This window comes from Fusarium mangiferae, assembly GCF_900044065.1.
Source record: "Fusarium mangiferae strain MRC7560 genome assembly, contig: FMAN_scaffold009, whole genome shotgun sequence".
Taxonomy (NCBI): Eukaryota; Fungi; Ascomycota; class Sordariomycetes; order Hypocreales; family Nectriaceae; genus Fusarium; species Fusarium mangiferae.
Genome location: NW_024573929.1, coordinates 1,132,837 through 1,269,056, shown reverse-complemented (window position 1 = coordinate 1,269,056; position 136,220 = coordinate 1,132,837). Strand labels below are relative to the sequence as shown.

General features: G+C 49.6%; 38 protein-coding genes and 1 non-coding gene across 39 annotated transcripts in view; 20 read left to right on the top strand and 19 right to left on the bottom strand.

The window, feature by feature from the left end:
• Positions 1-2,416, top strand: part of FMAN_12501 (putative Leucine carboxyl methyltransferase 2) — a gene marked incomplete at both ends in the record, with an annotated part of 3,453 nt that extends 1,037 nt beyond the window's left edge. Inside the window, 4 exons of the mRNA XM_041835047.1 lie at positions 1-841; positions 924-1,556; positions 1,612-1,908; positions 1,967-2,416. The exon at positions 1-841 is cut by the window's left edge and continues 190 nt beyond it. Of these exons, the coding sequence (XP_041685250.1) occupies positions 1-841; positions 924-1,556; positions 1,612-1,908; positions 1,967-2,416 (2,221 nt within the window). The remainder of the gene's footprint in view (positions 842-923; positions 1,557-1,611; positions 1,909-1,966) is intronic.
• Positions 2,417-5,831: 3,415 nt separating this feature from the next.
• FMAN_12500 (uncharacterized protein) lies at positions 5,832-8,718 on the top strand (the record flags this gene model as incomplete). Its single annotated transcript, XM_041835046.1, has 5 exons — positions 5,832-5,992; positions 6,057-6,111; positions 6,176-6,682; positions 6,746-6,931; positions 6,982-8,718. The coding sequence occupies 5 exons, from the start codon at positions 5,832-5,834 to the stop codon at positions 8,716-8,718; spliced, it is 2,646 nt and encodes an 881-aa protein (XP_041685249.1).
• Positions 8,719-9,635: 917 nt separating this feature from the next.
• On the top strand, positions 9,636-11,756 carry FMAN_12499 (uncharacterized protein; the record flags this gene model as incomplete). The annotated part of the gene is made up of 1 exon (XM_041835045.1): positions 9,636-11,756. One exon carries the CDS (start codon positions 9,636-9,638, stop codon positions 11,754-11,756), a length of 2,121 nt encoding a protein of 706 aa, XP_041685248.1.
• Positions 11,757-13,592: 1,836 nt separating this feature from the next.
• FMAN_12498 (uncharacterized protein) lies at positions 13,593-14,420 on the bottom strand (the record flags this gene model as incomplete). Its single annotated transcript, XM_041835044.1, has 1 exon — positions 13,593-14,420. One exon carries the CDS (start codon positions 14,418-14,420, stop codon positions 13,593-13,595), a length of 828 nt encoding a protein of 275 aa, XP_041685247.1.
• A 10,060-nt stretch (positions 14,421-24,480) lies between these two features.
• FMAN_12497 (uncharacterized protein) lies at positions 24,481-27,694 on the bottom strand (the record flags this gene model as incomplete). Its single annotated transcript, XM_041835043.1, has 3 exons — positions 24,481-26,861; positions 26,926-27,034; positions 27,089-27,694. The coding sequence occupies 3 exons, from the start codon at positions 27,692-27,694 to the stop codon at positions 24,481-24,483; spliced, it is 3,096 nt and encodes a 1,031-aa protein (XP_041685246.1).
• A 1,618-nt stretch (positions 27,695-29,312) lies between these two features.
• On the bottom strand, positions 29,313-31,386 carry FMAN_12496 (uncharacterized protein; the record flags this gene model as incomplete). Its single annotated transcript, XM_041835042.1, has 4 exons — positions 29,313-30,272; positions 30,322-30,615; positions 30,666-31,288; positions 31,344-31,386. 4 exons carry the CDS (start codon positions 31,384-31,386, stop codon positions 29,313-29,315), a joined length of 1,920 nt encoding a protein of 639 aa, XP_041685245.1.
• A 1,961-nt stretch (positions 31,387-33,347) lies between these two features.
• On the top strand, positions 33,348-33,959 carry FMAN_12495 (uncharacterized protein; the record flags this gene model as incomplete). Its single annotated transcript, XM_041835040.1, has 1 exon — positions 33,348-33,959. The coding sequence occupies one exon, from the start codon at positions 33,348-33,350 to the stop codon at positions 33,957-33,959; it is 612 nt and encodes a 203-aa protein (XP_041685244.1).
• Positions 33,960-34,688: 729 nt separating this feature from the next.
• Positions 34,689-36,207, top strand: FMAN_12494 (uncharacterized protein; the record flags this gene model as incomplete). Its single annotated transcript, XM_041835039.1, has 2 exons — positions 34,689-35,537; positions 35,587-36,207. 2 exons carry the CDS (start codon positions 34,689-34,691, stop codon positions 36,205-36,207), a joined length of 1,470 nt encoding a protein of 489 aa, XP_041685243.1.
• Positions 36,208-36,709: 502 nt separating this feature from the next.
• FMAN_12493 (uncharacterized protein) lies at positions 36,710-37,588 on the bottom strand (the record flags this gene model as incomplete). Its single annotated transcript, XM_041835038.1, has 1 exon — positions 36,710-37,588. The coding sequence occupies one exon, from the start codon at positions 37,586-37,588 to the stop codon at positions 36,710-36,712; it is 879 nt and encodes a 292-aa protein (XP_041685242.1).
• Positions 37,589-38,824: 1,236 nt separating this feature from the next.
• FMAN_12492 (related to tetracycline resistance proteins) lies at positions 38,825-40,359 on the top strand (the record flags this gene model as incomplete). Its single annotated transcript, XM_041835037.1, has 3 exons — positions 38,825-39,031; positions 39,126-39,140; positions 39,190-40,359. 3 exons carry the CDS (start codon positions 38,825-38,827, stop codon positions 40,357-40,359), a joined length of 1,392 nt encoding a protein of 463 aa, XP_041685241.1.
• Positions 40,360-40,856: 497 nt separating this feature from the next.
• FMAN_12491 (related to human TAFII100 and other WD-40 repeat containing proteins) lies at positions 40,857-42,182 on the top strand (the record flags this gene model as incomplete). The annotated part of the gene is made up of 1 exon (XM_041835036.1): positions 40,857-42,182. The coding sequence occupies one exon, from the start codon at positions 40,857-40,859 to the stop codon at positions 42,180-42,182; it is 1,326 nt and encodes a 441-aa protein (XP_041685240.1).
• Positions 42,183-42,574: 392 nt separating this feature from the next.
• FMAN_12490 (putative oxoglutarate dehydrogenase precursor) lies at positions 42,575-45,783 on the bottom strand (the record flags this gene model as incomplete). The annotated part of the gene is made up of 2 exons (XM_041835035.1): positions 42,575-43,119; positions 43,173-45,783. The coding sequence occupies 2 exons, from the start codon at positions 45,781-45,783 to the stop codon at positions 42,575-42,577; spliced, it is 3,156 nt and encodes a 1,051-aa protein (XP_041685239.1).
• A 1,983-nt stretch (positions 45,784-47,766) lies between these two features.
• FMAN_12489 (uncharacterized protein) lies at positions 47,767-49,761 on the top strand (the record flags this gene model as incomplete). The annotated part of the gene is made up of 2 exons (XM_041835034.1): positions 47,767-47,905; positions 47,969-49,761. 2 exons carry the CDS (start codon positions 47,767-47,769, stop codon positions 49,759-49,761), a joined length of 1,932 nt encoding a protein of 643 aa, XP_041685238.1.
• Positions 49,762-50,457: 696 nt separating this feature from the next.
• Positions 50,458-53,505, bottom strand: FMAN_12488 (uncharacterized protein; the record flags this gene model as incomplete). Its single annotated transcript, XM_041835033.1, has 1 exon — positions 50,458-53,505. The coding sequence occupies one exon, from the start codon at positions 53,503-53,505 to the stop codon at positions 50,458-50,460; it is 3,048 nt and encodes a 1,015-aa protein (XP_041685237.1).
• Positions 53,506-55,008: 1,503 nt separating this feature from the next.
• Positions 55,009-56,535, top strand: FMAN_12487 (uncharacterized protein; the record flags this gene model as incomplete). Its single annotated transcript, XM_041835032.1, has 1 exon — positions 55,009-56,535. One exon carries the CDS (start codon positions 55,009-55,011, stop codon positions 56,533-56,535), a length of 1,527 nt encoding a protein of 508 aa, XP_041685236.1.
• A 987-nt stretch (positions 56,536-57,522) lies between these two features.
• FMAN_12486 (putative cytochrome-c oxidase chain V precursor) lies at positions 57,523-58,426 on the top strand (the record flags this gene model as incomplete). Its single annotated transcript, XM_041835031.1, has 3 exons — positions 57,523-57,751; positions 58,090-58,283; positions 58,340-58,426. 3 exons carry the CDS (start codon positions 57,523-57,525, stop codon positions 58,424-58,426), a joined length of 510 nt encoding a protein of 169 aa, XP_041685235.1.
• A 508-nt stretch (positions 58,427-58,934) lies between these two features.
• FMAN_12485 (uncharacterized protein) lies at positions 58,935-60,799 on the bottom strand (the record flags this gene model as incomplete). The annotated part of the gene is made up of 2 exons (XM_041835029.1): positions 58,935-60,024; positions 60,075-60,799. 2 exons carry the CDS (start codon positions 60,797-60,799, stop codon positions 58,935-58,937), a joined length of 1,815 nt encoding a protein of 604 aa, XP_041685234.1.
• A 1,211-nt stretch (positions 60,800-62,010) lies between these two features.
• FMAN_12484 (putative branching enzyme (be1)) lies at positions 62,011-64,526 on the top strand (the record flags this gene model as incomplete). The annotated part of the gene is made up of 8 exons (XM_041835028.1): positions 62,011-62,098; positions 62,169-62,293; positions 62,350-62,449; positions 62,503-62,615; positions 62,671-63,362; positions 63,414-63,749; positions 63,802-64,432; positions 64,488-64,526. 8 exons carry the CDS (start codon positions 62,011-62,013, stop codon positions 64,524-64,526), a joined length of 2,124 nt encoding a protein of 707 aa, XP_041685233.1.
• A 674-nt stretch (positions 64,527-65,200) lies between these two features.
• On the bottom strand, positions 65,201-65,635 carry FMAN_12483 (uncharacterized protein; the record flags this gene model as incomplete). Its single annotated transcript, XM_041835027.1, has 3 exons — positions 65,201-65,350; positions 65,410-65,518; positions 65,574-65,635. The coding sequence occupies 3 exons, from the start codon at positions 65,633-65,635 to the stop codon at positions 65,201-65,203; spliced, it is 321 nt and encodes a 106-aa protein (XP_041685232.1).
• Positions 65,636-68,002: 2,367 nt separating this feature from the next.
• FMAN_12482 (putative H+-transporting ATP synthase beta chain) lies at positions 68,003-70,054 on the top strand (the record flags this gene model as incomplete). Its single annotated transcript, XM_041835026.1, has 7 exons — positions 68,003-68,013; positions 68,114-68,249; positions 68,337-68,358; positions 68,432-68,517; positions 68,571-68,613; positions 68,672-69,182; positions 69,319-70,054. 7 exons carry the CDS (start codon positions 68,003-68,005, stop codon positions 70,052-70,054), a joined length of 1,545 nt encoding a protein of 514 aa, XP_041685231.1.
• Positions 70,055-70,681: 627 nt separating this feature from the next.
• Positions 70,682-72,954, bottom strand: FMAN_12481 (uncharacterized protein; the record flags this gene model as incomplete). The annotated part of the gene is made up of 3 exons (XM_041835025.1): positions 70,682-71,672; positions 71,724-72,352; positions 72,472-72,954. 3 exons carry the CDS (start codon positions 72,952-72,954, stop codon positions 70,682-70,684), a joined length of 2,103 nt encoding a protein of 700 aa, XP_041685230.1.
• Positions 72,955-73,583: 629 nt separating this feature from the next.
• FMAN_12480 (uncharacterized protein) lies at positions 73,584-75,342 on the top strand (the record flags this gene model as incomplete). Its single annotated transcript, XM_041835024.1, has 5 exons — positions 73,584-73,834; positions 73,887-74,281; positions 74,329-74,390; positions 74,454-75,029; positions 75,088-75,342. 5 exons carry the CDS (start codon positions 73,584-73,586, stop codon positions 75,340-75,342), a joined length of 1,539 nt encoding a protein of 512 aa, XP_041685229.1.
• A 4,212-nt stretch (positions 75,343-79,554) lies between these two features.
• FMAN_12479 (uncharacterized protein) lies at positions 79,555-79,791 on the bottom strand (the record flags this gene model as incomplete). Its single annotated transcript, XM_041835023.1, has 2 exons — positions 79,555-79,679; positions 79,731-79,791. The coding sequence occupies 2 exons, from the start codon at positions 79,789-79,791 to the stop codon at positions 79,555-79,557; spliced, it is 186 nt and encodes a 61-aa protein (XP_041685228.1).
• A 425-nt stretch (positions 79,792-80,216) lies between these two features.
• Positions 80,217-86,858, top strand: FMAN_12478 (uncharacterized protein; the record flags this gene model as incomplete). The annotated part of the gene is made up of 1 exon (XM_041835022.1): positions 80,217-86,858. The coding sequence occupies one exon, from the start codon at positions 80,217-80,219 to the stop codon at positions 86,856-86,858; it is 6,642 nt and encodes a 2,213-aa protein (XP_041685227.1).
• A 456-nt stretch (positions 86,859-87,314) lies between these two features.
• FMAN_12477 (uncharacterized protein) lies at positions 87,315-88,873 on the top strand (the record flags this gene model as incomplete). Its single annotated transcript, XM_041835021.1, has 3 exons — positions 87,315-87,419; positions 87,489-87,884; positions 87,956-88,873. The coding sequence occupies 3 exons, from the start codon at positions 87,315-87,317 to the stop codon at positions 88,871-88,873; spliced, it is 1,419 nt and encodes a 472-aa protein (XP_041685226.1).
• A 425-nt stretch (positions 88,874-89,298) lies between these two features.
• Positions 89,299-90,949, bottom strand: FMAN_12476 (uncharacterized protein; the record flags this gene model as incomplete). The annotated part of the gene is made up of 2 exons (XM_041835020.1): positions 89,299-90,585; positions 90,665-90,949. 2 exons carry the CDS (start codon positions 90,947-90,949, stop codon positions 89,299-89,301), a joined length of 1,572 nt encoding a protein of 523 aa, XP_041685225.1.
• A 1,024-nt stretch (positions 90,950-91,973) lies between these two features.
• FMAN_12475 (related to spliceosome associated protein 145) lies at positions 91,974-93,839 on the top strand (the record flags this gene model as incomplete). The annotated part of the gene is made up of 2 exons (XM_041835018.1): positions 91,974-92,048; positions 92,103-93,839. 2 exons carry the CDS (start codon positions 91,974-91,976, stop codon positions 93,837-93,839), a joined length of 1,812 nt encoding a protein of 603 aa, XP_041685224.1.
• A 1,341-nt stretch (positions 93,840-95,180) lies between these two features.
• rrna30 lies at positions 95,181-95,296 on the bottom strand. The gene has a single exon (XR_005994021.1). It is a non-coding gene; the product is annotated as a ribosomal RNA (ribosomal RNA).
• A 3,329-nt stretch (positions 95,297-98,625) lies between these two features.
• FMAN_12474 (uncharacterized protein) lies at positions 98,626-101,049 on the bottom strand (the record flags this gene model as incomplete). Its single annotated transcript, XM_041835017.1, has 2 exons — positions 98,626-98,739; positions 98,788-101,049. 2 exons carry the CDS (start codon positions 101,047-101,049, stop codon positions 98,626-98,628), a joined length of 2,376 nt encoding a protein of 791 aa, XP_041685223.1.
• A 2,929-nt stretch (positions 101,050-103,978) lies between these two features.
• On the top strand, positions 103,979-106,141 carry FMAN_12473 (uncharacterized protein; the record flags this gene model as incomplete). The annotated part of the gene is made up of 1 exon (XM_041835016.1): positions 103,979-106,141. The coding sequence occupies one exon, from the start codon at positions 103,979-103,981 to the stop codon at positions 106,139-106,141; it is 2,163 nt and encodes a 720-aa protein (XP_041685222.1).
• A 1,259-nt stretch (positions 106,142-107,400) lies between these two features.
• FMAN_12472 (uncharacterized protein) lies at positions 107,401-110,063 on the bottom strand (the record flags this gene model as incomplete). The annotated part of the gene is made up of 3 exons (XM_041835015.1): positions 107,401-108,472; positions 108,533-109,006; positions 110,041-110,063. 3 exons carry the CDS (start codon positions 110,061-110,063, stop codon positions 107,401-107,403), a joined length of 1,569 nt encoding a protein of 522 aa, XP_041685221.1.
• Positions 110,064-110,621: 558 nt separating this feature from the next.
• Positions 110,622-113,047, bottom strand: FMAN_12471 (uncharacterized protein; the record flags this gene model as incomplete). Its single annotated transcript, XM_041835014.1, has 5 exons — positions 110,622-110,938; positions 110,992-111,163; positions 111,214-111,306; positions 111,356-111,419; positions 111,483-113,047. 5 exons carry the CDS (start codon positions 113,045-113,047, stop codon positions 110,622-110,624), a joined length of 2,211 nt encoding a protein of 736 aa, XP_041685220.1.
• Positions 113,048-114,228: 1,181 nt separating this feature from the next.
• On the bottom strand, positions 114,229-115,572 carry FMAN_12470 (uncharacterized protein; the record flags this gene model as incomplete). Its single annotated transcript, XM_041835013.1, has 2 exons — positions 114,229-114,735; positions 114,784-115,572. The coding sequence occupies 2 exons, from the start codon at positions 115,570-115,572 to the stop codon at positions 114,229-114,231; spliced, it is 1,296 nt and encodes a 431-aa protein (XP_041685219.1).
• A 993-nt stretch (positions 115,573-116,565) lies between these two features.
• Positions 116,566-117,599, bottom strand: FMAN_12469 (putative BRX1 Nucleolar protein involved in the assembly of the large ribosomal subunit; the record flags this gene model as incomplete). The annotated part of the gene is made up of 3 exons (XM_041835012.1): positions 116,566-117,149; positions 117,199-117,416; positions 117,478-117,599. 3 exons carry the CDS (start codon positions 117,597-117,599, stop codon positions 116,566-116,568), a joined length of 924 nt encoding a protein of 307 aa, XP_041685218.1.
• A 1,105-nt stretch (positions 117,600-118,704) lies between these two features.
• Positions 118,705-119,617, bottom strand: FMAN_12468 (putative GTP-binding protein Drab11; the record flags this gene model as incomplete). Its single annotated transcript, XM_041835011.1, has 5 exons — positions 118,705-118,838; positions 118,898-118,978; positions 119,037-119,426; positions 119,465-119,519; positions 119,597-119,617. 5 exons carry the CDS (start codon positions 119,615-119,617, stop codon positions 118,705-118,707), a joined length of 681 nt encoding a protein of 226 aa, XP_041685217.1.
• Positions 119,618-121,533: 1,916 nt separating this feature from the next.
• Positions 121,534-125,430, top strand: FMAN_12467 (uncharacterized protein; the record flags this gene model as incomplete). The annotated part of the gene is made up of 1 exon (XM_041835010.1): positions 121,534-125,430. One exon carries the CDS (start codon positions 121,534-121,536, stop codon positions 125,428-125,430), a length of 3,897 nt encoding a protein of 1,298 aa, XP_041685216.1.
• Positions 125,431-125,616: 186 nt separating this feature from the next.
• On the bottom strand, positions 125,617-126,792 carry FMAN_12466 (uncharacterized protein; the record flags this gene model as incomplete). Its single annotated transcript, XM_041835009.1, has 1 exon — positions 125,617-126,792. The coding sequence occupies one exon, from the start codon at positions 126,790-126,792 to the stop codon at positions 125,617-125,619; it is 1,176 nt and encodes a 391-aa protein (XP_041685215.1).
• Positions 126,793-128,802: 2,010 nt separating this feature from the next.
• Positions 128,803-130,116, top strand: FMAN_12465 (uncharacterized protein; the record flags this gene model as incomplete). The annotated part of the gene is made up of 3 exons (XM_041835007.1): positions 128,803-129,658; positions 129,709-129,815; positions 129,874-130,116. The coding sequence occupies 3 exons, from the start codon at positions 128,803-128,805 to the stop codon at positions 130,114-130,116; spliced, it is 1,206 nt and encodes a 401-aa protein (XP_041685214.1).
• A 1,653-nt stretch (positions 130,117-131,769) lies between these two features.
• Positions 131,770-135,431, top strand: FMAN_12464 (uncharacterized protein; the record flags this gene model as incomplete). The annotated part of the gene is made up of 7 exons (XM_041835006.1): positions 131,770-131,838; positions 131,915-131,998; positions 132,059-132,841; positions 132,896-133,475; positions 133,534-134,685; positions 134,737-135,131; positions 135,192-135,431. The coding sequence occupies 7 exons, from the start codon at positions 131,770-131,772 to the stop codon at positions 135,429-135,431; spliced, it is 3,303 nt and encodes a 1,100-aa protein (XP_041685213.1).
• Positions 135,432-136,220: the final 789 nt, after the last annotated feature.

The window sequence follows — 136,220 nt, the reverse complement described above, 5'->3', positions numbered from 1 at the left end:
GGCCTGGAATAGCGATTTGTTTCTTGACTCAACCGAAAGAGCTGCCCTTGACGACGTTGAACCTTTCGATGAATGGGAGGAGTTTGTCCTATTTTCAAGACACTATGTCGTGCTCCATGCCACGGCTTATCATAGAGATGAAAGAGGTGCGGGCCAATGTGGCCACGTTGGTGTTTCCAGCAAGTATGTCAAAGCAAATGTGACCTCATTAGGCTGGTTGGGGGCTCCCAAACGTCGATTTGGTGCACCTCTGATAGCTTACAATCCAGAGGGAGACAAATATCTTATTAACTCTTTGGGGATGGGTGTCAAAGCAAGACTCGACTCCTGCGATATCTATTCTCTTCAGCAGGATAGTATAGCTCTGGAGATGTCACCTGCCGGACCAACTGCAAGACTCTGTCACGCAACTGTCGACATTGGACATCTTGGCACTTTACTTATTGGAGGCCGTGCTTCTCCATCAAAAGCTCTCAATGACTGTTGGATCTTCAAGAAGGACTCCAACCGTTGGGAAAAGACCTTCGATCTCCCTGCACCACTGTTCCGGCACTGCGCTGTTCATTTACCAGGCTCATCTCTTGCACTTGTTCTTGGTGGCAAGACAGGACCTTCCGAGATTTCACATGATTATTATGTGTTCCACCCTGTCAAAGGGTGGCTCAAGTGTTCAGTGACCGGCGCCAAACCCAGCTCTACTTTTGGAGCACTTGCCGTTGCTTCACCAAATCCCGGAAGCAAGCATGGCACCTTCCAGGGACTGATGGCAGGCGGAATAAGTAAATATGGTAAAATCAACGAGCAGGCTTATTTCTGGACTATCAATGTCTCGACCAATGTGGTATGTTGACTGTACACAAAAGACGGGCTGGCTGTTTGCCGGCCTGAGGAGCACCAGGTTCAATTTACTGACGGAAACATAGCCACACATTCACTTTGAAATAGTCACTGACTCGCATGGCTATTCAAGGTCACTTTCAGTCTTTGGTGCCCAAACAGCAGGCGTGGAGTCCTTGCACTTCGTATGCGGTGGCGTGGGACAGGATCCATCGTCACAAGGCCGATCTATGACTTGCATTTCGGTCAAAGATGGGCACGTGGAAGTATTCAATGTCGACTTGAGAAATGATGCCGGGCAATTGCCTTTCATGATTGGCTCTGCGACTGTTTCTTCTGGCTCTGAGCTTGTTGTTTTGGGTGGAGGAGCGACCTGTTTCTCCATGGGAACATTCTGGGATGCCGGCGTCTACAAGATCGACCTCAAGGATCCTCTCATGGAAATGCCACATATCCAGCCGGCGAACTGTAGCCCGGCCTCAGTCAACTATCAGGATTCGCCTAAACTTGCACATCAAACAGCCACCATTGATTGGCATCAGCCGACTCTCAAACCCTCGATCAAGTCGATTGCAAGAGTCAAGCTACAATCGAAATTGGACTTTGAACAACTGATCGAGAATAGAAGGCCAGTCATCATTGAGAGCTTAGACCTGGGTGGCTGCGTGGATAAATGGAGCCCCGAATACATGGTCCAGCGCGTGGGCCAGACGAAAGAGGTTTGCCCCTGAGTTTGCCCCAAGCCTAGCCGCCTCTACTGATGTGAGATACCAGATTGTTGTACATGAATGTCAAAGTTCAACAGGCAAGATGGATTTCAATTCCAAGAACTTTCGTTATGTTACCGAACCATTCTCGGCGTTCATGGCCAAAGCTGCTAGAGGTGAAGCGGTGTATTTAAGAGCTCTCTCGGAAGCAAAGCCTACGGAGTTCCCAGCCAATCTTCAAGACGACTTCCCAACACTTGCCGACGACTTTCAGTTGCCAGAAGAACTTAGTTTGATCAAGGATCGGATGTTCAGTTCCGTGCTGAGGATATCCGGTCGAGCAAAGATGTGGCTACATTACGATGTGAGTAAACGTGGAAATTATGAGCTGCCATGTTTGGCTAACCAGCCGAGGGCGTCAGGTCATGGCAAACGTCTATACTCAGATCCAAGGATCAAAGCGAATGATCCTCCTACCGCCAACGGACGTTAACAATTTGGCATTTGCGCCAGGTGCCTCAAGCTCAAGTCTTGATGTTTTGTCAGCCCTAGACAAGCAGGAGTTGGTGTCGACGACCAATCCGTACGAAGCTATTCTTAACCCGGGTGATCTCCTGTATATTCCAGCGATGTGGCTCCATACCGCTAGCCCAACCACCGATCTCAGCGTTGCGGTCAATGTCTTCTTTCGTGACCTGGACAGCGGTTATTCAACAGGCCGAGATGTGTATGGTAACCGGGATCTGGCAGCGTATGAGAAGGCACGGCAAGACATCAGCCGGATTGTAAAGAGCTTTGACCGTCTGCCATCTGAAATCCGCGATTTCTATCTAAAAAGACTCGCCGATGAGCTGCTTCACAAACAGCACTGATGAAGGAACCCGATGGACGGGCCTGAACGATCGGAGGCGGAAGGTGAGAAGACTCTGTAATTAAAGATCACGCACGCCCTGGGCCCCATGCGCTGCGTTTCACCCCAACAGCGAATCTACGAGGAACCTTACGGATACTCGGGCTTTCTTTAAGCTTGAGAGACCGCTGCGGGTGAACTCAACGTTTAATGTTAAAATGGATCTTAATCCAATGAGACGGATTGTCTTTGGCTAAATTCAATCGGCCAGTGGGATTGACTTTTGATGGTTGAATGTACCGCACGCACACGCGCACACACACACACACATATGCACACCACCCACCAATTATTCTCTCCTATTACGAGGTTCGAGCACACTTAAAAACCTCATAATTGCATGTGTTTGCATATCACATTGCGTCTCTCGAATGGGAGTGTTTCTCCATGCCAGAGTGCTGTTTGCCCCTTGCAGAAGCGTCGGCTATTAGCCCCGAGGCCCGCCCAACACCTAGCTCGCCAGATGGATGAGCTGAAGCAGATAGCTACCTACCTACCTAGTTAATTCCCATATCCACATTCAATGTCCCCTTCGATCGTGCGCTTATCCGATGGATCTGGGATAGCTATAAGCGACGCTACGATCATTAACAAGCCTGAAGCCTCCCAGAGCCTGTAAAGAGACACAGGGGCTTTCCGTCTTGATCATCGCATATATATTTGAAGTGAGACGCATCGATCTGGTGATGCCAGTATGTTTATGGGACGAGGAGACATGTGGAACGACAAAAGACCTTGGTTGAAGCATGCTAAAAATGCTTTGACTTTGTGGATCACACAACCTAGCGCTGCAGCTAAAGTGAGATATTCCCGGGCCCTCATTGTCGCCAGCTAGCTGACATCAGGACAAAGCAAAACGCTGGTCACAGCGGGCCGGTCACATTATTACGTTGCGTTTAGACAATACACCAAACAGTTACTGTGCGGCCCAGGATATGGCGTCCCCCACAGTACATACTCATATGCGATAGCATGATGGTCAGCTTGCTACACTCGCGCCATGACAAGTCATTGAAACCCTTGAGGGTCTGAAGGGCTATCTCGCGATTAGAGTTTACAAAAAGGGAGAGCAAGACAAGAGGTGGAGGGTTTCCCTTCCGGATAGCTTAACATGATCCAATAGACTGAATGAATGAGCGTTGGTGGCATTGCATGCCAGTCTGAGATCTGGGCTCTCAGACACTATCTCAAGTACGTACCGAGTACCGAGGACTCTCACGGCTACCCCATGGCAACAACACATGCCCACTCCCGTCCGTGCTTAGAGTGAGACCGAGGCTTATAGTTGAAGCGGGCTGTGACGACGCGGCGGGAGAACCAAAACCAAAAAGCTTAACGTACGCAGAATAGATGGGGGGAGAGTCGAGCATCGTATTAGCACCACTGAGTTTTGAAGCGTGTCGGCCATCGAGAGCATGAAGAAAACCTGGTCACCAAAGAAACCCAACTGCATCATTGAGTTGGCTCCATACCTTGCTGTGAACACTGTCGGCAAAGCCAAAAACACATGCGATGGTCAAGGCCGGCCGACTCTTCCGCTCCCTCTCCGAAAGGTGTTCCAAGAAGGACCTTACGCAAGACAGACGCCATCAAATTAATTACCGTGTTGTGCTGTGTTGTGCTGTAACTGCTATCAGCTGAGCTTGTCCTCAATTTCGACAACATTGCAACAGACAGTGACACAAACATAACATGTTGGCTTATCAATTCCGCAAGCCACTGGTTTGCGGATCAAGACTCGAATGGATTCTGCAACACGATGCACCCGGGATCCGTAGCGAACGAGACTAATGATGAGAGGGAAAGCAAAAACAGACTGCGGGTGAGATCTGACCACCTAGTCTAGGAATCCCAGCTTGCGATATCCGTACCCAAGTATCAGGATCTTGGATCGACGTTGTGTCGCTAATAAAGTTTATTAACAGCAAACGAGCTCAGACCACGCACACAGACACATACTATGTACATACAGTAATCCAGGGCAAGGTGGCCATTTATCCCACATTACCATTTGCAATTTCCCGGCAACATGGTAGAGCCGGATTCTCTTGGCTGCTTGTCTTCAGCGCAGGTTCCCGTGAGTCTGGCTTAGAGGGAAACACTTGTGCCTTGGCCAGCATTTCACTGTTTGTTGGGTGGACGACGCTAAAGGAATGGAAGCAGAGATGTAAGATAAGCGACAGATCTGCTTGCTCAATCGCCCTTGGGCTTGGTCTGGATGACCTGGATCTTTTCTTCTTTTACCCATGCCTGTGCCGTTGCCGTTGCCGTTGCCCTTGATACTCATCAATGCAGCCGATGCTAGCTGGAAGTGAACAAATAGCGGCATGAGCTCTTTTTTTACTTACTTTGCCAAGCCTGCAACTTCAAGTCCCGAATGCTCCGGCCTCGACGAATCGCAAGGCGTGAAAGTCTAGGGTTGAGGTATTGTGAGACACCTGGTTACGGTATGTCGTGCTGTGTTCCCCGCTCTCCCTGCAGGTCTGTTCCAAATCATCTTGGGGCCTTAGCACACCCCCTGCACTCAGCTCTCCATCCCCTTGCTTGCTTTTCCCTAGCAGGAAGGCAGACAGGGGAGAAAGAGCATGATCGGCTATCTAGCACTGGTCCCAAGAACCTGGTAGAATGATCTGAATATCTGTTGGTAGCAAGTATCGATGTCTTTTCCAGATCGAGAATCGTCATGAACGTTGGCTACAGTATAGTGCAGAACCTACTTGTTACATTGCTCCGTCTTGTAGAACCGAGAAGACGGCATTCAGACCAACTTCATGCTATCGCCTCTTGTCCAACCCTTCGTCATCCCTGAGAAAGCAACTCGATCACGCTAGCAGGTTGGTGAGATATGTTGACAGCCTCCGGCACTAATCTCCAGAATTTAATGCCCGTTGTACGAAATTCGGGAACCATGGCTTGTCTTAGCGCCGTCAACTTAATGAAGCAGGGAAGCCATCAAGCCACAGCTGGGCGGCCACCATGCTCCATTGGTCCAAGACTCGGGGCCCTCAAAAGAGATTGCACTTACTAGCTAGCACCTTTGGCTCTTGTTGAGCGCCAAGCATCTCATTGTCCACGTCTTTTTTCTTTGTGGCAACCAGAATGCAGGCTTCTCCCTTGTGTTGGATCCAGAAACCCCAGCTGCTGAGTGGGCGACCAGCTCGCGTCAAGTCCTTAATGCCTATCCGTAGTGGCTAGGCCAATATGGCAAACTCCACCAGAAACAGCCATCGGGTCCTCCTCGTCCTCGCTACCTGACATGCGGGTGTCAGTTAAGAACATCTGTTGTCCCAGATGACTTTGCTGTCTTGTCTGAAACTTTTGCTATCCTCAAATACGGCGGCAGCAACTTGTCGTTGCTCTTCCACGTACCTGCGACCATGTCTACGGAAGAGTTGCTGCAGCGGTATCAAGGTCATATCGTGCCTCAGAGCTACAATGCTGGGTTTGTTGCCCTGAGTTATGTCGTCAGCCTGGTCGGCGCTGGTTCAACCCTCGAGCTCATCAATCGAAGAACCGGTTTAAGGGGTCTGTTCAATCAGTATGTCTCTACCTTGATGACAAAATTCCCAGATTACTCCACACAAGGGTCCTGACCAAAACAGCCTCCTGCTCATGAGCTCAGCAGTTACGATGGGTGGAGTATCTATTTGGTGTATGGTAAGTCAGGTTGCGTCTTATTTCAAAGTACCTGGTTAGACTTATTGTATCTTTGTTTCTGTAGCATTTCATCGGAAACAGAGCCATTGATCTTGCCGATGGTCAACCGGAATTGCAGGTTGCCTATTCAAGCGGCTTCACTGCTATATCTTTCTTCGTCCCCATAATAGTTCTTCTCGCTGCCTTCATGGCTGTTGGCACCAACAACGTCGTTTCATGGTGGAGGCTTGTCGCGGGTGGTGTACTCTGCGGGACTGCAGTCTGCGGGATGCACTACCTTGGTAATGCTTCTATCAACAACTATACATGCGTGTACCAGCCGTCATACGTCATCGGATCGGCTATCATCGCCATTGTTGCAAGTAATGTGGCATTGGCCATGTTTTTCGTATTTCGGGCGATGTGGGCGAATGCATGGTGGAAGCGAGTCATCTCAGCCGTTGTCCTCGCCGGGGCTGTGTCTGGGATGCATTGGTGCGCTTCTGTGGGCACTCGTTATCGACTGAAGAGGATCAAGCCTAACGGCAATGAGCCATCGAGGACAGGGACCGTTGTTGTTGTCATTTGTTTGGTAAGCACATGGGCGCCCAGGTCTCTTGTAATACTAAGAACAAGGAGTGCTAACACAGAAAAGTCATTAGGAGCCTGCTTCATCATTGCCACTTCGGCTATTCTTCGAGCTAGGAACATGAGAAGGTCCGCCCTCCGTGCCCAGCAGATCACTCTTGCAGCAGCGGTCTTCGATAAAGGAGGAAGAATTCTCGTTGACCCCGATGGATACATCCCAAGCACCGTGGTGACTGATTCTTTCCTGGAAAAGGTGAGGCTATACTCCGGCCAGGTTGTCGCGAATGATGCTGAACATAGCAGAATGCCAAGGAGGGTTTTAATACCGGCCACCCGCTGTTCCATTGGATGTACCAAGCATCAAGAAACTGGAATATGATATGGAGCCTTGTTGGGGGGATGAGACAACATGTGTCACAACTTCCACATTCCCGCACTCATAAAGATGGACGACGAGGCATCCAGCTTGTGAGTGAACATGGCGAGACTATCGACAGCTATGACATGATATTCCGAGAGCTTTTTTGTCTCGCCGCAGCTGCTCTTGCTGATAGACTTCGTGAGGACTTGGCATCCATTGGAGTTTTGTGGGATCAAATCCTGCCGACGGGTGCCAACGGTAGACGGCCTCGGCCCCAACTGCGCAAGCAGTCAAATGCCGGGACAGGATTGGAAGGCAGTGACGCTTACGAGGAGGTCCAGAACAGCCTGGATATTACGGAGAAGGGCCTACATATGGAAAACCACGACTATGGGCGTGGATCTCTGATGTTCCTTGTCCGCCGTTCCGAGTCGGTTCGCGATACTGAGCGACTGATATCCACTGGATATCGGTTTGCCGAGTTGCACCAAGTCGGCGATCTCATCAAATCGAGTATGCAGATCAAAACCCACGACTTTGAGACAAAACTGAGGGAGATGGCTACATATACAAGTGAACACAATCACATCCGCCAGGGAACTCACCTGGGCTTCTTTGCTGTCCGAGCTCGTGTCAGTTCTAGCTTCGAAGTCTTAGTGAGGAAAGGCGCACGCCATTTACTCCCATCGATGCCCTTCCCTTTTGAGAATCTTGAAGACTGGCAAATGCACTACCTCAGGAGGTTCGAGAACGTGCCCGTATCCAAGATCGTTGAGAAGTGCAAGGAAGACTCTCAACGGAGTGATCGAGAGGCCGAGTTCGCTGGGCAGATTGCAGATACCATCAAAGCGCTGCGAGAATCGACACAGGAGCCCTTGCTCGAGGATGCGATTCTCACATCAACAGCATTCCGCATACCTTGTCGTGGGGATGAGAAGCGATTGGAGGCAACCATGATAGCTGTGAGACTGGTGATTCCCATTCATTCGGTATTATCAAGTCCCAACTGCGAGTTTGTGCCCCTCAGCTTTTTCAGAATGCGTCAAGTATCGACCCAGTCCTATCAGGAGTTTACTCGAGGGCTACACCAGGAGTTTGGCCACATCGCGAAGACCGCGCGGCGCCATGAGGGCTCCCGGGATACGATCAGCCCCCCCCTGTCTAGTCGGTGGCCGTTCGGGCGGTCAGAGACGACTCGAAGTTCGCGAACTAGAGCAAAGTCGCTCTCAAGAATATCTGGGCACGTTGTATCGTCAAATGACTCGGGGAGTTCCAGCTCGACCATCAACCTTTGCTCGCCAGTGACTAACGCACGAACGCAGTCAATCGACTCAGGTGAAGGATCGAGCACATACGTCCCGCGACAGGAGCCACTGCAAGCCACTCCATCATATGGCGGCATCATGGTGTTTCAAGAGATTACTGTAGATGTACAAGAAGGAGGTGAGACGGCTGCCAGGAAGCCAAGTCACGTTTCTGAGGCCGACACAATAACAATTGAGAGAACAATACCCAAACTGTCAGCTGCAGCAGGTATCGAGCTGCAGTCGATGGGGCATTTCGGCGCCAACGATATTGGCACACAGTTATCCAACGATATCGAGGCTGGTAAAGGGGGGCACAGCTATGTTACGTGTTTTGTTGATATCCTGTTTGCAAAGACGGTTGAGAGTCGCTAGGGAAGGGAGAGGCTGGACTGGGTCGACGGATGGATGCTGTTTACAATGTACGCGTGTATATCCACCGCATTGCGTGTTTCCTTTGTTTGTTTCTAATGAAGTGCTGGACAGCGAGGTTTGGTGTTTGCTTCTTGAGGAGTGGGTGGCGTTTGGTTTTTCGATCGATGGATGGTCAGACAGACAGACAGACAGACAGACAGACAGACAGACAGACAGACAGACAGACAGACAGACAGACAGACAGACAGACAGACATAGAAGATATTGCTACAAAATGGGGCAAGATAAATATGGTTGATATTCTCACTCTACAATTGAGGCTTCAAGATTGAGATCAGAAGTCAATTACCTACTACAGTTGTTGATTGTTGGTGAAGAAGCTCACCTACCTAAGTAGGTAGGTACCTAGGTGAGCTTGATCAGCTTTGATACGTACTGAAAGGTAGGTAAACCTTACCTACAGGTACGGTTCATCGCGCTTACCTACCCCAAACCCAACTCCAAACCCCAGGGCAGGCTCAAGGAGAAGGGAGAAACCCCGAACCTAACAGGAGACGTCTTGTCTTCCAATGGTTGTCTTGACTTGGCATGTGCCAACACGTTCCGTCATATGGAGGTTTACCTCCACTGACTCTCTCCTTGTCCCCCTCCCGCCCTCCCCTTCCCTCCTCTCTGCCCTCTCTTGTAGTTGCGGGTGTACCGTATTCAGTCTTCCGACATCGTCATTGCAGTGCGACCGAGACATTGTCCCCGTCAATGTCGCATACCTAACCAATCCAGCACCTAGTTACCTGTTCATTCTTACAGACTCACAACTTCGCATATAGTTCCAGTCCAAATACCACACCGCTTCTTTATCGCCGTATCGCACCAAGTCTCTGAATAGACTGTCGCTGACGCTTGAACCATTGCTACAAATGCCGGCCTTCGCAGGTGTGCCAAGAGGACTCATTCGTCGGTTCTGGCTGCCAGGCGTCGCCACTACATCTGCAGCTGTTCTCATCTATAGCTACCGTCCCCGTGATTTCACTGGCCATACATCACCCGCAGTTCCGCCTCCAACCTTTGGTGCTGATGGCACTTTCAAGCTTCCTCGATTTCCTCGCGTCAGAACGCGCGAAGAGCAACTAGACCAACTCCGAGGGAGCTCACGGCCTCAAGTCCAGCAATATGACATACTTGTCATTGGTGGTGGTGCCACTGGTGCTGGTGTCGCCCTCGACGCTGCTACTCGTGGCCTCAAAGTCGCGGTCGTCGAACGTGACGATTTTAGCAGCGGCACGAGCAGTAAGAGTACCAAGCTGGTTCATGGAGGTGTCCGCTATCTCGAGAAAGCCGTCTGGAACTTGGATTATAACCAGTACTTGCTCGTCAAGGAGGCTCTGAAGGAGCGCAAGTACTTCCTACAGACGGCTCCCCATCTGAGTTCTTGGCTCCCCATCATGCTCCCCCTCGATAAGTGGTGGAAAGCTCCCTATTACTGGGCCGGCACTAAGTTCTATGACTTTCTTGCCGGCAGTGAAGGCATTGAGGGGTCTTACTTTCTGACTCGAAGTAAGGCACTTGAGGCCTTCCCTATGCTTAAACCTACAGATCTGGTCGGTGCTCTCGTATACTACGACGGTGCACATAACGATTCGCGCATGAATGTTTCTATCGCAATGACCGCCGCCCTCTATGGCGCAACTGTTGTCAACCATGCTGAGGTCACAGGACTCGTAAAGAATGGCGACGGAAACCTTTGCGGCGCCATAGTCAAGGATCTCGTTTCCTTAAAGGATGGTCGACCAGCCGAGCCCATAACCGTCCGCGCAAAGGGTGTCATCAACTGTACGGGGCCTTTTACTGACTTTGTTCGAAAAATGGACGATCCAGGCTGCAAGGAAATTGTCGCCCCAGCATCTGGGGTTCATGTCATTCTCCCTGGTTATTTCAGTCCGGGAAAAATGGGATTGATCGATCCGTCGACGTCTGACGGCCGGGTCATCTTCTTCCTCCCATGGCAAGGCAACACTATCGCAGGCACCACCGATTCCCCTTCGACCATCACATCAAATCCTCTACCCGACGAGAAGTCTATCGAGTGGATCCTGAGCGAAGTCAGCCACTACCTTTCCCCAGAGATAAATGTTCGCAGAGGTGATGTCCTCGCTGCCTGGTCCGGCATTCGCCCGCTCGTCAAGGACCCCAAAGCCAAGAACACCGAGTCCCTTGTTCGAAATCATCTGATTGATATCTCCACTTCTGGATTGTTGACTTGTGCAGGCGGGAAATGGACAACCTATAGGCAAATGGCAGAGGAGTGCGTAGACTTTGCCATTCAAGAATTTCGTCTTGAGCCCAGGCCTGTCACAGATGCGCCTCGTGTCAGCGGTACCGATCTAATTGACGATGGGGCAATATTGGACGGCAAATGTCAGACGCACAAGGTTCGTTTGGTTGGTGCCCACGGCTTTAGCCCAACACTATTCATCCCTATTATCCAGCACTTTGGGGTTGAGACTGAGGTCGCCAAACACTTGACCGAGTCCTATGGTGATCGTGCCTGGACTGTTGCCTCGCTTTGCAAGCTGACTGACAAGCGCTTCCCCGCCCGCGGTGAACGCATCTCCCAGCTCTATCCATTTGTTGATGGCGAGATTCGATATGCTATTCGACACGAGTACGCCCAGACGGCCGTTGATGTTCTCGCTCGACGCACGCGACTGGCCTTTCTGAATGCGCAGGCCGCCCTCGAAGCCCTACCCAGGGTGATAGACATCATGGCTGAAGAGCTGAAGTGGAGCCGCCAACGAAAGGATCTCGAATGGAAAGAATGTGCGTACTATGACCAATTTCCCACCCCATCTGCCTCTGTCTCCGCCATGACTAGGTTACCGCACTCACACGAACCTTTAGCTGTTGCCTACTTAGAATCTATGGGTTTGCCGAAGCCCATGCTTACTGTGACACGTAAGCAAGTTGAGCAAGGAAAGCTTGACTTTGCCAACTTGCTGGAATGGCAGATGTATTCACGCCACGATAAGCCGACCGACTAATGCTGGATCACCATCCAAAGAATTGTGTGGCATGGTCCTGGGGGGCAGCTCAGTGGATAGCAAAATTTTGCAATGTCGACTGGGGGGATACCCCCAAGAACAAGAACAACTTGAAGGCCATCTATCGAGTTGTCCGTACGGAGTACAAGGCTGTCGATCGTGGAAGCTAGTTTCTGCCAGCTTCAGCTGACAATAGCTTCCACAGCGGAGTATCATAAAAGGTATGTCCTAGGATAAAGTGAAAACCCTGGCCATTAGTGAGTTCCCTTTTTGTTAGTCAAGCTTTCAATATATTCGAGGACTATTGATCCAGCCCGATCTGTGTACTTGACCTGTACAAGTCAAGTTGAACACCTCATCCTCCAGTCAAAGATTGCATTTTGCTTTTGGCATGATGACTAGCCTCACATTCCAGACCTTCACAATCCGAAACTTTACTACCGTCCCGGGCTTACCGGACTGGACTTGCTCGCTACTGATGGCATTGGGTCATTCCTGGGGTCAAACTGAAATCTGTTTCTTCTCATGTTTGTTAGCCACGCAACAGTCAAGACAACGAGGGTTTGTTAATGTAATATGTTTTTAAGACATTAAGTCTAGGTTCCCTCCTGTTGAGGAAGGATGGGGGTATCATGGCTAACTAGACACAAGAGTCCTTCTCTTTATTTGCTTTGTACCCAGTCGTATTAATCCAAAATCGCAACCAAAACTGAAAGGCCGTAATCGTCATCGTCAGACCGGGCCACTCATGACTTTTTTTTCCTTTGCCGCCCGTCCAGTCGTTCGTGTATCGCCTTGTGAAAATGCAGTCTCATCACCCAAACCCTTTGGATGAGTGGCCCAGTGCGTACACTCAAAGCCAAATAATCTTCAAATGAACAAAAATGAACAAAAATGAGCTTCCAAACCCCAACCCGCGATGCAATTGAAACCAGATAACAAACGATGAACCCACCAACGCCTTGCCTGCCGTACACAACCACCGTTGTCATGATGGCCGGTGGCAATCCCATGTATGCAAAATGCCAAACTGGACCTCGTAACAATGTATATCAAACAATAAAACTGGCCTATACGCCTGGCGTGAGCCCCAGCACCTCAGACAGCTGTCTCTATCTTGCCCACAGATGACGAAGAGCCAACGCGGAAGACTCGCTGCAGCAAGCTATGCTTGCTACCGTTAGCTCGCCTATAGCTAAGAGCGAAGGCATCAAGACCTTCGGTGGAGCTTATCGAATCCCGGCTTGGTGAAGCTTCACGCCTCTCGAGTTCCGCGTCCCATCCATACAAGTCTTCTATTGGAGAAGCGTATCTGAACGCTTCCGTTTCTGAACTTGTCGATGGGCACCTCATGTCCTCATTGCTGGTAGTAGGCGTCGGCAGATAATTTGACACATCAGTCATTGGCATCGAGGTGTTATCGATGCTGTTGTTTCCTGCATAGTTGGAGGATACTAATAGAGCAGGCAGATCAAGACAATATGAAGGTGTGGCGGAAGCCTGCTGGCACTGACCAGTGTACTTATTCCTCGCCGACTGCGTATTAGTTATAAGCTCCGGGGGCTTGTTCTGTCGTCTTCTCATGCGTATGTTCCTTTGTACGAGAGACGCCTTCGCACCGCTTTGAGCGGTGTCAAATTTCGCGGCCGTGCCATCACCGAAACCACCATATTGTTGGAGGTCAGGGTTGTGGTACCAACCATCATCCGCTGCATTCGAGTTGCTGTGCAGTGGGTGGCCATGATACGAACCCTCAGCCTCAAGAGCATCTTGAGAAATCTCACGAGTCCAATAGGCTTCATCGGATGATTCAGGCAATGACACGACCTGTGACCCTCATAAGGAGTCGTGATGCATATGATATCCCTCCGGTGGAGGAGGATGAGATGAAGTGGGGGCGGAGCGTGTTCGTGAGCTCTTGCGATTGAAACCCAATTTGGCGCCCATCTTCTTCCAACCCTTATTGTGAGCAGCCACAGCACGTTGAAGACCCCCTGGGGAAGTTGTAAAAGCCCATTCAGAAGTAGGCGGTGTGGTTGGGGGAGTCATGGGCTCCATACCAGGAGTCGAGTTACAGTCGCTGTCGTCAGTCAGGGACTCCGGGTCAGTATGATGCATGGAGTTCACTGAGCGGACGGGCGCACCCATTCGCGTGTTACTGTTTGAGGAACGGCGAGACCCGCGTCCATGCTCGTCGACGGATCCATCGAGCTGCATGGGAGCGACAGATTGGAGAAAAGGTAGAAGTAATGAATCGTTCATGAGTTCATAGAGGATCCGGCCGGCCTCGTCCAACTGTGCGGGGTGAGGGGGAATTGGGCCGCAAGGAAGGCCGAGCAGCTGATCGCGGATACGGGCCGGGAGATTGACCTCTCGAGGCGCACAGGGAATGATGTAAACCTGCATAAGCTTTTCCCACAAAATACAGACACGGTCATCGGTCTCTTGGGCGCGGTTCGGGTTGTTGGTAATCATCTCGTTGTAAAAGGCGGCGTACCGTTGCGAGTCGAGCGTGAATTCGAGACTCTCCATGCAGTGGTTTTGCGAGAGGTAGGCCATGAAGGCGCTGAGGGTCCATGGTGGCGACGCAACGTCGAGAAGAATTTCTGTGAGAGATGGTGGCCGAGAACCTATTGTGCCGTTTGGTGTCGAGGTTCCAGACATAAACGCCTCGCTGACAGGCCTTGACACAGGCGAATCGACGTCGAAGATGTCCTCGAAGGCCGAAGAAGGTTGAGGGGATGGCGGAGGTATGTGGCATCCGTGGCATTCGAGAGATTGCCTCCGCGAGCGTGATGCGCCCATCATTCTATGGTCAGGAACGCTTCTGTGCGTCCCAGGCCGAGTAGTAGAGTAGTCAAAGATCAAATATGAAAACGGACCAGGTCTTGAAGCGTTTCTAAGGGAGGGGACCAGGTCAAGTAATAAGAGCGACACCAAGTGGGGACTGTATATCTGACGCAGTAAGATTGACCCAGATGCTCATATGGTACAGAAGGAAGAGGCGTCGGGTCTAGAAGTAGGCTACCGCAGGAACGATAAGGCCATAAATGACAAATTATGCTGTGAACTTGTCGATGATAATCACAGAGTGGACAGGCAGGGAACGGCCGCAGTGGTGACGAGAGTTATGCGGCGTAAGACGGCTTGTTGTGGCGCCAATTTGTGCCACAAGAAGAGGGTGCACAATGAAGAAGACCAGGAGGCGAGAGATAGGATTTAGAGATTGCCCAAGACCGGGGGTCAAGGATCGCAGAAAAGGAATCAAAGTCGTAAACCCTAACGGACAGAACAGGTAGTGTAATTGGTGATCGGGCGTGATCACAAACAAGTCCGCCTGGAGGCTGTAGATGTGACGTTTCGAGGGCAATCAATCCCAAAGCGGAGATGGCGCAAGACAGGGTCGAGGCCGTCGAGGTTGCTGGGTGGTCCCTAAGGATTGGAATGTGAGGGCAGTTGGAGCGGCGAGCCGGCGAATGTCGTCGTAGACGGATTGCGGATGGTGACCTGTGCCAGAGGGCTTGGCGAAGGCCGGGCAGAGAAGAACAGAAGTAGGAGGCGGACGAAGGCGACGAGAGTTCGATGGTGCGCAGCCGGCCGTGAGTCTATCGGGAAGGCAGGTGGACGTCTAGAGCGAAAGAGTGATTGGGTTTGTGCGAGAGGCAGTTTTGAATACAACAGTAGGAATGCGGACCTTGGGGACCTAAAGTGTAATAAAGGTCGAGACCCCAGTTATACTGTAGAGTAGGCTGTGGGCTGTGGAGGTGAGAGGACGAGTGAGGGACCGTGGGCGCGGCGGGCGTATGAGCGGCGTTGGAGGAGCGCTAAAGTTCAGTCGAGGCGGCAGATCTGCTGGTTGGTTGGCTGGCTTGTTAGTTTGGTCTGGTCTGGTGGTATTGGGTTTTGGGGATCTTTGTCATGAAAAGGAGGGGAAAGGAGCTTACAGATGAAACAGGACAGGTGCCTGGTATGCTAATTGTGCTTATAGGAGTATCGTGTTCGAGATTCAGATCAATAAGAGCGTGCTCTGCGTGCCTCTCGATGTCGATGTGAGTGACGAATTATAAGGAAAAGTCCGATAACGTCGTGTTGTGTGTGTCGTCACCTGCGAAACAAAAACTGTGCACCAGAAAAAGGAAGGCGATTAGAGCGGGCGATGAATGGGGCTGGGGCTGGGCCTGTCTTAAAGAGAAAGCTCCTGGCAAGAATTTGCCTTTTTTCCCCCAATTCTCTCTTTTTGTCTTCGCTTGGTCTTGTTCGGTTCTTTTTTTTTTTTTTTTTTTTTTTTTTTTTAATGGTACACCATCAGAATATGGATCTTTTGGTGTTGAGAAATCTAATCTGGAGCTCGTACTCAGCCTTGTGAAGGGAATGACGTTTCAGCGGCTGAGAGTGGAGTATCCCCTAAACTTTAGCGTGCCGTGCCCCTGGATTGTANTTTTTTTTTTTTTTTTTTTTTTTTTTTTTTCTGGTTGGTCCTACCTCTCTCTCTCTCTCTCTCTGTCTCTCTCTGGAACAGCTTGGGCTACTAGTGAGGGATGAGGAGCCAGACGGGGACAGAACACAACCCAGGGTGGAGAGGTTGATGTGGAGATGCAGGACAAGAAACTGAAAGAGGCCGGGATAGAACCTAAGGGCGGACTGGCGAGGGGGGTGTGCTTAGCAAACACAACGTCAATCGACGCCAGTACAGTACATACCAAGCGGAGGGAGCGAAACCCAACGCAACGCAACCAAACCAACGATCGGGAGACCAAAGAATTATCTGCAGAATTAGCACTGGGATCCCCCGTTATTGACTGAGAGAGCAAATGTTTTAGGTCTCATTCACTGAATGAGATTACATGTATGAATCAATTCGGCCAATGGTGGCTAGAGTACGGAGTACACGCAGAAGCACAGAGTGTTTGAGGTACCGTCTCCTGTCTGTGCCTGTTACGGTTGCGACACACACCAGTCAAGTTACAGCGAAGAAAAAAACCGAGCCTGGCATGACGGGATCAACGAGAGCCAAACATATGACAGAGACAGCCAGGGGCGGGGCCGGGGGCAACGAGACAGGCCACTCCAATTGGACCTCAGGTAGGTAGGTGGGCAAAGGTACATACCGACCCTACCCTTAGGTAAATGGAAGCCGACAAAGGTGAGGTCGGGTGAGCTTAGGTGGCGACGACGACGAAATGGAAGGTGCAAGGAAGGGCAGGGACCACTCAGCACTTACCACAAGGCCATATTGGGCCCGGGCCCTGTCAGAAACCAATAGTAAGCGCCCCTTACAGCCCAAAGCCACCTACTGTTGGACTTGGACTGCCCCAGTGCCCCCAGGGCAGGCCTCCACTTATGAATTAGGACAATGGATCTTCACTCACCTCACATACCCCTGTTCGTATCGCATTACATCGCCACGACTGGACGAATGCCGCTGACAAGGGATCACCTATCGTACCTACATACCTGTATGTAAGTTAGGTGTGTAAGTACCTTATACAGAATTGCCCAGTTGTCCATGGCTAGGCCTAGGGCAAGGTACTACAGTTGAAGAGAAGAAGGCTTTTAGAAGCAACTTGTCTACTTCTTTTTTCTTCTGTACTCCTCACCTTAATCGTTGAATAGGGGTCCAGCTTAAACATATTCTCCTTGTTGGCGTGGGGTAGGCACGTAGTCTAAGTAGTTCCCACGGCATATCCATACCTAGGTGCTACCTAAGTTGATGTGTTAAGGCGTCTTCCGGCTGTTCCAATTCCCTTCTTTCTACATATGGAATACTATTGTTTATTGGAATCAGTAGACTGCACCGCCTCGTAACTGAGTTAGTAAAGCACTACGAGCCGTTGTGAAGTGTGATCCGGAGAGCCCAAGAGGCGTTTTCGAAGCAGCATCGATAACCAACGACATGCCAGACATACCCCTTGATAACCTGACACGCGCAAGGGAGTTGGGGAAAGTCCCCTGATTCAGGCACGTGGCTGGCTGAAGAGAGCAAGGCTCATGAAATTAAAAACAAGAGGCCACGAAAAGTAAAGAAGAAAACGACTCTTCTAACCCAAGTTACGGACAACGCCGAAGGCTACTTGAGCTGAGATCAGAATTATGTAAGTCGCGTGGGGACAGTGAGGCTCGAGCACGGGACGGGGGGACTGAGTGTGGCAAATTAGTCGGCAGAGCGTGACGAAGTGGCACTAAACATGACGGCGGGTGGAACGGATGGTCCAAAGGAAGCAACGCACGAGGCAATTCCTAACTACCTGCCTACCTACCCTCGGGGAGCAAGAAAACTCAAGACTTGGAAAGAAGGTGCTAAAATCAACTCAGTAAAGAGTCCCTAAATATTTTCATCATTTAGGGTCAAGGTCATGAGTTTTCTTTTCTCCCCTAGCCTACTTACATGACTGACGGTGAAGTGCCGTGCCGCGTGCAATACAGTGTAACGGGTGATGACACCCCAGACACCCTAGACACCCTGATCGATATGGAATCACGCTAGAAGGTTAGGAAGGGCAGAATTGTGGCTAATGGTGGAGGCTCATGGGGCCTCTGTCTGCCAAGTTTTGTTTGTTTGCTCGTTTATGTGTCTGTTTCCTTCTTTATCATCTTTGCTCTCTGATCTCTTGGTGGTCTATTCTCGACCCTCGCCTAACCTATTAGCTGTTGTCATCTCGATCGCAGTGGCCGGTCATTCAGGTCAATTAGCTCTGCCAGAACAAGATGATAAAAGAGGCAGATACAGCGCAGCGCGACACACGTAACACGCCATCGCAAAGCACTTCCATTGCAATATCGGCGTGGGGATAATACATGTTAACGAGCCAATGGTGGCCGGTTTCCCCGCACGCTCTCACCTCCAATTGCCCTCTGTGACGGAATGAAGGGATCGATCGGTGGTTCTTCCGAGAAGAATGTGTGCTGTATCATTAAAGGTAAATAAATGTGGCGTGTTCAATCGCCTCCTTCTCATGATCTTTCGCTGCGATAGTCAAAGGTGTTCATTACCCTTTGAGCTCAAAGGCTCGATCCGAGGATCACCATGCAATAACGGGAGATTTACACCCCAACGTCAGTCAATTAGCCCTAGCCGTGAGTGATCAGTGATGTCCTCCGACCCGACCCAATTTAATCCAATGAATGAATGAATGAGTGGGCAACCAAAAACCAAGGCGGGATCGTCATCGACGGGCTAGACGGGGTCTCGTCTCTCGCTCTCTTGGGCTTGGCCTTGACCCGACTGCTTTGGGTAGCCGGCATCGACTTTTGCGTCACAAATGCCTCTCAATATCAAGTTCGTGACGTCGGAAGGAGTTTATAATCTACAGCGCAATGCACGCATCAGATGCGTTGCATTGGATGTCTTGTTAATACCGAAAGAGTGTTGTGCAGATTGCCTTGCCTCGAAACTGAAAGTGTGTGATCAGTGACGAACAACAAACAACCTAAGCATCAACCACTGCATCAGATACTTGTAAAGACCCCTCAGATGGCTGATGGTCTTTGTCTTTGCTGACTGAAAGTCGATGGCCTCTTGGCAGCGATTTACTGCCTTGTTATCGACCGCCGCCGTCCCAAACAGACCTCGAGGTACTAATTTGGGTCCTCAAGCCCTCTCACAAGATCAATCAAATGCCGTCCTTTAGTTAGTAGGTGGCTAGGTATGTACCAGGCGCCCCTCCTGAGCCTCTAATTCAGTGGAGTATCCCACTCCCAGAGCCCTTGTGACTGGGCCTTCAACCCTCAAACTCATCTTGGCTTTGGCGCTAGAGAGTAGTAGCCGATCGCGATGATAACATCCTCCTGTCCCTACTGGCCGCGTCAAGAACTATACAGCACGGTGCAAGGAAAGGGAACTGGACTTCTCCAAGCTCTCGTCCCGTAGCACTCTAGGCACTCCCAACTCCTCCCAGGTATATACATACACTGTAACTAGGGAGTATGGTTATTTATCAATTTATTTGTCTTCACAGCCGGTCTTGTTGCCGACCTTTGGGTATTTTCAAGAAGCAGGCGCCATCCTGCCCAGCCGCCCGGGTTTGCTGCGCGTTTCTGATTACTACAGCGACATCTCAGTCGGTCGCGCTGGATACATGGCACATTGTGATGGCATGAGTGTGATTTGTTGGCCCCTGGTCAAAGGGCGAAAGGTCGGTGAATGTTCCAACACGACCCCTTGGATCCTTAATCTAGATAGGTTTCGGTAGGTCAGAACCTCCCCCTTCATATTGGAGGCGGGGAGAGGTGCCGAATCGCCCAGAAGAGCCGCAAACTGCGAGTTGCTGGATTCATACGGCTCTCCTTGTGCAGCAAGGTGACCAATTGACATTGCGCGATGGCTCAGGTCGAGAGAACACACGCCATGAATAGCCGCGCCTAGGCGAACCATTGCGGCGTGAGATGGACTGAGGCTTCAAATCGAACAAGTATTAGCAATAGAATGCATCTAATCCTTGCAGCCTTGTCCCAAATGCTTCTTTTCCATCAGCTTGTGTATCATATTCCGAGGAGACCGAGAAGTCTCTGTTTTCAGTAATGACTGCAGGTTAGGCAGTGAGTACAGAACCTGAACTATATTCGAATATCAAGAGTTGACACTGGAGATATCGAGATGCAAGATGTCGAATCGTGACCGTGTTTCCCCTACTTTGATCAGGTACCTTAACTACCAAGACTCGAATTGCGGCACTGAGTCAATTGCAGGGCATCGGGATTCTATCTCAGCACACCCTGAGCCTCTTCTCTCATGTACTCATTCATACATATCTCGTTACTGGACCGGCATTCGTCAGTGGAGTTTTGACCCAACCAACGAATCTAACCACCTTGTGGCGCCATATGATTGCGGAGCTTGTCCTCAAGTCTAGGCCAACAAAGGTTGGTTGAGTTAGTTCTCAACGCAAGCAAGAGCAAGATGTGGTATTTGATGGCTGGTTACGCATGCTGATGGATGGACGACAGCATTGGCTGGCGATCATGATGACAGTGATTCACGCCTACATACCGACGCCAAATTCTTGTGCAACGAGAAGGCTCCAGCTGTCTTGGCCGTGATTGGCCTTGCCCTTCGATGGGTGACATCTCTTAGGGACAAGAATGTGGAGCGATCCATCGGAATGGGCCACGCCGTCATTCTGCTCATTCCCATCATTCAAACGGTTTTTTGCAGGTCTAACCTCATTAGGGGCATGGCACAGGGCTGAGACTTTCTTTTGCAAACGGACTGTTGCTGTACGTGTTGGTGTTGATACTCAAGTTTTGCCCCTATCATTGCATTGCCTCTTGAAGCTCGCCATGAGTAGGTAGTTATTGAGTATCGGTAGAGGTGAGCATAAGCCGCCATCGACAACACACCAAGGCAGCCACAGTTTACGAGTGGACATATTGACACTGACAAGTGTTCTCGTAAGGATCAAAACCGAGTGCGTGTACTACACTACGATTGTATCCAATACTCAATACTGCAGGCTGCCGAGATCGAGAACTACTATACCTACCTATGGTGCAATGCTACATATGTACGCCAGGGTTTCGGGTAATACAGGAAGCCATGTTTTACAGCAGGGCAGTACGGCACACGATTTCTTTCAACGATATCGTCCTAGTTAGTTGGTTGTGGTCAACAACCATTGATGGATGGAACGAGGCCAAAGAAACAGGGTCCCTGAACAAACAAACATCAGGTAAGGAGCAGAAGCACGAGCCATGACAACAATGAAATCGACAGGCGAATCCGTGACTATTAACTTATAATGCCAACCAAATGAGGAGATGCTATGCTTCTCTTGGCCAGAGCCTGAAGCTGTTTGTTTGTTTGTTGGTGGCTGTGGCTGGGCCAAGCTGGCTTATTCTGGAAGCCTTCCCGTGCTGGAATCCTTCTAGAAGCATTCTGTGATTAGGTACTAATGTGTGGAGTACTCCAGCTTCCGCTTTATTTCGTTCTGGAAGCCTTCCTAATTGGACCAAGCCCATCCTGGAGGCTGGAGTATCTGTTTATGTTTACACGAACCACACCTCACTACCCACCTTCCATGAGGTACCGCAGCCCTTGGATTGGATGGGGGAATGGCCTAGAGTGTCACCACTCATCAACTCCAACCGGCCTCGCCGTGTCTCCATCTATCACCACCAAGTCTAACGAAACACATCGCACGCACGCACGCACGCACGCACCCGACCCGAGGAAGAAGGGTTGGAAGCAGAGAAAAATTCTTTGTCGTAATTGCATGAGCCCACGATCTCGTTGTCGCCCCGGCAGAGTTAGACCCCGATCCAGCCAATTCCGCAACCCTCCGCTCCTCTCCCTTCTCGGCGCGTTCCAGAAGACTTTTTCGAAGCCCCAAAGAAAAGCTTTTATTGAAACTATCGATTTTCCTCGCAGTACGTCTCCAGTTTTGCAGCCAGACCATCCATGTCAGGAAGCTTCTGCCGCTGCAACGGCCCGGAACTTGCTTGACACAGGCATCTCGCGCCCAAGCTGGCGACATGAGTCGGAACCCTACCTACAGGCATCAGAAGAGGATGCCATTGGCGCCGTCGTCTCTTCAAGAGTCATATCGCATCGCATCACATTGTTGACATACAGGCTAGACGCGGTGTGATGCCTTGCAAAGCCGCTATGCGCGATACGATGCAATGCCCCCCACAGCGCGCAGCCCAGTAAGCGGACGACGCCGTGTATATTTGCGACATTTAACATGGTGTTGTATCCCTGGCGTCTCTAGTTCTTTCCAAGATCGGTCCGCATCGGTAGAAGGATCGTAAAAGGAATCAACGATGACCGTACGGACCAACTCCGTAGCCTGCCTGCACAGAGTCGCTACCGGTAGTTGTGGACGCGATGCGATACTCATAAGTTCAATCCAACGGGCGGTAAAAGTTGACGGAGGTAACATGGTTTCGCATTGCCCCTGTTGGCAAAGTACACATCGTTTCATTCGGGACAGACAGACGGGTGTCTAATTTATCGAAGTCTGGTTCGTCTACTGCAGACCGAACGAACATGAAGCTTTTGCCTTCAGCTCATTTTATCTTCGACTAAACACCAGAACCGGCCATCGTCACTGACTTGGGGCGTGGATATTAACAGGCCCGTCTCTCAATCCGCCTCTTTCTGGTGCGGTGCATTGCCTGTGGCAAAACCGCTTCCACATCTTGAATAGTGCCCTGCAGCTTAGGGCGCCTATTAGTGTTGGCGTACCGTGGCCATGGATGTGTGATACCTACCTTATTTCAAATGGCCCGAAGTTCCTGAGCCAGCCTGCCAACTCAAGAAGCACACACGCCAAGCTGCAGACATTTGTCTTTGCTCTATTTGCATGGGCCTCGGAAATGTTGAGGTTTTTGGGCTTGGTGGAACGTCGAAGTTGTCGGCTCTATGTACTCGAACGGCCCTGGCAGACCTGGCCTTTCTTTGTCGGAATCTGTTTGCATCCCATTGCCAAGCTTTCCCAAGAGTCTCCATGAGTCCTATGCGAACCACCAACAAATGCCAAGCCTTCTCTGACCTCTCTTCTGCTATTGTGAACAAAGGGCGGCGGTTGGTCAGGTGTCAGCACTTCACACAGAATCCTTTCTGTTGGAATCGAACTGTCTCTCTGACAGAATAGCTGAGCTGTCCTCGTCTCGAGGGCCATCAAGGTGGACAGTGTGTCTGGGCTGTGGCTGAATGAGGGTTCTGTTCTTCTTGGTAGTGTCCAAGCGCTTGGGTTTGCTTTCTTGCCTATGGCCATACCGAGTTGAGCGAACCCTCAAGTTTTGCTACATTTGTCCTTCCAATCCAATCAATTATGGAGGCGTCGTCTCAATCGCCTACTGTTGATGCATGGTTGGGCCACGAGAAACTCCAACCAATTGATCGATCAAGTGAAGGGTCAGATGGTGACAGCGAAACTTATTGATGGCCGACCTCGGCGTAATAGAACAGTAAGAGGGGACGAGACGAGAGCATATGATACAACACGACACGTCTTTGATCCCAGTAGATCTAGAGGCCCACGCGTCGCCCACTTGGCCTGTGGTGCTGTGGGGGATGGCATCACAGACCCGTTGTTCTGTTGTCTCTGATGCTCGTTCATCCGAGCTCGCTCGCTCGCTTACGGCTGACGAGTTAGCAGCTGTACGTAAGGGAATGACACGCCAATGGTTCAGAAATCTGCGTGATCGTCACCTTCGTTACGTAGTTCATGGCTTGCGCTTCTCTCTCGAGAATGCCCAAAGTGCCCAGAACCCATCAGCTCTTGTCTTCTTGGGGTCGGGATTATTTACAAGCCACTCACAGCATGACCCGGTTGCTGTCCGTGGCAGACCAGAGGTTAACATGGAGAAAATTGGGACAACACGCAAATATAAGCCTCGTAAGCAAAGAAGTCTAGAATGTTATTCATGTTTACATACATACAATCATAAGAAACACCCAGGCCTATCATGGGCTAGGCACCTTGCCGAGCATGCTTCATGATACAGAGCAGAGAAAATTGGCTATTGAGAATTGTATTTATGTACTTATTCATCCAGCACTGCGGCAGGGCTAGACCAACCAACAGTCGTTCCTTCGTTGATCAAATAATAACTATGACTCCGACAATGAATGCAATGCAGTGGTATCTCGCCCGAAACACTTTTCCCCGGTACTCTCTCTGCCTGAACGCCTTGTACAAAAAAGCTATGCCTGTCCCATCCATAAGCCATGATAAAGTAGTCTGTATTTGATAAGTGCTATCCGATACGTGGTATTAGAATCCTAGTAAACTCGGAGGTCGAACTCGTTTGTAAACCCGCCGTTGAGAAGCATGCAAGCGATGCGAATACGTTGAGTGGGCATGTCGTCAGCAGTGTATGCCTCAATAGGACTAATGCCCAAGGAGAGGCACATAGCGTTGGTGATAGTATGAACACCGCAGTCATGGCCGTTGTTCTGTAGAGGAGCCTCGTGGAGAATGGTCTTCCATTCATCCTCAACGAACTTCTCCTCCAAAATGTCTCGGATCCACGCCATGGCACGCGCGGTGTAAGAACGGTTGCCGCCTGCATTGATCGAGTCCATGTGGGCAACAGTTCGCTTGGAGGGACGAATAACCAGCAATGTCCAGTGGGAATGCTCGCAAATGGGTAAGAGAATAGTGTCAATGTCGAGAAAATTTCGTTTCTCGATGCCATATCGGCGCAGTGTCCTCTGGGTATTGCCGGTGCCCTGATCTTGAAGACGTTTGAAAAAGAATGAGCCCGGAGTCCAGATCTTGCGAGTGTTCCGCTTGACATCCTTAATGCCGGCAGCTGAGTTGATAGCTCGATCGAGCCAGACAAGAGACGCGTTGACAATTTCGTCGTTTAGCCATTCAGTTGAGGACACGATCTTGGCAAAGTCGTGTTTTCGGAGGTCGACACCCTCGGCAGACTTCGCAAGGCTCGTGGACGATGCAGCATTGAGTGTGTTCATTGCCCTTGTGTGCCATTCCGGTGAGACTGGTGCCACGAATGTCTGATTAGGCTCGCGAAGTCCTCCAGATCGAGCGAGGCGTTGCTCACGCTCTTTCCGAGCCCTCTCCTCCGCCTCACGCTGTGCTGCCTCAGCAGCCAAACGAGCCTCTTCAGCAGCTTTTTGGGTGGCCTCTTGGACTTGATGGTCAATTCCGGCCTTTGAGTCGTCGCTGATCTGGAGATCGAGGGAGGGAAGCTCAAATATCTCTCTGATACGCGTGTGAAAGTCACGTCCATCGTGCTCTTCTAAGCGACGACGGCGGAGACATTCATCAATGCTAAAAGGATTGAATGTGGTCTTTTTGGGTGGCTCCTCGGAGGGAGCAGGTGGTATGTTGAGCCATCCACGGGTCCAATGAGGGCGTTGCTCCTGAAATGCCTGGGTCGGAGGAATGGCCTCTCCCGTTTCCTTGTCGTAGTTAATCTGCTTGGGTACATCTAGACCCAGATGTGTTCTTGGTTTCGGACTGATGGTGTCGTCCGTAAAGCGTACAGCCTTAGGTCGACATGTTACGCGAAGACGCTTGGGCGTGACCTTTGATGGATGCTTTCGTCGATTCCGAAGAATAGATCGGAGAGTTCCGGTTTCATTTGAGGTAAGAGGAACCTTTGGAGTGAAGTCGGTGATGTATTTGGTCTTTAGGGCTTGATGTTCGTTGCTTTCCTCATAAAATGTTTGGCGATAATCCGCGGGTGTTATCCGCTTGATCTTCTCATGAGCAAACCCAGCGCGAAGAAAGTCTGTTTTGTAGTAGTGAGGGCGAGGGACATCAGGGCGAGGAAACGATGGCACTGGTTCAGGCAGGGTAGCCTGAACGGTGGGTTTTGTAGCTGCTGCCTCAGTGGGTGAAGCAGTCTGTTCATCAGGTTTTTTGCCGATGCGCTCCTTAAGCTCATCGGATTCGGGGAATGATCCTGGCAATAAGAAACGTGTCTCGAGGTCAGTCCGTGGTGGGGTAGGGAACATGTCCTGTAGCTTGCCACGATACTCTTCAGAGTCGACATAGCTTGGGGCAGGAAGGTTGCGAAGGATAGCCTTAATATCAAGCACAACTCGATCCAGGAATGCCTGTGAAACGTTCCAGTCATCTTCCCCATACTTCTTGAGAATATTGTTGCAAACAACAGGAAGCGCGGGACCGGATAGAAAGTGCTTCATCGATTCGAGGTGTGCGGCGAACTCTGCAGAGAGTCCGTAATCAAGAACAGGAGGAACAAATTCATTGCTGTCCCGAATTTTGACGATAACACCGATTTCGTAGATTCTGTTCAAGTAGTCATAAATCCTCTGCAGTTGCAAAGTGAAGATATCGTAAAAGTCATGGTTGAATGCCTCATAACGATTGATGGCATCGACTATGTCGGTGCTCAGTGGTGCCAGGTCTTTGTTTGCTTCCTGTCGGGCTCCTTGCTCAAGGCATTCCCAGACTGTCATGAAGGACTTGGCGAAGTACTTATAGTCAGCCAGCAATGCGGTAAGGCCATCTTGGTCGATCCAGCGGAGCCCAGCACTCTGCCTGGGAGCGCCTGTATTGGAGACCGCGTTGTCGTCACAACTGGTGCTAATCTTGACACGCTTGTTGCTGACTTGGTTTTCACTCAAGTAAGAGCGACATTCTGCAATTTGATAGGACTGAGGTCGTACTAGTAACGAATTAGAACACAAATAACATGAGGCTTTCTATGTCATGGAGAGGTTGAAACTTACAGATTCTGGTGATCGTCTCACCAATGCCTGTGAAGGCCGAATAGAGGCTAGATATCATCCTGGTGATAGATCTGGCGCCCGTTGTGATTCCGAGCATGCGGCTAGGGGTCTGCGGTATCGGGTGAGTAAGGGCAAGCATGCAAATAACAAGAGAGGCGCTTACATGGGCCTGTTGGCCAGATTCCTTGTTAGGAACAGTCTCTCCTTGGCGAAGAGTAACAATAGGGGTGGAAGTGTCAGTGACACCGATTTGTGCGGCAACAAGGTCGATCTCAGTATCTTCGGCGCGACGCTTGCGTGTCTGTATGCCATCGACAACAACAAGGTTGGGGTCAGAGATGGAGAGAGAGGTCGTAGAAGTTTTGGGTGTGGGTGTGCTGAGGTCCCCGTCATTTGTGTTGACAGTTTCGGCCTGTGGTTTGTGTCGGGGTTTTTGGTTACTGTAACGATTAAGATTGGGGGGAGACTCTGTGTCAATGAATCTTTGGCGAAGAACCGGATCTTGAAAAATCTCGCGGCGCGGAAGTGGTGAGTCAATCAAAAGACGCGCAGTAGGTCGCCTGATCTGCTTGGGAGGAGTAACAAACTCAACCTTTGGCGAAGGCAGGGAGACTTGAACCTGGGTAGTTGCTTTAGACTTGGAGATTATCTGTAGCTGCTGCCGCTCCCGTCGTCTTTCGGCAGCTTTCACGATATGCCAAGGCACGTAGCTTCCCTTTTGATTAGCGGACTGGTGGACCGAAATGCGCGATTCAAGCGAGAAAGACATGACGAGCGAAATATTGGGTTTCAAGTGAAATGTAGAAAGAAAGGGTAATGTGGAACTTGGTCCAGACGAAGCAGTAGTGTTCGTGAAAGAAGAAAAGTGAAGTGAAGCGCAGTTGAAGTGAATGAAGTGGAGTGGTGGAACGAAGTTATCGCGATCCAGTTGGCAACCGAGGAAAGAAGTAAACAGCCGACAGGGAAATGCGACGTCAACAAAGCAACCCGGGCTACCAGCAACGTGCTGTTGTTGTATTGTATCGCAGTGACAATAAAGCAGAAGCAAACCGTGGTGCAGGTGCCAGTAAGTGTCAAGCAGTGTCGAGCAGTGTCGAGCAGTGTCGAGCAGTGTCGAGCAGTGTCGAGCAGTGTCGAGCAGTGTCAAGTGTGAAGTATAAGCGCTGAATCGAAAGAAATCGGGAAGCTGCGAAGCCAATGCGAAATTGTCCTTACAAGAATCGAAGTTACGAGCGTGTCAAAATGAAGCTGATCGAAGCTGCAGTTGATGTTGATGGTTGAGGGAGGAAAGGAGGAGGGTTTGAGTCGAAGAATCGAGTTCGTTTTCTACCACGCAAGATCACTCGAGCTCGGGCCCAAGACGCGTGAGCGCGACAACAATGGCGTCGCGTCGGGTTGCTACTTCCCAATTAGGTTTCCTTTATCCAAATCGTTCCGGTGATGCCATCACGACCACGCGAGCCCGTAGGGGATGATGTCGCTGTGGAAGGTTGCCTACAGTGGTCGGTTGAAAGACATGAAGTCTTTCAACCTCTCAGGACGTGCAGATGGAGGTCAGTGCGCCCGCACTGACAGGTCAGGCGGGGCTACGCGTGACGTCGCCGCGATTGGTCAAATTCAAGTACCTACTGTAGGTACTAACTTTGCCTTACGTACCTAGGTAGCTTACCTTACTACGGAGTACAACGTAAGCTACTACCATATGTAGGTATGACCTTAGGAGCTAACTATCCGGTCTAGCATGATGGAAACGATAGTGATGGATGCTACTGTTATCTTAAATGGGGCTTCTGAGTGCGCGAGAGTAGGAGTGAGAAGTTTGAACAGATCTCAGTTGATTGATCCTGAGGCTGTATAAAACTCAGTACTTTGGCTTTCATACCTACCTACTTACTAAGGTATAGTGATACACCAACTAACTAAGCAACCTATCTAAGACCTGACACTTTAGAAAAAACCAGGACAAAGACTCCTTGTTCTATCTATCAAGTTATGAATCTACCCCCTGGTAGCTTAGTAGGAAAGAGATTTACGGGACAAAAACAAGTAAATCAATACATACTTTGGTTGTTATAATTGTTCTCCAAAAGCCGAGTTCTCGATCACTAATCCCCATGTCTGGGGTTATCAGGTTTTGTTGGCGCTCACGGATATGGATGCAATGGCATAGTTCGCGATTGATTTGCTGAGCTTCTGGTAGGGTAGAGACATGGCCACCTCTCAATCGCTTCGTCGAGAGCTTCATTTCTTTGTAAACGTATGCATTAACTTCAATTGCAGGATCATCTAAAAACTACATGTACATTCGCTAAAGCAATCATTTACATAAAATCAGCGTGTCTTGATAACCTTTTGGGTCAACAGTCTCCATCCCCTCAGTGCTGTACTTACAGCTGTGCCAAAGTAGGTCCCAACTTCTTTGTGCAAAAGGTAGAGAAATATTCGTTCAAAGCATCCACTGTTCCGCTACCTTCTACAAGGCTGACCACGATTGCTACGTATCCGTCAGGTCTGACAACGACCACTCCACCAAGCTCTTCATCAAGGCCCATTTTGGCATGGGCTACAGCCTTCGCCCGAGGGAATCGTGCATCGGACCGGTCATCAGCGTAAACATGGTCCCTATACCGGGCAAGCACTCCAGGCACATCGCGAGAGATTTCGATTTCAGGTCTCTTGGACGAAAAAATCGTAGAGATAGTAAAGAATCGGCTGTGTGGGAGGTGCTTCTCGTGGTATGATACCTTGTCGAGATCGGGCCGCTGATAAGCTGCGTAGAACGACCGCTGGCTACCGAGATGATTGGCGAAATCTTTCAAAGCCTGGCGGGTCTTTGATGGGACACCTGCAAAAACAAACAATCGGAACGCGCCGTTTAAAGGTACTTCCTGCTCCAAATGCACAACGTTGGCGTCAACTACTCTCGTTACATTCGAGTTGATAAAAAGGCGGCCGGTTCGTAGCTTAGTCCCCTTGGGGTGAATCAGTGGAGATTGTGCATTATGTTCTGGTGACCAGTTGAAGACGTTTGGCTTGTAGTAAACACCGTAACCGCTGGTGAACTCGCACGACTCCTTGAAAGCATTGATGAACTCGTTATCTTGGCCATCGTTCTTTCCATGGTTGGCTGACGCTGCCTGGACCTCAGCAGCTGCGGGTGGTCGCTGAGAGAAGAGCTTCGCATATCGGTTATCAAAATCGAGGAGAGACTCAGCGACATGCTTGCGTTCCGTTTCGTATGTCTTGAGGACTTCCCTGCTGGCGAAACCGGATTCAACGGCGTGGATCTTCCAAGCAAGGTTCTGGGCATCAAGGAATGCCGTGTTCATTCCCTGACCGGCCTTGGGCTACGGGTGTGTCAGCGCATGGTGATAATTGGAGCACGAGGGGACTTACACTATGTGTATGGCAAGCATCTCCACCAAGGAAGACTCGCTGGTCCAGTGTGTATCGTTCTGAAATGCCTTGTCCGATAGGATAGACAGAGTACCACTCGACGCGCTCCCACTCAATAGAGTAAGGCTGCAAGATCTTCTTTGCCGATTCTTGCACTTGCTCCTCGGTGGCTGTTCGTCTGGGGTTCCAATCGGGATCTGTAGACGATGCAATCTGGATATAAAGACGGACCATGTTGTCCTCTCGCGGAATAACCATAATGGAGCCGTGCTCACTATGGATGGTACATTTCATCTGAGCGTCGTTAGTAAACCATGAAATAGGGCTTGAGCAGCTCAGCTTACCTTGATATCAGGGAAGTCGGTTTTCACGACACCGTCCATGACACCCCACACATGGGCGATGGGATCCTTGTGGTGAACGGCAATGCCAAGCTGGTTGCGGATAAATGACCTTGCACCCTCGCCACCAAACAGATACTTGGCGTGAATGGTCTCCTGGGCAGTACCATCGACATGCTCCAATTCGACAGTGACGGGGTATTCGGGGTTGGACTTCTCATCGGATGTAAAACCCTTGATTGTCCATGGCCGTTGGACTTGTGCTCCATTTTTCTCGAGGTCGGAGATAAAAACACGCTCGATCAGACCTTGGTGCAACAAGGTTGTGAAAGGGTATCGAGCGTCAATAAAATCAGGGCAGCTGGCCCATGTTCCAGTCCGGGCGATACCCTTTCCTGAAGAAGCTGGATCCCAGAATGCAACTTCATAGACGCGAGCTGGGTGATGAGCCATGATTGCTGACTTTAAACCCATGTTGCGAAGAAGGTCCAGAGAGCGTGGTTGAATGCCATCGGCTCGACCGGTAGGGGTCGGCTCAGCTCTGTTATCGATATGCTTGATCTTGTAACCCCAGCGAGCAAGGCATGTTGCGAGCATGAGGCCGACCGGGCCAGCTCCAACAATGACTAGTGATGTTAGCATTCAATTGGTTGGTATAGGCAACAGCGCCAGACTACTCACCAATGTCATAGTATGGGGAGCGATCGGACTGTGATTGAGACATTGTGGAGAAGAAGGGGCGTGGTTTGGTTAGTTAGGTATCTACTGGTGTGATCAATCTGAGGAAACAAAAGGCAGAGTTGATGGGGGGTCGCATATTATATGCTAAATGCGATAGGCATGATATCCAGAGATGCCGGGGGTCTGGCCGGACATGTAGTAAGCAGAAGTCCGGTGCGACTCAGACCCGAGGGGAATTGACGGCATCAGACTTCGGTACGGGATGTGGAGTGCATATCTGCTCTATGGCGCATTGTTTTTAGATAGACATTCTGGCCGAAATGTTCTGGCCAACGGAAAATATCCGCTTCGTGGTTTGGCGAGACGAAATAATCACTTGTCGTCATGGGTCGAGCTGTCTTGAGTGTGGGGTTTCTGGGGCGAAGAGGAGACCAGGGAATCAAGACTGCCTATTTGGGAAATCGGGAGTTGATTTCGGGAAGCCGCAACCGGGTCCGGCTTTTGTCTCGGTTGCAGGGGCGCCGGGGAACGTTGGAGCCTGTTAAGTATTGGGCCATGGGATGCTGCTAGATCCTAACATATCTTAACTGCACCCGTGGAATAGGTCGCGCTGCAGCGCCCGGGAGTGGGTCCTTCAAATGCCGGGCAGGAGGCCGAGATCTCATTTCTCCAAGATCCAGTCCTATCTGACAATGAACGGTCTGGCGTTAGTGATTGACTGGGGTTATGTTGGATGGAGAAGTGAAGGTCCTAATCCTGTTCTCAATTTACGGCGTGTAAGGAATTCCGCTCGTCATGTTGGACTAGAAATTTTGACTGTGGATGATTCTCCTTAGACAATAGGTAACCTTCATTGGGCGAGTGCATAAGAAGGAGTCGTCCCATTGGCTTGATCGTTTCTTTGCTGGAAAGCACAGCAACCTACATGACACCACCTTTGATACAGAATTGCTTTCATGCCTCACCGAACCATTTTCAGCTTCACCCAAGGTACCTACACATATACCTAACTACCCTAGAGTCTAATGTAGAAGGAACCCTGTCTTTGAACTTCCCTGTCCTGTGCCGAGTATTTGAAAATGGAAGCCGCTACCTATTCTTTCAATAGCCCAGGCGATATATGTATCACGAGCGTCGTTGCACTGGAAGCACAAGCTCAAGATGTCCCTTCCGCTGGGTTGACGGTATCTTTGTTTTGTGCCCTCATTCTTACAACAAATAGAAAAGTTCACATATTGAATGTCGAAACGCGATATATTTTGCGAATTACCCACTTGCGAAGCTTGTAAGCTGCGAATCGGACTTAAACGAACGGTTCTTCAATACCAAGTGATATGGGAATGGGCGATACCACCCAATTCTCTGCCTATCTCGCAAGAGACCGGTCCTTGAACATCACAGATATATTTGATGAAGAGAGTCAGTGTAGGCATGAGATGAACTTGGAACGTTGACTAACAGTGATCCCGCAGAATGCCGCAACGTTCTTGTGAGATATTGCGCCCACATACCTCGCAACTACCAGTACCGTGATGGAATCCGGCTTGTCAGATGCCTGCATAACGACAAAAAAAAAAAAGCTCTCTGACCTGATTTAGGTCTTTCTCGTATTACGAGACCACCTTGGCGATGAGTTCCTTGGATACGCAGGAGGCGTACTCTACGAGATGATCGAAGTCGATTGCCATCATTCGGATGACCCAGGTGCAGCATTTCAGCGTTGGAGACATGATCACTTGAACAGACATGTGGAAAGCCCTCAATTGGACTCATGAAAATGATTAGTTCTGACAAAAGGCGCAGACTGATCTTGAACTCCCTCATGTTCCGCACCTCACAACTGTTACGTCCAATATTATACCGACAACTGCCTTGACAGAGTGGAGAAAAAGCCACCCTCAAAGATATCGCACTCGACTTTCAGACTACTCACCTATAATAGCAAGGTCATCGCTTTACCCAAGCGGTATCGGTATACGAAAGAACTGGATGATAGAACATACGATGTATGTTTCTTCTCGTGACAGTGGTACCCGTGCGTTTCGTCAGCTCAAGGCCAGAGAGTTTCACGAGATGCAGTGGAATCAGAATATGATTCATAAGGGCAGACTGGTCGGTGAAAAGTCAATTGACCTCGGCGAACTACCCAAAAGTAGAGCCACGGAAAAGCATCAGGCACAGACTGAGCGATCTCATCACCGTCGATCACTAAGCTCCAAAATCATCAGCTCGGAGAAGATGAATCAAATTATACATATATTCCGCGTGACAGACAAGGGAAACGGAAAAAACGAGAATAAAAAGCCTGCACTGATCCAAGATGATCATTCCACCATTCTGGCCCACCACGCACTCAAACAGCAGTTCGATGCTTATGTCACGGACTGTGAAATACCCAACGCCAACTTTGCGAGGAAGTTTGGGTTATTCACCAGCGACAGGTCGCTTCCGCCTTTCATAAGAGAACTGCCAGTAGCCGAAGACAAAGCAATGGATATGGTAACTGCCTCGTCAACAAAAGGGGTATTGAACTCCTGGAGGTTCCACGGCCCTTTCACGCCTCAGCTTTGGTTCGACAGTGGCATTGATTACAGATGGAAACACCGCTCTCATTAGTTACAACTGATACTCCTGGCGGTGTTGCAGGGTATATTAAATTGTGACAAGCACATGAGGTGAGCGTCTCCAACAAGCCTTGCTGGAGACTCGCAGATCAATTTGACAGAAAGGTAGCATATGTAAGACTTAAATGAAGCGGTACCAGGCTCCCAAACTCGCGTCAGAGGCTCGCGAGTGTTGCAATGCCGTTGACACTTGTTGCCAGCTGACCACAATTTGCACCCAAGTTTTGGGCTGGCCCAACTGAAGTCTCTGATTCATTCATTCATTTGTTCATCCTGCTCATTTCCTGGTTTTGTTTCCTGGCTTCTGTTCAAATACTTTGCCTGAACCTCGACCGTGATATCACTATCAATCTGTATCACTCGGAGCTACTGTCAAGTAGCTACTGGGATTCGAGATTCTGGGCTCGATGCAACAAGACAGTTCGAACAGAGGGCGCTACTCTGACCCTTCAGCATCTGTATTGACGCCTTTGAGAGGAGACTTCCTGGATATCTCACCAGGATTTGAGTCGCGAGCACGTTCGCTATCTCCGCGCAAGCGTCTTGTCAAACAACCTCTTCATATTCGCATGAACTTGACTGAGAGCCAAGTTGACAAGATTACGGACGCGTATGTCATATGTTTCTATTAATCTCTTTCTCCAATTAATCATTCTGAAGCTTCAGCCATCAAGTCGATAAGAGCCCAAAGAAGACTGCTAAGTTCAAGAAAAAGTCTACAATGACCACTCCAAGAACGACTCCAAGGTCAACACCACGAAAGAATAAACCAAGGCTTCTACAACATGAGGACTCATACGATTGGACTGCTAGAGAAGATGGTCCCTCTGATGTGAATTCTCCAACCTTTTCGGAGCTTATGCCGGGTCGCCATTCGGGCTCTTCCAAAGACTTGTTCTCTGCCAGTTTAGCAGCACGTCGACATATCAACCCGCCTTCTCCGTTGCATCTTGGGAATATACGTCGTAGTGGGGCAGTTCTTCGGCCAGCCGAGATGGAAGATATTCCCGATGCAGTCTCTCCTTTGGGGCAGGGAAGCTTTGAGCGTGGGCCGATCTTCGACGATGATGCCTCTTCGATCTACTCCCCTCAACAAACTGCACGCCCATCACCTCTTCGCCTCAGCCATGCCAGGTCACAATCCAAATTCAATGATACTGGCGAGGGTTCATTCCAAGAGTGGAAAAGGAGCCAAGATTCCTCCATGATCAGGGAGTCGGCAAGCCATCTAGAGGATCTGGTCAATAAGCCTCGACGCTCGAAGAGCTCTGCCGATGGATTGAGACAGGCCCGAGCTGTCGCAATGCACTCTCCACCGATCCCACAAGTCGTAACAGTGGGCTCTGATAGCAGCAACTATCGTCGGACTGTTCAGGACACTCCCGTATTCTCACCACTGCAGTTCTATTTCAGAGGAACAGACTACCCAAGCTCCAAGAAAGGCGAAAAAGTAATGATTGGGGACAACGGGTGGCTCGAACGTCCTGACGGCGGCCCTGATCGAAGCTCAAAGACGCCCCAGAAGAAGACCAGAATTTTGGACAACATCAAGAAACTCGCAAAAGACATGGTATGTTGGTGAGATGCAGCGTCAGATGTTTGTACTAACTCAACTGCAGACGGAGCTTCATTATACCTCTCGTCGGGTGCAATCCGCAATCCGGCCTCGCCCGACATCACAGGTCGCCATCTCACTAAATGCCAGAGAGCAAAGCCTTCTCTACTGCGAACTGGAGTTCAACCTCAGCACTGCATTGAATGACTATATTACGGTGCAACTGGACAAGGGTCGGCTTGTGCCTGACAAGCTCAAGAAGGTAGCAGATGCGTGGCATAACAAGGGCCGACCCAAGGTTGTTGGTTTCCGCTACGACCTGGAGACGCAGCTTGAGCTTATCAACCTCCACGTCGACGATTTTCGCTTCTATGGCCGCCGACAAGCCGACCCTATTGAGATTGGCGGGCTCCTGCACGCCATGAAGGTCAATGCCAGAGCAATGTGCGTCCGGACACTTTGCCAGCCAGATTCTGTGATTGCGAAGCAGTTGGTCGACACCCAATCAACCTTTAAAATGCTTGATGTCCCAGACTATCAGCAGCGCGCGCTTGCTGACATAGCTCAGTTCTTCAAGGTGATCGTGGAGCGAGAGCAGGATGCTCGAGAACACACTGGAGGCACTGGCAGGAACTCCAGCAACCGGGGCGAGCGACGGTGGACAGCGGTTCAGGAAGGGATATGATTCAATGGACTCGTTACTTGTGACGGGTCATGGTTTTGGTCTTAGTTGCTTTCGATTGAGTTGAATTGGTTGGACACCACGTCATCGTGGAGCTGGAGAGTTGCAAACAGGGCAGGTAATTTCTGCGGTAATCGTTATCATGGCGTGCGAATACATTGTAAAATCGATACGAGAAGTAACCCCAGAATTCGTCAAAAAGGACTCTCATAGGTACACGGGACTAATGCATGACACCGTAAGCACTTTAGAAGCCGAACAGTATCGAATGTATATCCAAGAGGCGCCAAGTCATAACTCATGAGATCTCCAGAAGTTAACATCCAGACTGATGTTTCTGCCTATGGTAATGGAAAAACACTTCTAATACCGCTCGCGATTTTTAAACATCACTGAAAACAAACCAAGAGAAGAAGAAACCAAGAAGAACATAATCAAAAGAAATATTGTCGTTAGATCATTGTGAAGCAGTAATAGGTTGTCGAGGGGTAAAAAGAAAGGCCGACTATTGGCGATAGCGGTAGTTGTCCTCGCTTCTACGTCGCCTAGGTTCTCGATCTTCGTATCGCGGATCGTCGTAGACGAAGTCATAATCATCATCATCGTTTTGGGGTAGTGCCCTGCCGCGATCATACCGGTCGCGGTCACGATCACGATCGCGGCGGTCGTCCTCTCTATCACGGTCACTGGATCTCCGTTGCTCGTAGCGGGGCATCTCCTGCTCGCGCACGTAGCTACGCTCACGCTCCCAGTCGAGTTGGCGTCGTCGGTCTCGCTCCCTCGAATCCTCAACCCTGTTGGCGAGAGCATTGGCTCCTAGGCCACCAGCGACAGCGCCTAGAATGGTGGAAACGAGACGAGTTCGGTCCTCATTCTCGTCTTCGTAACCTCGGGTCTTGTGCTTGCGGCGTGTTGCAGCTTCAGTCGCCTCGCGAGCGACAAGGCCACCAACGACAGCTCCCAAAATACCGGCGCCGATGCCGCCGGCGGAATGAGAGAAGTTCTCATCAACAACATTCCGAGCACGGGAGATGGGACTTTGTGAGCGGTTTCGCGAGCTCCGTCTGTCATCATAGTCTTCGTCATCCGAGGGAGGACGGAAACGAGAGCGGCTGCGTCGAACCATGGTGGTGTTTGGTGGGACAGATCGTGGGCGGTTTTGTGACTCGGGGGGCTCGAGGGTCATGCGCTCCCGCGGAGGAGGAGGCATGCCGCCGTAGTAAGGATCATCAAGACGGGAGGTTGAGGCATAAGGAGGAGCGCCAGGAGGGGGAGGAGGAGCGCCTTGTTGCTGAGACCCCGGGGCACCACCGGAATAGTTGTCGGGAGAAAAGTCACGTCGGCGACGAGAGTACTCTTCGTACTCGTAGTAGTCTTTTGACATCGTAGGTATGGGGGAATATACAAGCAAGTGTAAAGCAACGCAGGATGAGACGGTTGGTTCTGGTGTTAGACAGGTAGGCGAGAGGAGGGGAAGTTGGAAACTTATATTATGTGGCTGATGATGAGGTGGACAAAAGTGAAGAGACACCCTAACTCAACGGATGGATGTCAGCCTTATGAGTACAAATACACGCCCTGTAGCTGCGTGGAAGACTACATAGCCTACCTTAGGTAGGTAGGTAGGTAGGTAGCTGAGTTGTAAGAGCTGGAGTGGCGAGAGGCGCAGCAGCAGTTTGGTCTAGATACCTACTTTACTTAGGTAAGTAAATACCCATGTAAGTGTCTAGGTAACGTTTGGGGGATGTACTCCGTAAGTGGTGTGTGTTATCGAAGGGGATACAATGACGTTTGTAAAAGACCCCGCTCGTGGCGTAGCATTTCATCTCATGACTTAGTAGTAGGCACCTTAGTAGGTACCTAGGTAGGGACCTATGTTGCACAGCCTCATTCAACACGTGCATTGGGGGTACCTACTAGGTACCTTATGATGAAGAATTCTCCGAGGTTCCCTTTTCTCTTCAGCTGTTCCATTTGGCGACCCCAAACCATATCCAATAAAATCCAACTGGTCCAGGGGAGGCCGAGTCGAAGTTGACCTCACCGTTGTCATTAGCCATGAAAGTCACAGAGTCCGGGCACAGTGATCTCATCACAATTATCCAACATAAGATACCTATACTCTGGAATTGAGAGTCTTGCTTGTGATGTATGAGCTCTGGTGTCTCTACACAATGCCCGACTATCACCCACAGATAATAGACAGAACTGGTTCCGCTGATGTTACTGTGTGGTCGACTTGGAAATGAATCACCAGATCCAATGGTGTTTTTAAGACTTCAAATCAGACTCAAACATATGTAATAGGGACCTAGGCGGCAGCATGTTTCGGCTACCGTCCCGTTATCCCGCCCGGTTTTCCAGCACCTTATTATTAGCCAATCTTTGATATTGGATGCTCTCTAGGTATGGATCTCTCATGCTGTAGACTAGGTACTGTACCCGAACGGCTCCATGCGGTAAATGCATTGTTCATTCTAGCGAGAAATTTACCCGACCTTATATAGTAGCGCCGTGTATATGCGGTCTTGTGCGAAGAGACTTCGTATCTCTTCCTACAAACGTATCTATACTACAAAATCAATAAGGAAAAACATTCAAGGTTATTATCGATCCTTCAATGAACCCGAACTCGAAATCTTGCCAGATAGAGCAAAGTCAACAACGAAATCATGACGACGACTTAGAAGAGAAGTTGGGCTCTGTGGAGGCCGTGCAGCAGCCCGAAACGAGAACCAACGACAGCGGAGAATCGATCAATGAGCTTGAGCATTGGAACAACCCTCGAGTAAACTTGTATCGTTACTTGAATGACGCATCTCTAGGGGTAAGTCAAGTTACTGCCTCTGTCAAGCCTGGGGCTTCGTTGATTGACTGACTCGGTCTACTAACTAACTACCTACCTACCTATCTACCTACAGGCTCTGCTGCCATACGTGCGTATGTTCTACTGAATCATCTACTACTCGTTTCTAATGTGAATAGATCGAGACATACTATGGCATCAACTACACCACCGTCTCTACTCTCTTTCTCGTACCCGTAGCTGGTTATGTAGTCGCTGCACTCACCAATAACTGGATACACTACACCCTAGGTCAACGAGGCGTTGCGGTTCTTGGGCCTCTCTGTCGCCTCATCGCCTACATTCCTGTGGCACTTCACCCTCCATTTCCAGCGCTACCCTGTGTGATGCTGTTTACTGGTTTCGGTAACGGTATCCAAGATAGTGGCTACAATGCCTGGATTGGCAACATGCACAGAGCCAACGAGCTCTTGGGTTTCCTCCACGGTGCCTATGGCCTCGGCGGTACCATTGGCCCTCTGATCGCGTCTGCCATGGTAACTGAGGGAAAACTGAACTGGCACACCTTCTACTATATCATGATAGGACTTGCTGTGGTTGAACTTGTTGTCGGAACTGCCGCGTTCTGGGGTGCAACCGGCCAAGTGTATCGACAGCGAGTTCGCTACGACGAAGCTAAAGAGCGTACAACAACACGCATGGCACTCAAGAAGCCCATCACCTGGATAGTTGCCGTCTTCCTCCTGGGATATGTTGCGACTGAGGTTAGCTTGGGGGGTTGGATTGTCACTTTTATGCTTCGAGTACGACGTGCCAAACCTTTTCTTGCTGGCTTGATAGTGACCCTGTTCTGGCTCGGGCTGACATTGGGTCGAGTTGTTTTGGGCTTCGTCACAGAGAGGACTGGTGAGAAGACGGCTATCACGGTCTATCTCGTGCTCTCCATAGGGTTGGAACTACTGTACTGGCTTGTCCCCAACTTTGTCGCCTCTGTCATCTTCGTCATACTTCTTGGGTTCTTCCTGGGGCCTCTGTTCCCTGCTGCCATGGTTGCTGCAACCAAGTTACTTCCGGCTGATTATCACGTCAGTGCCATCGGGTTCGCGGCTGCGGTCGGAGGAGGTGGTGCAGCTGTGGGACCATTCGCGGTCGGTGCAATTGCGCAAAAGACCGGAGTTCAAGTTCTACAGCCTATAATAGTCGGGCTCCTTGGTGCTATCACTCTGATATGGCTTCTCCTTCCAGGAGGGTTCAGAAAGGGAGGTCTCGAAAGGGCAAGGGAGCAGAACTTGAGACCTGGAGGTGATGTGAAGGAGGCTTGGTTGTGGGTCAAGTCAAAGGTGGCTTAGATGCTGTAAATACAGCAGATCTATGTACATACCTATCTGTTCTATCTGCTCAATTTGTAAAAATTGGTGCGGTAATTATTTGCTTCTTTTATGCGACCTGTTTATCGTAGTATGTAGTGGAGGTAGGTAGGTACCTAAGTACCTTAGGTATGTGAGTCTCTGTATTTAGCTTAGTACCTTACCTAGATCCATGCTCAGTACGTCACCGGTTCAATGGAGGGGTTCTCGCTAGTACCCAGGTACTAATCTACTAACGTTATAGGTAAGGTACCTAGGTGGTACTTATCTTATCACTCAACCCCCATCCATCCACCCATCACATTATGAACTTTTTGATCTAAGGAGGGGAAATGTTCAAATGAACAGTTGAACTTCACCACCTCGACTCTTTCTTGGTTATTACCTAAATAGCCTAATCCAGCTAGAAACACTCTCAAACACTACAGTCCCCTTAGTTCGTCGTCGATTGCTCTCTCGCCCTCGCGGCTCCGTCCATCATGGCGCCGACTTCGGCCTCCATCACTGCCCTCACGCCCCTCAAACCTGACCTTCACGAACGCGCCTGGGCCTCGGTTCCTCACCCAACTCTTCCTCTGATCGCAACCGCTCACGGAAAGGCCGTCACTGTGTTTTCTCTCTCGACTGCTTCGGCCCACAGCGTCCTTACCGGAGGCCACACCCGCTCCGTCCGCTCCGTCGCATGGAAGCCCCATCTGCGCCCCGGCAACCTATGTCTCGTCACTGGCAGTTTTGACTCTACGGCTGGAATATGGCGCTGGGAGGGCCAAGAACAGAACGATGGAGGATTGGAGGTTGAGGTCACGGCGCAGAGCGTGCGGAGGAGAAACAATGATGATAGCGACGATGATGGCGATGCTACCAGCAAAGAGTGGGAGTTTACGCTTGTGCTCGAGGGTCACGACTCGGAGATCAAGTCTTGCGCTTTCAGCCCCTCGGGTTCTTATCTCGCTACCTGCTCGCGCGACAAGTCAGTCTGGATATGGGAGGATATCGGCGGATCTGAGGAAGATGACGAGTGGGAGACTATCGCTGTGCTTAACGAACACGAGGGCGATGTCAAGGCTGTTGCTTGGTGTCCCGACGTCCCTGGCCGCAACGCTCGACGCAGCTACTCTGCCGACGTGCTAGCCAGTGCAAGTTATGACAACACAGTGCGCATCTGGCGAGAAGATGGCGATGCGGAATGGGTTTGTGTTGCTGTTCTTGAGGGTCACGAGGGCACTGTCTGGGGGCTTCAATGGGAGCCACGACCCCGGGAGGGAGATCGCTTCCCGCGACTCTTGACATTTTCTGCCGATAACACTATCAGGGTGTGGACATTGGAGCAAGACGATGAGGCGGAGGAGAATAGTACGGGAGGTGGTGCCGGTGCTCTTGGTGGAATCCCCAATACTATGCGGAGATCTCTACGAGAGGAGTGGACATGCAAATCTGTCTTACCCAAGGTGCACACCCGCGATATCTATTCTGTGACATGGAGTGCACAGACAGGGCTCGTTGGGAGTACTGGCAGCGATGGGATCGTTGCGCTTTACGCCGAGGACTCAGAGCAACATGTCACGACACCCGACACCCAAGACCAAACCATGGGTAATACTGAGGAGAGCAAGCAACAGCAGACGAATTGGAGACTCCTATCTTCGCGACCCGGAGCTCATGGACCCTTCGAGGTTAATCATATTACTTGGTGCCGGAGATACGATGCCGGCTCGGAGCGGCGCGGGGAAGAGGAGATGCTAGTTACAACGGGCGATGACGGGATCGTACGGCCGTGGCAGGTTGAGATTGACGCGCCAAGGTAGCATTGCATCTTGTTGAAATAACACATACAACCGAAAATAAACTCCCTCACTTCCACTTTGAACCACATGTGAATATCAGTAGGTTAGATAGATGTATCGTCTACGCAATGCCAGATGAAGAAAATGAAACGACCCGTCAGGTGCTCTGAACACTTAAACAGTAAAAAGAAATCATGCTATGTCGTTCCCAAGCCCATGCCAATGTAGGGCAAGAATGTCCTTCGTATAGGAGGTATGATACAAGTGGTTAACATGAGAAGCTCAACTGCTCCCCAGATCCAGTGGCTTTTATAAATTCTTGCCTCCCAAACGATTAGTGGCCATACAATTGCCATACCATACTATCCATATTGTAATCCCCCATTAAACCTGTTCCTTCAGTTTTCGTTCGCTTACTCGCCCTTGAGCTTGTCCTGCTTAACAGTGAAAGCCATCTCGAGGAGTTCGCGCTCCTCCTTCATGTGAACTTGCTTGAGACCAGTGGCGACGGAAGCACTGGGGTTTCGGCCAGCGTACATGACGTGCTTGCGGGTGTGGTGCTCAGTGTTGTTGAGCAGAGTCTCGATACGAGGCTGAGTGAAGCTCCAGGCACCGGCGTTAAGAGGCTCCTCTTGGCACCAGACGATGGTCTTGGCGTTGGGGTATTGGTCAAGGTTCTCCTTGAGTTGTTGCCAAGGGAAGGGGTTAAGCTGCTCAATGCGAGTGATGGCGACATTGTCCAAGTTGTTCTCGGATCGGTGCTTGTGAAGGGCAGCCCAGACCTGACCGCTGCAGAGAATAACGCGCTCAATCTCCTCAGGAGCCTTGATGGCACCAGTCTCATGCTCAGGATCAGGGATAATCCACTGAAAGCCAGCGTTCTCGCCAGTGAACTCCTCAATGTTACTACGAGCCAGAGGGTGACGGAGAAGAGACTTGGAGAAGAAGATGACGAGGGCTGCAGACAAGTTAGCACCTGTAGAAAACAGAAGAAATATTCCTTTTACTTACGCTTGCGGTACTGGCGGTGCATCTGGCGGCGGAGAATATGGAACAAGTTGGCTGGAGACGTCATGTAGGCGATCTGCATGTTGCAGTCCTGGTGTTGACGGACAAGCTTCTCACCAGTGGGGAAATCACGGGGATCCTCATTGCTGAGCTGAAGGTATCGCTCCAGACGTCCAGAAGAGTGCTCGGGACCCTGACCATCGTAACCGTGGGGAAGAGACATGACAAGGCCGGTTCGCTGCATCCACTTGACCTCACCAGAAGCGATAAACTGGTCGATGATACATTGAGCGTTGTTGGCAAAGTCACCGAACTGGGCCTCCCACATGACAAGGGCGTGGGGCGAGGACAACGAGTAACCATACTCAAAGCCCAAGGCACCAAACTCACTAAGGGAAGAGTTCGAGATGACGAACTTGCCCTGGTCTTGACTCAGGTGCTGAAGGGGAGTGTAGGTATCCTCGGTCTCCTGGTCGTGGAAGACAGCGTGTCGCTGAGAGAAGGTGCCACGCTCCACATCCTGACCGGAGACACGGACGTGGTAACCCTCAGTAACGAGAGAACCAAAGGCTAGAGCCTCGGCAGTAGGGAAATCGATGTTCTTGCCCTCAACAACAGACTTGGTTCGGTTGGCAAGAATGCGCTTCAAGTTGCGGTGAACGTGGAAACCCTCGGGAGTGCTTCCAATGACGGTACCGATATGCTCGAGTGTAGTGCTCTTGACGCTTGTCTCGTTAGTAGCCAAAACTTCGGTGGCCAGCTCCTTGGGAGACTTAAAGCCGTTCCAAGCAGAGGTGGTCCACTCCTTGGAGGTAGGAGTGTAGTCCTTGGACTTGGTGAAGCTCTCCTCGAGCATGCCCCAGACCCATTGCTTGTGCTCGTCGACATCCGCCTTGGAGAAAGAGCCTTCCTCGATGAGCTTGTTGACGTAGATGTCGATTTGAGGCTCCTTCTCAGTGATGCGCTTGTACATGAGCGGTTGGGTGAAGGAAGGCTGGTCGGTCTCGTTGTGTCCGTACTTTCGGTAGCAGTTGAGGTCAATGACAACATCGTGCTGGAACTCGGCGCGCCAATCGGCAGCAAGCTGACAGACAAAGTTGACAGCCTCGACATCATCAGCGTTAACGTGGAAAACGGGTGCGTCGATAGCCTTGGCAATATCGGTACAGTAGGCGGTAGATCGGGCGAATCGAGGATCGGTGGTGAAACCAATCTGGTTGTTGACGACGAGGTGAATGGTACCACCGGTAGAAAAGGCGGGGAGAGAGTGGAAGCCGAGACACTCGTAGACGATACCCTGGGCAGCAAAGGCGGCATCACCGTGAAGGAGAACACTCATGGCGGTGCGGTGAGTCTTCTCATCGTTGTTGTAGTGCTGGATAGCGCGGGTCTTGCCCAAGACGACGGGATCCTCAGCCTCAAGATGTGAAGGGTTGGCGACCAGAGAAAGCTGAACACGCTTGCCGGAGGGAGTGGGACGCTCAAAGTTCATACCGAGATGGTACTTGACGTCACCAGATCCCTCATCCTCGGCACCGTTTGTACCAGCGAACTCGCTGAAAATAGACTCATTGGGCTTTCGGACGACGTTGGAGAGAACATTCAGACGACCACGGTGAGGCATACCGATGACGATGTCCTTGACACCATAGTCGACACTGCGGTCAATGAGAGCCTTCATACCAGGGACAAGGGTCTCACAGCCCTCGAGACCGAATCGCTTGTCGTTGGGGTACTTGGTGGCCAGGAAAGACTCGAAGCTGGAACTCCAGATAAGTCGGTCAAGAACACGGCGCTTCTCGTCGACAGAGTACTTGAAAGGGGTAGGGACCTCAAGACGTTCACGGAGCCAATCGCACTTGTCACGGTCAGGAATATGAATAAACTCAACACCAAACGAACCGCAGTAGATTCTCTCGCAAGCATCGATAATCTCACGGAGAGTCATCTTCTCGCGGCCATCACGCTTGAAGCGAGGTAGGATACCAGGGCCGAGGGTGTACTCGGTGTCCATGTCCTTCTCGGTGAAACCATAGTGCTCGAGAGTCAATTCCTTGGGCTTGATATTGGAGAAGCCCTTGGCGTCGTTGGTACCTCGAATACCGAGAGGATCAATCTTTGCAGTATGATGACCGCGAGATTGGTAAGCCCTGACGAGAAGCTGAACCTTGAGATGGTTGGTGACATCGGAACCATCCTCCATGGCCAGGTTACCAGCAAGGCGAGGGACGCCACCAGTCATGTTTGGGACCAGGTTAGGAGGAGGCTGGAAAGCTTGAGAGATGGGCATCTCGCCGCTCTCCATATTCTTGAAGTAGATCTGCCAAGAGACATGGACACTCTCAGGATCTTGCCTCCACTGCATGTACATCTCATCGATGTAGCTAGCGGTGCTTCCGGAGAGGAAGTTATCGTTAGGATCGGGAGGCGCCGAAGTTGCGCTGGTCGCATAGTTGCGACGAGCAGCAACGGCCAGAGGGCGACGGGAGGCGGCGAGCTTCCATGATGATGTACGGGCCGAGAGGGTCGAGATAGAGGCGGTAGACGAGGCAGCAGAGCATCGAGCACCGCGAAGGAGCTGCGAGCTAGCTCTGCAGAGCGAATTCCTCAACATGATGCGTTTGTGATTGTGTATGTGGAGGAACTGAACAGGTATAGGGAGGTAAAAAGGAACTAGAGGATATGAATGAGAAGCATCCCTCGACGAACTTGATCACGACACGAAGGAGCGGCGGAGTAAGTCAACAAAGGGTTCCCCGTGAAGACTGAGGAGAAAGGAATTGGACCGAATTGATGGATGGATAAGGTGGATATGTAAGTAAGTAGTTGGGAGGGACACGGGAAGAACAAGTAGATGACGGGAAGAAATTGTTTTAGGTATGAGCACCGCTGGAGCTCAAGTCGCTAGGTACCGTACGTACCTGGCCTGGCCTGGCCTTTGATGTCCTTCTGTTGGTAAAAATGCTATGACGCCCCCGGCAAACCCGGTTCTGGCCGCCAGTGATTGGGGTTCTCATTGGCTAGGGGCTCCCGTAGCGGTTCGGTCACCGAGAAAACTCCGTGCGACACACGGTGCAGGTCAGGCAGTGTTGGAGGTTTTCATGGGGAGAATTAGGTAAAATCCAAGGTGAAAGGTGACCGGCCTTGATTGTCCGGAAACCCACATGACACACTGTTTTGGAGGTCATCGTGGACTTTTGCGGGAGCTGTCATTGGGGCACCTTGAATATTTTTGGGGCTTTGGGTCACTTTTCGGAGACTTGAGGCTTCTTTACCGAGGATCACTGTGATGCTTGAGCAAGGAGAGAATGATTTCCGGAAACGCTGTACCGTTCAGCGTTCACCTCCATGACACCCGTTGAGCCGGGCCATCGCTTGTAATACTTCCCCACGATTTTGGGGCATTTGTTTTTCAATGCCGACCAATTCATGATGATGGCTTCGTGCTTATAGTCTAGGGGGGTTGAATAAAACCTGGTGGTGCATTTGTGGAAATAGGGAGATCCGCCTCACACGGTCTAGCCTAGGGGGAAAATTGTGTCAGGATAACAAGCTGGTCAAAACATGGAGTGAACCGGGGCGCACAGGAAGGGAACTGAGATTGCGGAGTATATTTACCTCGATGAAGTTTTAGTTACGTGGTTCAAACAGGGTCAATAGCCGACGCCACAACGGTCGAGTTTGTGTTGGGACAGTATTTACTGTGCTGTACTGTATTGTAGGCATGTTCATGCATTCATCATCTCATGCATTTCAGGTTTTGGAGAGCGTTTTGAATGCGTCAAGGGTTGAGACACGAAAAAAATAGGCAGTTTGAATGAGGATTCACCAGCCACATTCAAACATTTACTACCTACTCATGTACCTACTAACCTACTAAGTTGGAGAAGCTGAGTGTCCCATGCGCGTCCAACCAAAGCTCTCTAACGCATGCGGATCAGATACAGCGTCAATTCTACTGTACATACATACATGTTCTGACCCCTGGTTGTTTCTTCATGCTCCGTGTTTGTTTTGGTACAGCCCAAGTTTTCACTACTAACTAATTATAATTTAACATTGGAGGATTCATAGCTAGAGGCTTATTGCCTATAGATTACGTAGTACTTGACCATTGATAACCACCAGATAGATGGTCACCAAGTTGATACCTTAGGGTGGTATGGTCCAGTAAACAGGTTGGAGTCGGCATAAGATGTGCTAAAACTGAGAAAACAGCAAGCAACTCCACATACTTTTTACGCCGTCACCTGGTAAATTGATTGGCTTGATGATGACCTCGATGTAATGGTGCAGTCGCATATGAAGTTTGAAGAAAGCAATCATCATAGGTATTCCAAATGAAGCCTCCTGCTGTTCAACTCTACTAACTTTTGTCCTGAGGTAGACTACTACTCCGTGTGTTAGATGATATTGAATGCTTGCTGCCTTAGGTAATCATGAAATCAGTGGTCGCAAGTGGGTCTTGAGTGAACAAAGCACTGAAGAGCAGGCATCCAATCCAATCTGATAAAGTGGCTGGAAGCGTCTTCTCAATCGCGAGATAGATATCCGTACCTATCGAACTGTCGCATTAACAAAATATCCCATCGTCGATATGGCGATCCCAGTGGGACGTACCCTTTTCAAAAAGAAGGAGGGCATTCTGACTCTCACAAGTGACCATCAGCTGGTCACTTGGACTCCTAATTCAGGAGGCCCTGCCACAGTCTCACTAAACATCAATAACATCACCAGTAAGCTGAGACGCAGTTTTCGTCCCGTGGTTCGATTCCATTATTGACATGAATTCGCGCCAGACCTCCAGCAGACCCCAGATTCTTCACCAAAGGTTATGCTCAAAATCTTTGAAAAGGTTGGAGACGCAGAGCCTGCTACATATCTCTTCCACTTCAACACCGCCGAGGCCAAGGATGAGGCAAAGGCTGTCAAAGATCTGTTATCCAGCCTGTTAGCTTCTACGCGCGGCAACGATGCTTCTGTTCAGAAACCATCCGGCGCAATCGGCGGCTCTTCAACGCCAAACCCAGGCACTGGTAGTGGTTCCGCATCCATGGCCTTCGCCAGCGCTGTCAACTCACAGAATGCTTCATCCTCGCGGTGGTTCGATGATTCGCAGCTCAAGAGCGACATCGAATTGCAACAGTCGCTGATGAGAAAAGACACAAGTCTGCATCAAACATACGTTGAAGCAATGCAGACCAAGCCCGACTCCTTGTCAGGAGCCGCCTTTAATTCACAGTTCTGGTCAACCCGGACAAATCTTCTCCGAGCCCATGCTATTGAAATAAACCAGAAGAAAGGAGCCTATAATGTTCTCTCAACTGTCAAACCCAAGACTGTTGATGGCGAACTAAAGTTAAATATCAGCGTAGAGCAGGTGCAGATGATATTCGCACAACATCCTCTGATCAAACGTGTATACAACGAGAATGTCCCCAAAATATCTGAAGCGGACTTCTGGTCCCGTTTCTTCCTCAGCAGACTTTCCAAAAAGCTACGCGGCGAGCGAGTCGCTGAGAACGACCCCAATGACCCTTTGTTCGACAAATATGACCCTGCTGAGAATACAGTTGCTTTTCAGAGCAAAATCATGGCAAACCAAGTACCGCATTTCATCGACATCGAGGCCAACGAAGAGAATCAAGGAGGCTTCAAAAGTGGAAACGCGAAGGATGTCGAGATGCGTCCTAGGGCCAATATACCAATTGTGAAGACCCTCAATAGTCTCAGTGAGAAGATCATGGCCAACGTTGCACCTTCTGATGTCAACACTGATGATCCCGATGGCGGTTACAACACTTATGTCCAGCTGGCTTTGCGTGATCTGAAGGGCGACGCGAAGGAGCATCGTATTATGCTCAACGTGAAAGAACAGAACAAGTTCTTTTCAAAACATGACTCTGCCCCCTCGAAACAAGCTGCGATTTTCGACAGACAAGTTCCTAGTGAAGTTCTGTTCGAGATAGTGGGAGACCTTGAGACTCTTGAGAGCGATGGTGCTGGCGGAATAAATATACAGGCAGCAATGGGATTTGATGAAGAGAGCGAAAGTGACGAAGACATTCCCAAACGGCCACATGTTGGATCACGATTCGCTCTCTTAGCTGCTGATAAGGACATCATGAAGGGCGTACGCCAGCAACGCGCTCAAAAATATGGCCACGAGACGGATGCCGCTGAGCCCATGGGGCTCCCTGTTGAGATTTCCCGCAAGTGCAGCCTTACCCACGCAACGACCATCGAGTTTCTGCATCAATTCTGGAACGCATTCCTCTCAGGAGACCCGGACCGCGCTGGTGAGTTACAGTACCTGGCCGAGTCTCTCGGCCGCTCACTGGCACGTATCAACGCCGTTGCAGAGGAAGCCGACAAGGAACGCGAGGAAATCATTCGCAATCGGAAGAAAGAGATCCGAGATCATTTCCAGCGGACCGGCAAGAAGATTAGATGGCGATCAGACAATGTCGGAGGCGGCAAAGCTGCCGTGATTGCTTTGATGCAGCCAACTATGAATGCTTTGGAGAAGGCTCAAGCCGACTACTCGAGGGCTCTCGCAGCAGAAGGAATACAGATATCGACTGAAGCATGATCCTTCTAAACCCGTTTCAGTTAACATAATGAGCTTAGGGGAGAAAGCATGGCGGATCGGTGAAATATAAAAGGTATTTGCAAAGCATTTACCCTAAATCATCGAGGATTGTCGTAAAGTGATGTTTTGGTCACTATAGTCACCGTTGATATCCTCGATCCAATTTCTACTTGGGCTTCTATGTCCGCTCCCACCATGATCTAAGTTTAGCCAGTAATTGCTTCAAACTAATGACACATTAGGCGTGTCTTTGTGGAGGTGCCTTGGCCAATTTTATGGATTTCAAATGTTTCGTTGCCATGGATCGCCTCAAAGAGCGTCAGGGCCAGTGATGTTGCTCATTTTCATCACGGCAGCCCGAGTTGGACTATCAGTGTTGAAGGCTAGATAGGCCAAATGAGACTCGTTTTGCAGTCATCTGAAGGGTTGCAGTCTCCAATAAAGTCTAAGTGCCCCATTACGACAGTCATTCCTGGGCCTCTGGATCGCGGCTCAGTGTCTGGTTATATCATTCTATAGTGTATTAGCTCTTTTTCCCAATGTCAACCAAACTCGCCATTCAGTTCAATCCATCATAAGGGCCTCTTCGTTGGCCAAGTCTATATATGTGTGTTTTACACAAAGAAAGATTCCTTCCTGCCTGACGCCACGATGCATAAAAATGTGAAACCAAATCCAAGCCTAACATCAACATTTTCATGGGCCACGACGGATTCTTACATCCTCAGCATCGGCAAGCTTCTTCTCTACACCGACGCCAAAACCCATCGTCTTCTTTGCACCCTTCTTCTTAGCCCCGTATTCTTCATCAAACTTGCGGATCTGCTTGAGAGACTGCATATCCTCGCTGATGCTAGCCGGTATTTGGCGAAGGGCCTTATCGAAGTGGTCCTGGCGCAAAATACGTTTCTGAGGGTATTCATACGGCTCGGGACCACTGTGGCGTGCGGCAGCTTCATTCTCCTCCTCTACGGCAGCCATGGCGGCAGCGACGCAGGCATTTTTGAGGTCAGAACCCGAGTAGTATGGAGTTCGCTTGGCTAAACTTTCCAGTGAGACGGCAGGGTCGAGGGTTTCGCCCTTGAGGAGGATCCTCAGAATGGCAGTCCGGTCTACATGTAGAGGCAGGTCGACAAGCAGACGACGCGGCAGGCGGCGGAGAACAGCGTCATCGAGATCGAACGGACGGTTGGTAGCAACCATGATGAAGGCTTCCGTCTCCTCAAGACCATCCCACTCTTTTAGAAACTGGTTGATGTGAGAGCGGTGCGACGCGCGAGCGCCGAGCATGCTGCGGTTTGCTAGTAAAGAATCGGCCTCGTCAATGAAGACAACACACGGCGAGATCTTCTTGGCCAGCGTAAAGACTGCACGGATAAGTTTCTCGCTCTCCCCAACCCATTTGTCATTTATAGTTGCACCACTGATTTCGAGCATGTTTGCGCCGCTCTCCTTGGCAACTGCCTTTGCGAGCAACGTCTTGCCTGTGCCTGGAGGTCCGTACAGAAGACACCCAGGAATCTTATCTTGGGCGAGTACGCCATAAGAGAAGGCATCAGGTCGTACCAGCGCCAGGGTTGTGAGAAGCTTGAGAGCAGATATGGTTTCCTTGGGAACGTGAACATCGTCGAAAGTCGTTCTCAAGTTCTGACGGTTGATGTGGCCTGATGATATCCGTTTCTCGTACTCGTTCAGCTTCATGGCTGTCCGGCCGCCAGGTTGCGAATCTTCATCCTTCTTCTGCGAATCCTTGCCTTCCGTCTTACCGTCTTGCTCAGACTCATCGAGATATCGCTGCCCAGGCCTTTGCCTTAAAGGACCCATGAGAAGGCGCTCATACACTCCTCCTGGTGCAGCACCTGCGGCCTCTTCCTCGTGACGTTTTGCGGCGCATGCAATGTTGTACACCTCTGGTAGAGGAAGAATTGATTTCTTGAGCATCTGGGCTCGTGTGTCCGTAGCGTGCATAAAGATCTTCATGTGAGCGTCTGAGAGTTTAAGGGTACATTGGCTACCTAATGATTTTAGCATGCGGTTGATGTTTTGAACATTCTCCACGAAAATGTCTGTGTCCTGAAGAGCAAAATGGCCATTGGAAGTTTGTAAGCCGCCAGATGGTTTGGGTTGTCTCAGAGTGCGAGAAGGATCGATATGTCGAGAAATAACAAAGTCTCCGATTGAGAGGTCTCGAAGCGTGCTTTGATACTCCTCTGAAGGCTGCTCACTCGAGGACGTTCCCAGAATCGCAACCTTGGAACCTTGTTGCCAGGCTGAATCCACGATATTTCTTAATCTTGTGATGAGCATCGAACCCTCAAGCGTCATACTGAGTTCAATGAAGTCGTGGATATGGATGATAAGAGGCTTCTCACGCGGGGAGCCTTGCTTGATCTCGGCTGCTTGTATAATTTGATCCAGGACCTTGTCGATCTTGAGGTTCTCCCATTTGCCAAAGGGGTCATAGCCACCCTGCTTGATTTTGGAAAGCTCGTCTTCAAGCGAGCCTGAGGCTGCGCGAATGTTAATCACGCCCGTATCAGGGTCGTTGTCCTCCTCCTCGTGCCGTGTCACCACATCAGGATCCTTGTAAAGCTTTCCATTCATCTCTGCAGCACGGAATCCCATGTTCGAGAGTGAGCCTCGCGAATAAGCCCAGTCCTGGTCTAAATAGTCTCCTACTATGACGGATAAATCCTGGGCATTCAACTTGACCAGATCGGCATCGTTGAAGTAGGCGATGTGTTCTGCGACAGCCTCTGATATGGCTTGTCCACTATAGCCAGACATGGACAATAACGTAATCTGACGCTTGAGGTTCTTGGACTCAGAGTCAGGAGGAGGCGGTGTCGTTAATTCTCGGCGCAGAGCAGATCGAATAGAGGAGAAGGTGAGAATAGGTAGGTCGGCAATGGCTTGGGCTAGGGAGTGGTCAAGCCTCCAGTCGTAGTCGAGTATGCTATCGAGGCCTGTCTGAACTGAAAGAAACTGATCGCGAAACTCTTGCGCATGTCGGTCGAAATCTTTATAGTAGTGCCACCACCAGAATGGCTTTGAAGTGTATATATATTCTGCGTGTCGGGCAGGGTATAGCGAATCAGCCAGATGCCATGCTGAATCGAGCAGCATGTCGTAAGCGCGTGTGAGGCTCGTCAACTCATGAACGAGCTCCTCTGTGTGACAACTGGCATCGAGAGCAACAACAGCATTTACACGATCAGCAACTTTCTCGAACATGGCAGTGAATGTCGCATCGAAGTAGTCTTCAAGGGCTCTGTTGGATTCCGTTGTTCGAGTCTTCTTATCAGCGACCTGAGGATCGACAAAGATAGAGGACGTCTTTGGTTGTTTGGCATCTTCAGCGATGGCGATTGGGAGCCGCGGTCTTCTCCGGGCAATGTGCAGAATGACATTGTCGTCGAGGAACGTTTGTGGTAGTTTGACGGGGGGTAGCGCAGGAGCGGCATGTTTGCGAGCTATTCTGTTTTTCACAGAAGTCGAAGTTCGAACTCGTGAACGACCCGGTGCGGTCTCGGTTCCGTTCTGAGGCTGCACATCTTCCTCCTCTACAGCTGCCGGTTGCCCTGGTGGCTTATCACCATTGTTTGCACCTGGGCCTGCGCCTGCGCCTGTATCCCTCCAGGTTGACGACGTCTGAAATGATCGATAGCGTATTCGGTATCGGGCTTGTGATCTTGCGGCGATAATAGCAGGATTGGTCAGGGCACGGAGCCCTGTCGATTGCATCCGGGCGGGTTTCTCGTCGGTCGGGACCGAGAGGGGGGAGTTGGAGACTATGGCGAAGCCTTTGAAGCTCAAGTTGCACGGCTGTGTCTGAGCTATGAGCCCTGTCACATCTTCCTTAACAATTTCCCCCAAAAGTTTCGTCAAAATCGGGGCCGGATTTTTTCAGTCGGCCGAATCCCGATCAAATTAAGGTCTGTTTTGATCAGGGCCAACGTTGACAACTGTCTGTTCTACAATAGAAGAGTGAAGAAATAAAAGGTTCTGTGACCTAGGGTATATAGAGATCATTCCTGTCTCTTTACTTTCCCTATGTATGTCCTTGGAGGTCTATTGAAGAAAAAACTTGCAAGATTTCCTATTGACGTAGGGTAGGTACTATCTAGCACATCCTGGGGATCAACGAATACATGTACTGGTAGGTGCTAAAACACAACTGTAAATATGGTTTTGCTGATAATGTATACCATTACCTGTAGTGGGTATCATATCTCATGGAATTGATCGAGTACATTATTTCAAGGGGATCATTAAGGCTTTGTTTGGTCGATGACTGCAGATTCTATCGTTATCTCTAATTACCTTAGGTACTGACCTACTGGTCTATTTACCACTAGGCTTACGAGAATTTCAGAACGATGGTCCAACTTCACCAGTTATCTAACCAAGAGAAACCGTCGGGTGCATGGATTGACCTCGCTGAAACCGACGATCAAATGTCCTTTGGGCATAATCCTTAAAGATGCAATATTGTCGAGACTTTGATGTAGTGTACATTCGAAGACTTGGCCGCAGGACACGATATAAGAAATCAGCTCTATATGGGAATGATAATAACATAATGATACAACGATTCCACTGGGATTTTTTGCACCTTGGAGAAGAGTCAAACTACGCAAAGCCAGGATACCCATTGCTACAGTATGCTCTCTCTTCCTATGGACTGATGTCTAGGCTGCTGGTTGATGAGCAGTAAGACGGGCTCTGAAGATTGCCGAGTTTGGTACCGGGCGTAGTCAACTCGACACTGGTTTTGAAATGTTTCGTTTCCAAGTAGATTATGCCCCGTGTCGAACTACGCAATATGGGGATATTGTCTGATGCATTTTTGAATGCTATGCAAGTGAGTAGGCTTGATGTTGGGCTTATTTGAGTAAGGCTCAACAGCCTTGGAATACCTTGGACGATATTGGATTCCAGGGGCCTGTCTAGCCCGTCTGCCCGAGTCCTATTCTACAGATCTTATCGTCATCATAGACTAGAGTCGTCATCCAGTCACAGCTGCAATGGAACTAACTTGGGGTGCTGCTAAGCCTTGTTTGGTCCTGAGACCTGAGACGCACATACGCGGGGTTTCCACTGGCTGTTGGTGGGCGAGACCTTGTCATCAAGCAACTCATCTCATTCAACCTAACGTTAGCATGAAACTCAACTCACTCTTGTCATCTCACACATAAATCCGTTCTATCCGTCTGTGAAATAGCCATGTTATAGTCTCAAACAGCCATGGACAACTCTCAGACCTCACTAGAGCAACCCCAGTCGGAAAGCCCTGAGGGATCGCCGCCTAATTACGATAACAATAAGCCCTACCATTCTAAACGACCTCACAAGAAGTCGCGAACTGGATGTCGCAATTGTAAAGCTCGCAAGGTTAAATGCGACGAGGCTCGCCCTGTCTGCCGATCATGCAGGTTGCGCAAGGCTGATTGCGTGTATCCTACTCCCTCAGCGTCAACTGTTCCCTCTTCAAATAGCAGCATCACCAATTCTCCTCAACGACCGCCAGAACCTCTACCCGCTCCTCAGAATGCTCCTTCGCCAGACGTCGTCTCTATCTCTTCTGGCGATGAGCCTATGGAAGAAGTTGGGCCGTTGACCGTCTCGCCCGTCTTCCGCCATGGTCAAATGGACGTGACAGATATGAAATTACTTTGGTTCTACACCAGCTCAACGTGTACCTCTTTCTCTGTGGACCAGGGACCCTCGAACCCGATCAATGAGGTTCTAAGAAACAGAATGGTTCAGGTTGCCTTTGAGAACCCATTTCTCATGGATTCGTTGTTTGGTCTAGCAAGTCTTCACATGCAGAGTCTTGAGTTGAGCCATGACCCTGCACGTGCTCTCACCTATCGCGCTCGTTCCTTTGAGGGATATCGCCTGGCCGTGGAAAAAGCCCAGCCGGAGACGTTTCCGGCATTGTTAGCCAATTCTCTATTGCTCACTGCTCTATCATCTCAAAACTTCCGCGATGAGGATGGTAAAAAGCTTTACTTGATCGATTGGATGATTGTCTGGAGGGGAATCGGCCTCGTCATTGACCTCATGGGCGTCGAGAAACTCATTGACTCAGGCCTCTATTGTTTGTTTAACAGACCTTCTGTCGACGTTGAGCAGGCCACAAACCACATTCCTGCTTGCCTTGTCTCCATGCTCAACTCCATCGAGCCCAGGGATCCAGACTATCTCAACGTGGAAACCTACTATGAGACACTTCAATTCCTCGGCTCTTTATATCAGAACTTACACGATGGTTTCGGGCCCACCATGATGCTGCGGATCATCACCTGGTTTACCTTTGTGCCCCGGAATTTCGTCCAGCTCGCACGCGAATTGCGTCCCCGGGCTCTCATCATTCTCGCCTACTATGCGGCTTTTCTCAAGTTCCCGTCAGATGTCTGGTGGATAAAGAACGTTGGAAATCGTTCACTGCGAGATCTTTGCGAGCACATAGGCCCGGAGTGGCAACAATATCTTCTCGTCCCGCACATGGCACGCCTCGTTGAAGGCGAGCTCGAGCTTGGAAGAGTCTTGTTTGAAGACCCAAATTGGTCACCGCAAAAGCCCAACAGCCTACGATTAGACCCCACGGCATCTGTCACGCTTGTTGACGAGAAGGGAAGACGTGTAGAGTGGATACCTGCTGAGAAGAAGCTCGTGCTCATGGATTCAAAAGGCCAAGTTGTAACAAAGGGAGAGGCTATTGAGAAATGGAGGACTGACATGAACTCTACCTTCACATTCGATCCGTGACCGAGCATGTTCAATGGTGGATGATTTGACAGAATCAATAATACAGGGAGTCAGGAAGCGAGAGAATGATTGGGAACGGTTTATTGGATACCCGTGAGACTCATGGTCTCCTTTTCAGCAAAAATAGAGTTATTTGCAATACATTCTCAAGTTACGCAATGCCATGTTATGAGTGTAGCCTCCTGAGGGAATGTATTGATAAACGAGAGTGTCTGCGTTGGGATCTGAGGCGGGCATATATGAACATCTCCATTCCGTATAGATAGAGTAGGAAGCACACTTGCAGTCGCCAGCAATAGCCTATAGGTGATGGTTAATAACGCAGGAGTAGCAACTCCAGAAGTACTCATCAGCCTTGTGATGCAGGGAGTCTTGCCATATTTTGACATGTCCACATCTTCAGAGCCCGTTGCAGAGCTCAACCTCCGAACCTTGCCGGAATCAGCTGAGCACACTTGCTGTTTACTGTTGACCCTTGTTCTTTAACTGGTGAAGTCACCATATCCATCATGACATAAAACTTTGTCTGGTTGAGATTGTTTGGAAGATTGAATGCAAGTCTTGGATTCAAAGAGGCACATGCGATGGAACCTTGGATAAACCTGAAACTGTTTCGTCTCGACAAATGCTATACTTATCAATATCAAGTCCAATTAATTCATGACATGTAACCCATGCCATTGGGTTCAGACTCTTGTAAGCTTTGACCAATCATGGACAAGGCGATTTCATCAAGTTCGTGCAAAACCGGCAACAAGGAAAGAATAGATCACGTGATCAAGACATGCACCAATCCAAGCCCGAGGCAAGAGGGACCCATCGTATGATTGCTCCCGTCTTGCTAATTCTGACATTCCCCGAATAACTCGACTTCTTCTCCACGAAACCTCGAACTCGCACTCGCACTCCACGCTCTCGAGCGCAACCAATTGAGCTTCTCTCCCGCTCGTCTCGTCATCGCCGATTACCTCACATAAACCGTTCACGATGCTGCGCACATCAGCCTCCAACCTGCTGCGCAAGAGCCTGGTGCGCAGCACTCCCGCCCTGGCCTCCCGAGCTGCCTCGACTCACGCCATCTCTAACCCGACCCTCGCCAACATTGAGAAGCGATGGGAGGGCATGCCTCTCCAAGAGCAAGCCGAGCTCTGGATGGCTCTGCGTGACCGCATGCAGTCCAACTGGACCGAGCTGACCCTCCAGGAGAAGAAAGCTGGTGCGTCACAAACTCTCCTCAACTGCGAAAATACCTCCATCCCGCCCGCGTAGCCAAGATCTCGGATCACAACCACCTCAACACATCACAACATATGCTTCAGCCTTGCCGGTCATTGATGATTCACTCGGCAACATCTCAATTGCACAGCTTCAGCCTTGCATTGAACCCTCCACGAGCCTCAATTGCATCATGTAGAACCCAAGTACCCATTCGTCTTTCTGATTGGTAGATGGGGCTTCAATATAGCCTTTGCCCGTTACATCAACGGCCCATTCCCTGCATCACCATGTATAACTGCGTCACAACCATGAAACTAACTCAAACTCTCTCAACAGCTTACTGGATTGCGTTCGGTCCTCACGGTCCCCGCGCTGTCGACCCCCCTGGAACCGGTGCCCGCGTCGCCTGGGGTGTCTTCATTGGTCTCGCCGCCAGTGTCGCTCTCTTCGGTGCTGTCCGTGTTGTCGCCAAACCCGCTCCTTACACCATGACCCAGGAGTACCAGGAGGAGACCAACGAGTTCCTCAAGGTATGTTCCATCCTGTCTACATCGCATCTGGTCACCTGGCTAACAGGAACTTTTAGAACCAAAAATCCGACCCTTTTACCGGTATCACCTCTCCTGGTTATGCTGGCAAGGGTATGGTCCAGTCTCCCCCCAAGGGTAACTAAATTCAACACACAACATTGTTTCCTTTGTGCTAGAAGCTGGAGTGACTCTACGGAGACGTATTGATGTGTAAAAGGGCCTCTGGTGCGTATGGACATGACCAGAGGTTTCGAGGTCGCTCCAGAGATATCAAGTCCTCTTGGTGTAAATACTGTACTACAACAACGGAACCCGAGTCGAGTCATTTGTTTGATTGAAATTGTTCGTTTGCCTATCTCTGTGGGAGCATACACGAAGCTTTGCCTGACCATTCTGTCGACATGAAATCCAGTTAATCAAAATAGTAATTGCTCCAATACGCCTCCCTCAGGGACCAAGAAAACATTGGGCCTGATATAGGATGTCAAAATGAACTCAGTAAAAGGTATCCTAAACTTAGCTAAAGATACCCTAAATTTAGCTAAAGATACCCTAAATTTATACTAAATTACCTAAATCTTTTCATTATCTAGAGCTAAGGTCCCTGGTTTTCTTTCCTCCCCTTAGGCCTCGTTTCCAATATTATTGAACTTAGCCACCGCTCTGTCCAGCTTCTCGATACTTTTCAAATGTGTTCTCAGGTTCCCCTTTGGCTCGGTTCATCTCTTCTGCCTGCATTCTTCTGTCCACCTCAAACCGGCCGTCCTTGCCCCAGTATCCTGCCTTCTCTGTTCCCTTTACACATGCCTCGGTGATGAGTACATAAGGCATCGGAGCATCAAACATGGGCTCTGCTAGGACACGCTCCATCTCCATTTTGAGACCTCGGGCCCCTGTTTCTGAAGCAACAGCTCGCTCCGCGATAGCATACAATGATTTCTCTGTGAAGAATAACCGCGAAGGGTACGTCTCAAAAAGAGCGGTATACTGAGCAACAAGGCTGTTTTTGGGTTCAGTCAGAATACGTAAAAGATCTTCTTGAGAAAGCGGGCTAAGAGCACAGATATTGTGCAGGCGCCCTATCAACTCGGGTATGAAACCGAAGCTTTGTAGATCAGCAGGAGTGGTGAGATCTAACGGCGTGAACGATGAAGCTGATTGAGGGTTGTGGTGAGGCAAATGCATATATGTTTCTGCCGGCAGGGTTTGCTTGTTGCCAGACATGGAGGAGCGTCCCCTAAGTTCTCCGCCGAACCCCATCGTCGGTCTTGCAACCCTCTTTAGGACCGCCTTGTCTAGCCCAACGAAGGCGCCGCAGAACACAAAGAGGATGTTAGTAGTGTCAATAGTATACTGGTCAACCTTGCCACCTGGAGGAGTCGCCTGAGGAGTCGAGGAAGTTGGCCCAGATGCGCTGTAGTTTGTTGTGATAGGTGGCGTAGATCGGGATGAGCGGTTGTCCTTGACATTGATGGTGATTTTTGTTCCCTCAACGAGCTTCAGCAGCGCCTGCTGAACACCCTCGCCCCCAACATCCCGACCAGTAGTCGTTTCGCGCCTTGCAATCTTGTCGAATTCATCTAGAACAATAATACCATGCTCTGTTGCCTTGATGTCATAGTTGGCTTCGATAAGGAGCCGCTCAACGCAGGTCTCAACGTCCTGTCCTATGTATCCAGCCTGAGTGAAGGAGTTGCAGTCACAGATAGAGAAGGGTACGTTTATCTTTTTGCTTAGTGTTCTAAGTTCTGTCAGTTTGATCGTTTTAACAGTTGATAGAAGAAGACAGACTCTAGTATGTAGGTCTTGCCAACGCCCGTGGGGCCGACTAGAAGGAGGTTACTCTTGTCTATCTTGACGTGGTCGGGAACTGTTGTATCCTCTGCAACATAGAGATGGTCCATTGGGTCGTCATCGAATTCGTGGTTATCGTGAAGCGCACGGACCGACTCATTATGGCCCGGGAACTCATCTTTAAGAGTATCAGCAGCGTAGCGCCCAGGGATAGAACCATGTACACGCTGACCTTCGACAGGGTGCATCTCACGACGCTTCTGATGCAGTTCTCTGTCTCTCGCAAACCTCTGGCGCATTACCTTGTCCCGCCTGTTCCGGTCTTCGTGCTCATGTTGGTGTCTTCGCCGCAGGTTCTGGTAGTGGTTGAAGATGGTTGCGCATATTGTCTTCTTAGCCCGGTCCTGGCCAACGACGTAGTCGTCCACTCTTTTCTTGAGATCGCGTGGGTAGAACTGCGGTACGCCAAAGTTGGTCTTGTTGAACATGGGGCCGCGCCCCGCATCGACTGATGGGTCATAGCTGCTGCTGAAGCCTGAATTGAAGTCGTTGTTGCGCCGTGAAGCTATAGAGGAGCCTGAGATATAGCGGTATTGTTGTCGTAATCGAGAATTGGAAGAGGATAGGCAACGTGTCGTAGTAGGTACCGGCCGTGTGACACAGCGCGAGAGATGGCAAAGACAGCAACGAGCGTTAGGGAGTGCCCTTGCGAAGGGCGGCATTATGAGATATATCCAGTTTGAATAATATTGAAGGATGATACAGAACGGAGCGTCAGGTGACAGTCGACTGAGTTGTAGTGTATCTGGGCCGACGATGACGGGATGCGGGGACCGGTTACAGCTTACTGCGGTCGTGCGAGAGCAAGGCCAACGATAGAGCCTATCGCTTCGATAGCATGGAAATAAATGGTTACAGCGAGATTGGTTATAGGACTGGCGTAAGGAGACGATGCTTCTATGGTTGTACCTTATTAGTGACGGAATGGAGGATTTTGTGATACCTACCGACCTACGCTTCTACTAACCTCCAGGTCCGAGACGGGGCCCTTCCGCCAGCAGCGTCCGCTATCGGGGCCGGGTGAGGTGGAAGCTTAGATAGGTACCTACCTAGGTAGGCACCTTACCTAACCTCCAGCTTAGAGCCCAGGCCATTTGTCTACTACTACGTACCTACCGTAGGTACCAGGCATGGAATTGCGTGCAGGAGCTGTTAGCGAGTAGCAACCACTGACAGGCCTAGACCGCAGCAGCGTCCCCGCTAAACAAGCCGGGCCGACATGGGGGATCTGATACTAGCCCCCGGCGTCCCCAAGCACACCCAAAGCGCAGACTATTTGCTCCATGAGTTTGATGGGACCCGTCCAACCTGCACAATGATTCTCGCGCAACATCAGAAGAGTCCTTTACAGGAAGTGGCGATATTACGAGGCTCTTGGTTGGGTCCAGTGTCACCCACTCTACCACTCTCAACCACATGTTGAGCGTTGTAGGCACATAGACTGAAAATGCCTTCCATTTAAGGGACAGCGTGCAGATACGTACCGTAGCCGTTGGGAGAAATTCACCATTCGCGACGTCATCCCAACTTATCGATAAAGCTCTGAGTGGGTGGGCAACCCGAACTGAAACTGAAAGGTTGGTTACCTTAGGCGAATGAGCTAGATAGGAGGTTGCAAGGTCTCTGATATTGCAGTTCTTGTGTTGCCACAATTTTCTGATTCTTCATCTTATTTTTCAAGCCTCTTTTCATCTGGGAAGTTGCTTTAAGATCCCTTGTGCTTCTGTGTCCATTCTTCGTCTCCCCAATTGTGTCTCACTTGAAGCTCAACAATTGTCTGAAGCTTGCAACATCAATATCCTGACTACCCCGCCCACCTCGAGACCTCCCTCCCTTCTACAACCGCGTCGTATTTTCAATTCAACTTTGAAAAATGGCCGCAATTGCTGAAAACTCGTCCAATTCCTTGGACCCCAATCACTCTGGCGGTGCTGCGGGTGACATCCCTAACGACGGTACTGGTAAGTCTACGCATGGCCTGACATGTGATGATCTGATAGTCAAGAACACCACGCTCACAATTTATTCTAGGCGTTGTGAAGCTCGATCCTTGGCTGGAGCCCTTCAGCGAAGCCCTCAGAAGACGCTTTTCTAAAACTCAAGATTGGATCAAGACCATCAACGACACCGAAGGTGGCCTTGAGAAGTTCAGCAGGGTAGGCTTCCAGCTTCCCATTCGGCGAGTCGCGTTACTGACACTTGTTGTTTCTAGGGCGCTGAGAAATTCGGCTTCAACGTCGATGCTGATAACAACATTATCTACCGTGAATGGGCGCCTAATGCCACCGCCGCGTTCCTGATCGGCGACTTCAGTACGTCTCCAAACTCAATCGTGTATACAATGTGCTTACACAATTTGCCTTAGATAACTGGGACCGCAATGCTCATCCCATGACCAAGAACGATTTCGGCGTCTTCGAAATTACAATTTCTGCCCAAGATGGACAGCCTGCCATTCCTCATCTTTCCAAAGTCAAGGTGGGCTAAAATCCAGACGCAATTACAACACATGGCATCTAATATGTCTCCCTAGATCTCGCTCAACTTGCCCAACGGTGAGCATGTTGATCGACTCCCGGCTTGGATCAAGTACGTGACACAGGATTTGTCTGTGTCTCCCGCATACGATGCTCACTTCTGGAATCCTCCAGCCTCCGAGACATACAAGTTCAAAAACGCCCGGCCCAAGAAGCCTGCAAGTGTTCGTGTGTATGAGGCGCATGTCGGAATTTCCAGCCCTGACCAACGGGTTGCGACTTACAAGGAGTTTACCAAGAACATGCTTCCACGAATTAAGAACCTAGGTTACAATGTGATTCAACTGATGGCTGTGATGGAACATGCGTACTATGCCAGCTTTGGCTATCAAATCAACAACTTCTTCGCTGCTAGCAGTCGATACGGTACTCCCGAGGACCTCAAGGAGCTCATTGATACCGCACACGGCCTCGGAATTACCATGCTACTCGATGTTGTTCACAGCCACGCTTCTAAGAACGTGCTCGATGGCATCAACGAGTTTGATGGTACCGATCACCATTACTTCCATGGTGGCGGCAAGGGCCGACACGATCAATGGGATAGCCGGCTTTTCAACTACGGCCACCATGAGGTGATGCGGTTCTTGCTCAGCAACTTGCGTTTTTGGATGGACGAGTACCAATTCGACGGTTTTCGATTTGACGGAGTTACCAGCATGCTATATGTTCATCATGGCATGGGCACGTAAGTGACACTATCACAAATCTTATTGGCTTGTCGTGCTAACATCAACAGGGGCTTTTCCGGTGGCTATCATGAGTACTTCGGCGCAGATGTTGATGAGGAGGCTGTTGTTTATATGATGCTTGCAAATGAAATGCTGCATGAACTCTACCCAGAGGTCATTACCATTGCTGAGGACGTCTCTGGTATGCCGGCACTTTGCCTGCCACTTTTTCTTGGTGGCGTGGGATTCGACTACCGCCTTGCTATGGCCATTCCTGATATGTGGATCAAGATTCTGAAAGAACTCAAGGATGATGAATGGGACATTGGCAACATCTGCCATACGCTTACCAACCGTCGACATGGCGAGAAGACCATCGCCTATGCTGAGAGCCACGACCAGGCGTAAGTTAATGCTCCTTTGACTTGTTTCACTTTCAGCCACTAACATGCACAGGCTTGTTGGTGACAAAACACTCATGATGCATCTATGTGACGCTGAAATGTACACCAACATGTCTACTCTGTCGCCCCTGACTCCTGTCATTGATCGTGGTATGGCACTCCACAAGATGATTCGACTTGTGACACATGGCCTCGGAGGAGAGGGATATCTGAACTTTGAGGGTAACGAGTTTGGTCACCCTGAGTGGCTCGACTTCCCGCGTGAGGGCAACAACAACTCATTCTGGTATGCTCGGCGACAGCTCAACCTTACGGATGATCCCTTGCTCCGATACAAGTTCCTGGATCACTTTGACCGCTTGATGAACCAGACTGAGGCCAAATATGGTTGGCTCCACGCGCCACAGGCGTATATCTCATTGAAACATGAAGGTGACAAGGTTATTGTGTTTGAGCGCGGTGGTCTGGTCTTTATCTTTAACTTCCACCCAACCAACAGCTTCAGCGACTACCGTATCGGAATTGATGTCGCAGGAACTTACCGTGTAGTTCTCAACACAGATAGCAAGGATGTTGGTGGTCACAACCGTGTCGATGAGAACACCCGATTCTTCACTACCCCTATGGAATGGAACAACAGGAAGAACTGGACTCATATCTATATCCCCTGCCGAACTGCTTTGGTAAGCGAACCCGGTTTTCAAATGACTATTTGCGTTTCCTAACATGATCTTGCAGGTTCTGGCTCTTGAGTCCACAATTTCCCAGCAGTCCTGAGTATGGAAGATAAGAGATGGAAGCCGGGGTCGTGGTGAAGCTGCAAGATGTATCTGATTCCTTCATTTGCCGGGGACTATTACAAAGTGCGCCGTTGTTGATTGAGACCGTTGATGTGTCTCTGCTTTGTTTTGTTTTGCAGATATATTATAACATCTGAAATAATAAAAGTCAACAGTCAAGAACAACAACTTCAGTGTCCCGATACCTCTTTTACCAGCCGCAAGACATTGATCATTGGTCTTGCAGCAAATAAACCCTTGGATGCTGTTGAACTGGAGGTTTTAAAACTCAATTTAAGGTTTTGCAATTCAAAATCAGAACTGAATTAGCACTCGTCAGGAAGGAATAAGGCTTCTGACGTTGAATTATGGTGCCAGATCAACCTGTTCTAAACTTCCCTCAGTATTTTTCTTCACTGAGGATAAAGGTCCTTATTTTCTTCCCTTCTCTAAGATACCTATAGTTTGGCACTATCGTATATAGGATAGGGGCATTCACTACCTCCCAATCAATTACATCTCACAAGAACGCGGAATTCGCCCGATTCAACTCCTTTCATAACAGTGTTGGCGGCGACGCTTGTCCTTTTCATTCTTCTCCTCGAGCGTCCCAAGTAGCAGGGAAGCCTCCCGTGAAGTTCATTTCATTTCATTTGGTCGGCTATTTCAACATCACGTAAGATAAATCCAAGCCACTCGGTCAAAATAACACATTAACTTTTTCCCTCTTTCAGGCGGAATAGACTCTGTTCCTCCCGTGAAGTAACCCTTCAAAATGGTCTTCGCAGCGATGCGACGATTTCCCTTCTCCTTGGCGATATCCTAAAGGCCAAATTGATTAGCAAGGCTTGAAATACCGATTTGCGGCGTAAGTTACTAACAGACGGGTTGGTCTCATTCTCGTCATCCTCATCATCCTCATCATTGACATTGGGATGAGCGCGGTGATACGTCCAAAAGAAGAGGCAAACACCCCTCGCGTCAGGAGGACTAAAGGCGATGCAAATTAGCAAAACGAAGTGTAAAACCGTATTCCGAAACTCACATGACAGTGCATTCTCCACCACGAGAACACCGCTCGTAGCGGTTCTTGTTCGGCTTCTGCATACAGACCCCATCGCTCCGTCCGTGAAGCGCGCTTTTCAGGCATGGTCTGCAGGGCGGTTTGCGTTCCACGGGGGGAGGGTCGTCGCTAGGTAAGTTGACATTAGCAATGGAAGCGAAACAAGAAAACAAAAGGCGAACTCACTCAGCGTCAGCCTTGGTGGCTTGGCCCCTTCTTTCCGCCACCGGGCGTCTTGTCCTTGTCCACTCTGCCGCCAACACCCTTCCGGGCTGTGTTTTCTTTCCTCCCCTAGCTTGGGCTCGGCTGGGTTTTGAGTAGTGGCCCTGCATACAGTCAGTAACTCGTCATTTCGAGCGGTGAAAATAACATACTTCGCCATCTCGGCAATGTAGAGACTCTCAAAACAGGGGGGGGGGGAGGGAAGAATCGAATAGATACTGCGCAAACGATAGCTAGGCGCTGCGAGTGCTGAAATCGCGCGGCGAAATATGAGGGCACATATCGAAGTAATTTGTGATGCTTAAAGAGAAAAGAATGATGATCAAAACGAAAGGAGATTATTATACGACACGCGGACCGATCAACAGATTAGAAGGTGGCAGTGGAATATTCGAGCTGCCAGTGCCACGCAATGCCAGCTCGAATCACAGCCAAATTGCAAAAAATCACCAAATAAAGAGAACTTGGAATTTTATACGGATAGACTAAACCAATTGGCCGTCGAATTGATAAAGGAGCTATAAAAGAAAATGAGGCATCGATTCCTAGAGGGAGCTGCAAAAGACTTGTCTTGCGATAGCCTCAAAGTATAAGTAGAATTGGCTCAATTGTTGAAGTCGAACAACTCTAGTGTCCTTCATGGATGTAAGTGTTAATTGAAACCCGGTTCCGAAGCTAATCTGGATGTCGTCAGGTTGAGATCTAATAGGTTTAAACCGGGGTCTATTAATTGGGGCCTGAACGGTCACGACTCACCAGGGGGGGGGGAAAACAGGACCTTGATCTTGAGTGATGAAAAGACTTAATAACTTAGTATAAGTTTAGCCTGAATTTATACTAAATTTAGGATATCTTTTGCTGAGTTTATTTTGATACCTTATATTAAGGTCTGGCATTTTCTTACTCCCTGAGAACGGCTCAGAGGGGAGAAAAAGTGAGAATGAGATAGTAACTAATTGGCAAATCTCAGCCAAAATTTAAATGGGCCACCTAAAACTTGCAACTAGCAATTGCCTGTTGTTATTGGTTTGAACCAGGACCATCTCGTCGTGGTTGATAGACTGACCAATAGGGTTAAACTCCCGAGGGAAGAAGATGGGATGCAAGATGGGGATCCCTGACTGGTATTGTTGCCCCAGAAAAGCCTTGAATTGAAAGCATCTCTTGTTGAAAAGAACGTGGATGAGGCTGGTGGTGATTGAAATCATGACATTGTAATGGAGACGTGAATCAATCATAGTATAACAATCAACGTGTCGATTTGATCAGCCCGCACTCCTTATCTCCACTGAGCCCGGTATTTGTTAATTACGCAGTACTTCCGTGGTTTTCAGATCATCAGGCAATCCATCTTGAGATTCCACCACCGTCTCATTGAACTCAGCAGTAGACAGGTACGGGGTAAACTAAGCCAGGTTAATAATGCTGCTTTCCCTGCTCTGTTTTGATTCTTACCTCTCAATATGACATCCAAGGGTTTTTAACTGCGAGATCACTGATGCCCTCAACTTCAACAATTGAGTCAATTCTACGTATAGAGCCAAGGCTGAGATCACTGGCTAAAGATTCGGCTTCGGGTACGAATCGATGTACAGTCATTCACCCTTCTGAGGAAGAATGGATCGGTCCAATAAGTTGGAGATGACTAATGCCACTTAATTACGCCTGCAGGATTACCTACGAATGGGGACTTAATGATGATTGCAAGGTATCTCTCTCTTTCTCTCTACTGCCGCTGTTTACACTGGTTTATATGGCCCCTAAAATGCCTGGCTCTGTTTACAAGCTAGAGGGGGAAGGAAAACTCAGGACCTTGATCCTCAATAATTAAAACAGCCTAGATAAATGAGTATAAGTTTAGTCGAGTTTAGGATATCTTTTGCTAAATTTATGTTGACACCCTAATGTCAAGGTACAATATTTTCTTGCTCCCCGAGGACAAGTAGGTAGGAGCGCCAGGTCTGCGAATAATCCCGTCATGTTCATCCCGGGAAATTGCCGGCATCGCAGCTTCCCCGGCGGGGCCAGAGGTAATTTCGGGCTAGCGTTCCACGTGACGCTTTGCGAAAGCTCTAACCGACCAAGTCGTCCTCCCGAGCAAAACTGCTCACCTCCCGTAAAAGTTCTCCCTCAGCTTCAACCATCCTCTCTCCACTCCCATCTCTGATCGCTCTTTGTCATCTGGCAAGATGTTCAAGAGGTGAGTAACGATCGCAAGAACGAATGTCGAAGATTTTTCGATGGCGTTGCCCCCCAATTGAAGCCCAATTGAGCTGACCCTTGTGTTTTTCCCTCGGCAGCGGCATTTCCTCCTTCGCCCGCGCGGCTCGCCCGGCCGTCCTCCCTCGACGTGCCCTCCGACCTTCAGCTCTCCGACTCCCCATTTCCAGCCGATGGGCGAGCACTGCCAGCGTCGGCACCGGCAAGATTCACCAGGTGAGAAAGAGCCGCTCCTCAGTCAATTCCGGTCGCCCGGGCAATATCGACTGCACAAGAACTCCGTGCTAACCCGACTGTTCGCAGGTCATCGGTGCCGTCGTCGACGGTTAGTCAATCATTATCACAGGCTCTCGGCGAGCCTGGCACAAGATGGCGAAAACAATACTGACGTTTTGTAGTCAAGTTCGATACTCAGAAGCTCCCCGCCATTCTCAACTCTCTTGAGACTGAGAACAATGGCCAGAAGCTCGTTCTCGAGGTTTCCGTACGTTCACATCCAAATGCCTCATATGACTGGCCAATTCTGACATCCTCAAGCAACACTTGGGAGAGAACGTCGTCCGCTGCATTGCTATGGACGGTACGTTTTGATCGTTTCGAAATTTCTCATACTTGAAATCCCTAACACATTCTTTCAGGTACTGAGGGTCTCGTCCGAGGTGCTTCCGCCCAGGACACTGGTGCTCCCATCACCATTCCTGTTGGTCCCGCAACTCTTGGCCGTATCATGAACGTCACTGGTGACCCCATTGACGAGCGTGGCCCCATCAAGACTGACAAGCGCCTTCCTATTCACACCGAAGCCCCCGAATTCGTCGAGCAGTCCACCTCCGCTGAGGTTCTCGTCACTGGTATCAAGGTCGTCGATCTTCTTGCTCCCTACGCCCGTGGTGGAAAGATTGGTCTGTTCGGTGGTGCTGGTGTCGGCAAGACTGTGTTCATTCAGGAGCTCATCAACAACATCGCCAAGGCCCACGGTGGTTACTCTGTCTTCACTGGTGTCGGTGAGCGAACCCGTGAGGGTAACGATCTGTACCACGAAATGCAGGAGACTTCCGTTATTCAGCTTGATGGCGAGTCCAAGGTCGCCCTGGTTTTCGGCCAGATGAACGAGCCCCCTGGAGCTCGTGCCCGTGTCGCCCTTACCGGGTAAGTTGATAGATAGTGCCTTCCCTTCCTGTTACAACACCTCAACACCACCACTCCCCAAGACATTGCTACTCATACTGCAACACGATGTTCTGTTTACGACTCTTGGACGCTAGCTAATGTTATATCTCGACAGTTTGACTGTTGCTGAGTACTTCAGAGATGAGGAGGGTCAGGACGTGCTGCTTTTCATTGACAACATTTTCCGATTCACTCAGGCCGGTTCCGAGGTGTCTGCCCTTCTCGGTCGTATCCCCTCTGCCGTCGGTTACCAGCCCACTCTGGCCGTCGACATGGGTGGTATGCAGGAGCGTATTACCACCACCACCAAGGGTTCCATTACCTCAGTCCAGGCCGTCTACGTCCCTGCTGATGATTTGACTGATCCTGCCCCTGCCACCACCTTCGCTCATTTGGACGCCACCACTGTCTTGTCTCGTGGTATCTCTGAGCTGGGTATCTACCCCGCTGTCGACCCTCTCGATTCCAAGTCCCGTATGTTGGATCCCCGAGTTGTTGGTCAAGAGCACTACGACGTCGCCACCCGTGTCCAGCAGATCCTCCAGGAGTACAAGTCTCTTCAGGATATCATTGCCATTCTGGGTATGGATGAGTTGTCTGAGGCTGACAAGCTTACTGTCGAGCGTGCCCGTAAAATTCAGCGTTTCCTGAGCCAGCCTTTCACTGTTGCCCAAGTTTTCACTGGTATCGAGGGTAAGCTCGTCGACCTGAAGGAGACTATCAACTCCTTCAAGGCCATTCTTAACGGTGAAGGTGACAACCTTCCTGAGGGTGCCTTCTACATGGTTGGTGACTTCGCCTCCGCCAAGACCAAGGGTGAGAAGATTCTTGCTGAGCTTGAGGGTCAGTAGGGGGTTTAAGTATTGAAGTTAATGCTGCGGGAGACGGGAGGAGAGCAATGGCAGACACGTTTTCAGGGAAGGGGAACAAAAGTCCTGAGATGTTTCTCACGAGCTCTACCAAGTCTCCTTTGTGAGCTGTGTACTAAGAAATCAACAAAATTCCTCTTGTAGCCATATCAAGCTTTCTTTTTTTTACCAAACGTGAACCATTCTGACTTATCTGTGATGTTATGAATGTCCCCTAGGAGCAAGAAATACCAGAGCTTATTATTAGGTATTTCCTAAACTTATACTGTATCACTAAAATCTTTTACAATTGAGGATCAAGATCCTCAGTTTTCTTTTCTGCACCAACATCCAGTCTATGCCACAGTTGGCTTATTTCATTTCGAGTATTCAAGATACGTGCTTCCTACTTTATCCATACCGAATGAAGATATTCCTATTTACAGGCCTCAGATTCCAATGCGGACGTTTGCTCATTTATCAATATGTTCCTTAAGGACGCTTCAATCCACCATTAGACCACCCGACGATCACTTAATTCTATCTTTTTGAATGACAAGGCACAAAGTCAACACTGTTGATTAGGTGATATAATTTACCAACCATCGTCGGTTGCTGTTGAGTGGAACCTTAGAATAAAGGAGCCTCTAAACCCCAAAGTAAATTCTCCCAATCCATTCCCTCCAAGTCCATATTCAATCCCATGTCGCTCAGCTCTTGGACAGATGCTATGGCATCATTTGGTGTCGTGTCATTTGACAACATGGCAGTTGACGAGCTTGGTGTAGGTGGAAGGTTTTCACATCTCACCGGTCTCTGCCTCTCCTTGCCCACTGGCAGCGTCACTTTATGCTTCTTCATCACCTGTGTCAATAGATCTTGTATGCGAGCCGTGGGTCTGGAAAGTTCTTTGGCCGCCTCCAATATGTCCCAGGCTTCCAATAAGTCTTCTCTTCTTTGTTCTTTCTCGTCGGCATCGGCGCCTAGGCAGAAGTCCAAAATAAGAACAATGCTGGCGATGAATACACTATGCAAGACTAAACATAACCTGAGCCGTGTCGAGTTGAAAGTTGTAGCTTCCTTCTCGAGTTGGTGTTCTGTTTGTATGACCATGCGTGCTGAATCAAGACACACGCGCCGGGAGCGAGCATACGTAGGCTCGACTGCGCCACGGGCTAGATACGGGAGATGAAGTTTGCATCTTTGGCCATGGACAAAGACATTCATGACATGACGCTGAATAATTAGTCCTGGTCTTTTATGCGTTTCTGTAGGAGGGAGTTGCTGTAGGTCATCCGTATTAAACTTGAGGAACGGGGGCAGATCTTCAATGAATTGCTCGATGGCCGCATCAACCTCCAAAACAAGGTCGTATGAGTGGACATCTGGGTTTGAGGAATTTGTGAGAGGTACTCGGTCAGTGAAGTTGCGGACGACCTCAGCGAGCCGTACCCTCTGTAAGAAATAAGACATGTTGGTGGCACAATTTATTGGCTTTCCCACCAACTCTTGTCCTTCTACAAGATCTTCATCGTCGGCATTCAGAGGTTTTCTGACATTCATTTGCCTTGGATTGATCAGGTAGGTGCCTTCATGTGGGCCTGGAAATCGAGATATCATGCTGTAAACCATTAGATCAAACGCTATTTAGTTTTGGACATGGAGGCCTTACGCATCTGTACCAATGAGGTACCACCAAACTCGCCGAGCAGTCTCCATTTTGAGAGGACTGAGCTGGGGTATCTGCACCGAGGGAGGGTTGTGAGGGTGATCCAGTCGGTGCAGTCCGAGCTCACGGCAAATGGTGATGGAATTGAAAAAACAGTTTCGAGCTCGGGAGGAAACTCCTTCCAAGTTCAACAGGACGAAACTCACGATGATGAGACCCTGAGCCAGCTCGAGACCTATCTCCGACCTCCGCTGCGATGCATCGAATACATCAAAGGTTGATTTGAGCCATCCGAACGACTGGGTGTTTGCCTCTGTATAATCACAGAAGAGAGACGTCATGTTGTTGTCTACTGCTGTCCATGCGTATGTGACGTTGGTGCAGACCGCAAGCATCAGGAGAACTGAGCACAGCGAAGCTTGTGCCCCCTTTTCAACGGCATCGTAGACCTCATCGACGAGTTTATACAGGCTTGGAGTGTGTACAACATGATGCATAAAAGTAATGACCGAGGTGTACTTGTGAACCAAAACCTTGGTTTCATGTCGTTGAGGCAACCAGATGCACCTTGTTGGTTCCAAAGAGAGAAACCCTGAGGGGACACTTGAGTTTTGAAAGATGTAGCATGAAGGCTGTGCAATTGAGCGTATAGGACATATGCGGAACACAATGTTGTCGACCAATACGGATTCCTAGATAGGTAACTTGTGTGAGTCGACTTGTTGAGTGGTGCCAAGAGTTTTGGACTTACCGATGGCTTTGGGCCAAGGCATGAACTCTCGAGCCAAAGAGCATCAGCCGTCAAGTTCTGAACATTGATTGGCAAAGGTTGTAGAGGCTCCAGCTGTGTCCGGGGAGCAACATCACTGCCTTCAACACTCGAAGGGGCTGATGATATTGTTCGAGGGTTAGAGTGAAAGTCAGTCTCTTTGTTTCGTTCTGCGAGAAGAGCTTCCAGCCTCTCCAATCGCGAGAGAATGTCCGCCTCCTTGCCCTCAGAAGATGTTCCGCCTCCGCCTCCGCCTCCGCCTCCGCCTCCGCCTCCGCTTACACCTCCGCCTGCACGTTTGGAAACCGGCCGTGAAGACGGGCCCGTTGCCCGGGGTGGGTCTTGAGCCTGGCATTGAACTCCGCGGCTTGTGCAATTGGAACACGGAAATTCTCTACTGCAGCGCAACTTGCGCACACGGCAGAAGTTACAAGACACAGGACGCTGACGAGGCTGACGACCCATTGCTTCAGTTGTACTGTTACGGTGGGTTTTTTCCTTGGCTTTGTTGTGAAGAATGAATAGGCAGTGATTAAGAACGGGCGAAAATGCCATTCCCCATGGAAACTCCGCGGAACATCCATGGCCCCGACCCCGACGCGGGACAACTTATATCATTACTTCCTTACATTTAGGGTTGCTTATCCCTCCTATTTGTTGATTTGACTGGAACTATTGGTTCAGTAGGATAAATCCTTCTGGATGAATAGCGAGGGCTGTAACTATTACCAATCCTTACCATTATCGAGATTGGCTTGGATCATCTGCACCCACTTCCCAATGACTCCCGGCCTCCAGATTGGTAGACCGGCCTCGATGTTAAGACACGGACATAAGCTGTTTGCCGTTGAGGCTCCCGGTCAAATGGTCCCTTCGTTTGTAGTATGCATTAGTGCCTCTAGGGAAGCTTTGGATCTGCTGGGGATCAAGCATATAATAACAGGCCCCTACCCAACCATTCCGAACTCCTTTTAGACCCTCAGCCTTACACGAGCAACTTCTTGCCTCATGCTGTCCGTCAGAACTTAGACTATCGGGTGACCAGAACCTACTCATAAGTGTCGAATTACTCCCTCGAGCACATACAAGACAGCATGAAACATGTCGAAGTTGACGACCAGCTGGTCAGTGCTGCCACTCCAGCACCAATACCCGAAGAGGATCTCAAGAAGAGCGAAAGAGATCTTGAAGAGGGATCAACATCAGTCGAATTCGATGATCCTCCTTCCGACGACCCCAATGCTGTTGATTGGGACGGCCCTGACGACCCAGCCAACCCCCAGAATTGGTCAACCAAAAAGAAGACAATCAATGTCATCCTCGTCTCATCGGTTACATTCGTCACGTACCAACAGTTCATTTCCCCATCATAAAGCTCCCTCATCTAACATTTCCAGGCCACTTGCGTCCTCCATATTTGCACCAAGTATCGATCAAGTCATGAGGGAGTTCCACTCGACAAACGAGCAACTGGCATCGTTCATCGTCTCGGTATACCTTCTCGGCTACTGCTTTGGTCCCCTAGTCATCGCGCCCTTGTCTGAAATGTACGGCCGACTCCCGCTGTACCACATCTGCAATGTTCTCTTCGTCGCCTTCACTGTGGCCTGCGCCAAGGCCCCTAACCTGGGGGGACTGATTGCATTCCGACTCCTTGCTGGTCTTGCTGGATCCTGCCCGTTGACAATCGGAGCTGGCTCGTTAGCTGATATGATCTCCAAGGAGAAGCGTGGAGCTGCCATGTCTTCGTGGGCTCTCGGACCTCTTTTTGGACCAGTAATTGGACCAATTGGTAAGTGAAACTTTAGGTTGAGTGGTGCCCAAAGCTGACAACTCCAGCTGGTGGATATCTTTCGTCAGCGAAGGGCTGGCGATGGTCTTTCTGGGTTGTTGCTATTGTTGTAAGTAAAATCTTATATCTATACTTGGATCTTGAACCAGAGGCTGACGTTGACTATCGATAGGCTGGTGCTATCACGATTGTTGCTTTCATTTTTATGAGAGAAACATATGCGTACGCTCTTCTTGAGAAGAAGACCAAGAAGCTGCGCAAAGAAACAGGGAACACTAAGCTTCGGTCAATCCTTGACAATGGCACGACTACGGAGGAAGTCTTCCGCCTGGCCATTACGAGGCCTACTAAGATGCTTCTCTTCGCGCCCATCGTGTCGCTACTATCATTTTACATGGCTCTGGTGTACGGGTATCTCTACCTCCTCTTCACAGCTATGCCATCACTCTTTGAAGGAGAATATCATTTCTCCAGCGGATCAGTTGGCCTGTCGTATATTGGTCTCGGAGTTGGCTCCTTGACAGGCCTTGTCATTTCTGGAGCATCAATAGACCGCTTTGCTCAGTATCTTACTAGCAAGAATGGTGGAGAGCCCAAGCCAGAGTATCGACTTCCGTTCATGGGGGGAGCCTGCTTCATCGTTCCGGCTGGATTATTTATGTTCGGATGGTCTGCTGAGAATAAAGACCATTGGATTGTGCCAATAATCGGTACTTCGTTCTTGGGATGTGGCATGATCATCGTATTTGTAAGTGCTCTACCTCTCCATGCCGCAACCCGATCTCAGCTTGCTGACTCTTGACCAGATGTGCATCTCAGTCTACCTGGTCGATGCCTATGTTCAGTATGCTGCGTCTGCCATTGCTGCAAGCACTGTACTTCGTTCGCTGGTCGGGGCATTATTACCTCTTGCAGGACGAAGTATGTACAAGAGCCTAGGTTATGGATGGGGAACCTCGCTGCTAGGCTTCATTGCAGCTGCAGCGATCCCATTGCCGTTTGTCTTTTACAAGTACGGCGAAAGGATTCGAAGAAAGAACTTGTTTGACGTCAAGTTCTAGATGAATAGACAATATGCGTATTTATGCTATAATTGTAAGCTGGCCAAGTTGAAGCGAAGCACAAACTCAAACAGTAATCCACAAAGAGGTCTTCACTTCTTGAACTTATTAGAATATCCCACAGTAATATTTGATATAAAGTTATACGGGGTCTTGTGTGGCACTTGATCAAGTATCTGTGGACCGCCGTTATTTTGCTGCAGGTAAATATTCCTTTACAGATTCTGTCTTTTGCCAAACACTGCAAATCTTATTAGTATCCGATTGGTAAGGACAGAGCACATATGACCGCCCCCTTATCGTCACCAATCTTCACCAACTACCACAACTGCTTCTCAACAACATCATATCATCATCACCCATCGTCGTCGCGACATCTTACACCCTGCCATTTCCAGCAACTCATCGATACATCCCCATAACATTTGCATCATCAAAGGAGTAACAATAATAAAGAAACATCGGTGGAAAAATATTCCCCGCTCCTCACCACAATATTTGCAGCCTGTGATTGCCATAGGAACGTGGGTGGTATGTGCTGACAGTCAAAGCATTGACCTAAGCTTATCCAGGCTCCAGTTCTTGCAGCGAGGACTTTTCTTTGAGGCATCCGCTCTCAAAAGACTATAGTTGTCGTTGTGGTAGTGTTCGCAGTTTAGGTCTGTCATGTCGTTTCCGCATAGTATCCTGCCTCTATTATCTATTCAATAGTTGGCTGTCGATATTAAGGTACTTTTAAGCCTGCACTATACGAGCTGAAGTCTACACCCGGGAATAGATGGCAGCCTTGTCCAGGGAAGCACTCTTTCAGCCATTGCCTTATCATTCCAGCCTCATAGCTGGAGATCTAGGGGAAGGATATGACCGTATTCTAAGTTGGATGTTCTTATGAAGACGAATAGGAAGACGCTAAGGAGGAGGCCATTATATGCTCGCGGAAAACTTTATTCAAATACTTAGAAATTCACATATCCTGGAACATAACGCTGAAGTTTATTCGTATATTCCAAAACGCATGCCTCTTTTAGTTTGCTGATCATGTTAGTCTCTGTGTTATCTAAAGAGGAGTTACTATGCACTAAACGCCGGACTGCTCTTAATGGCGAACGAAGAGAGGCAGCCGCATATCGAGTTGCCCAGATGGTTTCTGCAGTGTTTGTAAATGGCGGTCATACCTGCATTCCTCATCGACTTTTAATGCCATGTATGGTTTCTGCCAACAGCTTGAGATGCAATAGATCATTCAGCCGACGAGATAATGCATGTAGTAAACATTGGTAGAGCCGCATCAGAGTATACGTTTGACGTATCTCCTTAAGCCCCCCGAAGCTCGTAGGTCTATGCTAGAATGTAATAGAGCTCTTTGCAAACCGCTGAGCTGATATAAGTAAATATACTATCTAGTTAGCTGTTAGGCCACCGGGACGGATTAGTATATTCTCAGTCTAGATAAACTCGGTAGCTATATATATAGTTTTTAAACTATTAACTTATCTATCTTAAGCTTTTACTACTATTCTATAGAACTTAATAGTAAATAGGTATAGAGTCTAAAGGAGGAGAGAAAGCTTAAGATATTTATCTTAAATAATAAGAAGACTTAGGTGACTTAGTATAAGCTTAGAATAAGCCTTATATATATTTTGCTAGGCTTATTTAATATCTTATGTTAAGGTCTGATGTTTCCTTGCTTCCCGAGGAGAGAAAACCAAGCCTTAGCCAGTCCAGTCTTCTATGCCTTATCCAGGTCCCTCTAATTCTGAAGCTTTCTTCACTACGGGACTCTATATGTGAATCTCTGCTCATGCAGATCGCTCTGCTGCTAGTGAATTGGCAGCAACAGTCAGGGCAATCCATAAAAAGGATTGAGTAGGCCAAGAGACGACAAAAGAGCCTATCGTCAATCCAAATCAGCGAGACCTGGCTTCTAAAGCATCTTCTGAGAACCTCCATGGCCGCTAAAGGCGAGGAAGGCAAGGAAGGCGAAAAACGGCGACGATGACGGCAAGGGACGACGGCAAGGGAGGGTCGTCAGTAGGTGACAAGATCAAATGTGATGAGGAGCATGACTTAATAGGCCAGGAGAAGCCTGCTGAATCGGGCACTGAGATTGGACTTGAGTCGTCCGTGGATGACAAGGCCGAATATAACGAGGAGGAGGAATTGATCAGCTCTGATAGAAAGGTCTGGAGGCCAGGAGGCCTCACCCAGAGTGGAAATCCCATTCCAATGCCTAACGCGTTCCCCACTGATCATACACAGCATTTCAACTCACCATAATAACCCCGTCATGATTCCTACTGGGCTCCCTCAGAATGGCAGTCTTATTTCTATACCTGGCGGCTCCCTATGCCCCCTGGTCTCCTGGTTTACTCCGGGCCCCCAAACCGAGCCACGCAGCTAGACTCAACTCACCTCGATGAATGCCATGATTCAGAAGTGGTCGTGGAACTTCCCGTCCTCCCCAACCATGAACCCTGCCACTTCCTCAATGAGCTCCCAATCCCCTTATTCTTACCCATATCCCAAACTGGAGCTTTGGAAGAATCTGGCCACCTGCTTCTAACAGATAATTACGATATTAGTCTTAAAACATGAGAATGACTAGTAAAGTATTTTATAGTTTCTGCAACTATTAATACATCTTAAGAAAACCAAAGGCCCTCCCCTGAAGCACCAGGGGCTCATTGCGATCCAATCCATGAATCGTAGCTGCAGGACGAGGATAACGCTGTAGATACCCGTCAACATAGCGGCCGCCAGGAAAGGAGAGCAAACCAAAGACGAACTCGGCCGCACAATTCGCCCTTCAGCACTGATTTTCAGCTGGCCTCCAGGCGTCCTGGCCAGTAGGAATCATTATGGGGTTATTATGGTGAGGTAGAGCCCCTATGGTAGTTAGATCAAGGTCCAGGAGGCCAGGAGGCACTCCCTGACCGGCAGCTCCTATAACAGATGCAAGAGCATCTTGGTACTACTGATATCCTATGCAGCAACAAGACCAGCAGCGGCAGCAACAATCGTAATCAAATATATATATAACTATCACTACTAACATGAATCATCGACACAACCTATACAGCCTCAGCTCAATCCATATCCAACTTCCCAAGTCTCTCAACACCAAAATAACTAAATCTCAGCAGAGTCACAGGCCCTAAGACAGACTATCAGGCCTTTGACACCTGCATTAACTGCATTTAGGAGTAAGGACGGGTCCAAGTCGCTTATGCATCATAGCCTGCGAATTCCCAAATGCATAGGGCGCCAGGACGCTGGATGCTTTTACGATAGCCTCGCTCTTGAGGGTTCGCAGTCTGAAAGGGTTGACGCTTTCACGGTAGCCTCGCCCCTTTCACGGCACTGGCGACCATCCAGCGGTGGAGGCCCGAGTTATTCCATTGTTATGTTCGAAAATGCTCCCAAACTGCTTTCGTTATCCTCGAAAGAGTGTAACCTAAGGCCATGTGCCTCTTCAAGGGATTCTCGAGTTCGAGACATAGATCGTAACGAAGTTTCTCAGCGGCAAGAGAAACCTGCCCCTTGTAGAAGGCCAAAACAGTGATCCGTCCTAAGTCAACAAAGCTAGGCGATAAGGCCAGGCGATGTCAGAAGAGCTCATTGTTAATACACATTAACGAGACTTGGCACCGCATAAGGTAATGAAGTCATTGGCTGCTTTGTAGAAATAGGTGACACCATATGAGCTCCCATTCATTAAGCTCAAGTTTCTGATCAGTGCAAAAGCTGGCCGTAGACGTCGAGGGCTCGCTGGGCGGTCTCATTGACATGAGCAGGATTGATGATGGCGAAGTTGAGAACATTGACCTCGGTGCTGAGCTGTATGCAGCCCTTTTCAGTAGTCTTGTGGCACAAGTAACACTTGGTCTCATTATTATTGAACTGGATTCGATTCATTCGCGAATAGGATATGGCCTTAATCCTGTTTGGCAGCAAGATTGATAGAGGAGGGGGATGGTGGGAGGAGAACCAGATGCGCCTCAGACTGGGAGATCTTACAGAAGAGGTTGGTGGTGTTATTTGAGCTCTGTGAAAGAAATAGTTTGGCGTGTAGATACTTGAATTCGAGAACATTTTCTCCAGGTAGGTCCGTCCAAAGACAGCGATCTTCTTCTCCCGTCCCTGCGCGCAATTGCCACCTAAGATAGTTGCAAGTTTTAGGTGGCCGATTTAAATTTTGGCTGAGATTTGTCAATTGTTCCTTGCAGCTTTTTTTTCTTCCCCCGTCTCCTTCTCATTTGGAATTAATGACGCCGGCGGAGAGTCAAGATTCTTTTGCGCATCATTTGCAAATATTGGCTGAAAAGTGTAGAATCCTGTGTTTTGCTGAGCATGACGATTTCGATAGGACCTGCAGCGAAACTAACCTCCAACCACACCGCAAAAGACAGTCAAAGCCAAAGGCAATGCTCTCTCGAAAACATGCATTTTGAGTATACTATGTCAGAAGGAAGCGATTAGGTTGTCTTGAAGTATTTCGACCAACCCCTAGTTCTGAGCAAGTCTCAAACTTCGTTAAGTCAAGGGTACAGGTAGCCACCTCGGACTCGACCTCGACCTAAATAATTAGGTTGGGACCAGATTTATAGTGGACCGTCCACTGAAACTTTGTCAAGGGACCTCGCGTGTCTGTGAGCACTTGCGCTCGTCCCCGACGCGTCTCCTGGTTTCCTCGACCGCGTTCCCCGCCACGCCCCAGCAATGAAATCAATTAAAGAGTTACGTACCTGCTGAACCGCGAACACCACGCTCGGTATTGATACTTCCACTTCCATCTCTCTACTGTTTCAAGTCGTTTGAGCAAAAATCTCGCAACTCCATCATGCATGCGACAAGATAATGTCATATGGACAATGAGTAATTGGAAGGAACTGGGAGAAGTCCCTGATTCTGAGGAAGAAGATGGTTTCGAGAGCCAAGAATTACCGTCATTATCTACGATCACGCAGGCGAATAAGATCATTAGTGAACGACCCAACAATCAACAAACTGACACGGCCAACCATGAGGAGAAGGATCAAGATCGCGACATCTGGGATGTCCCCAGTTCCTCACAAGAGCTTACCCACCATGCTCTTTCAACCAAGACACCTGCTCGAGTACCACAAGTAACGCCAAGACAGCCCGAAAGACACGAATTTCCTCCTGATATCTACGATATTCAGTCATCATCGCCTCTATCATCCATACACTCAGATGTTGACCTACCTGATATCAACAGCCTTGACCTTGAACGACTGAATGTTACGACCGAAGCTACGCTGTTGAATGAAGCCCAGGAAAACGATACGGCCAGTAATGGAACACCAAACATAGCGATTGAACGATCGTCACCGCCCCCAGCTCCCGAATTCGAGGACAACCGGGATACTGAGCATCCATCCTCGTCACTAGTCCTTGGAGATGACCATGCGATATCCATACCTAGACGAATTCTGGACACTACCTCCGAGAACCAGGCTGCCCAACAAGCTGCTATTCGTTACGAACGGTCATTTCGCCCTAGAAAGCCTATCCAAGAACGCCCTTATGCCATTGAATTGTCCCGCTATTCCAATACGCTCAAGAGCCATGGCGTCCGACCAATCAGACTTGCAATGGAAGGAGAAAAACGACGTCGACAACAGGCTGAGCAAGATTCTTCGCAGGATAAGGACTTTGAAGATGATAGCCAAGGCTCAAACATACAGGAAGTGTCTGATGAAAGCCAATTGAAGGGTGCGGAGGACTTCTTGGACGCCTTGGACACTCTCGATCCTCCCTCACCTTCACCACCGAAGACGTCGCCAATGAACGATCGTGCTGGGCCCAGCAGTCAGGCAAGCTCGGCAGGCGATACAGAAAACACGAGCATGGCCGGCGATGATCTTCCAGCTTTACAAGACTTGCTGAGACAACCGATTATCACGACTGCGAGGCCGTCTGGCAAACGGAAATCGTCACCGTCTCGGTCTTCCACAAGGAAGCGCAAGAGATATGATATTGTGGATAGCGATCCCCTTGAACCTGCATCTGTTTTCAGACTTGGGCCTGGCACAACAGACTCACCTGCCGCAGCACGCAGTTCTAGACGACACGTCGATGAAGAGAAACATCAACGTGAGTCTTCGGAATCTTCATTAGTGTCAGCCAAACAGACCGAGTCATTTGTGAGGTTGACACAGCGATCCACCATCTTCAATGTGAGTGACTCCGAGGATGAACTCGCTGGCCCTACCACCACCGAGCAGCTAGACCACGAAGATGCCGCATCTCAATCTGAATCCGACTCAGCCTCTGAGAGTGGCTCTGAGATTGTCAACACGGTTGGCCGTCGCATTAGAGGAGTCCTTCCTGCATCTTGGCTACGGCTAGATCAGCAAGCTGGTCACAAGAAGGTCCCGAAAGACATTCATAAACGAGCTGTTGCCTTTTCGCCCGAACGAGAAATAAGACGCGGTGTTGCACAGAGGCGTGTCGCCTCGTCAAATTCTGTCACAAACTTTGAGATGTTTTTTGAAGACTCTGATGAAGATTCGCCAACACCTGCATCAGCCCCGCAACAGGAAACAACTGACAATGTATTCCACAACCAAACCCGCCTAACCATTGACGACGGGCCTATAACCATTTCAGAAATCCTGTCTGATGATGAGGGATCTGTGATCGAGGACAACGCTATTGACCCTATGTTTACTGGACGGAAACGACAATTGAAGCTTGCGGACTCTTTTCGTGGCCCAGCAAAACGACACAAAACTTCCGATCCTCAACGGAAACAAGTAGCACTCAAGGAACCCCATCAGCCCAGAATTACTAGCATGCTCGCTGGGACTCGGGGCACTTCTGTGCCTGCACCTGAGCTTGTCAAGAAAAAGTACCGCCATCCTACATTGAAACCCAAGTCCAATGGAAAGAAACGGTCCACGAAGAACAAGCCGTATGCGCCACCTCGACTAAGTATTCTGGACGTTGTCGAAGCAGACGCACCAAGGTTTCTCAAGATTGCTGCGAGGTCTGCCTTCCGGCGCCGAGACATGGGTAGGAGTAGTCCTGGTAAAAAGTTGATCAAACTTGCTACTAGAGAGGACCACATTGACGCGACATCTGTCTTGAATAACTGGAGGGTCGGTTCGATCCCCCAACGCCAGTCGGTCACTGCTGCTCGAAAAGCCAAGAAAGCCAAAGCCAAACCGAACCCTAGGTACAGGGAAACGAAGCGACCTCTGCGTGAAACATCTGGGAATGGCTCTTCTATCCCAAGACGGATGCCATTGGCCCTAGGAGCATCTCGACGCCTGGTCAAACAAGTGAGCCAGGCAGGTTCAGTCAGGTATCAGCCAGACAGTACTCATGCAGAAACTCGAATGAGCCAGAACGGCCTTACCAGCACACCCTTGTCCCGTTCTGGCTCAGGAGTCGTGCGCCCGGCTCAACTGGAAACGGATGAAACAGACCAGACTAGTCGCTTCTTATTCAACGCAACCAAGAAACGTCTGGATCGTCTGTACCGGAAGCAACGTGGTGACCTTTCTGCTTCAAGCATCATGACCTTTGATCATGAGCCCGACACATTTTACTCAGCTAGTCCACCTCCCGAACAAGATCCAGTGCCTCTCCGAGCCGTTGAGGAACCATCTCAAAACCTGAACAAATCGCGATTTCGAAAGAAGACCAAACCTCGACGTATTGATGTCGAAGCACCACAGTTTAGTCGTGCGAATGATCCTATCCCCGTCGAGTTTGCCCCAATCTCAGAGCCTGCTCAGTCTGTAGTGACGAATGAGGAGAAACTTCAAGGTTTGGGGCCGTATGGCACACAGTACACCCATCATTTTGAGACTTTTCCTCTAGATGCTCAGGTCTACTTCCACGAGTCAACTCTTATTGGAAGTGGTGTGTTTGAATCTGTATCAAGTGGCCCGAGGTGCCAGCATCTACTGGAAACTCGACCACGGGTATCGTTGAGCTTTGGAGAGCAAATCCTCAGATGGGGCCGTTGGGACTCGCAAGTGTCCTCTGAGCTGGGTATGCTTCTCGATTCCATCGTAGACCAGCTCGAATACACGTCAGTCAACAAACAAGCCCAAGACCCCAAATTTGCAAAGAGTGCTGCAGGGTTCATCATGAACTTCATGCTGAATTCTTTGAGCTTCACGGACCATACACAGGCGAAGTCTTTCGTTGGGAGGGCGCTTGAGGCGTTCCAGGGATTCAATAGCCGCATACAAGCGGTACTAGGACGTGGCGATAACACCACACAACACCAGTATCTATCTATTGCAAGGGTCTATGATTACTTGCTTCTTGCCACGCTCTTTGTTCTGAGACTTTGCCAAAGTGAACCCTCTTTGGCGAACGATCAATTTCAAATGGAGGATCTGGTGAAGGACTTGGCCAGAACTGCAATTATATCACTCTCCAAGGCTGGGACGGACAACATAAAAAAAGTGTACAGTGACCTGAAGAACTCACGGTCACGAGAGCGAGGATTGAGAGATGATGTGCCCGCCATTCACTCCTGGCTTATTACCATGAAGACTCTGGAACATGCCCATATTCCTCGGGGCTCATTCTGGGACATTCTGTACGCCGTGATAGCCACGCCTGAGGTTTCAGAAAGCCTCGATGCGACGGAGCACGAGCGGTTGTGGAAAACCATGTTCCTTCTCCTCCCACTCACTGAGTTTAACGACAAAGGTATCGTTGCTGCAGGTCGAAGGCATGATGCAGTTGTCGATGGCTGGGCATTACCACAAAGACTGCTCAAGAAAGTTTTCCAGGTTTACAAGAATAACCCACGGCAGTCACCAAGCTTCAACAGCTACTGTCGGGCCCTCGTTGGCCGTTGCCACTATCTTGTTCAGCAATGGGGCTGGCACAAATGTGTAGCCGTGATCGGTGTCATCTTTGACTTCTTTGGCTCGCAGGACCTCGCTCATCTGCGCAATGAAGAGGTGTTCGCTTCGCCCAAGTTTCTGGATGAGCTCGCAGGAAGCCCCTCATTGTCTGTTGATAAGGCCGACAAGTGCTTCCACATCTTCCTCAAGCTCGTTGCCTTGAGTATCAAGAAGTTAGGCGCCGCTGGCTCGTTGAAAGACATCCGGAACCTGATAGCCCGGACAATGCCAAACCACAACCGGCAACTCCTAAAGGAGCAGACGATCCAGGAGCGTGATTTGGCTGCGTTACGAAACCACCATGATCTGCTCTGCACCCTTTTCTGGGCCTCGCCGGCAGAACTTCGCCCAGGCGCCCATTTGATCGAGCGACTCGTCGCCCCAGCAAGCTCCCACAAAGAGGCGTGCTTAATCAATGTCAGAGCCTGGAACCAGTTGGCCAGGTTTATCATCGCGTCCGGAGAAGCTACGACAGCTTTAAGACCGTTCACACAGTGGCGCAACAGCTTTTTCCAGTCCATGATGCAACAGTTTGACTCCGTACAGTCTGATATGCAACAGCAAGTCTTGGCCATGTCTAAAGATGGGAGTCACACAATCGACCCAGACTTGATCAATGCCGTGGTGACCATGAATAAAAAGGCTACAATGGACGTATTATATGTCTCGGTGGCAGCATCATTAGATGTTATGAGACATGCACCTAATTTGGAGGCTGCCACGTTTGCCCTGAACACACTGCAACTACAGCAAGTCTTCCGGCGATCCAGTGCATATCCCTTAGAGCTCGACTGGTCTATCCTCCGTTCTTCCCTATCCACCTTGGAAGTTTTCCTCGCCCGTATTGATGTGTTCAAGGATGACGAAGACAGTCAACAGAGCGAGAGCCAAATCTTGAACTCAGCTCAAGCGGACGATGCTATCTTGGTAATTGATCACGACCTATCCAAAGCCTACTTCTCAATGGCAAGATGCATTCTCTCCTCACAGGGAGAAGTTGGCGAATCCCCTTCTGAAGCTGTGCAGAGATCCCAGTGCACTGAGCAGGTCATAATCTTGACAGCCCAGCTTGTAGTAAGGTTCATTACTGGTGGACTGTTGCGCCTTGCCGATATGTTCAGACCGGGAAAATATAGCCTGTTCGAGGAGGTTCCAGCCAAACTTAACCTCGACCAACGACGACATCTTGTCTTATTCTTAACCACGCTCCTTAAGCACAACTTTGATGATTTTAGCGAGGCAAACTTTTCTCTTTCAGAGGTCTGGGCTCTGTCAATTGTCAAGCCAAGACCATACCTATCGTACGAAACCCAGTTTGCGGAGCAGTTGCTGCGAAAGCAGAAAGAGTTCGTCCCGGATGCAGTCGTTGGATTTGCTATTAACCCGGACTACAACACAAACAGAGACCTCTTCGAATTCCTCATAACGTGGATGCGCAAGTCTTTGCGAGATGCTGGACCAGCGCTCAAGAAGGTCATCGTCTCAGAACACTCCAAGACCCTCAAGTTGGCAATGCAGCAAATCATCGGAGATTTGCGGACGATGTCTCACGATACCTCTGAACATCCTAGCTATGTGGTCTTTGTTCGGGATATCATTGCGCTTATTAGAGCTCACGGCTCTGATATTTGCACAGTCGACAAGTATTTCTATCAGATCAGTAAGGAGTATTCGCCGTCTATCCAGGATCCGCAACTGCAAGTGGCTGGCATGATGTCTTACGGGCTTCGGCTGAGCGAAGGGGACACCAAGGTCATCCACCAGGTATTCTTCTTCCTCTCTAACAACTTCAAGATTGCGCTTAAAGACAACAAGCTTCAAGGCGAAGTTGAGCTTTTGTGCCGGGGAATGGAGAACCCGGGCATTCTATCTTTCATTCTGAACAAGATGCTACCAGCGATTGTCAAGACTGCAACCGTAGAAAGCTCGATATTCCCCATGGTTGAAGCTTATGCAGGTGCACTGCGAGTTTTTTTCACCCGCGATGTAATTCCTCGAGAGTTGGCAGAAAGCGAACTGCCGCATGTGGTTGTTCTTTTACGTACCATTGCCGACTTCCTTGATCAACTCAGTAAAAAAGACGGACATCTCCGGGCCGAGGAAGTCCATGTGGCTACACAACTGTTGTCATTGTCAAACAGCCTATGGTCTCCTCTATATGGCTTGTCACTTTCTGGTATATCTTGCGGTTCTTGGACAGATACTGTGCAAGTTCTCAAGCATGTGAGGAACGGGTTGTCAAGGGCCGAAACATATATCTCTGACATGGTCGATCTTGAAGACTATTCTGTCAGAGCAGAAACCCTCCTATCCGGCTTTCGGCAGCAAAGCATGGCGTCCCCACAGATTGGTGATAGTGTCAGAAGCTTCACGGATAATCTCCTCAACGACGTTCGGAAAATCTGGGTCAATACTGGAACACGAATCACCATTCAAGCGCCTGGAAGAGGTTTCACACAAACGCAATCTAACCAAGGAACACCTGTCCCAATATGGAATGCAGAGGTCTTGGTGACTGTCTTGTACGGGGAGTTGAGGACATGGAATCATTGGTGGAATAAAGTGTTTGGCAAGGAGCCAGAACAAGTAGACGTGATTGAACCTGTCTTGTTTTAATGAGCATAGCAACGGCGTTGGGTTTACAAATGTTTGCGGATTATGGATTGGATTGCATAGGGGATTTTGCATGTGGTTTCGTTTCTCGGAATGAATGGAGTCTGTGAGACGATATATATATGTCTTTATGTATATGTACCCGTCGAATTGAACTTGTGGAATATGTTTACGTGACTATTTACCATGTAAGAAAATGAAAAAGTTGTGACAGGTAAGGTAGTTAATAAGTGACTACCTAGTACCTACTACCTACCTGTAGTACCTAGGTAAGGTATGCCTGCCTGTATGTGATGGTCGGCCGTCGGGTAATTCCACGAGTGACGTATCTTGGACCGTGCGACGCGCCAAACGCGTCTCCCCGATAAGCTCATTTATGCGTATCTTGAAGAATTCGTGAGCTTCAATCCAGCAATTGTAGCCTAAGACGGTGGAATTGCCCAAATGCAACGAACTACGATGGCTTCACTGTTTGGTCTTCCAGACGAGGTCATATTAGCCCCCTTATTCGAATCATTTCCTTGTCGAGAGCATCAAATCCGCTCCCTAGCAACGCTGCTGCATGTATGTGATGTTTACTCACCAACCACCCATCTTTTCACATCACCATAACAGACTGACAACAACACATAGCCCAATGCAGCTCCTTGTCGAAACCTCGTTATCCACGGTGCAACGGCTACAGGCAAATCCGCCATCACCTCTCAACTTGTCTCCGACCTCGTCACCAGTATTAATAGCGATGGATCCTCAGGGGGTCTGCAAGCTGCTGTCGTCAACTCTGTACAATGCATCACAGGACGACATCTCTTCGAGCGCATAGTTGGTCAGGTTGCCGAGGCGCTGCAGTGGGAGGAAGTGCCTCGGCGATGCGAAACACTGGCGCAATTGACGGTTGAGATGGTCAAGATGGTTCAGTATCCAAAGAGGGATGCGAGGTGGCGTTTTATCTTGGTGCTGGATGCCATTGATCGACAAAGAGATGCCCCGGCCACATTTTTACCGGCTCTGGCGAGGTTATCAGAAATTGTAAGCTCCCAACAAACAACCTTGATACCTACACACGTACATGTACAAAGCTAACAATAGCAACTGTCCAGATTCCATGTCTTACCTGCGTCTTCATAGTCACATCTCCGCCCGCTGGCTTCCTACGGTCACCTTCGTCAGCGCATCTTCTTTTTCCTCCCTACGAAAAGAAGGAATTCGTTCGCATCCTCTCGCTCACGCCACCGAAATCAATTGCTACGTGCACGCAGCAGGAAACCACCGATCTTTGGACTCGATTCTGCGCCGCCGTTTACGACTCCCTCACAAAATCAGCGTCTCGCACACTGCCATCGTTTAAGCACAGCTGCCATGCGCTTTGGCCGCGCTTCACAGCCCCCATTCTAGCGGGAACACATCTGCCGAAAGAGTTCTCGAAGCTGCTAATAGCAGGAAGAGTGCATTTCCAAGATGAGTCTTTGCTCAACCCAAGCATTGTCTCTATTCGCCCCCCAAAAAAAGCCCTTGAAGCCGTCGGAACCAAAACTACAGCCTCAGCAACCGATCTCACGAACCTCCTCCCTACGACAGCTCGTCTCCTGCTGCTATCAGCTTATCTCGCCTCCCACAATGCAACCCGTCATGATCTCACACTCTTCTCAACCTATCATCATGGCCGCAAGCGCCGCCGAGGAGGTATCGTCGCTCGGGGAGCCACACGGACCAAGCATCGCAAGATCGCCCGCAAACTCCTTGGCGCACACGCCTTTGTCCTCGAGCGCATGATGGCTATCTTTGCCGCTGTACGAAATGAATGGGCAGATGGCACTGCCGTGGGCGCCGCCGGCCTCGATGCAGATGTAGCCATGGCTGTATCGACGCTCGCGAGCTTAAGACTGTTGACACGAGTAGGAGGCGCCGGAGATGTCATGGATCGAGGAGGCAAGTGGAGGATCAATGTTGCATGGGAGGTGATACGAGGAATAGGGAGAAGTATAGGCGTCGAAGTTGAAGAATGGCTAATAGATTAATACCCGAAGCATATAGTAGGCCAGTAGGGCATCTCCTCCAAATCATGACATATATCAACCAAGATTTTAAACCACATCGTTAATACGTCACGCTTGAGCTGTGATCGCAGGCTCATCTATCCAAAATAGTCCAGCATTATCATTCCATATCCACGTAATGAAACATTGCATCCGGCGCCCCCTTTGGGGAAAAAAAAAGGAGGACCTCACAAGTGTCGTTGTGTCTTGTCTCTCAAAAACAAAAAACGCCATCCCATGATATGTCATACAGGAACACAAAGCCCTTCATCAAGATATCGGGATATAAAGTAACAACACCTTACACGAGAAACTCTAGCTCTCATATCTTTTTGATTGTTTGAATTCGAAACACCAAGCCTGTTCACCAGAAAAATACGCAATCCAAGACATACTCATGAAAATCATCATGCAACGCCAGCAACTCGATCGCCTGGCTGCCATGTGTCTTCCTGTTTAGTTCCTGGAGGGAGCCAGCCTCCATTACCAGTACCAGGAGTACGGCTGCGAGGAACACCATCGTCTGACTTTTTTGGATCTTCTGCCGCAGAAGGCCGACCAAAGTAGCCCTCATGGTAGGGATAAGAGCGGGCGTTGAGCTCAGTACTTTGAGGGGATTCCATGATAGGCGTTGGGCGCAATCCATTGTTTGTGATGGGGAGAATCGATGATCGCTTAATCTGCATCGACTGAGCCTTTTGATCGGCCTTGTTGCCGGACTTTGTTCGGTCATACAAGTACAGACCCAGAAAGGTGAGAGCAATGCCCACACCTTGCAGGGGTGTTGTGGGACTCCTGAACCACACCAGAGCCAAGACAATGACGAACACACGCTTGATGAGACTGGCTACTGAATAGGTAACAGGGGATACCATGGAGAGCAGGATGAAGGCGAGAATGTTCTGGCCAAAATGGAAGACACCGTTGAAGACAAACTCAAGCGTGAGTCTTCCATGGTCCATCGAGTTGGGTTGCTCATTTAAGTCTATCGAACCCTCGTGGTAGAAGTTCATGAGAAGAGTGAACCCTTCCGACCAAAACCAGATGGGCAACGTGAGAAGAAAAGCCATACCAGACGAGTAGCAAAGTAAGTTGAGCTTGTCCAACTTCTTGGGTAGTGAATGGGGCGACTCGGCCTCTGCTTTAGCAGCCTCGTTGAAGAGCTTCTTAGAGAAGATGTTTTGGGTAACAAAGATGACGGTAGCCAAAAGAGCATGGATGACACCAATGAGCTCTCCACCATAGGTCGTTTTGCCCGAGCAGGCCAACATGACACCGAACGTGAGAGGAATCAGAGACAGATAGGTCGTCTTGGGGTACCGAATGTCGTACACAATCCTATAAGCGAGAACGGTAAAGAGGGGTGAAAGACCCTTGATGGTATGGACAAGTGACACAGGGATCTTTGAGGTAGCTGTCGAACTAAGAAGGTGACCACCGATCTGGAATGCGGCTAAAGGCAGAGTCGTTCTGATAACGTCGCGAGTTGGCTTTCGAATTGGGTGCTTGAGAGCTGTAATTTTGGTTCGCAAGACTGGGAAGATGGTCGCAAGCCATGCCATGAAGATACATAATGAGGAGACGAAAGCGAATTGGACCAGCGTCAAGGTAGCGGGCTTGTCAAAAGCTATCAAGATGGACTTGGAGGAGGTGTTGGTAAGGGCAGACGAAGTGTACCACAACAGGCACAGAATCTGTGTACCGCAACATCAGGTCAGCACATTGAACTGGTAACTCTACATTGGGCTTGGGACTCGAGAAGAAGGGGCGTACAATAAGCTTCGGAGAGACCGGGGCACGAAGGGCATCGGCGATCTCGTGGGCGTTCTGGCTCACACTGCCATTGCGACCTCTTATGGTACGAATAGCATCTGTGAGGCTCTTTTGTCGATTGTGCCCTCGAGGAGCTGTTGACCAGCCATTATCTGACTTCGAGGCGGGTCGCCATCGATCTGAGGGACGAGGAGGTGCGCCGTTTGCCCAACCGGGAGGATTCAAAGGGCTCTCTGAGGGTGATTCGCCCAGGGGCGTATCGATGAAGTCGGGGAACTTTTCCATCACAGGAGAGTGATAAGAAGGGAGAGGATATTAAATTGCGGCGCAAAGGCCAGGTATTAAGGTTGCGTGTTCAGTTTGAATTGATTCGAATCGGGGTTTAAACGAGCGACAAATGACGAAGGCAATATTCGAGTAACTCGTTATAATCGTCGACGAAAACGTACGCTCATCGCTTATCGAAGGGTCGACTCGTACTGGCTATCTCCCAGGTACCTGAGGCTGTAGGCCAAGGCGCGAGCTACAAGTCGAATGACGAAGCCAAGCCTGAGAACGAAAGCGCGGGAGGGAACAAATGACAGCGCTCGAATAAGGCGACGTTGCTGGCTCTATGGAAATAAGGACCAGAAGCTGGTGAAGCTGAAGAGAAAAAAGAATGCCAAGTTATAACCAAGTGCTGCAGCTTCTGTTGGTGTTCACGTCAAAGTAGGAATGGTGCAAGTGGGATAAGCAAGGTACAGCCTATAATTAAACCAAGAGGCTCCAATAGGAGAACGAATCGATGCCAGATAGATTGCACACGGGGGGTTACAGGGGCCCATTCCTTGGGACCTTCTGTAATAAGCCTGTAACCAACATTACGTGGCTTGCTGGCCTCCCTCCGCGGTTAGTCCGGCAGCCGCCGCTGATAAGCTGATAAGGTACCTTTAGCCGCCCTGAGCCGCCATTTAGTTTACGTGAGCTACCTAAGGTACGCTAAGGCTATCTAAGGCTAAGCTGCTACTCTGAGGTTGACGGGAGACAAACTTTTGAAGGCGTCGCGCAAAAGTCGTCTCCACCTGCATCAGCTAAACCAATCTCTCTGTTGGCGCATCCAACTGTGCTTCTGTTCCAACATCACCCTCCTTCGACTCTTGTGTGTATTGTCTCTGTTACTCGAGGGCATGAACAGGGACCCTAAGCAGGCCATTCTCGCGCTCGCCTTGTCCTACGCCACCTTCCAGCTCACGACCCAAGTCTTCAATCCAACCACAAGCAAAAGACAATCCCTGGTCGCGACGCCAACGTCGCCAGCCTCTGATTCACTATGGCGGCCCCAAAGATGACCAAGAACCAGATGCGCAGGGCCAAGAAGAAGGAGCAGAAGAAGGCACAAGCAGAGGTATGTTCTGGTCTCCTCGCCCCCGTTGCGACATCACCCGCTGACGCGCTGCAGGCTACCCCTACAAAGACCGAGGAAACCGCCGAGGCTACCAGCCGTGAAGAACACGATGCCGCCGAGACTACGACGACAAATCTCGAAGTGAAGAAGGGGTCGACAACCGAAGATGCCGCTACCACAGATGGTCATGCCACTGAAGTTGACATGGATGAGGAGGATCCTGCATATGCCATGTACAAGGACATATTTAGCAAATTCGGCGCGTCGATGGAGGAGGACGAAATCGCCAAGGAGGCCAACGCTGGCAATCAAGGGACAGTGTTTTACGCGGATGACGACGAGATTCCAGACGAAGACGAGGAGAACCACGGACAGCCCAAGTTATCCAAAAAGAAGAAGAAGCAGCTCAACACCATCTCTATCGCAGAGCTCAAGGCTTTAGTCAAGGTCCCTGAGGTGGTAGAATGGCAGGACGTATCCTCGTCGGATCCTCGACTGCTTGTTCAGATCAAAGCTCAACGAAACGTCGTTCCAGTACCAACCCATTGGTCTTTAAAGCGAGAGTATCTGTCTTCAAAACGAGGTATCGAGAAGCCACCTTTCCGGCTACCCCAGTTCATCGCAGAAACCGGCATTACCGAAATGCGCGATGCCGTCCTCGATAAACAGGCAGAACAGTCACTGAAACAGAAACAGAGGGAACGTGTTGCCCCAAAGATGGGCAAGCTCGATATCGATTACCAGAAACTTTACGATGCTTTCTTCCGTTTCCAGACCAAGCCCGAATTGACGCGATTCGGTGAGGTTTACTATGAAGGCAAAGAGTCTGAGGTCGATTACCAACATTTCCGACCGGGTGACCTCACCGAGGGTACTAAGGAAGCCCTGGGAATGCCTCCTGGTGCACCACCACCATGGCTCATCAACCAACAACGATTCGGGCCTCCTCCATCCTATCCTACTCTGAAGATTCCCGGACTGAATGCGCCACCACCGGCTGGAGGCTCATGGGGCTTCCATCCCGGTGGTTGGGGTAAGCCCCCAGTTGATGAGTTCAACAGGCCTTTGTTTGGTGGTGATGTCTTCGGTCTTGCGGCACAGGGCGGACAAGGAGGGGCACAAATGCACGCGGGAGCCGGTGAGCCTGTAGAGAAGAACTTGTGGGGTGAGCTGCAGCCACGAGAAGAGGAATCAGAGGAGGAGGAGGAAGAGTCAGATGAAGAGGAAGAGGAGGAAGACGATGATATTCCTGGCGGAACAGAGACACCCAGTGGCCTCGAGACTCCCAGTGGTTATGCCAGCACGGTGCAGGCGGACTACGGGCAAGGTGTCGAGACGTCTATTGCTGGTGAGATGGACTTACGAAAGGAGCGCCGTGGCTACGACACAGAAGAGTCTAGTGCTCCTCGATCCGCCTACACGATCCTGCCAGAGCGCCAAGTTCGCGCCGAAGGATTCTTCGGTAGTGACAGGGTATATGACCTCAAGCAAGCACAAGCAGCTCAGCGAGCAGGCGTGCCTGTTCTCGGCGCCGATGACGATTCACGCAAGCGCAAGAAGCCTGGCGATATCGACGTTGCTCTTGATGTCGACTCGTTGCACAACCACGATGGTATCAGCAAAGACGACCTGCGGCGCAAGTTCGAGGAGGGTAGGAAGGAAGAGGGCATTGGAGCCAAGTGGGCGTATGACGATGACTTGAGTGAGATGATCGCTCAGGAGAGCAGAAAGAGACAGAAGACTGAGGCAGAGCTCAAGGAGAAGCGGAGGGAAGGCAAGGGAAGATACTAATATTGACAGTCAAGAACTGTCAGACTGTACCATCGGTGGGAACTGGGGTTAGTGACCAGGCGTTTTAATATCTAGTTTACAACGCGGACAAGGCAGCTCAACGGCTAAAACAGGGTGAACATCATGCTTCTTGAGGTTTGGTAAATACATCAAGGACATGGTTGTAGAGTGAATATCAAACGAGTGGCCACGATGAGACTTTCTAGGTAAGGGCTGCATCGGGCTTTCGGTTCTTGGCTTTGTTGTAGGCAAAACGGAATAAATCTGACAAGTCCTCCTTTCACAATATGTTATCTAAATGTTGGAATATATGGGCTTATATCACAAAAAGTTGATCTATGGCATCAAAGAGTTGCTTTTTCCCACAGTCTATTCGACGCTGTGTTTGATGACGAGTTTGAAACCAAACTTGACCCTCGTAGAAGTCCCTTATGTGATCGATCTAGACGATCTCAATGAGATTCTCAAGTATAATACGTGACCAATGCCTATGTTGTCAGTGGTAAACTTGTCGTCTCATTCCTTTGTTGGATTCGTATTTGCGTACTTGATCACTCTAGAGAGCTTGACGGCTGTTTTCTAAGAGAAACAGATAGGAACAGTGAAGGGAGCCCTCACTTGTGGCTAGAAGACGCAGGTAAGTATGGATTGATCTATACTTGGCAATCGGTGTGTTCATATGTGATGTGCATGAATATAACACCAGCCTGCGGATGTTGGTCCTGGTGCTACCGCGGTCATGCAAGGCTGGGCTACAGAGAGAGAGAGCCAATATCACAGACCCATTCTTCGCGATTGTTGAAGATGAGCACAAGATTCCCTGTAAGGTTGAAGCTCGGGGGGTATCAGGCTTGAGCTTGAGGCTGTTGCAGGTGGTGGCTCGGATAAGTTGTTTGTATGGGTTGTATTGGCAGCGATTGCCTTGGTGAGCCGGAGTTGCCAGGCATGCATTTAATGAACAGGCTGCCCATTCGTGTCAGGATAACAACCAGCCTGGAGGCGGTCAGTGGTCAGTGGCCCTGGATCACTATCTCATCGTCTCTCACGCAATAAGAAACTGTGCAGATGTCCATGTGACTTGAGCGTGTACCTAAACCGCTCGTTCAAGCTCCCGCAAAGCCAACAGTTCTCAACCCCTTGCACGCTATAATAAGCCTGCTATTGGTTAACAGTCAATGGAGTGCCAGCTCTGCATTCGTCAGGACAAACTAGCGCGGCCGGCTGCTGAGGCCAGCCAGCGGCCGAGGTAACCAGGCCATTCCATCACACAGGCACATCCCCCCATACGGGCACATCAAGGCAAAAGGAGAGATTCAGATAGGATTTGCAAAAAGATTAAAGAACATACAACAGCGGGGATTCGCTGGTCGTCACCGACCCAACTACTAATCCGCCGGTTAGTGGCTTGACTATGGGAGAGCGGACGGGATCCCGTATTTTCCACTACCTTTGGTCGTATGTGATGAGACATAGATCACCATTTGGTTTATATGCACGGGTGCTAGAGCGAGTGAACGAGGTTTCAACAACTGGAATGCGACAGTTCCAGGAGAGTTAGTGGGAGTCATAAATAACCTATCTCTGTTCACTTTCGTTTCTGGTACCAACGCTCTTGATTCTGGATATGAAACCTGCCGCGGAAGGGCTCCATCCCCTCGAATCGCATTGCGTTGCGTTGCGTTGCGCAGCGCATGATGTTCTGCAGCGCATGAATTGCCCAACGTTCAACGCCTGGACCAACCTTGGAAATTTGACTGAGGGCGAAATGCGAAAACTCTGTTATATACCTAAGTACCTAGGTAAGGTAACTTAAGGTACCTAGTATCTAGCATGGCTGAGCTGAGTCAGGTATGAGGTGTACATGCCTATCTCACAGCGGGAGGCTTGCACCTCATGCGTGAACCAGGTGGGGCCGCAATGTGGGATAACATCCAACCAGATCGTGGGCGGAGATGGTGACATCGTGGGCCTCGCTGAGAGTTGTTTCGAAAACTCCAAGGAATCGCCCCAAGGAAGACACGATAAAAGAGCAAAACACGGTGACTTTGTCGAGACTGAGAGTGTTGTCAAGCCTGTATCAGTCAGTACTCGCCTCAGGATGACCTTGGCAGAGTTGGGTGAAGTGTTGGAGCACTGCCTGGTAAACAAACAGATGTAATTAATGGCTTCTATTGAGTGTCTGGATATATATATAGTGCGGACACCTATAGATAGGTAGTCATGGTCATGGTTGCTTATGCGGGAAACGCGGCGATTGGCTGATGCTGACAACATGAGGCTATCTAGGTACTAACCCATTGATCATGCACTGCGTGCCCACTGTGGTGTGTTTCTCATTTCATCATCAAAAGGCGTGCCGTGGACTCGACTGTGCGGTTATCACGCTTCTTCTCTGCGATACAATCCCATCTGCAATGGATCAATGTGCTGATCTGAGTGAGTGAGTGGGTGGGTGGGTTCTCATGATGGGCATTGATTGCTTGATGGTGCCCGGTCACTGGTCACTCAATGAACACAGGCGAATTCTGTGACGTATGCATACGGTGACTCGCACAATCCATCGAGGCCACTGTGTCTGATATGCTATACAAGAATCTTTGGCTCGCTTATGCCATGTTGATCTGTTACCCAACGGCCCATAATACCCATGAGCTGGCGGCAGCGAGGTGACCATGATGAAGCCACCCACTTGACCGACGGAGTTGACATCACTCTCACCGTCCTTCAGTGGTCGTATTAACAGGTCATTGACAATAATTGTGGCATTTTATTGGTGTTGAGGCACTTCAACAACACTGCTCATCCAACTCATGATGGCCTCATCATTCCGACATCAACCATGGAAAGGTCGCATCACCTTTCACATTCCTTAAACCATACGAAAAGCATGTTTCATTGCTTTCGAACTTTTTATAGTCAAATCCATCCATGCTCATTGCACATGCAATACCTTCTGGTCCCGATGTGTACGTCTGTGAAAGAACTTGGCTTGAAATAACAGCAGAGGGCCTTCCAGCTATCCAAGAAGCCTTGCATGTTGCAAATAATAATAAAAGGGATACAAATAGGCCTAGTGTATTCATATCATACCTAATACTTGGGATACTGAAAACGACATGACCATTTGGACACTGTCCACCTTCATGCCACGCCTCCAAGCACCTCGTCAAACAGCTCGTCATGTGCTGTAAAATAGACCACCAAGAGTGACCAGATATCATCGGCGGGTTTCTTATTCCTTTTTGATGTGATTAGAACTTGGATTCGCCATTTCCCCAAATCATATTATTTACCGTTTAAAACTCGAACCCTATTAATACTACTCTCTACCAATTACTTGGCTTCCTCTATCACATTGGATCCAGACTGGTCGTTCAATTTTGGCGAAATCCTTCCACTAGGCATTCAAGTTTATAGCCTCGATGTATCTCGAGTTAATCCCTTCATTAAAAGGGCTAACGCGCAAAGAAGAGGCTTGGTCCAAGAAAATCAAGCTGAAGTTTCTCTCCAATCTTTGATCTTGAATCGCATAGCATCAGAAAACAAGCCACCATGTCTAATTTCTATCAAATACATTTAGATGACTCTTCTGTACTCATCGGCCATATCTTGGCATTTATCAGACTATTATGCTGTCCCGTGACAAAGTATTCCCTAACACCATCAGTTTGATGATATATAGGTAGGTATGCTATTATCATCCTGAGAACATCACTTTTGCAGCAGTAGCCAAGACCGTTATGACGACCGCCCAGCATGCCTAAAACTTGATTAGCCAGTGCTAAAGAGCTCTTTCAATATGTATATCAAGTGTATTCGACTTGTAGCCTTTCAAAGTATCGTGAGGTGCATCGGGCGAATCAGCCTACCAGTCTGCAAGGTATTTTGAATTTTCCATCGACAATGCATCTATTGAGCAGAATATATTCACAACCCCCAGATTGTGCAGACTGAGCTCGTTTCGTCAAGACCGGAACTGATACGACTACTTGGGTTGGAGTTGTTGTGGTAACCATCAACTGTTGCATAACTTAACTGTTCATCCTTATATAACTAGGCTGTCTCCCTGAGATGCAGACACACCCAAGTGCTAGCCGCACCAACTGAGTTACGCTGTGCTTACAATCCCCTTGATTCTACGTTGTAGCAGCATCTTCAACTAGCCCTGCATGCCCGCCTGGCCGTGGCTATACTCAAGGTGATCATCGCAATGGTTGCTACTTCATCGTCACGCTCAAATCTGTTACACACGTAAACAAACAGCAAGATGCAGGTAGTATAGTTATATAATACAGACCTCCAAAAGTTTGCAGTACAGGCTGCCTCGACAGAGATGAGCTGCGAAAACCCAGCAATGTCCACGCCTGAAATGATCCACCCTCTACCTCAATCCTGATCAACCGACTCCGGGCATGCCTTCTCATCAGTGTCCCGATCCCAATAAGCGCCGAAACGACTATAAAAACATAAATTCAATGCCATCCTTCCACTCACGATATCTCCAAGTCTGGCTATATTCCCCACCACAAAATCTCGAGGCGATTATTCACTTCTTTTTGGAGCTCGCCGCTTTCGTGTTAGCTTTTCGAAACCTGGCCCTCTTCATGGCTGTAGGCTCATCAGATTCCCCAACAGCCACGTTCGCACGTCTTTTTCTCAGCGCTTGACGCGTAGTCATCGAATGGGAAGCTTTTGCGCTTTGAGAGCCAGTGCTGCTTCGGTCGCCTCCGTTCAAGCTTGCTGGATTAGGTACTGGAATGCTTCGCAAGGATATGGACACCCCGCTCTAGGAGGTTGCTTCCGTTTTGCTACACCCATTGCAAAGCCATTTGGGACGAGTGACCGGAATGGATGCTGACTTTTCGATGCAACTAGCATGGTAAAGTCGATTTGAGCATTTCTATAAAATTGTTAACAGTGGCTTGCCGTCAAACAGCGTTGGCATTACCTTGTTTGAACAGATGAGTAGAGAAGGTCCGAGAACGGGGAGCTGACACACTGTACACCCATTCGCGCCTCTCGTGATTTGTGAAGCTCGAGGCGACTGTTTTAATGTAATATCCGCCGCATTGACACCGTTCGTCTTCGCATCCTCATCTGATTTCAATCGAGCTCGTGCCTCATCAATCAGCTTCCCAGCTTTCTCAACACTAGCGTTATCCAGGACATCTCGCGCCATCAGAACACACAGGTGCTTGCCATACTCGTTCATCCGATAATTCGCACCCACCAGCCAAGAAGCATTTTCTTTGACAAACTTGACCCAAGCACGCCTGAAATATTGTCCAGATGTGACGTTTTCTTGAAGAATAAAGGCGTCCCATCTGCGAATGTATTCCTTCTCTTCTTTCGAGACGTCAGAGAATTCGCCGATATCTTCGCGATGCTTCTGTAACAACCATGCATTATCCACCACGGGCTTTGGTAACTCCTCACCGGGTTTCAGGCGAGCTTTGCTGACAGGGTCAAAGAGAGGCTGGCAAGACTCTGGAATGATGACCTTCTTCTTTTCCGGTCGTGGAATCACCGCCGTAACTGTCGCTGGAGGCTGAGGAGGATTGTCGCCAGATTTTCCAAAGAGTTGTCGTTCGGTGCTGTGCTTCGGTGAAAATCGCACAATGTCTTCCATGTGGTCTGGACCGTAGCGTGAAGTGACCCAGGAGTCATCGCCGTTAACGTAAGCCTGCTGATCAAGCGGTTTTGTGGGCTTTCCGAGCTGCAGCTCTTTCGAAGGTGAGACTGCAGACCCCGAAACATGAGTAATTCGGAACAGCGGCCCTTGACTCGTTTTTTCCAGTGTGTACACATAATTCGGATGGTATGTCATTAGGTGAGCTCTCAAAATGTCCAATGATTCGTTAGCGTTACCACAGGCACAACACTGCCATGAGAGTAGGTGAACCGGTGCATTAGCTGACAGCATATACGTGACGAAACCCTCGCCTTGCTCAGGTTGCCCAGCCTTATCTCGGGGTTTGCGCTCTTTTCCATGGGCTTGCGCAGTCAGTACCTTCAAGTTGTATTGCTTGTTATTCCGTTTTCGTAATGCTCGGTTGGGAGTGTGGTCGCCTTCTAGCTCTTCCTCCAGGTCATGAGAGATGTCATGCGACGAGTCCTCCTCACCAATATGCCCGTTCATTCCATTCGTCTCTTGTACTTCGTTCACATCCTCAATCTCATGCATGTCCCCATTGATGCCATTTACGCCACCCATTTCTTCGTCGTCGTCATGAAGGCCATTGATGCCGTTGGTGCCGTTCATTACAGGAACATCATTTGTAAGATGGGTGCTGCTGGTGTCATCGATATCATCCTCAAGCTCGGGTGGGCTCGCGCTGTCGAGAAGATCATCAGATATAGGTTCAAGAACACCATTGGTGTAAATCTCGCCATCTGAATCGAAAGCAGTAATACAGTTTTTTGCAGTCTTGTCAATTCGTCGAGTACCCGAGGCCCATTTCAATTCTACATCCATCACATAATTAGTCAGACGTTCATAGCGCTGTGGATGGAATCCGGCTGTGAGCTTGACGGGTTTCTTTATCCTGCCAAAAACCTGGGGAAACTCGCTATGCAGTATCCAATTCTGCTTGGTGATTCCTTGGACAGGCCCTTGCTGGCTTGCGGGGACACCAAGCTCATGGGCTTCGAGGGGTGGCCAATTGCCATCTTGAACTGAAAACATTTCGACGTCCAATCTATATGCATTCGAGAAGTCATGAGACGGGTCATCCTGCCTGTTGACCAAGATACTTTCCTTGGGGACAAGGAATGGCTTAGGTGGCTTAATGTAAGCAATCCGATGAGGGCCTGACGGGTTCGTGTGAGAGACGATGTCACAGCTCTGACTGCTGCGATATAGGATGTGAGTGAAGCCACCGCTCACATCGGAAACGGTGATTTGACATTTAGCCTTGGTTTTGATGATATCGTCTGGGGGAAGAGCATTGAGAGGTCGAACTTTCTTAGAGTCCTTGTGAAAAATCTTGTGTATCTCAACACGCAGAGCCGTACGATCTTCTGTATCAATGAGTGAGGCGTCACCGTTGGACTGGGAAACCGAGACCTTCTGACGCTTTTGTGGAGGGCCACTGTCATCTTGGCTCTTGGGCGTGGAGAGGGTCGCGCCCATGTTTTTCGCGTTATGAGCCGCTTCCCAGTTGCGCTGGGTAAAGGGAACAGTCCTTGTGAAAGGCTTTTTCTGTGTCATGGCGGAGAAAAGCGATACCTTGGCGGTATGAGATGATCCGAGGAGCAGTGCTCAGTCCAGGTAAGAAAAGGTGCGTAATGCGACAGACAGGCAGACTGGCAGACTGGCAGACAGTTGAAGATTGGCCGAGAATGTGAGTGGCTGTGACTGTACTTGTTGGCAAAGCAAGTTGAAACGTCGCAGTACGTAGTTGCGATTGTGAGAAACAAGGCGTAAATAATTATATATTAGTAGTTGATGGCCTTGACGCTCATGGCTGATGTGTGTCTGTTGTCGTCATGCGAACGGGTTTGTCAGGGCAGGAAAAATGACAGCCGAGAAAGGCCAGTGAAATAAAGCAGAAGCAACGTATGGAGGCAAGAGCGAGAAACAGCAACGCCACAAACTGCAGAATCGGACCGGGAGGAGAAAAGTGAAGAAGGCGGGATAGAGATGAATATAGTTAAAAAGAAAGAGGGCCTATGAATGAATATGAACAGGAGTGAGAACCTAGGGAAGGCGACTGCAGCTGTGCTGTGTGCGTGTCCTTGGTACTCGATCGAGGTGGATGTAAATAAATGGGTTAAAGGAGGAGATGCGAGAGCCCGGTCGCGTGTGGTGACAATCCAATTCTGTAGGTGCCGTGGTAGGTAGGTAGGTAGGTACCTCCTAGGTAGTTTCAGTTCAGTGCTGAGGCCAAGGTACTATCGCTCGCTGCCCGTCGCTCCTTCTGTGAACTGCCCTGTCTGATCCCGATACGCGCCGTAAAGTTAGAGAGCGGGTTTCAGCGGACTCTGTTGCATTGAAATGAAGCAGCAGTAGGCGAGAATGAAGCCTGTAGAGCGTCCTCATGAGAAGCGACGGGACTAGAGCTGACAGTAAAGGTAGGTAAGGTAGGTAACAATGAAGAGCGCGGCAAGAGACGCGTGCCAGTGGCAGGTTGAGATGCAGCCCTGCCCGTGAGGTGGGAATTCTATCGCGACTCCCTACTACGGACTAGAGCCTATAGCCCTCCTAGCGTCATGCCTGGAGACTGGACAGTCACCAACAACCTCCATTCAGAGGCGATAGCCTAGCGGGGTGGATCCACTGACCACTGACAGTGGAGCGAATTAGAGACTCTACCCTCAGGGAGCAAGAAAATACCGGTCCCTGATACAGGGTGTCAAAATAAACTTGGCAATAATTCCCCTAAACTCATGTCAGATTTGCCTAAATATTTCTATCGCTTAGGATCAAGGTCCTGAGTTTTCTTTCCTCCCCTTCTCTGCTTCAAGGAAAGACTTAACCGCTGGAAATTACCATGCATGCAGGCGGGGTGTTGTACGCTGTGTGAGCGTGAGTGTGAGCCCCGTAGCCTCTTGTTAACTGCAAATGCAAGCGTGTTTGCAATACGTAGAACACCATAAAGTTCATGTTGTATACCTATTCCCTCAGTTGCGATGGACATGAGCTGATTTCAAGCCAGATTTTCCGATCCAGTCTCTCAGCACTAGGCCTCCTCTAGTGAGAGACCATTTCCAATAAGAGACTCTCCAGGGTCATGGCCACCCTCGATTATGCATGTAGGCGAAGTGCCAGGACCCCTTTAGCCTCATTGTACAATGCCTTCATGGATCTTCGATGATCCATCATGAGACGAAGAGGGTCATCATGGCTTGTCACTGGCGACTCATCCACATTGTATAGGACTTGCAGCCCGGCCTTGACTAGTGCGGGGCTTTGATATCTCCTTGGGGGCTATATTGATGAAGAGAAAATCAAATGTTTGCTTTTGGTGCCGCCCGCCCTGTTTTGAGTGCAAAATATCCTGGAGGCCGAAGCAGAGCTTGCTGTCTGGGTGTGATGGGATGAGACGTAAACTTCCAACAACACGAAAGGCTTGGTAGGTACTGGAAGTCATACTGTATCAACAAGGTACAAAACATCGTGAATTTTTGCCAATCCAATTTATTCTTTCTCTTGAACATTTGCTTTGATATTTCTTGTCCCTCCAGGTCCCTCAGTGAACTTTGGGCCTCACAGATTTCCAGAAATATACGTTGCCACATCCAGCCATTGCCCATCTAGGTAAGGTAGGTATGATTGGCCACGACAGAGCGACTCTGTTCTTGGAGCTCCACACCGACCGAGGTGCGTCACCACAAGGCTGGAGTGGAAGGCTACCTAAGGTAAGTAGGTAGGAGGGAAAGAAAACTTAGCACCTTGGTCCTGAATGACAAAACGGAAGACTTAGGTGAGTACCTTAGGTAAGGTACTAGGTAGCATACTTGAATTTAGGCAGGAAACCTTTTGCTGAGCTTATTTTGACACCCTTGTATCAGGGACTGATGTTTTCTTACTCCCCGAGGGGAGGAAAGAATAAGACAGCCAATGCATGCTCGGTAGGAGATCATATATAAGAAATGATAAGAGATGCTTTCTATAGACATGATGCACATATAGTCATCAAATATACGACTAATCATTACTGACTAGTTTTTTCGAATTTGATATTATTTTACTGTTGATCAAACCTTGTAAACCTAACTCTTACTTTTTCTTTCATTCTTTCCCCTCACGTCCGGGCGCCCCTCCCCCTCCAACAAACAAATACCCTAAGTTAACAACAACATCACACTCAGATTTGTTTGATACGGTCCGCCGCGTCATGGTCTGACAGCAAAACGCAGCGCGCCCAAATACACTCACATCGATAGCAGCGCTACGTACTGGCGCTATTTGGCACATTTTTCTTGGTACTATTGAATTCGTCATTGACATCGACTGCGGAGAGCTTCAAGTCGCCAAACTCGGCCTTTGGAGGTGCGATCAATCCATCCTGCCCAGCTTGCGCCAGGCTGCAATAACCATCAACAGGACTGGCCAAACACTCCCTCTTGTTTGCACACATCGAGATAACTAGTATACCACTAACACGATCGTTACACTAGGCACCAGGCGTCAGAACATGGTCCGAACTAGAGCAACTGAACGACAAAGCGTTCCTGTAGCCTCCCGTCGCAACCTGTCGCAATCTATCAGCGCGCGTTCTACCCGAACAACAACACGTCCCCTACGGTCGCAGAATGCTTCTATAAGTTATAACGAGTCTTCTTCAGAAGATGGAGACTCCGATCCTCCCCTAGCGGAGAGCGAACAGGATGGAGATGCCCAATTCGAGACACGAGCTCGCAGAACCAATCAGGCCAGGTCAGCAAAGGCGGCACACGTACAGACTGGTAGAACATCGAAGTCACAGGACCAAACGAGGAAACGACCAAAGCCGGCACAGAAGAAAGGAAGCTTGAAGAAGCGACGAGTGTCTGCTGATCCCGAACCCGAGCCAATACCTCAAGGCGTCGTTCCAGACTGGACAGACCCGCAGATACCGTATGCCGCCTGGATCGATATCTTCTACTATGCAGCTAGTCATGATGACATCGACGTCAATTGGCTGATAAACACTGCCACAACTTGTAAGGCATTCTCAGAAGCCGCCTTGACAGCCATTTATCGTTCTCCGCCCCTGGTCACCGCTGGAAAGGCGAAACGGTTCGCATCTCTGCTGGATCGCCCACCTTCTGAGACTCGATTTAATTACCGTGCCAAGATCGAGACTCTTTACGTAGATGTCCATGTGTTGCCTCAAACGTTGCTACCAAGAATCCTCCATTTGCTTCCTCGACTGAAAGAAGTCTTTCTCTTTACACAATCTGATCAGCCGCCTTACAGGCAACTGGATCAAACAGTGAGATGGCAATATACTGAAGAGATATTCGCCGCCTTCAGACCAGCCGGAGAAAAGGAGTCGCACACCGTGTTAAAAAGCTGGGAATGGAGCGGAAGCTTGCTTGGAGGGCCTGTGGCGACCATGAAGGATGTTGCCCGTATACATCAAGAGCCTTCATTTGCGCACCTCACCAAACTAAGCTTCACCAATCTTCAAGTCCCTTCGCTCTATAAGCTGGGGCCGAAAGACGTCAATGAGGAGCAGGAGTTGGCGCTGTACAATGAAGATGGGGCTGTCATTGATTCGCTCGCCGAGGCGATTTCGCAGTTGAAATCGCTACAACATCTTATGTTCGAATCTTCAACTGTCATGAACGATCGGCTTCTTCCACTTTTGCCAAAGGACCTCACTCATCTCTCACTGATCAACTGTTGGGAGGTCAAGTCTGATGAGTTCATGCCATTCCTACATACGCATGGCCGACATTTCCGCAGCCTGAACTTGTCTCACAACCAATCTCTAGACATGGTCTTCCTGACCACTTTGGAAGCTGCATGTCCCAACTTAGAGGAATTATACATGAACCTCTCGTATTTCCGCCATCATGAATCCCGGTCTTATACCAACAATGACGCTGACCCTTTGTACGACCAAGTGCTGTTGCCGCATCAAAAGCCAGAGTGGCCGTCAAGCCTCCGGATCGTTGATTTTGAACATATACGATATTGGAGTGTTGAGACTGCCGAAATGTTTCTCAATTCCCTCATAGATAGTGCTCGTTCCCTGCCAAACCTTCGACATCTTGCGGTCAAGACGATGCTCAACATACCCTGGAAGGCCCGCGCTAATATGCGACACGAATGGAGGCGGAAGCTGGATAAAGTCTTCCTCCGCCCATACGAACCCCCGCAAAGGAATTATTCTCTTCGGCAGACACGAGAGGAAGAGGTGGAAGTATCTACTCGGGTTTCGGAGAAAAAGAAGCAAAAGTTGAAGAGGCTGTCTGATGGCCCATCTCGGCGAAGCAGTCGTCTAGCGGCACATGCTTCGGACTCTGATTCAAGGAACAGCTCCAAAGGTCTCCGTAATTCGCTTGGTCGTCCAACTTACGCCGAACCCGACACAGATGAGAATGAGTTCGATTCTGATGCAGAAGGCCAAGAAGCCGAGTCCGGTTGTGCTGCCAGTCAGACTGGGGATGAGGCCGAGGGTGAAAAGAAGCCTGTGCCCCTTACGATTCAAGGACGCTGTACTACTGTATCCATTGTATTCGATAACCAAAAGCCCACTGAATTGCAGTACGGTATGGAAGACTTTGTGGATGATGATCGCGCTGAGTCGGATGGCGAGTGGGACGGCGACCATGATGAAGATGATGATGCAGTCTTTATCTGGCGTTAACTGCGCAAAGACGTCTGTATCATAGCTGATCATTTGGGATCAGAGAAATTGGCCATTCCAGGCGTATAGTGCAACATCTGCTGGCTCTTTTGGAGTTCATATCATCTTAGTATTAGGATATAGCATGAACGGTCTCGAAACGGTACAACTTAATTTTTACACTGGAGTGACAGATGTTGCAACTGGCCATGTCTTTTGATCATGCTTATCAGCCATACTAATACTTAATGTATCTATGGCATACTCCAGTAATTTGGCCACCATAATGTACCATGCGTTCTTTGAGCGCGTGGCCCAGATTCTATGTCATGCTACGCTGGCTCCTCTCAGGTACGCACGAAATCTTGCGAAGCATGGTGATGATGGCTTTAACCGCATATGAATACACCTCTGCTTCGCACAGACTGGAGGACGGTTCGTAGCGTCTAATCATTCATGAAATTCTGTTGAAATGTGGCCATGTACCTTTTTACTTGGTCTTGCGGCATCTGGCAACCGAGTCTAGGACCTGGAAGCTTGTCCAGGTGTATAAATTTCGATCTGGCCTTGAATACAGTATCATTGCTTGTTCAATCAGAGTCTGACGAAGCCACGGCTCAGTCTCTACGTCGCCATCACCGCGTGGACTGTTGGTAAAATTCAAACTTGTCGATTTTCCCCCGTTGACTTGTAGGGCAGCTTTGTTTGGTACTATCGAGACTGTGTGGGGTGGTGTGTTTGGCTTAAGTTAATGTGAGATAGCTACATACGTAAGATTCATGAATATTTGACAGACGACACGCTGACAAATTGCATGCAATTGAAACCTATAATGCAGTTTATACTCCATTCAAGTGTTTATGATATTGGCATCTCCATGAGTTTGAGATACCGGCGCATCTTGTCAGTGAGCATGATGGATACCTCAGTAAATGAGCACGGCTATCATGGGGCCTAAAATACTACTAAAAGGTAAGAAAGAGGCACCTTATAAGGCTGATTATACGCTCTCGTATAGTTCACAATCCAAAGGCAATAGCCAGGCTGAATTCACGTACGACAGGCTCATCATAATTATTATCTCGTCATACAACTGTTGTACAAGCAGGACGCCTCGAACCAATGTAAGCATCAAAATCTCCCGAGGCTTGGGATTTCTCATGACCAGAAGCAAGTGGAAGCAACGCTTACAGGAACCTACTCCTGCATATTTGGCAATCATACAAGCATAAACGATAATCCTTGAGCGCCAAGTTCCTAACATCTTGTGGCACATATTTTTAAAATGCGGCACCACCCATGCCTTCACCAGCTAGGTTCTTCATGCTCTTCTCGCTCAGGTCACTTCGCATCTCCCACGCTCGCGAGTCACGTTCGAGTCTATTCCACGTGTACAGACTTTTTCGTAGCCGCTCTTGCTTCGCGTGCAATTCATCTCTCAACTTTTCCTCCTCGTCCTTCAGCTTGCGATAATGTGGCTCAAGTTCTCGAGTTACGCCAAGAGCGAGAGGCGTCATGGAAGGATCCAACTTGCCGCCGGGGATGATGGGGGGTAGTGTCGCGAGCATGGATTGCGCCAAAGTCTGCCGTGCGCTACCAGCATGTTGAGCTGATGGCCCAGTCGGAGGATTGAACGGTCGAGATTGCGTCGTTGTTGTGGCTGACGATGTATTTGACGGAGTCGCACGTGGGCCAGTGGGAATAGCTGAAGGTCCATTGGGGGTTGAAGGAGTCGGTGAAGGTCCTGAAATGTGTCTTGCTGGTGCTTGATTCCAACCACCTCTGCCTCCTCGGGGGGCAAACCCACCTCTAGCTGGAGGCACATAACCTCGTGGGCCAGCTGGGGGGACTGTTGGGCTTGTGGTCCCTGAACGTAGAGGAGGGGCCGTAGGTGTCTGAGTCCGAGCGGGAGGAGGCAGGGCTGGCGAAGATACTGGCCCTGCGGGATTTCTGTTTGCTGCCGGGCCGGTTGGAGGTGCTCTCAGCGCTGCAGGGCCTCGTGGCGGTGATCGAGTAGGGGCTGATGTATTTGTATCGTAAAGTCCAGGCCTTGGTGTCTCCCTTGTTGGGGCCATGGCATGATGATGGGGAGACTCTTCTCGAGACTGAAGTGGTGAACGAGCTCTTGCAGAACTCGGTCGCGGTGAGGATCTTCCAGAAGCTGACTGAGAAGTGATCGCAGATGAGATTCCAGATTCTCTCGGGGGGCTGACGCGCCTGTATGACTGCCATCGGTCATTTCCGCGTCGACTAATGGAACGCGAACGTGGCCTATATGAACCACCACGAGGACCTGTCACGGGGGACCGCACAGGAGGAGTTCTGTCGCGGCGAATCACACCAAATGGAGACCTAGATCGCCACCTTCTGTCAGTTAGCCCCTCGCTATCAACACGGGGCAAGTAAATTCACCTTTCGTCACGCCGCTCGAAGTCACGTCCCCTATCACGTACTCTGTCACGGTCCCATTCTCGATCTCTGATCCTCTCACGATCGCGTTCCCAATCTCTGGCAGGGGCAGGGGACCGAGGCCTTTCGTATCTATCCGCTCCACGAGGGGGAGAAATTCTCCGGGACAAGCTACGTCGAGGAGACGGCCGCCGCATAGACCTACTACGCTCCCGCCGGCGCGGACTCTCGCGTTCTCTTGATCGCTCTCGCCGGTATCGGTCTCCTCCACTTCTCGACCTACGACGTGGTGGATATCTGCCAGGCACATAGCTATCGGATCCAGAAGGAATTGGACTCCGGGGACGTGGACTTCTAGGTCGAGGGGTCCTTGCTCGCTCTCTAACCGGACTTCTGACCCGCCTAGGCGACCGGTCTCGAGGAGTGGGCCTCCATGACTCTCCAGCGCCGTATCTAACGACTTCCCCATCATCAAACCTATTTTCATGTTAGTGTTTTGTGTGGGAATCATGAGGTTTTGTGGGTGTGAAATAGAGAACGCTTTGAAAACAAAGAAAGGGAAAGAAAAGTAAAGAAAAGTAAAGAAAGAAAGAAACAGACGAATGAGCGTAGTATAATTCGCGTACTGTGGCCTGCTGAGCCGTCATGATCCATGATAATTTCTGGCAAAGGTCAGACCAAATATTGTGCCACGGTCAAGATCAACAGGAAGGCGGGAGTACACTCTGCCTCAGGCGATCCTAGCAGAATTTCGGGTATTTCAGCGGACGGTCTAAAATCTTATGATAAGACGGCCAGCGTCGCTTGACGCGCTTCCAAGCATCAGTCCTCCCAGCAATGCTCTCCATCCTCGCTGTGACGAGCCTGTGGATGAGGACGAAATGCCGGCAAAATGGGTGGGAACCCAGCAGCATCTCCTAGGGTATGGGCTGGCATGGGTTGATCAAAAGTTCTGACACGTTCCCATGAGCATTCCCATGTTGATCCAGGGTACGAATCCGGACACCAGAGATACCGAAGCGATATGCTAAATGTTGATGGGAGTGTAGCCGGATCGTCACCACCATCGTTATTGGTTTATAGCCTAGTTCATCACGATGGCTTTGCCGTCCGCAGGTGACCCGCCAAAAAGAGCCAATGTCCCAGTGTCGTCGAACAATCTGTACAAGCTCTCCAGGCGACTGCTCGAACTCGGATGTATCTTCGATGGCTTCGTGAGAGTCGCTGCCGCTTTCCTCCATCCCAATATGACCAGCCATCGCACGATCGCTCAGTTGGTCGATATTCTCTAGAGTTTGGGTCGGGGCCGCAGCACGAGACGTGTGTAGACCAAGTCGTATTGCTCAAAGTGGTAGGCTGCCGTGTAGCGTGTTTCGAGGGTGTCTGCGGGTGGTGCTAGAGATGCCGAAATGGTGTCGCAAAAGGATGGGAGGCGTAGATGATGATGATGATGATGATGAAGAAGAAGAACGCAAGATGCAATACATATAAGCAAACGAATTATGACTCACCTTCGACCTCGGTCGCGATCCATTCTTGCCTTAGTCAGGATAGATATGATGCACGGCAAGTGCTTCTGTCGATGCGTTGTGATTTGGCTTTATGAAAGCGCAAGCACGCGTGCGAGTCGCAAGTTGGGTCAGTGGAGCTTCCAAAAATCGAAGACCAAAGCAGGGAGGTCGGAGATTCAGCATCCCGACTTCCGTGACTGCCTACCTTAGCTACTAAGGTATCTACTACCTTACCTAACAGGTAGTACTCCGTAGTACCTAGGTACTAACATTGATCCGATAGCAGATAAATACAGTGTCGTTGAATACATACACATACTACTCACACTGTATTGCTTCAAGACCGGGAACACAACAGGTCGTATTCGTGCGACAGTTATTATGACTTCCATAGGTGATAAATATGACACTGGTACAAAGGCGCTGCCTATAGGTATATAATAAATAACACACGTAAGGAAAACAGACTCTATCTCTGGTTGCACTACTCATAAGACCTGCTAGAGCAAGAACATTACCCCTATACAAGGGAACACCGAGCTTCTCCTAACTTGTAACTAACATCGTTGCCGAGACCGCATCTATGACTTTTCATCTTCAGTCATATCGGCATCTGCTACTTCTTCGACCCTCTCGAGGATCCACTCCCGCGCCTCCTTGGCGTGATGCGCCATCATCTTGTTCAGACCAAACATTGGGCTACGAACGACTGTCCCGAAGCGCCGCTTGTTGACTTTTCGAGTCAGATCAGGATCAGCCCAGCATGCATGATCGCCTGCAATGTAGACTCGTGAGTTCTCTTTATACCACGATGATAGATCTGAATCAAACTCTGACTTGACTGGCCTGAGCGTTCCGTTGGCAAAGTTTACGACCCCAGAGATTCTTGACTTGCAATCTATTTCGTTTCAGAAATTTGATATAGAGGCTCGTAGCAGCTAGTCGACTTACCTCGGTTTAGGAGCAGGACTTTGACTCCAAGATATGCATTGCCAACGCCCATGAAGAAAATGTGATCGGCATCATAAAGCTGCAAGTAATTGTCCCACAGGTAACACACCAACGTCTGGATCTGTTCCGAGAGAGCCTTCTCTTTGAAACCAGGTACATAAGACTCGGATTCCTATACCAACGGTTAGAGATCAGCCACTACTTATGAATATGATCACGGACCTCGTCGTGGGTGACATAGGCTGGGATATTAACGTCCATGACACCGAACTTTTGATCCACTGCCCAGTCAATGTAATCCGTTACACCATCAACCTATTCTTATCAGTTCTTGCATCGCTTACTATGAATAATATCTACTCACCACCCAGGCATTGTGAGGGTCGACAGATCTGTCTATAACATCCGGCTGAGCGAGAAGCTCAGGACTAAGAGATGATGTCAGTAGTCAAGGCCCAAGTTATAGCCCTCTCCTCATGCAATTGACTTACGGATCGTGAATGATAATGAGAACCTTCTTTTCCTGATGGAGGCCTGGTGTCACTAAGACCTGGTTCTCATATGACTTGTATAGATGTTCGCGCTGGATGTAGAGAGGTATCATGTTGTGCTTTGCTTGCAGAACCTGTCTCTGGGCGTTTCTGATCACGTCATGTAGACGGCTGGATATCGTTGGCTGGATGTCGGTAGGAATGCGAACGATGCCTGCCCTCATACACTCCCAATATGGGGCCTGATGAGCTTGGACTTTGGCAAGTATGCGTGCAGCCTCCTTATTGATCTTAGGAATTTCCATCTTTGGCGGCGGTTCACCCATGAGCGTCTTCGCAACGGCCACTGCAGACACCGAGATAGCCTTAAGATTGTAGCCTCCCTCTAGACACACTGCAACCTTTCCGTCAGCCAAGGACATCAACATGTGTGTCATATGAGCGTAGCAACTGGGAGAAACGAAGCAGCCCCCTAGTTCATCGCCATCAGCAGCATCAAATCCCGCAGAGATAACCACGAGGTCCGGATTAAACTCTTTGGCGATAGGCATCACAATCTTTTGGAATGCCGCCATGTATTCCCCGTCACCCATGCCTTGGTCATGCCAGCCGATATTGATGTTTTTACCAAGGCCAGCATCCGTTCCGCATTTGTCGATTCCACCATCTGGCGTCATATCATTTGGGGGTTTACCGGGATAGAAGAGACCGTTTTGGTAGACATGGAGAGAGATATATAAGACGTTTGGGTCCTGATAGAAAATATTTTGGACACCATTACCATGGTGAACATCCCAATCCAGGATGAGAACCTTCCGGCAAATGTCTGGATAGTCCTGTTGGCAGACCCTGACTGCCACTGGGACGTTGTTGAAGAAACAAAAACCCATTGGCGCATCAAACTCTGCGTGGTGACCTGGTGGCCTGATCACGGCGAATGCGTTCTTGACTTGACCAGTCACGACGTTCTTGCAGGTTTCGATGGCTCCCCCGGCTGAAAGTAGGGCGGCCTGGTAAGACATACTACCAACATAGAGAGATTCCCGCCCTTGGTCATATTGCCTAGTCAGTTCTCGAAGCTCGACCGAACTTATCTTGTCAAGGTTTTCCACCCAGCTAAAGTGATCAGGATGATGGGCGAGGCAAATCTCCTCTCGGGTGGCAGCACGAGCAGGTATGCGCCACATATAACGCGTGGGACACTCCCGCATAATTCTTGGCAACTCTGCCTCGGGACCTGTATAGACGAGGCCAACCTTCTTGAATGCCTTGAATATCTCGTGGATACGACGGGGATCTTCAGGATGATGTGCGTTGGGTGAAAAGTCCGCATTCATATGCAACTTCATCCGGTCATCATAACAACAGCCTGTTGGCAGCAAACCTCTACGACGCATCTGATCGAAGGTTATATCTTGAGGTGGTGGATCTTCATCGGCCTCGCATGGATCCTCAGACGCCGTGTCATCGTCGTCGATACTGGTGTTGCTAGTGCGGTTGAACCCATTAGGCGCTTCTGCATCCTTCATTGGATGATCAACAGCATCTGTGATACTTGTATCCATGGCAGATAATCTCCAATATCCTCACTGAAGGTCTGACGACCCCAGGAGTTGCGAATATACTTGGGAGAACCAAGGCCTATGGATTGACGGAGTAAATAAACACTAGCAGATGGATCTATACACAAGTTAGAAAGTTTATGGTCGAGTTTACAAACAATTGCTGACCATCATTGTCTAGGTAAACAAAGGAGGTGCTCGAGGACAAAGGTAAATTGCGTTAGTGAATTACATGAGCCAAAATGACATACGGCTGGCCATTGTTCGCACAAGCGCACAAGATTCTTGATCTACCTGGCTCTCAGGCACATGCAAGGGCATTCTGCCTAGGTCTGTGGAGCTGAGTGCATCAAAGCACTTAAAAAGGATATGAAAGATGATGATGCCAACACGAACAAAACACTTCACTTACCCCTGCTAAGTATGGCGCGATCGCAACAGCGAGGAGAGGTTGTAAAGACGTGAGAACATACGCTAGGCTCTTATAGTGAGGTTCTAGAGAGCTGAGATATGAGTAAGTCCAATGCTGAGTGGTGGGTTGAGATGCGCGATCGTGTTTAATCGCGGTGGTTGATATTAGCTTTGAGATTAGATGTATGAGATGGAGTGGAAGGAGAAGTGAGGCTCAGCTGTGGAGGTTGATTTTGGCGTGCGGGCTCCCCTATGGTTTCAGGCGCTACTGGCCGCTGAGTGACCAGCGGCCGACCTCCATCGATAAGGCACCTAACTTTCTAAGTTACCTACTGCCTAGCAGTGGGGGCTACTGCTTGGCTGCAAACAGTTGAAACTTCCTTCTTTGACCCATACCTTGGGTCGAAAGGACATTGTTCTTTATGTTTTTGCTGGCAATGAATCGTTGGTTTGGGCTGCGACTACATCTCAGATCCTACAGATAGTACATATGTAACAACAGCAGTACTGGTAATTCACAGTCGAGTGGGCAAGGTACCAAGTTAATGCACAGGTGAGAAAGCAGCATTTAACATTAGGCAATTCAGGAGACACCACGGCCATGTACTCAACCGGGGAATCCATTTCTAATAGTGAGAAGCCTCGGACTTAATTGCGACCACATCTGACGATCCACATGTAGTAAGTGCTCCAGCGAATACTGCCACAATTCATAAACTCCAAGGTTAACCAGAGGAACGAGAGCATGTCTATTGACGACAAGGCACTCATGCCTAAGCGAACGAAACCATATACCTACCCTCCATCCTTGTCTGTCGTTGGACATCTTCTAGATAAGATCCATCATCCCCGCGAGGCGAATAGTGAGATGAAGACCGAAGCATCCGAGCACCCCCTGGCAATGTCCCATCCAGACTAGCATCACTTCCAAACTTGACGCGTTCAGCGTCGCGCTCATCATCCCAGTCAATCACACCTCCTAGGCCATCCAGAGGCAAGGTAGGCATGTTCAAGGACCACTGTCGCTCATCCAGGACACATTGTGTTGACACCGAGATAGATTCTTGGTCGAAAGTGAGATTCGGTTGAAGAGACCGAGCTTCAGTAATAAGGCGTTTTCTAGGGTAGCTATAGATGTTCTCAAATAGATGCAGGAGATCTTTAGGGCCAAGTTTGCAGTAAGTCTTTACGATACGGCCCCAACGACTCTGATCCCGCCAGCCTCTTGCCAAGGAGCCAGGTCGGTCGACAACATCATGAAGATACGAATCGCAGCCCTCCTAATGGTATGTCAGTAACGAACCCCGAAAGTCTAAGTGCGAACTTACATATTCGTCTTGACTAGGGTCAAGCCGTGGGCAGAGATAGTGGAGCACGACATCCTTCATGGTTTCAACCAGATCCATCAGCTCTACCAGCTCGCCTGTGGAGTATAATCGAAGTTGACTCAGTCTAACGTCATCCACACCAGGCTCTGGAAGGCCAACACGAGGTCGGGGGAAGTCTCCGTGGAAGTAGAAACCATAGAGCCACCATCGATACATGGCTCTGCGGAACCTTTCAGCCTCGTGCTCGCGAAGCAGACGACAATTCTCAGGCTCGTGAAACCATCTCATCTGAGGGAACCTGGCTTGCCATCTCAGTACAAGAGAACAGTAGCTGAGAAGTGGCTTCAGATCCTTCACAGTCAGAACAACGGTTTTCAGTGGTTGAGCGCGGGGTATAATAGGTTTGCCTAGCTTGTTCAGCGTGATGAATCCTTCAACAGCGTCCACTGACACAGTAGGCTGATGCTCTGGACGCGGAGCTAACACCACTCCAGTGTCTCCAAGGAATCGTTTAAACACGACTCTGCGTGGAGCATACAGTCCACCGCGGGAATCGAGATCCTCAACTGAGGCCGTATAAACCTGAAGGAGCTCATCAAAGGGGCTGAACTCCCTGACAAGGACAGGAAGCAAGATTGAGGCCTTTCTCTTGTCGAAGAGTTCATGTAGCGTCCTATGAGTGGCGCAAAGGTTGAAAACACCATCTAGGTCTAGTTGTTGATATATGTCCAAAAGGATCTCAGTTGGAAGCCCAGTAAGGCAATGGTTTTTGGACATCTTCGGCGCCATGTTAACAGATGTTAACATGATCGGACGTCTTATATAAAGGGCTTGAGGATAGAGGGTAAAATATTCGGTCGAATTGTAAGGATTGGGTTTTGGAGTGTACAAAATATTTGCAGGTAAAGTGGACAGCAACGGTCCTCGTCTGTACACCACGTACGCGATTATACAATCTCACTACAGAACCAGAGTCGCCGATTTGACGGGTGCTATAAGGAAGTTAGGCATAAAATTATGCCTGGAAAGGAGAAGAAAATAACGGACCTGATGGACTTTGCATTTTGTTTACTTGCAATACGGTGTCGGGGAGCCAAGATTTAAGAAAATCAAGTCGCTGTATCCTCAAATTGTACCCACCTTCACCGGAAGAGAGTTGATGTAAGAAAGTTGTTGTTATAAGAGCAGCTTGGCCCTCGTCGCTTCAAGGGATCCCACTGTTGAGTCACCTAAAGCATCAATGATCCGGGGCTTATTGTTCAGTCACCCCGGCACTGGGGCTTGTGACGGAAGTAGAGATGCACACAGGCATCGGTTTTTGGGTAACTGTGATTCTCATGGCTGTATTCAAGTGCAATGCTCGTCTGCAAAATGCACTGATTGAATATACAGCGAGGATGAGGATGAAGAAGGAAAGGGGGTCGATTGATATAGGTTATGACAAGGTCGCGACTTGGGTTACGCACTGATAACAATCTGCCGAGTTTCATCCGGGCGGGCTAAGTGATGATGCGATACCTGGCCCTCAGAACCTGACAACCCTGATCTGAAACTTAGTTCTTTTGATTACTTTGTAACCAGGTGATTGACCGGGGGGTACAATCAGGGAGGACGAAATAAGACGAATGGCATCGTTAGCGGTAACTCAAGTATAATATTCTCTCTTTTGGCAAATAAAAACGCAGTATGACCTAAAACTCCAACACCCCGTCCCGGTGTTCAGATCCAATGGATCAAGCCAGTAAGTACTTGGTTATATCGGCAGGKAAGGKATCAAAAGGTTTAGGCGAACAACATCTTGGTATCCAGCTCATCCTTGGCCGGTCGCTGGCCGCCAACAGATCGCAGTCCAAGGTCGCCCTTCCTGACCCGTCTCTCCACCTCTTTCTCTGCGCGGGCGTTGTGTCGCGAAGCCTTTGTCCTTCGAATATCGGCTCGGACCTGGTTTGGTGACACAAACTCCTTGTTTTCATAGATAATAGGCCCACCGAAAGAGCCCTCCTGGATCACGATAGGCGTCAAGACGAATCGTGGACCGATCTCGACCAGGTTGATATCGGTATCAGGCTTGCCAGATCGAGACTTGGTGGTCTCTTCCTCTTCTTCACCCTCCTTGGCTGTCGCCTCGACCTCGTTGATTTGATAGTTGCGAACCCAGATCTTGCCATCGACAAAGCTGAATCCCATAACGTGGTCGATAAAAGGCTTGGATTTTCTTGCGCCCTGGGGTACGCCGAAGGTGTGGAGGAAGAGCTCCTTGATCACCCGGAGGTGAGGCTGCTTGTCGAAAGCGCCGTCGAAGGAGAGAACGGGCCGCGACCCCTTGAGACAGTTGCCGGTGAAGTGAAGTTCCTCCATGGTGTGCACTGTTTGGTGTTAGCCTGGATAAAAGCGTCGTCTGGTGTCAACTCTTACAGTTCTGGAGGTGGAACTTGATGGTAGGCCCGTTAGGGACTTTGCTAAGCCAAACATACAGATCCTTGCCCTTCCTTGCCTCGAAGAAGAGCACGTTGTTGCAGTTGTAGAGCTCGGCCAGCTCGTTCAGTTCGTACAGCTTTGTCTTGGAGTCGAATTTTGCATCTTTTCGGCTGTGGGGGAGCATTGCTGCAATGTCGTTTAGAAGGTGACGATGTCTTGAGAAGAATAGCAATGTTAGCGGAATGCGCCCTACATCCGAGTCGTGGAATTGCTTACCGGTAAGTGACGCCTCTAGAAGAGAGGATCAGAACCCTCTGCTTGTTCTTCTTAACGCCATTGCTAGGCGCCTCGACCTTTGTAGTGCTGGACTTGGAGATAGACTTGTAGACAGCAGCCATCTTGAATGAATCCCGACGTTGCGATTGGGATCAATTATCAAAAAAGCTATGTTGACTTGGTGATGATTTTACTGGGCCAGGCTTTGCGACGCGGCGGACAATTTTCCAAAAAAATTTAGTCGGCTGAGTCTCGATAAGACTTGAAAGGTCGCGATAAGAGAGTGGGTGTACTGGAGGTATCAAGGTGGGGCCGCGACACCGCTCTAGCAGTCGAGACAAGCCGTCCCAAGGGGACTAGGGGAGGAAAGAAAACTCAGGACCTTAATCCTAAATGACAAAAGGACTTGGGTAACTAACTTTACATAAGTTTAGGGTATCTTTTGCTGAGTTTATTTTGACACCTCATATCAAGGCCCGGTGTTTTCTTGCCCCCCGAGGAGGGGATATGCAGTAGCACATGTTTTCTGAAGCAGACAGGCAGAGCCACTCAGAAAGCTTTAATCTAAGCCTTGTGAATGCATTGCGTGAGATGGATAAGTAGAGTAGATCGGACCATGCCTAGTAGTAGAACGATAGCCCGCCCATTACTTCAGGGAAATATCTATCGGTACCTAATTAAGGACTGCATCCAAGGTGATGAGTTGGATGAGGATTGCCCCGCTACCCGAAGACCCTGGGAACGAGCTGTACACTATGTACTAAGCTACTACCTAAGGTAGCAAATGAATTCGATACCAACCCACAGTGCCAGTACCTGTTTAAGTCCGGTCGGCTCTGATCAGCATGACGTGTAGGCATACATTGATTGCGGCGTTTAATTCGAATGCGGTACATGCGAGGTGGTGGAGAAAGTACCTAGGTATAGAGGCACAGAGGTACAGCTCATTAGAGGGCGAACATTATAAAGAATTCATTCAGCTACGTTAAGATAACCGTGTCGCAGCGATCGTTGGACGCATCAACCCCAAGACAACCATCATGACAAAAAATAAGAACAAAGGAAAGCCGAAGTAACCGCGCCTTCTGATATCAAAAAAAGACGTATCACGATTCCTCGCCTCCTCCACTCTCCTTTAGCGAGGAGCATTTTCGGGGACAAACGAGACGCCAGGTATCCCAAACCCCCAAAGCCCTATATCCGTCTGCAAACGGCTCTGCGAGGAATTTAACAGCACTTTCCGCCCTTGGCAGCATCGTCGTCGGCAGGCTTGCTCAGGGAGATATTGGTGCCTGCGCCTATGGTGGCCTGGGCGCTGTCACCACTGTCGAGGGCCTTGCTTGAAACAATGCGATAAATTTCTGTCCATATTGTCAGTTCAAGCCACAGATAGGTTGAAGAAATTGGGTGAACAACGAACCAGTCAGAATGTTCTGGAATGCAAGTTCGACGTTGCTGGCATCAAGGGCAGACGTCTCGATAAAGGACAGGTGGTTCTCGCCTGCAAAAGTGTCAGTAAGAGGGACCCTCCTGGGTCAAATTGGGTAGGATTTTCGTACTAGCAAAAGACTTGGCCTCCTCTGTGGGAACAGCCCTCAGGTGTCGCAAATCACTCTTGTTTCCAACCAGCATAATGACAATGTTGGCGTCGGCATGGTCCCGCAACTCCTTGAGCCATCGTGTGACGTTCTCGTAGGTCTGGTGCTTGCTGATGTCGTAAACGAGGAGAGCGCCGACAGCACCTCGGTAGTAGGCGGAAGTGATGGCGCGGTATCGCTCTTGGCCAGCGGTATCCCAAATCTGGGCCTTGATTGTCTTTGAGTCGACCTGGATAGATCTGGTGGCGAACTCGACACCGATGGTCGACTTTGAGTCTAGGTTGAACTCATTGCGGGTGAATCGACTGAGAAGGTTGGACTTTCCGACTCCAGAGTCTCCGATCAGGACGACTGCAGGTTCACAATGTCAGTAAGGGGCGGTCGCAAACGTCGGACCAGGCGTGGCCTTTGAGAGATGGTAATGACGGCACCTTTGAAGAGGAACTGCAAAGGGGGCCCACAGGTCAGCAACTGGCGGGACATGAAATGCTAAGGAGGGTAGGGAGAGGGGCAAGACGTACATCATATTCGTCGTTGGCCATGACTACGGTGGTGTTGCTTCAGGTATATTACTGAGAGGAACCAAGTTGGTGTATCGAAGATGAGGGTGAGGTTGAAGGCGAGTGCGCTGGCGCTGCGAGAAAGGCAACCTTAGTCGACGTCGTTGAGGTTTGGGATGTGGAGAGGGAGAGAATGCGCGGCTCTGGCGATAGGCGGTTGTTTGTACCTCGACGTCCAGTCCCCCGTGCCGAGGGGTAAGACTGCTAACTGGAGCTGCCTATGTTTTTAGGTAGGGGGGAGCCGGGAGCCTACCTAGGATTAGACGCCTCTTTGTTAGTGGAGGCAGCCACATAGCGGTCGCACAAAGACACCCACTCTGCCACTGTGGCCAGGTAGCGAAAGTAGTGCTGTTCGCATCACTGCTAGGTTCCAGTATAAGAAATCAAGGGAATGCAACCTGTCCCCAAAAATGGCTGTTCTCGAGTAGATTGTTGGTCAGAGCTACCTTGTGTGCCTTAGTGTGTAATTTGCCAACTTAATATTAATGGATGGAATAGGCAACGACAAAGGAGGCTCCAAGTCGTAGATGTAATTGTCAGCTACCGAATCCGGACACATTCTGATGTGATAGGCCAGGACTAGTAATCGCATGATGCATCTTAGAAGGATGGCTGCATCATCTATATCTCCCCGTATAGCTGGGTTTTCGCGCCTCCTGGGATAGGACTAACCGCATCAATATCGCTCGCTCATTGCAACCTACAAATTGATCGCTGACCGCTTTCAGATATGCAGTATCTTTTTGCTTTGAACCCGATACTCCTTACAAACCTGGTCGCATATTATGATGTAGTTTCAATGCACATTCTTGTAACCTGGCCCTTGCCCTCTTTCATGTGTTAGGAGCACCATATAGGTCATCAGAACACTTTATAATCATTATTAATGATTTAAATGAGAAGCCAAGGCATCTCTGGAAGTTGGCCGCTCTTCTTGATTTCGAAATCATGAAGTGATGGGTGCTAGAAATATGTCCACCTGGCTTCTGCTTCCAGCTTGTCATGCTACTAAGGTACCTAGTTTATTGTGGGTAGACAATACGACCGAACCCTACTTCTTGACAACGAAGATGCCGAGAGTTTGATCAGCATGCCGTATGGATGCTCCCAGCAAGATTCGAGTCGTTATTGGACGTTTAAAGCCAAACAAACAGGTGGATGGTGTCGATGAAGTCAGGGTCTAGGTTAGGCTCCATATCTATGTAGACAAGCAGGGGAGAGTGCAAATGAATCCGAAGCACGGAAAAGAATAAGGATTTAGGGCTGACACATCTACTGACGATGATAGGAGTCTCTGGTAAAGCACTTGCCCATGCAGATAATCTGCTCTCCAAGTTGTAAATGGGATTTATTTAAATTTTGTAGCCGCGCCTAAGGTGCATTAGATAAGGGATGAACAAAGACGCCGATGAACTAAGTCACTCACGTGATCTCGCGACCTGGCTAGCACTTTCCAGGCAGCCCAGGCCAAGCCAGTCCCACACGCGCCCAGCCCCAGTGAAGCTCTGACCTAGGTACCTTAGGTAGCTTACCTATTACCTGAAATGTTACTCCGTAGAGAACGGAGAAAAGAAGAGATCAAGACCGGCCCGTCATCTCGTTTCATTCCTATAATTTCTCCCTCACCTCACCGAAGTTAGGCCTGGCCATACAAATTTGGGACTTCATTCATCGCGTCAAGGCGTCAATAAACAACAAACTCACGAAATCTCAGGTCAACTCTATTCAGTACGGAACATACTCAACCGTATACCTCAGTGAGTTTGACTTCCCCACCTTGTTCATTGCAAAACCACGACTGACTTCATTTCTTCCTAAGAGTGGGAGAGTAACATCAGCGGCTCTTGGAGGTTGTACCTTATGATACACATGAAGAGCATACGCCAAAAGATGCCAAGATGGATGACTCCGATAATGAATCAATAGTCTCGACAATCGTCAGTGAGCACGACTCCGACGAAGAGTGGAACGTTAATGAAATCTTGGCCGAATGGCCTATTGATGGCCTACCAAGATATCTCATCGAATGGGAGAATTTTGACTTGTGCGAGGCAACATGGGAGCCTGTAGAAAATCTGAGCAATGCCCTCCTGGAAGGTTGGGAGAAAACAAAATCGCGGGATGATTTTGACATGTTCAAGAACATTCGAGATTGGAAGAATGCTGTCAAGTCCAAATATGCTGCCAAGCTCGACCGCCATCAGGAAAGAAATCGACGCAGAAAGCTGAGAGGCGAAGAGGAAACCTCGTTCATGGAGATGGAAGATCATCTGAAATGGGCTGATCGATTTCCGGATGGCGAAGAGCCCAGCGGTTCTGTCGTCTCTAGTCCGTCGGTAGCCACAGACATTGATATGGATGTTGAGGTCGGACAACTGTCACAACACTCTTTCGACAAAACACAAAGAGCTTCCGTAAGCTTGAGTGAAGATAGTTCGCCAAAAAGTAGTCGTCAAAACAGCATAGCATCTGTCCATCATCCTTCACGACCGCCAATGAACTCAGCTGCGACTACAACTACAGCCTCATTCACACCCTCAACCAGCCAGAAGCCACCACTGCGACGGCAACCAAGCAAAGTCCTTGTTGATAATAAGAGACCACTACAAAAGCCGGTGGCTTCAAGCAATCTCTTGTCATCAAAGTTCGGCGTTCGTGGACTGATAAAGCGGACCGATAGTCACCTACGCAAGGGGCAACCGACAAAGGCTCGCAAGACCCGGCCTGCGCAAGCCTTCACAGGAAATGTATTTTCAGGGGGCACAGTGAGAAAGCAGCGCACGACTCTCGCCGAAGCTGCTAAAGATTCCACCAAACAGTCGAAACTCTTGAAGCCAAGGTATGTGAATCTCATACAAAAAGCAGGTCGTGACAGAGAAAGCGCTGCACCTGCAAGACTACCGACAGATCTCATCTCTCTGAACCCAGCAGAGCGATCTATCAACGGCCTGAATGCCTTACCGCTGCGTCCCGAAATCCCGAACGAAACAGTTAAACCCCTCGGACAAAACAAGAACTCTACTGAAATCATCCCCGAGACCCAAAAGTCAAGGCCCAAGAAGTCAATTAGTTGGGGCACCGTTGAAGAGGCAACGATACCCGCCCGTGGAGAGAGAGAGGAAAGTCTCTTCTTACGCGAGGATTCTCTTATTCGAGCGACGACCCCAATTAAAATAGAAGATGACTGCCGTGAAGCCCAGAAAAACACTGGGCCACAATCCGAGTCGACTTTCCAGACAAAGGCTTCAGACAACCAAGAATGTTGGGCTGGGAGAGCCCCTGTTATGAACGATGAATCGAGCTCTTCTAACAAGTCCATCACCACGGAGGTGCAGTTTGGCCCAGGAAGTCGGGAAACATTCTCGGTTATTTTTGAAAGAGACGAGGATCAGAATGGGCAGCCTTGGTCGGGTATCTTTGAACAGCACCCCATCCTAATCTTCACACACTCTTGTACGACGCGGGACTTCTGGTCTCAAGAGACTGCTCTGACTGCTGCTAAGCTGGGTACCGGCTCAGTGACAAGCATTGGCGACCCTGATAGCTTGGCTACAGTTGCGAATTGGCTCTGTGTAAGGTCTGTTGGGGTCCTCTTATATCACCAAGAACTGTGCATCTTCCTTTATGCATCGTTCAAAGAGTCTGTGTTGCTACATTATTACTTGTTTCGGTCTTCTCCTCACCTGACAACGCGCTCGCTTGCGCCGATTGTTCTTCCAGAGGGCGTTGGCGGTGGCGACGTTCTGCCACAAATGATACCGACAGTTTTCAACCGGCTTTTGGGATTCCAGTACGAGCAATTACTACCAGAAAAGGCCCTCATGGATTATAGCAACCACAACTTTTTCCTGGTATTTCCAATGAACGCTGTGGAAGAAGCTCACTTTCTGAGCGGATGGCTGCGAAGCTGCAACCCTCAGTGTAGGTTGCTTTCTAGCCTCACCGCCGGACACTGGGCTAGCTTCAGGAAGCTAGACCAAGGCGTAGTCATCGTGCATGAAGAGGCAATATGGGCTACGCGGCTGTTTCCTTCAGTCTGGACTGTCCTTCACGACGTGCCAAACTTCAATTTCCGCCTCTTTTCCATATCTCTGCAACCTGCGCCCTTTTATCCCTCTCTTGGCCAACCATCCCGGATCGGGGATGTCACTCTGCAAACTATCTGCGGACAGAAGAAAGCTGTATTAGTTACTCCCAGTTTTGTTATCTCACAGCCTCAGCAGGCCTGGGCTTTCTTCAAGTGGGCTTACAAATATTGGCAGCAACATCGCGGTGCTTTTACGCTCATCGTATGTGCCGACTTTGAGAACTGGATTCACGAGGTAGCTGTTATGGTCAAGGAAGACTGGGAGACGCGTCTAGGAAGTACCCGAGTACGCGAAGAGGACAAGGCGACAGCCGAGAAAGAAATCGATGCTCTTTTTAAGTGCTTGCAACATGTCAGAGGGCTGGTAGGACCTTTAGACGATGATCAATCAATTGTGGTGTTCGCCCCTGATTCGATTGATGGCAACGATGAGCAGAGTCTTGTCAACTGGTTTGGGTGGTGGTCTATTCTGAATTTAGACCAGTATCGGCATTTCACCGTGCTTGGATCAAGCCCTGATGCTGGCATCCAGAGGCTCACTCACCAAATCCGGATCCCCGAATATACTCCCTCAACGTTGGGTAATCCAGACGATATTTGGGGAAAAGTCAACCCTGCCGCCTCCTCCCTTGTCGCGCAGAATCAGTCAGCTATGGAGAGAGCACCTCAGAGAAGACTGCACTTAGTCCCCCGCGATGACGGGGTATCCTTCAAGCGCTTCCTAGGACAACTGGAAAGCGATATTCGGGACAGGGACTGGGGCCCGCAAACAGTCTTTAATCGCCCCGTCTCTTACTGGAATATCGATATGGCACATGGCTTTTCCGAGTTCGATACATACGATAGATGTCTTCGCTATTTCAACGGAAGAATTCATGGCCACCCCTTTATCAATACTGGCGTGGCCTTCTGCTACACGATTGAGGGATCCTGGAAGTACGGCGACAATCGAGAAACCACTAACAAGAATCGACGGCCGTGGATTGCTGTATACAGACCTGTTGATGTAGCCAAGAAACCTTGGCATGCTATGGAGTTGGTAATATGGGATCCTGTGATGAAAATGCCGGACAATGATCCATACGTTTACGATGGGCAACTTATTGAAGCACAACGCGAAATGATACGGCTTGCTGAAGGGCCTCACAACAAACTGCCACTGAGGAAAGTATGGATTAGGGGGCCAGATGTGATTCCACAGGGGTTGACAGACCCTGTCGATATTACTATCCACCAGCTTCAGCATCTTATGAAGAATCTGAGGGAATCTATTCCAGCCGTACTGCCAGCAATGATGACTCAGGGATGGAGGGAAGTCAAGTCAGGAAATGCGCCCATCAGATCACGGCCATCCTCTCCAGATGCAATGGACGTTGATGAACCTACGGGGACAGTTGATGCCGCAGATGAGGACCTGAAGATTGTCTTCCATGCTCCTCGTGGGAAGAATATGGATCGGCCGACCAGATGCAAAAACCGCCTCTTTATGCATTGCGCAAATAAAAGGAGTGAAGGATACCGTGGAAGAACGATGAATTTTGTCTTCAGACCAACCCTGGAGTGGTACGATGAGCAGGTAAAAGAAGGCCGTGGTTTCGAGCATATTAGGGTTATGCAGTGGCCAGCCTTTTTCTCGAAACACCTCATCGAAGTCCCTGAGCGACCCGATGTGGGCTCAAAGAAAAGAGGTAAGGAGGCAAGAACATAGGGGATACCACATGGAGGAGTTCACTTCTACGTGATACCATGACGGATGGATGTGTAGGGGGTATATTGGTATGCTTAAGTATGACGATAGCGTACTGTAAAGACTAAATGTACATTATGAAAGCTTTTCCGAGAGTGACACAGATGATACGGATTGCCATTTTCATAGCCTGGTTTCAGAAATAAATCATCTTGCCGAGGCAGGGAAGTTTCTCGTGCTCAGCAAGACTCCCTTCACACGCCGGATGTTATCCCGCACCTTGCGGATTTCGTCATCTGGTTCAGGTTTGCGTGAGCGGCCGTACAGGTCATAGCCAGTACTGTGATCGGGGTACGCAGTGTATGTCATTGTGTCAAGGTCATCCCGTAGCATATCAACAGCAGTTTTGATCTTATCCATGCCTTCGCTCTGGGAACGGTATTCATCCTTCAGGCCAGAAAGAGTCTTGTTCAAGCTACCGAGTTGATTGGTGTTGTGTTTGGCAGCCGACTCGTTATTCTTAGAGTCTGTCATAGCTGTCACAGAGCTTATGGGGAATGTGGTTTGAGTGCCCATGTCCCTGTGGAACATCTCTGTAGGGTCTTCAGCATCGCTCTCCTCCTCAACTGCGGCGATGGGTTTCTTGGGGGGAACCTCGGAGACGGTCTTTTCAAGCTTTGCGACGAGGGTATCGAGTTTTCGCGAGGTCAGATCGTGGAAATCTGTACGGGCTTCGGCCTGACTGTCAACCATAGGCCGAATAACGTAGCGACTTGTCCCATAGATGAGGGTGGAAAGGCCAGTGACTGCGTAAAGAGCGTTGAAGAGACGCTCCTTTGTAACTAGCGGAGGAGGGCGGGGTGCCTTCGTAAGGAATTCAGGGTACGTGACCACTGGGGGTCGGTCGACGGGCGGATGGGAAGCTGGTGTTGGAGGGAGAGTTTCGGTTGGTGTTGGAGCAAAAGAATTAGGTGTTTCTGGGATTGGCGCCTTGAAATTGTCAGCATAGTATATGGGAGCAAGATAAGAAGTAATAGAAACCTCTGTCTCTGTTGTGGATTCGTCTTGACCAAGAAGCGCGTGTATTTCGGCTTCGTCAATGCCTTTGGACTTCAAGAACTCGACCTTCTTCTCATGAGGCGCGTGTCGCACACCGTCATTCTCGAGAAAGCGTCTTGCAACCTCGAGTCTTTCTTGACCGTCTGTGTCAATTTCCGGCTGGGGTGTCTCTTCTGCTGTTGCTTCTGCCGCTGGCGCATCGACTTCTGATGTTGAGCTGCTCACGGATGGCGTCGGGGCCGATTCGGTGTTTTGGCTATCGATCTCATCGGATTGCGCCTTCTGCCAGGCTGGGATGGCTGGATCAGAATCTGAGTCGCTCATGTTTGATAGTGTCACGCGAATAGTTACAAGACTGGAACATTAGTTAACGGAAACGTTGAATTAAGGTAGATGATGGAAGGGAAATGTTTGTGGTTTCCGAGGTGTAGGCAAGGTTCGGCGAGGTCAGACACATGCCTCGGTCCTCCTGCTGATGACGGTGGAGTCTACCTAGACCCTTTAGGCAGTACTTAGGTACCTTATTTGGTACCTACTAACCTACCTCCCGTCACCTGCTTAGTACCTTATGTTGGCATGTACCTTAGGTACCTTACTTACCAGATTACCTACTAGGTACTAAGGTAGTAGGTAAGTCCCTGTATGATGTTGGAGTCTCGCCATCGAGCCATGTTAAACAGTAAGAAAATATACATTTGCTTGGAGATTTCACCCTCAAAACCTTCCTTAAAATAAAGAGCCTGAGAGAACATACCTACCTAGGTATGTTAATACGTATTGATGCCGTTGAGGAAGCCGGATAGTAGTGTACGTAACGGTCGCCACTCCGTTACTAAGGTACCTTGGCCGTTGCTGGAAATAAAACGGGATTGTGCTAAACGGTAGCACGACCAGAACGCGCATTCACCTGAGAGCATCAATTCCAGACAATATCTCAGAGTGAAAGATCGCCTGTACCATCAAGGACCTCGGTGAACGCCCAGGCTTCTCAGTAATATCAAATCCCATTCGCACTACCCTTTAACGTTCTGCTCAAGACACCGGAATCGCGCCAAAGTTCTTGCGCCAAAAAGATTCAGCGCCATCATCTCCCATCAGCCAATCTCATTTTGGCAGGCAATTCTACCGCCAGAAGCAGGACACAGCAACAACGTGTAACCACGCTCGTCTCACGAACCTCGTACCGCGTCACCTGCCGGTCCCAACGGGTTAAGCAACTTGCGTGCTTGTGCCCTGGGAATAGCGATTGCGCTTGAGCCTCCAGCTCTTGGCTCAGTCAGACCCTGTTCGGGGTGAAGCGATTGGGAGCGGTTAAAACCCAATTAGCAACTGCTAGCCGTCTCAAGAGTAGGCAAGTGAAAGTGAATAGGCGACAAGCTGCCGTGGTGTGACCTTGCAAGACCAAGGCATTCAAAAGCTGTAACAGGTGAGCTGTGAATTTTCCTTTCCTCTTGGTTGTCCCTCCCTTTGTTTGGTCGCAGCAAAACAACACCCACCAATTCCGTCCGTCTCTGTAATCCTTTTCGTGGCTGTCCCCCAATTCTCTCAATGCAACCGACGAGGATAAGCTTCTCCCCAAGCTATTCTGTATTGGCCTTTGATATCGGCAGTTTGTCTGAGCTACCATAGGATTAGGATATTCCTGGACTGGCCTGGCCGATGATCCTCAGCCACGTGCAGGATCCCGCTTATAGGAATCCCTGATTCAGCGGTATTCACAGATAGAGGTCTCACGTAGTTACCTAGGTAGTCAGCCCTTGGTTGGTCGATTGATCGGCTTGACTGGTTGCAGGATAAATTGCATTAGTTGGCTGTTTATCTTCAGCCTCGCATCCTTCAAGCTTCAAGCTCAAGTCGTCTTTACACCAATGAAGCGTCACCAACACTACAAAAGTCCAGACTCCAGCCTATCCTGTCCTATCCTATCCTATCTCGCCAACGGCAATCGCCACCAACATCCGAGCTGTACTTGCCCTGCCCTGCCTTGGCCCTGCCTGTTCCTTCCAGCCAATCCCTTATTCGGTGGCTCTTGGCTCCTACTCCTGCTCCTGCTCCTGCTGTCTCACTCCCGCCCCAACAAATTGAGCTTATTTCAGCCTTGTCAAAACCAAAACCTGCAAACTTGTCTTCCAATCACTTTCCTTTTCTGTCATCCAACTCATTTGACTTCACATATTTAAGTTTTCGCGATCTTCCCTGGGACCCCAGGACTCCTTGAACTCTATCCTGATACAAATACAACCCACCCTTCACTTCGCATACCACTAATTATTTTCCACTTTCTTCATTTTCTACCATCCACCCCAGGCCCCGCCAGTGCGACCATCTATCATCATGAGTTCGCGTCCACGTCGCTCAGCAGCCACTAAGGCCAATGAAGTCATTTCTGTTCATGCCAGATGGGCTGACTCTCCAGAAAGAAGCGAAAGAAGCATGTCGTCACGACGATCTGGTCGCGCCTCAGGCGTGTCCGTCTCCCGAGATGATGCCTCATCACCAGGTGGCGATCGTCATTTGAGTTTGACTGTCAAACTTCCTTCCAACAAACTACGACAGGCTACACGCGGGGAGCGTGGCTTTGAAGGCGGAGAAATCGTATCCGGAAAGCGGAATCGAGGAGCTAAGAAAAGTTATGTGGTTGACTCAAGCCCCGACGAAGATGAGGAAGAGGAAGAGGAGGCAGAGATTGAGGTGGAGGAAGACGATGACGATGAGATGGATGTTGATGCTGAGGGAGAGGAGGATGCTGAGGGAGACATCGATATGGATCTAGCCCCCCCAACCATCACCGTTTCCAAACCAGCCCGGTCTAAGCCAGCACCTCGAGCATCGGCTGCCAAGGTCATCCAGGATGATGATGACGACGACGACGACGAGCTTAGTGACCCCGCTGATAGCGACGCTGGAGACGAGACCATAGGTTTTGGTGATGAGACCATGGCTGACGATGGTGATGAGGATGCTGAAGGTGAGGAGATCGAGGTCGCAGGCCAAGAAGGAGATGAGGATGACGAAGACGAAGAAGATGAGGAGGAGGAAGATGATGAAGGCGACAGAGGCGACGATGACGACGAAGATGATGACGAAGATGGTAACCCAGACGAGTCTATCGATCTCACCAAAATGACAAAGAGGCAACGAGCTCGATTTGAAGATGACAATGCGCACCAGTACATGAAGTTGTCAGATGGTGAGTCTAGCGCTTGTACTTACACTTGCAACACTAATCCATGTTGGCAGAGGTACAAGCGAAGAAGGTTTTTACAGCTGAGGAATTGTCCATGCGTCGACAGGAGATGGCCCGGCGACGCCGTAACTTGAGTGAAAAGCGAAATGAGGAAGTAAAGGTAACCTCAAAATTGAATTAAGCAGAAGTGTGGACTGTGTGCTGACCCCAGATTATAGATGGAAACGATCAACAAACTCCTTAAAAAGCAAGCTCCCAAGATCAACCGCAAGGCCGCAGCTGCTGGCGCAGGCGGTTTAGAAGACTCGAACAAGCCTGATCCTGTCTTCGTTCGGTGGGTCAGCAACAAAACTGGAGTTCGAGTGGCAGTGACAGAAAAGATGCTTGACAGCCCGGCCGGTCAGGTTTTCAAGCCTGCATCTAAATTGGCACCGGGTAAGATGGTCCAGGAAGTTGCTTAAGGAGGCGTCATCGTGTGCTTATTGAATACCAACTCCTGGTAGTTCGCTGCCTTTCGAGCACCTACACAAGTCATAATTCAGTTGGTTTATCTGAAATATCGAAACGTGAATTCCAAGAAGAATTCAAAGGGAATCGTTTCCTGGTTTTTCATTTGTCTTGGCTGAACGGGTACACATCGATAATATTACTTGGCTTTAGGCCGTTCATGCAACCCCACTAACATTCCTGCAACCACTCTATATAAATTGATCAACACGCAATGGATATGCAAGCTCTTCTAGATGTGCGCCGATGACCGCCGATGACGGCCGTGGGCAGGCAGGGGGGCTGACCTGTAGAGTGGTAGTGGTAGTGAATGCCATCTCTTAAGTCTGCCAGCCGCTGACACTGTACCGCAAAACCGTAACGCAGAGTCCCGCAAATTTGTGGTGATTCTAGTCAATGATTGACTGAAGTTGTTTGGTCGGTTATAGAAGATATCCTGAGCTTAGGGGCTCATTATACGGAGACTTGTAATGCCTTTGCGGCGTTTACAGTATCGCCGTTCGATACAATGATATGTAGACAAGACGACAGGTAGCTACCGTCTGGCACGCGAAGCCCTCAGCAACTCGGGCCCGCTTCCCATAAGCTAGGACCATCTCGAACAGCTCTATTGAGCACAGGAACAATAGCTCAAAGCGTTGCCGTTAGCCGACAATATCAAAGGCGGGCCGATAGCTGAGGGCAGCGTAAGTGCCAGCACAATGAGGAGCAACTCAACACCATTGAGCCGAGATACCTGCAAAGTATTTTATCTATTGACAAGACCAAGATGAATGATCTATGATTATGAAGTGAAAGGAGTAGATTTAGTCGTTGTGTTTTGACGTGGAGTGACACCTTGTAGTATAAAACCTCATAGGCCCAAAATTCAGCAACATCAAGATCGTTAACCTCACGATACTCAGTCAGCAGCAGCAGCCCGATGTCTCAACATCAAGATGAGTACAGCCCCCAACGAGTTACTATCTCAGAGGTTTAGGGAGAGCCAGGAAATGTCTACGAGTGTTGACAGCTGCCGGGCTGGCCAAACGCCATTATATTGATCCTTGACAGCTCTTGACAGCCCTTGACGGCCGTTTGCACTGCCATGTCCACCACTCCTATTCAAACATGCAAGCACTTTAGTAGCGCCGAGGCTCGGACTCGAATATATAGAAGAGTTTTCGCCTCTAACTTGCTCTCCTCTTCTTCTTCCTCTCCTTACCATCATCAGATTTCGTGCACGCAGCCTCAGCTTCGCAGCATCTTCCAACAATCTGATATCAGCTCCATTTCTACGCTCTTCGCTTTCGTCTATCGAATCTTGCTTCTTCTCGTGAGAACACACAGACTTGACAGACTTTGAGCGTCGTGGAGATTCAACCAGCTCTCTTTGCGGCAACTCCATCTTCTCTACTTCTTCCATACCACTTGATTCTTCGAGATATCCTCCTCGTCGTACACAATTCTCAAGTCTTTTCTGCTTAACAGTCTTGATTCTTTTATCTAAGCTTCAGCTCTCAGCTACTTCACAATCCTCGACTCTGCTCCAAGATCGCTCCCAGCATCTTTACAACCAGCAGCATTCTCGAGATATACTTCTCCGTCTTGAAGTCGCGTTTTTTATAATGTCTTCTCGTCAACCCAACATGACCAATATGGCCCAGGGAAATATCCAGCAAGGAGCTGCTCGCCAGGTAAGCTATCATCTCTCCGCATGTGTCATACACGCGCACTCGAGATGAGAAGAAACGCAACTGACACTCTTTGGAGCGGCAGAACCAGCCTTTCATGGAACAGAACGGAAATGCACTTCAGTTCAACAACCTTCAGCAGCAGCAGTTTGCTCACTTCATGGTAAGTTTACATCCATCAGATTTGCCCGCAAGACTTTCATCTCTAACATTGCTTTTGTAGCAGAGTCAGAATGGCCTCGGCCAGATGCAGAACCATAACCAGATAATTGGTGGTTTCACTTCTCCTTCTGACGATACAAACAACAACGCCAACTTCGGCAGTCCCATGGTGGTTGGAACTCATCAATTTAACCCTTACTGGGCCCAGAGCTCCTCTTCTACTCCCAACATGGCCTCGGGCAACCCCAGCTTTGAGAGCTTCACTCAGTCTCAGACCCCCTTCATGTCCAACAGCCAGAACCAGTTCCATGGCAGCATGCAGAACTCGTTCATGGGCAATATTCAGATGCCTTTCATGAGCGATCTGAGCATGCAGCCTCCTTTCTTTCCTACTCCTCCCATGGGAAATGCTCAGACTCCCTTCATGAGCAACACCCAAGATTCTGCCATGAGCGACTCTCAGGGTCAGGGTTTTGTTCAGCACACGTCAGGCCTTCGCGCCACTGCGCCCTCCTTCACTCCTACTCAGAACAACCCTGTACCTCAGCAGAGTGCCGTCCCTATGGCCAACATGACTCCTCAGTTGCACGCGCAGATGCAGCAGATGGAGATGCGCATCAATCAGCAACAAGCCATCATCAACAACATGATGATGCGATCGTCTGGGTCCGCTGCCCAGTCCAACTTCCAACACGGACCAGCTCTTCAGATGCAGCAAACCCCAACCACTCAGGTTCCTAGCCCTCGTGCTTCTACTCCTGGAACTCCTCCTGCCCAAAATCCTACTGCACAGTTCCTTTCTGTTCAGTCTCCTATCGCACAGGCCTCTACAAATGAACCTGTTGCGGTCCAGTCTCCTACTGCTGCGTCTCCTACTACTGAGTCCTCTGATTCTCAGGGCGGCAACACCGTGCAGACTGTTCCGGCCCTGAGTGCCAACCCAGACTCCATGACCGAGCAAGGTTCTCGTGTGAATCAGAGGGACAGCTCCTTGCCTCAAATCTCAAGTGTGATGAATACTGACCTCGCAACGAACCCTCGTACACGCCTTCTACTCCAGGATGCCAGACCTCATGCTACCCCTCCTACTCAACACAAACTCCAAGACTTCCTTGGTGATGATGCTCAGAAGATCGTCACCCCAGAGCTGTCCGGTGATCAATCATCGACTTCCCAAACTTCTCCTAAACAGGACTCTTCAGCAGAGGAGCCTTCTACCCCAGCGTCTTCAAATGGCTTTTCATCCTTCGAGGATTGGTCCAAGGAGCGTGTCTATGCTCCAGGCATCTTTGCTCCTCGGCGCTCTGATGGACCCAAGAAGATAACTCAGAAGGAAAAGAAGCTTCGCGAGGCCGAGGACAAGGGCCAGAAAGTCTTTCCCAGCAAACGCCGCGTCGTTCGCATCGACCCTGACGACCCCCGATTGGTTCGCGATGCAAACGGCTTGCCTATCACACCTCAAGGTGATAGCTACAACAGTAAGTTTTCATCCTCGCTATTATTATACGAATCACCAATACTGACTATGTTCGGTAGTCTACTACCTCCCCGGACCCAAGGTCATTAACAATGCAGAGATCAATAGAATGCTCGCAGAGATTCGGGCGGAGAAGAAGACTGCCATGGATGAAGCTGCCAAGACTGGTGAGCCAATCCAGACCTCAAAGTCTACAAAGAGGAACAGTAAATCCAAGACTAGAGTTCTCAAAACCCCATCCGAGAATATCGTCAACAAGAAGCGACGCAAGACTACTAATACAACAACAACTTCTGCTCCCAAAGTCGTTGGCGATGCTCAACTTGCCACTACTCTCGCCGTTCAGCCCTCTCTCAACAACGGTCCTATCGCTCAAGCTTCTCACGACCCCTTCACTACCCAGAGTAACACTGCCCTACCTGCACAATTTACTGGTGGCGATGTCTTCAATCAGCAAGCTTCGATGAGCTTCTTCCCTCCCCAAGTTATCCTTGACAGTGACCTCGCCCAATCATTCACTGCTGGCAACACTCAACCACTTACCACTGGCAGTGACTTGACTCTTCAGGTCGCTCGAGAGAACAGCTCCACATCTCAAACCACCTACGAACAACCCACGGCCAACCTCACTGGCAATGACTGCACTTCCCAACCTTGCAACCCATGGGACGATAGCGCCCTCCACCCCGCTGAGGACTTCACCAACACCAACGATCCCATGTTTGTTGATAACAGAAATAACCTTGACGAGGACTTGCCTCTCGATGCTGAGCCTATTGCTCAATCCCCCCTCACGCAATGTGACTCTTCCCACCCCCCATCGACTCCCGTCTCTGAGTCTGGCGCTGCCATGACCCCTGATCACTGTCTTTTCCCTCTTTTGACATGGCTTGCTGCTGATTCTGAGGGTGATTCTACGGCCCATACTGTCGACCCTTCTCTGTCTGTTCCCTCTCCGGACATTTCCAAGACTTGCCAACCGGATGTGTCCCTTGGGCACAAGGATACTATGTCTGAGCCATTTGACGAGATCACCATGTTTCCCCAAGACGATGAACAAGGCACCCAGCTGCGCAAAGTCTCCAACGAGCTCGATAGACCTCTTCCCGGGCAGTCTGGCACTGTAGTCTATGTTGCTGATATCCCCAACCCAAGCAACCGAGACTTGGACGCCGAGCACGCTGCCGTCATTGACCGGTTCCGAGCTGGTGGTGAGTTGAACTACACTGATCGCACTATTCTTCTGCTGACTGCCGGGATAGACTCGTCTATTGACGTCGATGCCGTGAACAGGCAGACCGCGGGAGTGACCGAAGGCATGGCCCCAGCTGATATTCCGGCCTTTGGGGATGACCTTCTGCATGTCTTCGCCAGTCTTGAAGACATCCCTGAAAACAATCTTCAGGACCCCAACGCTACTACTGGCAACGACAACACTATGTTCCCCGTTACTGGCTGTTCAGACTTCAACTCTTCTAATGCTACTGGGCCTGCCTCAAACTGGCCTCCTGCCGCACCCAATGTGAGCCTTACAGACATGCCGTACTCTCCCGTTGTAGTATCTCAAGAGACTCAAGATGCCCCTTTTCAGCTTCCACAGAGCCCCGACTTCCACCCTCAAGACCCCAACAACAGCCTGTTTGGTGATTCGGTCAATGTCTTCAACCCCGACTAGCAGTCACAGGGCCAAGAAAACACCACTAATGCCGCTCCCGAGGGAGTATTCTTGAATCCTGCTGTATTAAACCAGACAACAGCCACTACTCTACCTACTTCCACAACCGCAGCCGCAGCCGCAGTGGCAGCCAATACCACCAAGACTGGTAACAACAAGCGCAAGGCGGGTGAGGATGCCAGTGCAGCGCCCAAGAAGAAGGCTCGCACCAAGAAGGCCCGTGTCCCGCAACTTGCGTTGCCCCAGTGTGAGGTTCGCTTTGGTCCTGGCGCGCAGCAGTAAAGTACGAATCGTGAGAGGAGAGCGAGAACGATGAGAATGATGTCGCTTGCGGTGGATGCGAAGGATGAAGGATGAATAAATGATGAGCTAGGGGCACAGCCCAGTGATGAAGAAGGATGTCTGGTTCATGTCTTGGATGGTGTTTTTTTGACACACAGAAAACTCACAGAATACCAAAAAAACGAAGATAAAAATGAAGAGTCCCTTGCTTTGAATGAATCTTGACATCGTGATGTGTTACAATCTCGCACTGAAGCCTTTTATAGCTTGGCAATGGTTATGGCGTGCTAATATGGTGTTTTGATGAGCACTCTCGGCCCACCAATCTCTTGCGAAGCGAAACTTCTATTGACTTGGTTATTACATTGCTTATCTATATCATGCTCCTCTGTGTACCTATGGGTATGGCAAACTCTTGCATGTATTCCATTATTTCAGTTTGCAACATATGTCACTCAGGCCAACGATCAAGGGTTTGTGTTGTTATTAGTGAAGACTTTTAGACTCTTTGGAAACAGGCTGATTGATGCAATGGAAAGTATTTACAAAGATGTATTGTCAAAGCTGGGAACAAACATAGACAGTGAATGGCTGTTCAGCTAGCAAGCGCGATAGGCGCCTATTTAAACGGTAATGGTCTGGCATTACATCTACCTGCATATATCATTTTGACGGCGTCTACGTCACTTGGCATGGAGGTAACCGGGGCATGAAGCTGAAGTTGAGTGAGAAACGTTGAGCGAGGATATTACAAATTGCCGCGAGAACATCCGCTATTCTCGAGTTTCT